The sequence below is a fragment of the Pleurodeles waltl genome, chromosome 1_1 (assembly GCF_031143425.1).
Source record: "Pleurodeles waltl isolate 20211129_DDA chromosome 1_1, aPleWal1.hap1.20221129, whole genome shotgun sequence".
Lineage (NCBI taxonomy): Eukaryota > Metazoa > Chordata > Amphibia > Caudata > Salamandridae > Pleurodeles > Pleurodeles waltl.
The window spans coordinates 418,690,281-418,834,459 of record NC_090436.1 but is presented as its reverse complement, the minus strand read 5'-3'; positions in this window follow the sequence as shown (position 1 = coordinate 418,834,459).

Here is a 144,179-nt window from a genome sequence, read left to right as displayed (position 1 = left end):
GTTGTTTGCATCAGCATTTTACAAGGTTGAATTCTGGGGTGTACCAGCTTGCTCGTTTGGTGGACACATGCATTCTGGTTCGTTTGGTGGGGGCGACTCGGTCGGCTGCACATGTGATTCAAGCGTTGAAGTTCTCTACTGCCTGTTTCGGGTTGGTGGAGGCGGCGGGCTGGGAGAGGCTGAGTACATCGGTCCATTGGTGCTGGGTGACCCTGCTTCAGGTGCAGAAAGGGGCGGTGAGGCGTTTGGGGTTGGTGTGGGGCATCCGGTGATGATAAAGTGTATGATGGAAAGATTGGACCAGGAGAGTTACATGATGTGGCTGTATCTGATTCTGTTGCTGGACATGAAGTTGGGGTCCAGCATGTGTCCAGCTCTGTGCATAGGGTCTGAGAACAGGTATGTATGGCTGATGCTGTCCATTCATTTCAGGAGTTCGGTGGAGTTGGTGTCTGTGGGGTCGTCCAGGCAAAAGTTGTGGTCTCCCAAAAAGACGTAGTGTTCAGATTCAATGGAGAGCAGCGTGATTAATTCAGTGATGGTGTCATTGAGGCCAGTTTGTGGCCCAGAAGGTCTGCATGCAAGAGTACCTCTGATAGTGGTTTTGCCATCAGCATGGAGCTGGAAATTCAGGTGTTCCATGAATGATCGTGCAGATCATCGCTTCCTTGTGTACGATGGTGATGCTGCCTCCGTGTCTGTTGGTGCGGTAGCAGTGTTTCATCTTATAGCTGGTTGGAGTTGCAGTGGCAATGTCCAGGGCTGCCTGGCGGTGAGCCAGGTTTCTGTGATGAAAGTCACGTCGGGGAACATGGTGGAAAGGGTGTCCCAGATTTTGTGGTGTGTTTGCACAGTGATCTTGCATTGATCAGGAGGCTTCTGAGGTGATCTGGGGTGTCTCATGCTGCGGGGATGGCAAAGTAAGGGAGTCTGTTAGGGAGGTCAGTCCTAGGGTGGCGGTGAAGCAGCAGTGGAGACAGGTAACGGGTCCTGCTGTGGAGCGAGGAGATGTGAGGCAGCAGTTGTTGCATCCTGGGTCAAGGGCACGGAGATCAGCGGCAGTGTACCTGTGGGATTCTGAAGGGTCAGGGTTCATGGCACTGGACTCGGTCCAGGCACAGATAAATGCATACTGGCTTGCTTTTGGCACACCAGCGGCAAACCTGCTGCATGCGTCCGCTTCATGGTCATGCTGTAGCCTCCATTAAACAAGACCAGGGAGGGGCTCTGAGGCAGTGGGAAGTGTGGGAGTGGGAAAACACCACGGGGGAAAAACTGCAGTGGGAAACTAGTGAGAGCACAGGGTCTGGGGCACCCTGGAGCACTGGAGACTGAGACACTGTTGCATGCAGGAAGGAGGGGTGTGCTGGCTTGTGAAGGCATAACATATGTTATCAATGTTCCAGAAAGGATTTGTTACACATATAATGAATGAGCATCTGTTTGTCCTGACTGAGAACTGAACAGTTGAGTAATTTTCCATTGCCAAACAAGTACAAAGCTACCTGTGATTCTTTTTTTTTGTCAGACATCTTGCTTGAGCTCCAGGAACTCACATGTCATTCCTCTAAATAAATATCTCTCTCAAAAAAATGACTCTGCTTATGAATTTTAATTAATGTTTGGGCATTGAGAGCAAAAAAGTCAGACTTTATTTAATTGCTAAATGTTGTCATCACATGTGAGTAAATTACGGATTTTAGCTAATTTACAATAATTTCAACTGGCACCTGGACATCTATGTATACCCACCTTGTGTTTTCCAGCACTGCCCACAGTGAATGCCAGATATTCAGAAAGACAGAAGATTAATGTTGAGTTTCTAAGGCGATGCAAAGAAATAGGGTTCATATTGTGACGTTTAGCGAACTCTGGTGTAAAGGAGACAATATGCTACATCTCAGGGCTGTTGGATTGACCAGGCCACAAGAGACGATGGGCAATGGTTTCTTCAGTCACTTAGAGGTGCCACTGGAATGTTCCCCATATTGGTGGTGCATACCTGCATGCGTTTTAAATTATTTTCGGTTCCCTCAGCGCTCAAAACTAGCTTTGTTATTGGAGAGAAAACGTTTGACCAGCTCACCAACAAGTTAATTAATGGTTCTCCACTGAAGCTAGATAACTTGCCAAGAGTGCATGAATTACTCAAAAGGTTTATCACACTGATACTCCTCTTTGACTGAACAACCTATTGAGATTGCCCAGAGGACAATGCTCTTAAGCAATCTGGAGTATTTTCTTCTGGAACCGTGAGCACTTAAGAAAGAGTGCACCATAGCCCTTTCATGTTCATTCAAAGAGACAAGAATGTGCAACTCTATCGCTCCTGCTGTACATATTTATCTTGCAGCACTTAAGAAAGACCTTAAAAATCCTCTTTTAAAAAGAAACATCCATTCTGGTTCCACCGAATTGCTTTTTTGCTTTTTATAATTACTCCTTATGATCTTCTTAACTTCAACCCATTTCGTCCGTCTTCCCCATCTTATTACTTCTTTTAGCTGCATTTTACACTGTTGGTACGAGAGGATTTCTTACATAAATCACAGATGGGCACCCCTACCTTCAGTTACACTTAGATGGATATCTAATTTATAATTTATCTTTTTAGGCCTCAGAAAATGAAAATCATTAAATACACTGAGGATCCATTTTTAGTTACATTGATACCCAGAGTGGGCCTCTGTAGTCTGGTGGGGTGCACCAAGCTTGCCCCCTTTCATGAATATGACTACCATCAGCTCTTCAGATTAATTGAGATTGGAAGAGGTAGAAGTGTTTAATTTCCACTAATGGGACCAGTATTTTTTACCTATGGCTGCTGATAAGTGAGTAGTTTACTGACCTTGTTATGGCAAAATTCTGCCCAGTCTCATGTAACTGGGCGCTTTGCTATATTTAGGGTGTATGTGACATATATACGTTTCACTGGTGTGTGGCAGTGTGAGCCAGGGGTGTATGGGTCCTGGTTGACATTGTGTCCAGTATCACTGTCGAAAGATTAATAGGAGCAAATTATGAAAGCTGTCTCTCCTTTGTGCACATGTTTTGGTGCCTGGAAATAGATGGCTTCCAATGCCAACAACTTCTGCTTACCATCACCTGAAGACAAAGCTAGTGTCTGGCTTGACAAGAATGGATACAGAAAGTAGCTGATCCAGCACAACCCAGTTCCAAAGTGCTGACAATGAATACACAATCTCTTTCTAAAATTACATTCATGTCTGGAATTTAAGTTAAGAGAAGAACTGACGCATTTAATCAATATTGCAGGACTCCACCAGCCTACAATAGGGGAATTCCTGAGGACCATCCCTACCAACCAGCTCCCCTACTAAACGAAGGCACATCATCTGAATTTCTGCAACCAGTTTCTAGAGAAATTTAGTTCCCATTTCCGAAGAGTAGTTATCCTGCTGTCTTATAGAGGTGCATTTGCGATATCACTGCGAAAGGAGTCTAGCCAGAGAAAAGTCCTACTGTAGTTCTGGTGAAGAAGCTACCCACAAAGAAGAAGAATGAATTAGCTTACCAGTGATGAGCACTGTGGTGTCCTGGGGAAAATCGGGGCAGCCTGAGCTGGAAGAGAGTCCTTCATCTGGTCCACCAATGTGTGTCAGCGGTCACCCCTCCTGGGTTCTTGAGGTTATTCTCTGTACCCTTCTCGGACGGAGAGTGAATGGAAGGGCTCATCACGTATCTTTAGTCCTGTCTGAGCCCCAAAGCACACTATGCTGAACTGTGCCCGGTGCTTGCAAGTGTACCTGTGACCTCTGGCCCACAGAGGTGTACCTGTGACCTCTGGCCTACTTACTCTTTGGAAGTAGGCATTGGCTACTGATCATAGACAAAGACCATTTTCTTAAAGGACCAGGATGGTACAGTAGAGAGATTAAGATCTGTGTCATCAAAACACTGAGACATTGCTAAGTATACTATAAGTGAGCCTGCAGCTACCTAGATTCCCCTGATTAGTGTTGCCCTGTTACCATTGAGTCACATTGAAGGGTAATATAGTGATTATGCTTGTATTGCATATTATGTATTGTGCATATTAAATGGTAGTGTTATAAAATTAATAAACTGCTTTTTTTTTATAAGTGAAGGTTTTGACTGGATATCCCTTTATTTAGTGTTATTATGGGCACTGTTGACTCATAACTCTTTAAGCCCACAATACCTCTCTAAAGAAGCTTTGGACCACTTGTCTCATTACTCTGAGATTCAAGTACTAAAAGAGTCACTTTTCAGAACATCAGTGGGTTAGCCCAGAAACACCGGCGCCAATGGGCTCAGTAACCTGAGTGCCCTTTGGCTTCTGGACCAGTTCTGGGAGGTGCCTTTTCTTATTTAGCTTTTTTTATTGATTTTGGTTAATACAGGTAGGGTGGTCAGCCACATGTGATTTGGAGATTTCAAGTTCAGAATATGGTTAAAAAATTCAAAAGGGGTCTGATTTAGATTTTGGCGATGGGTTTCTCTGTCACAATGGTGACGGATATCCCGTCCACCAAAATCCAAATCCCTTTATATTCTGTGGGATTTACATTTCAGTGGACAGGATATCCGTCACCATTGTGATGGAGTAACCTGTGCGCCAAAATCTAAATCAGGCCCAAAGTTTTTTTAGAAAGTGCTGTTTGGGGTCCCTTTTAAAGGCAGACTCAGGCATTACTTGTTAGATATATGCGAGGAGAGCAATCTAAAATTACAGTGCAACTAGAGGAAGATTGTGGAAGACTTTTTGAAAGTGGGAGTGGGAGATGGAACCTCGACTTCTTAATGATCAATTTCTGGTAGAGAGCTAGAGCTTTTGTGAAAAGTAATCCGACTTGGTCTGGGCAGTAGCCTGCAATGCAACACCTCAAGTCATACTCTCTGAGCAATGATGCAGGGGCAGCTAACCTAACGATAAATGGCTAGGTGTGATGTATCTAAATCTTTTAAATTCAAGGCCTGGCAGGCTACTATATGGAGAACTGCTATACAGGAAAATAAATCAAATGTAGATAGGTCACTCATTAGGGAACTACCTTAGTTTATCTTTTAAGATATTAAGGCTCGAGTCTCTCTCCTAACTTGATTTGACAGATTAGCTGTTTTTCTTTTGGAGAGAAAGAAAGAATGTAAATTATGAAGTTTCAACTTTAGTTTCACATTTGCCATCCAGTTCTGAATTTCCTTTTGGGAGGAGGTAAGGGTTCTGAGACTACTGGAGCACCAAATCTTAAAATATAGCTTGGTATCATCTGAATATTGAAGAAAGGAGAATCCCTGTTATGTAGAGATGTCATCTAGTGACTTCGTTTGGGGACAAAACCGCGGGATAGTTTGATAGGAATTGTAAAAGAACTTCCAGTTTTGATGCATTGCATTCTGTCAAAAGATGTCACCTAAGCTATTCTAGCACTGCTCCTTCAATACCCATTCTCTTGTTAAGGAATTTGTGATCTATGGTATCCAAAGATGCTGACTGGTTGATAAGGACCGAGAAAACAGTTTCCTTCATCAAAAAGACAAAGAGATGTTTACAATACTGAGGATGGGGGTTTCAATTCTGTGACCAGAGGGAAAATCAGATTGAAAATCACATAACAGGTGATTTATATGAGTGTATATTCTTTTAAGAGGTGGGCACACACCATTCCAGAATCTTTGGGAGAAAATTAAAACCTATAATGAACCTGGAGTTGATAGGCACACCTGTGTCTGATTTCGGTTCGTACAAAGGAGGTGAATGTGCCAATCTTGTGGAATCTGTGAGGGAGCCCTAGTTTAGGGTATTTGTGATTTGAAGAAAAAGAGGAGTGAGGATGTCAGATTGTTCCTTCCATTAAGGGGTAGAATAGGATTTTGCCTAATGACACTTGATGTAGCAACATCATTTTTCTTCACCAAACCTTTGTTCTCTGCACATGATGGAGGTGACTGTTCAGCTATCTACCTCACATTGCTATGATTTTGTTGCAAAGGTAGTAAAAAGAAAGGGTTGAGGTAGCTAGAATGACAGATAAGGAGAGGTAGAAAGAGGAAGATGTAGATACAGAAAGAGAGGTAGAAAAATATGTATGATTTTGGAGTGTGGTAGAGAGACAGAGATAGGGAGAAGGAAAGAAAGAAAGAGGCAGAGGAGTACAATACTCTAAGGGCTGGGGCATATATGAATTAGAGAGATGAAAAGGTAGTAAGAGGTAAATGTAGAAAGAGATACTGGATGAAAAACAGAGATGCAGGGAAGAGAGACAAGAAAATGAGAAGAGGTGTAGAACAACGGGTCGCATAAAGAAGTAGTGGGGAAGAGGGAAAGGTAAAGTGAAGGGTGAAGGATAGAAAGGGAAATGTGGTGTAGAGCAAAAAAAAAGCTGAGAGACATATGAAATAGACAAAGAGGGAGAGATTTATACACAGGTAGAGGATAGTGAGCTAGAGGAAGAGATGAGTATGTAAAGACCCCTATAAAGATATTAAGAAAGCTAGCTGAAGTGAAAGGGGTGAGTTAAATTTGACAAGACAGTCCAGAGAAGGATATGTGTGTGTATGTGTCTGAATGAGAGAGAGAGGTGAGGAAAAAGGAGCAGGTAGAACAAGAGAAACAAAGGGTGCTGAGGCAAGATAGTGAATTAAGGGTAATGTAAACTGAGAGATTAAGTAGTGAGAGTGGTGAGGTAGAGAAAGATGAGGTCATAAAGGAGATGTGAGGTAGAGACTGATATGAACTAGGGGTGAGGGGAATGCTACGATAGAGAAAAAGCTGAGCGAGAGGTGAGATGTTCGAAACATAGAGAGGTATAGGAGTGAAGTAAAGATAGAAATGTTGTTGCTTGATAGGTTAAGCAGATGGAAAGAGATACAGGGAGGTCGTAGAAATGTTAAAGTGAGGTCAGAGAGATATATGATATAGAGAGAGAGCTACGGTAGAAATAGGGGATTGAGAGTCATAGGTATAGTTGTAGGTAGCGAGGATATGGTCATGAGAAAGAGACAGGGAGAGATGAAGTTGAGTGTGGTATACCAGGTTTACTGAGAAAGAGATAAGACAAATATGAGGTAAAGAGAGAGGATGAAGCTACAAAGAGAAGCAGAGGTAGAGTGAGGTTAAGAGAGGATTAAGGGAGAAGAGGTTAGGTGAAGTAAGGAGAGAGAAATGACAAAATGACAAAAGTATTATTTTTCAATTTCATAGCTGTCAACTGAAAGTATGAGGGTTAAGGCTGGGCAGGCCAGGCAGACATACTAAGGGGCCAAGACCTTCAGAAAAGAACCACTGTTCACACCAGGCAGTGGAAGTGCAAAGCCAAACCTTTATTCTTGGTAAAATAATATCTTCATGACACATTTTGGCCTTAAGGCAACAACGCATCATAAAGATATTATTTTGCCACAAATAAATATTTTGATTTGCACTTCTACTGCCTTATGTGAACAGTGTCTCCTCTCTGGAGGACTAGAGGCCTGATTTAAGAAACGTTGTGCTGCATCCACTACAGCGCCACTCTTCTTGTGCCCCTTAGCACCCCCCTAACACCACCATGTGTGCACAGTATTTAATATATGGCACACCATGGCGGTAGGTAAGGAACTAGCGTCAAAAAAAATTACGATAATTTGGCGCTTCGCAGGAATAGCGTCACACATTTTACGCTAATCCTGCAAAGCACCATGAGGCCCATTAAAATAATGGTGTGTCTCCTTTTAAACGCCTGTTCTGTGCAGGCATTAAAAATGCTGCAACAAATGGTGCAAAGAAACTCTTAAATCTGGGCCTTGGTTTGTTGGATGTGTTACCCGAGTTTGCTCTCTCGGGAAAGCCGTGCCACCTCCTTTGGACAGAGGTTCTCTTTACTGGAGCAGCTAGTTTGTTTGATACACACTAAGGGGCAGATTTATTTTTAGTGCAATGCAGCAACTTGCTGCACATGGGAGAGTAAGCAGCGCAGAGATTTGTTTATCAAAAATGGCTTGCAGACTGCTCACTTTACCGGTGCTGGTGCACAGTCTGCCCAGAGCCACACACAACCTTTGCACCATGGTGCAGCGTTATGTGTGTACTGTCTAGTATAGAATATTTACTAGAAGTATTCCCTTCCGGTAAATAATCTGGGGCCAGATGTAGCAAATTCCGATTTTGCGAATCGGAAATTGCGAGTCGGTGCGACTCGCAATTTCCGATTTGCTAAATCGGATGCATAACGGTGTCTCAGACACCATCTGCGAATCTCAATGGGGTTGCAAAGACCCACCTCATTAATATTAATGAGGTGGGTCGCATTTTGCGACCCCATTGAGATTCCCTGCACTCACAGGGATGGTGGCCTGCTGGAGACAGCAGACCTCCATGTCTGTGACTGCTTTTTAGATAAAGCAGATTTTTTTTTTGTATTGCAGCCCGTTTTCCTTAAAGGAAAACGAGTTGCAATACAAAAAAAATAAAGAAACCATTTGGTTTCGGTTTTTCAGAGTAGGCAGGGGTCCATTGGACCACTGCCTGCTCCGAAAACGCATTACCGGTGACATTCACAGTCCCATGGGGACCCCTTCCCTTTTGCGAATGGGTACCCACCAGTGTGACACTGGTGGTAACTACGAATTGCTTTGCAACCACGATCGCGGTCACAAAGCAATTCTGCATCGCAGTGCGAGTGCAAATAGGAAGGGAAAACCCCTTCCTATTTGCGAGTCGCATTCCCATTTTGCGGGTCGGTACCGACTCACAAAATGGGAATGAGCATCGCGATGCACGTTTTGCATGGCACAAACTGCGATTTTCGCAGTTTGCGCCATGCAAAACGCTTACTACATCTGGCCCCTGATGTCTAGATGCAATTCTGAAGCATTCCAAACATTGCTTTTGTACTGTAAGTGCAATATGTGGAATGCTTGCAGAAATAAAAACATTTCTCCATGTCAGCTCTTATTTCAAGAAGGCATTATTTTTGTTACACAGAACCTAGTCTGGAAATATTAGTATATCAGGCTTTGCATCAAAAACAACAGTGCTTGCTCTAATCTGCCCAAGATACAGGGCGAGCTTTGGGACTGGTGGCGCCCTGTGCAACAGTTTATTTTGGTGCCCTCACCCCATGACCTCCTCCTCTGTTTCACTCACTACCACCTGGCAAATATGCCCCTCATCACTCCATCACTCCCCTTTCACGTACATTCATGTGTTTTAAAGCACTAAAGGTTGGCTTTACTAATCACTCAGCTATCCATATAAAATTTAGGGGCAGATTTAAGAGCCCATAGCGCCATTCTAACACAACTTTAACATCACTTTTTTTACACTAATGTGGCGTTAGAATGCCAAAAACACTGTGCCATATTTACAAAAGGTCACAATGCATGCATTGCGCCACTTTGTAACCCTTTGCGCTAGATTATGCCTGTGCTAGGCATAAGGTATGCAAAGATGGCATTCCCCCCGTTAGGGGGTGGAGGTGGCAAATAAATGAAGCAAAGAAATTTGACATCATTTTTTCCAGAACTTTTAACGCCTGCTCAGAGCAGGCATCACAACGAGGCTTCCGTTGGTTACAATGGGCCTCTGGGTGCTTTGCAGGATTAGCATAAAAAAATGTTCCGCTAATCCCACAAAGCACCTGAGTAGCGTAAACAATTCTGATGTGAGTCCCCTAACTCCCGCCATGGTGTGCCGTATTTTAAATACAGCGCACACACTGTGGCGTTAGGGAGGAGCTAAGGGGTGCAAGAAAAGTGGTGCAGCACTGTGTGCAGCACCACTTTTTTTAAATATGCCCCATAGGGGCATATTCAAGAGCCCCTAGTGCCATTTTAATGCCACATTAGTGTAATTTTTTTTTACGCTAATGTGGTGTTAGAAGTCCAAAACCGCTGCGCCATATTTACAAAGTGGTGCAATACCTGTATTGCACCACTTTGTAACCCTTTGCGTTATAATATGCCTGCGCTAGGCATAATGTATGCAAAGGAGGCATCCCGTCGTTAGAGGGGCCAAAAAAAAATGACGCAAAGAAATTTGTCAGATTTCTTGGCGTCATTTTATTTGGGCACTTTTAACTCGCGCTGAGAGCAGGCATTAAAAGGAGGATTCCATTGGTTACAATGGGCCTCTGGGTGCTTTGTAGGATGAGTGTCAAAATTTTTTATGCTCATCCTGCAAAGCGCCGGACTAGCGTAACAAATTCTGATGCTAGTCCACTAACTACCTCCAGGATGCAAAGTATTTTAAATATGAAGCACATATGGTGGCGTTAGGGGGGCGCTAAGGGGAGCAAGAAAAGTGGCGCTACACTATGTGCAGCGCCACTTTTCCTAAATATGCCCCATAGTTCTGTTTTTGACAGCAGGCATATTAACCCTCTATGCTACTTCACATGGAGTCACAGCTGCCAATAGGCAAAACTCCCATCTCTCTCCCTAGCAGGAACATTAATCACAAGAGGTATCTTGACATTTTAGTTGTGTCCTGAAGGCTGGACGCACTAGGAACTTTTCAGCAGGTGCTTTTAATTCGCAAGTTACGGAAGTTATTGCTAAACACAGCGCCCCCCTGAGGTCAGCGCCCGATGTGGCCGCACCGCTCGCACCGCCCAAAAGCCGGCCCTGCCAAGATAACCCAAGTACAGCTCCCGTGACACAATGTTGTGTAATGCAGCACGAAGTGCTATTTGTGCTGAAAAAATGTCACATTTCCACAGTGAAACACTTTTTTGCGCTGAAAAGTAAATGCCCACGCAAGAGCTTGTGCTGCTTTGTGTCACTTTTCACGGCTTAACCCCAGCGCAAGATGTTAGTAAATCTGTCCCTCAGTTTTTGTTAAGCATACTCAACTGAAAAATTAGAAAATAAGCTGTTTTTATAAGTAAACTTAGTATAATAGGAATTTTGACTGCCCCGGCCACTTAACCAGAGAGGTTTTGGAATGATTAAGGTCTTGATTCCACTCTCCCCATGCAATTAAACGTCTTTGTAAAGTAGGATTTTATAATGCCTTGGAAAGAAGTCAATGAATTGAAATATGTTCACTTTATTTCATAAATATACAGGATATTGTTTCAAGAGAAAATCTGTTACTTTTAGCAAAAAACTAAGGCTCGTATTTAATGGAGTTTTGTGTTGACAAATCTGCAATAGGAAGAGAAATATAGCATCTATTCACTTTTACCATTGTAAAGGGCCATGAAAGCAACATTACATAGCACTGAGGGCAAACATTAGTAAATGGGCTGTATGTCAGAATATCATATAGAGAAAAATTGCCTGAAATAAATATTATTTCCTAAATATAGATTACAAAAAATACCATCCAATTGGGTGTAGATTTCATATAATTAATTCCTGGATATGATAGTTTTGCAGACAATGTTTAGGACAGAATTTATATGTCAGACGATATTCAGCCCACCTGTTTTCAAAAACGGTTATAAAGTTTTGCGTAAAAAAATATGGACAAGTAAATTAAAGTGAAATTAAAAAAAGAAAGGTTACTTTTGATGTATGTACTTACATTATCCCACAGAAATTGAGCAGTGGTTGGTATGCTCTATATTTGACTTTTGAGCAGCAATAGAAAAAGGCATGCAGCATGTTGCCCTGGTCATACATTTTTCAACACACCTGTCTGTTAAACTACTGCAGATGTGCGGCCCAGATGTGTTTTTTCAGGGCCTCTGATAGGGAAGTGGAGAAAACCCAGACTGCAGATAATTAGAAAGTGCCGTGAAGCAAGTCCAAACTTCAAGGAATGTTCTGGCTGGGGTTGCTGTCTTTGGATCCGGACTGTATTAAATATAATCCCAGGACCAGAGCAGGTGCGCTCGAGACCACAGGCCACGTACCCTGGCACTGCAATTGGGTCATATTTTTGCTTGAGGTCTGCGCTCTTTAATTGAATATCAGTTAATAACTTCTAATAATAATGCAGTTTGGATCTACAACTAGGCAAAATCATGGGCAAGCACAAAGCTGCCCCTTTGTCGCAAGCAGGCCATTCACTGGAACACCTGCACTGACTCCGGTATCTGTGACAGATCTCGCGGTAATTACATCCCGGGATCTGTTATTGACATTCGCATGCTGAAAAATGTTAAATGTCCTACAGCGGATTTATGTTATCCAGTGCTGCCCTCTGAGTTTTAGGTCTGGGGACGAAAAACACATTGATGCTTCAGATTTTTATGTTATAAGTGTCGTGGTATTGTGCGACTTGTAAAAAACAAACCGCACAACTAATAACAAGCAAAGGCTTTGCTGTTCGTATTTCAACCTTTACTATAATATAGGTGTCCCTTAAACATTAAAAAGTAAGGGCCGTGGGGGAGAAAGTCTATCTGCTTTCGCTGGCTGAACATAACCTGATACACACTTACGTCAATGTGTTCCAGAGCCCCGCCTTTCAGCACCGCGGGCCAACCTATGCACAGTAAATAGGGTTTGGTTGTGCGATTCTACATTGCAAGATGAGTTACTTTAATGGTAAAAATCGACAGCTCGAAAACATATTAAGCATAAAAAATAGGTGACTGCCAGGGTCGCTCTTTCATATCCCCTTGTAGAGGTCTAAAGAGAAATAGTGTTTTGTTAAAAAATACAAAAATACAAGTTTAAAGGTACAAAACAGCTACTCTCTTGTGTGTGGCTCAGAACACAAAATTAAGGTTTCTTTTTAATTTCTTAATAAGCTTGCGCTTGCCACTAACCCGATCGGTTTCTAGTTACCTTATGAATGGGAGTACTCATTTTGCCACTTGCCAACGTCTTTATTCTACGCAATTGTTTGGGCAACGCATTTATGCGGAGTAAACTGAAGCTTTTTTTCCACGTGAAACAATGTAATTCTGCTTGGTTATTGAAAGTTAATTTTAAAATTATGGGAAACCGTCTCAACTCTATAAATTATCATATTTCCTAATATGAGAAAGAAGTGTGCTGAAGTAGCGGTAGCGTGGAGAAAGCAAACATCATGGATATTGTTTTATAATTAACACCGTTACAAGTTAGATGGGAAACTGTATCCACGTTTTCATCAGCATAAACAGCTGAGTGCATTCAGGGCTTAATCAAAGGTAACTTATACTTTTGGGTAATTTACATGTGCAATTTACTCTTACACTTTTGAATAACTTTAGCACTTTAGGATAGTCACAAACATGAATATAAAGTTATTCAAAGTATAAGAGTAAATTGCATGTGTAAACTACTCTACAGTGTAATAGTACCTGCATTTTGTGAATAGCCCCCAGGCCCCTCAATTTGGTGGACCTATGTAAATTAAACTTTGGAGTAAATTTACACTCGGATTTTGTGAATAGCCAAAAGTTAGTAAACTTATTCAAAAGTGTAAATTCCCCAAAAGTGTAAGTTACCTTTGTGACTCAGGTCCTCAGTGAGTACGCCTGCGAGTGCATGAGTGTGTGAGGGCAGATGGACACAGGTTTATGGGTGTTGTAGTCTGTTCCAGTAAATTAGTCATATTATGTGTAAACTTCTTGGTATGTCAATATCACGTGATAGTTCTTATTTAAAATAATTAAAGTAATTAAGGTCTTTTTTAAAAAAAAAATAGTAATAAAACAACACAGCTTAGGAACCAATGCAAAATAAATTAAATTAGCCTAACATTTAAAATTACAGATACATATATATATATATATATATATAGTTAAGATGTTAAAAAAATGTATATGCAAAAATGTTTTAAAAAAAATTTAATAATTAAATACATAGCCTTTAACCAAGTTTAATACATTTTGAATAAAAATGAAGATGTTAGTGAGTTGAAGTAATTATTTTAAATTGTTTAGAAATACATAATTATAAATTAAATTACTATATGCAAATTAATGATCAAAGCAAGTATGGCATCAATTTATTGCATCGTTTCTATGTTTCTTTGGATTAGTCCAAAAGACTACTGGTGCACATTATGGTATTCCCCCCAATCTTCAAAATTTATAAATGAGTTACCCAGCGCTGATTTATGTGGAAACATTTTCAACCATATACTTTAAAAACTAAAAACGTCTTTATTCTTATCCATCAAAACACAACAACTTGTTATGGTACAAATCCATTCTTTATTGGAAGTACATAAATCCAGCCAACGCATTTCATTCATGTAGAACCTTTGGAGGCTTAAATAGGTCTGATGTTCATCTCCCACATTTGATGGGATTCACAATTAAAGGTACCTTTGTAAATTGGGCCCATTGTATTTAGCCTGAAGTGGAGCACCTTACTTTATGCAAAAGAGCACTCAAGGGGTGAAGATTCTCTGTAATGCACTTTTCCTAACAGCGTTAGTGAATAGGTTATTAATTGTTGAGAAATTTGCAAGTCTAAACCCTAGAGAATGTATTTTTTGGCAGAAGTGGCTTAAGAGAACTTGTGCTTGGGACCAAAACCTCCAAAATTACCATCTCCATATACGTAGCCAATAGAGGCTTATTTGTTAAACTGTTGTTTTGGAAGGTTTTAAAAAGCAGAAAAGTGGAGGAGGGGGCACTTTTACCGAGCAAACATGCCACTGGATCAGATCCGATGTTCCCAAAAATCGATGACATTCAGCCTAAATCCAGGGATTCTTTATGAGTTTGCCATTTTAAAGAAAGATGTGCTACGTGTCAGGTTTCTAATACAATTCATGTCTTGCCATGTGGGGAAGAGGAGTCAGAACTGTTCTAGTGGTGTCAGTACATGAAAATCTCTACCTTTTTAGTGTAACTTCCTTTCTTCCATACTGAGCGCATGATGGTTTGGTATGTTTACAATGGTACATATATTTGTGGCCAAACCTTCATTAATTTTAGTGCCATACAGCTTGAGCTTAAATATACTTAATACATATCTAGCCCTATTATAATACAGAAATGAACAATGTATTAAATGTGCAACTGAATGTTTACCAAATAGTATTGCTTCCTTTATTTTATCTTTGCACCCCTTTTCATAACATGCCACAAATGCAGTTTTCATTCTCGTTCTTGATACTTTAGATACAATAATATGTCTTTCAATTATATAATCTTATAAAGTATCTTTTTGACACGACTCCATTATAAATATGATGAAATCATGCTGCCCATCGGTTCTAATCTGTAAGCATATTTTCATATGTACATAATTCACACTGAGCCAAGAAACTATGTGGTAGGTGTATTAACGTATTTGCGGGTCTTAAAACTTGAAAATGGGTAAATGGCAGGATTTACCACCAGTAAATATAATTTTGGAATATACTAAGCCCACTTAGTAATAGTTTGACTAAAGGGTTTGGAAAACCATAACAAATCAGGCTTTTGGAAGGGACTTGTTTAGGGTGTTGCTTCCAAATACTGACTCCTTTATGGTTTGTAGTAAGGGGGTTTTGGGGGGGAGCGCCGGAATCAGCAGTCTCCCCCCCGGGGAGTTTGCGAGAGTGGTATGCCCCATTTGCGCCCTTTTTGGGCGCTGTTTGGGCTATACATAGGCGTTTAATGATAGCCTAAGGCTACAGAATAAAGGTGGGGCGACATTTTAGCTCGCTACCATTTTGTGGTTGGAAGTCCTGGCCAATGGTCGAACTTTCTGCTGTCTGTGGTAGAGTAGTTTAGCTTAAGGTGGGAGTGGAGAGTAAGCGCATTAGTGTGCATTTAGCATTAGCAGCGTCTTCCTAGTATAAATTAGGGAGCATTGTGTTGTGAGCGGTGGTTTTAGGAGGATTATTTGGAGGTACTTACGAGGCGAGTAGGTGTCGGGCGCGGTCGTTTCTCTTCAGGTGCCATGGACAAGCGTGTGATCCGAGCCCTGGAGCTCTTGAAAGAAGCGGGGGGCCTCGACTTAATCGCGGCCCCCGCTGCCCCCCCGTGAGCGGCCAGTGAGACGGGCAGCGAGCGGCGTGGCAGCGTGCTCGCCACCGCGTGAGCGTACGCAGGTGAGTGGGGCGGGTAGAAGGAGGGCTGGCCCTTTCCCACAAAGGGCGTGTTACTGTGGCCTCGAGGAGGCAGCCGCGCCCCTTAGGGGCGCGGCGGCTGCTGGGCAGCGGTGCTGTTGGGGGCGGGGCAGGAACCTCCTCGGCTTTTCGTACTCGACAGCAGCAGGGGCGGCCTGTGGTTATGGCTGGCGCGCGGGCAGGAGGTGGGCAGGACGAGGTAAACGCGGGGGACGCAGGAGGGGCAGGGCGACAGGTAAGTAGGAAGGTTTCAAAAGGCAATGGGCATGCAAGTTTGCCCGTCGCGGGAGTCACGGATGGGGAGAGGCTGGGAGGATCTCCGGGTGCTATGATGAGCAGGGGTGGGGAGAAACAGCCTTGGGGGCAAGGGCAGAGCACTACCAGTGGTGAGGAGGGGTTAGTGGGCCAGTTGGAAGGGATGGGAGGGGGTGAAAGGGAGACGGTACTGGAGCTGAGTCACATCCTTGAATGGAGTGACAAATCTGATCAGGGAGGGGGCGAAGTCAGGGACCAAGAGGTGGAGGAGGATGGGCTCGTCTTTAAGGTGCGCCCCCCCATCCATACATACGGCGGTTTTGGCAGAGGCGAGGCTGTCAGGGAGGAGGTGGTCAGGGTATGGGGGCCAGAGTTTAAGCGCAAAACTCAAAGTGTAGGTGTCCGCAGCTTGAGTGATATTGATGTGGGATTTTTGCAGGGAGTACAGTGTGGGAGCGAGGATGGGGACCCAGGCGAGCCTTTGGCGGGCTCGGAACCCTGGGAGGAGGAAGAAGTGACAGCGGGGCCCAGTACGGCTAGCTGGACGGGATATCGTCGTGGTGGTAAGGCGGTGCGAGCCAAGGAGGTAGTTAAGCAGTACACCACCGGACCGGGTTTTGCGCCCCCCAGTGGAAGGGTGAGTAAGGGAAAGCGGCCTGGCTACGCATCACAGAGGGAAGGGCACAAAACGGCCCTACGGCGACCGCGTGTTCCGGTGGCGCAGCTGGAGGAGCTCATAAAGAAGGCGCGTTTTGGGAATAAGTCAGGGGATACAGACACTGATGAGATTGAGAGTGGGGACAGTTTAGACTTTGACGAGGACAGTGTGGAGGAAGGAGAGATTCGGGATGAGGAGGTTTGGTGGGCACCGGGGGGGGGGAAGCTAACGTTGTGCCTCAGTCGTTGCAGGTAACAGATGGTTCATCCAAAGGGAGGAGTGTAGCAAAGCGGACGGTTACGGAGCGGCCCCGTTGTTGCAAAAAGGTGAGACAAGTAGAGCGGTGACACAGGTCGGGGTGGCGGTGGGGACGGACGATTTTAAGGAGGGTATTGGGGGGAGGCTATATAAAGGGGTCTATGTTGTGGATGCGGGTGTGGGCCCTGACGAGGTAAAAGGGGAGGTGTCTAAAGAGAGCAATGGTAAAGCTGCAGGGGAGGTGTCAGAGAAAAGTGGAGAGGAATTTGGTCCGGGTAAAATCGGAGGTAAACATAAACGTTTGCCTTACATGGGGACGGCTAAGCCTCTGGGAGTGCATCTCATGCCAGCAACAAAAGAAAAGATCTGCAAAGGGGAGTAATTGGAGATGCTCAAATTGCTGCACAGGGAGGTGCGGGCAAAGGAAGGGTCCAAAAGAGGAAGAATACAAGCTGGCGAAGCGGGCTAGGGTCCCGGTGATGATCGAGAATTGGACGGCAGCGTTCTTGATTTACGCTAGTGTGTATTGCGTGTGTCACCCGGAACGGGCGGTGGTGCTATTCAAATATATGGATGTAATTAGGAAGGCATATTTGAATTTCGGTGGATATGCATGGGCGCAATACGACAAGGAATTCAGAGCGCGTATGGCGACGGATGAGGAAGCGCAATGGGGCGAGATTGATGCTGACTTGTGGCAGCACACAATGGGCCCAGCGAAATTCGGTAAAACAATCTTTACGGGTAGCGGGCTGCCTATTATTTATCGTCCCTTTCGAGATCGCCCCACCCAGGGTGGGGCCAATGTTACTAGCTCAGGCGAAAAAGGGGGAGCTGGAGCAGCAGGTTCAGGAGGAAAAAAATCTGGTGCATGCTGGGATTTCAACAAAGGTTTATGCACGAGGGAGTATTGTAAATTCAAACATGAATGCTCCAAGTGCGGGGGAAAACATGCTCTCACCAACTGTTTTGGGGGAACCAGCGGCGGACAACAATTCACGGTGTCAGGAGGTAACCCCGGGGGGAATGCATGCCAGCCCAAGCCCAGGGGGCAGGGGTCGCTGGGAAAAAGCTTTTACGCCAGTTAATTTGGATCGGCTCCGGTATTGGACGAGTCAGTACCATTCGAAGGAGCAAGGGCAATTGTTGCTGCGGGGGTTTTCTGAAGGTTTTGAGTTGGGCTACACGATACCGCAACAGCGTCGGTGGGCGGAGAATTTGCGTTCGGTCTGGGGGAAGGAAGAGCTGGTGCGGCTCAAACTTGCTAAGGAGGTAGCGGAGGGGAGAATGGAAGGCCCTTTTTCGGATTGGCCTCTGAATAACTTGATAGTGTCCCCTATTGGTGTGGTGGCCAAAAAGGAACCGGGGCAATATCGGTTAATACATCATTTGTCGTGGCCGGAAGGGGCGTCGGTTAACGACTTCATACCGGAGAAATCCACGAAAGTGTCATATGCCTCGGTGGACGTGGCAATGGCGTTGGAGGAGGCATTGGGTTAGGGCACCCTTATGGCAAAAACAGACATAAAATCTGCTTTTCGGTTACTGCCGGTGCACCCTAGAGATTTCGAGTTGTTGGGCATTCAATTTCAAGGCAGCTGGTACGTTGACAAGGCGCTGCCCATGGGTTGTTCGAGCTCTTGTTTTTTATTTGAATGCTTCAGCACATTTTTACAGTGGATTTTTGTGACAGTTACGGGCCATACGTCGGTCACGCACTATTTGGATGATTTTTTCATCATAGGACCGAAAAATTCGGACTCCTGCGAAGTAGCGCTGCAGAGATTCCAGGCATTTATGGGGGACCTGGGTGTGCCCCTGGCCCCCGAAAAGACAGTGGGGCCCTGTACGGCCTTGTCATTTTTGGGCATAGAACTGGACACCCAGACCATGGTGGCGCGTTTGCCTAATGAAAAGCGGGTACACATGCTGGAAACGGTGCGTCTTGTGTTGAAACGGAAGAAAGTGACGGTTAAGGATATCCAGGTGCTGTTGGGCCATTTGAACTTCGCATGCAGGGTGGTGCGTGCGGGCAGGACTTTTTGTAGGCGGCTCGGGATGGCACTGTCGGGTGGTACGGCACCGCATCATCATATACGGCTTAGTGCTGGAGTGAAAGAGGATTTGAGGATGTGGTGCACATTCCTAGAGTCGTTTAACGGCATTCCGATTCAGGCATGGCCAGTTTGTGAATGGGATATACACATTTTTTCAGATGCGGCGGGGGCGTCGGGGTTTGGCGTTTATTGGCAGGGCAATTTTTGTGCGGAACCGTGGCCTGCGGCCTGGCGCACGGGGGGTCGGAGTATCGCGTTTCTGGAGCTCTTTCCGCTGGTGGTGGCGGTGTGTTTATGGGGGCATTTGTTGGAGCACAAGCGAGTGCTATTTCGGGTGGATAATTTGGCAGTGGTGCAGGTGGTAAACAGGCAGTCAGCGAGGGAAGCACAGGTTTGGCAGCTGCTTTGAGTTTTTGTATTGGAGTGCTTACGGCGCGATATTTATTTTCGGGCACGACACGTAGCTGGGGTAAATGATGACATTGCGGATGCCTTATCTCGTTCGCAGTGGAAGAGGTTCCGTGGGTTGGTAGCGGACGAGCAGGTGAACAGGATGGCGATGCCGGCAGCGCTTTGGAGCATAGGAGACAGAGGATTCTCTGGCTGGTCGTGAACTCGTTGGCCCCTTCGACGCAGCGCAAGTATGTAAGGGCTTGGCAGGAATTTTTGGAGTCTGGAGCGCGTAGACGGCGGCGGATACAGGATCGGGCCGAGGACGTGATAACTTATGTGATGAACATGATAGACAAACGTTTGTCCAAGGTGTCTATCGCAGGGAAGTTAGCAGGGGTAGCTTTTATGGGTAAGCTTTTGTGGGGCTACGCTCCGACGGCGGGGGAGTTCGGGCAATGGCTTTTGGAAGGTTGGGCAAGGGAGAGAGGTAGTGGAACACGGGAGCGACGACAGATTTCTTTGGATATGTTGAGAATGGTAATGGTATCGACGGTGAACATTTGTAGAAGTATGGAAGAGGCGTGGTTATTTCGGACTTTGATGTCCTGGATGTTTTTTGGGGCTTTCCGTGTCTCGGAATTGTTGGGTTCTAAGTTTTGGGAAGGGGTTCAGTGGGGCGATGTATCTATTTCACGGAGTGGAGTCGGGGTATTTTTTAAACGATCCAAGACGGATCAGAGGGGGAACGGGAAGCAGGTTTTTATGCGGACCTATCCTGTTCAGGGCATGTGCCCAATGCGATTGACGCGTCGGTTGCTGGGGGGGGGGGAGACAGACAGGGTTAGTTTTTTGTCATAAGAACGGTGAAGCAGTGACGGCTTATCAGCTGTTGGTGGTTATGAGATCTTGTTTGAATTACATAGGTGTCGATTCCTCCCAGTTTGGGACACATTCCTTTCGGATTGGCATGGCGACTGAGGCAGGGCGACGGGGTTGGCAGAGGGAGGCGGTTCTGGAGCTGGGACGGTGGAAGTCAGATGTATACAAGAAATATGTGAGGTAAGCGATTACGATGGGGATGAGACTAATTTTCATTTCTTTTACTGCAGGTTCGGTTCCGGGGCCAGCAGTGCAGTCATTGTACATTTGGGTCGTGGGACACTCCTTCGTAAAATGGGCGGCGAGACAAGCTCAGTCGACAAAACTGGGGTCTAATTTGGGGTTAGATGTAACACGGTACTGCGTTCGGTGGGAGGGGAGAGGGGGCATGTGTTGGCAGGAGTTGTTAGGAACGTTGCAGAGGCTAAAAGGGCGGGGACATTGTCCGGACGTATTACTTATACACTTGGGAGAGAATGACATGGTGAAAAGGATGGGTTTGGACATATTAAAAGATATGAAAAGGGATTTGTCATTAGTTAGACAGCAGTGGCATGGCTGTCATGTGATGTGGACGGCTTTTGTCCCCCGCCTGATTTGGAGGGGTGCTCGTAGACCAGGAGCCATTGAGAAGGCCAGGAAGAAAATGAATAGGGAAATGAAGACTTTTTGTGCAGAACATGGTTTCACGTACGTGGAACACACAGATATACGATTTGAAGATAAAAAATTATTTAGGGGCGACGGTGTACACCTGTCCTTTTTGGGCATGGAGTTGTACCTGCTCCAATTGAAGGAAGTGATGACGCTAGCCTTTAAAGAAGTGTAGGCAACCAGGACTGTCAGTGAGACGGATCGGGATGGGGGGGCAGAAAAGGAGAGGACGGCTCAGGGGCCGGGTCCTTTTCCTTTTCTGGTGGCGGAGACAGAGAACGGGCACATGACAGACGTGAACGGATGGGAAGAAAAGAAGACAAGACAAATGCTGATTGGATAAGGGTGGACAGTAGCAGGGATACCTAGATAATATTGAGGGTTTAGGGATGGAGACTTGCACGCTCAAGACGCTAGCAACTGACTATTAAGGTACTAGACAGAGTAGATAGGAGCACGAAGTAAGGAGGACTGGACTATGGAACGGCAAGTGCAAAAGGTGAGGGAGGGGGGAGGGATTGGTAGGGGAGGGGGGTGTCTTGATAGGAGAATTTATGTATAGTGAGGTTTTAGTTTTGTAAGGCACAAGGCCAAGGGAGTGAATTTTGTGAGTGCACCTGTTTCCAATAAAGCGGCCTTTTACACACAAAAAGTGGTGTGATGGAGCGATACTTTATCTCTCGCAAGGGGGTTTTGGGGGGAGTGCCGGAATCAGCAGTCTCCCCCCCCGGGAGTTTGCGAGAGTGGTATGGCCCATTCGCGCCCCTTTTGGGCGCTGTTTGAGCTATACATAGGCGTTTAATGATAGTCTAAGGCTACAGAATAAAGGTGGGGCGACATTTTAGCTCGCCACCAGTTTGTGGTTGAAAGTTCTGGCCAATGGTCGAACTTTCTCCCTCCCACCCGCCCTGTCATAATAGGGGTTTTAGGGTGTTTTTTCCTTTCCTTCTAATTTAGCTCATTGATTATTAGTGGTCTGTTGGGAACAGGTGCGCAGGTTTTTTTTTATGTATTGTCGCTTGGAGCAGGTGCAGGCAGAGACAGAGAACGGGCACATGACAGACGTGAACGGATGGGAAGAAAAGAAGACAAGACAAATGCTGATTGGATAAGGGTAGACAGTAGCCGGGATACCTAGATAATATCGAGCGTTAAGGGATGGAGACTTGCACGCTCAAGACGCTAGCAACTGACTATTAAGGTACTAGGCAGAGTAGATAGGAGCACGAAGTAAGGAGGACTGGACTATGGAACGGCAAGTGCAAAAGGGGAGAGAGAGGGGGAGGGGTAGGTAGGGGAGGGGGGAGTCTTGATAGGAGAATTTATGTATAGTGAGGTTTTAGTTTTGTAAGGCACAAGGCCAAGGGAGTGAATTTTGTGAGTGCACCTGTTTCCAATAAAGCGGCCTTTTACACACAAAAAGTGGTGTGATGGAGCGATACTTTATCTCTCGCAAGGGGGTTTTGGGGGGGAGTGCCGGAATCAGCAGTCTCCCCCCCGGGGAGTTTGCGAGAGTGGTATGGCCCATTCGCGCCCTTTTTGGGCGCTGTTTGGGCTATACATAGGCGTTTAATGATAGCCTAAGGCTACAGAATAAAGGTGGGGCGACATTTTAGCTCGCCACCATTTTGTGGTTGAAAGTCCTGGCCAATGGTCGAACTTTCTCCCTCCCACCCGCCCTGTCATAATAGGGGTTTTAGGGTGTTTTTTCCTTTCCTTCTAATTTAGCTCATTGATTATTAGTGGTCTGTTGGGAACAGGTGCGCTGGTTTTTTTTATGTATTGTCGCTTGGAGCAGGTGCAGGCAGAGACAGAGAACGGGCACATGACAGACGTGAACGGATGGGAAGAAAAGAAGACAAGACAAATGCTGATTGGATAAGGGTGGACAGTAGCCGGGATACCTAGATAATATCGAGCGTTAAGGGATGGAGACTTGCACGCTCAAGACGCTAGCAACTGACTATTAAGGTACTAGGCAGAGTAGATAGGAGCACGAAGTAAGGAGGACTGGACTATGGAACGGCAAGTGCAAAAGGTGAGGGAGGGGTAGGTAGGGGAGGGGGGAGTCTTGATAGGAGAATTTATGTATAGTGAGGTTTTAGTTTTGTAAGGCACAAGGCCAAGGGAGTGAATTTTGTGAGTGCACCTGTTTCCAATAAAGCGGCCTTTTACACACAAAAAGTGGTGTGATGGAGCGATACTTTATCTCTCGCAAAGGAACTCGCAAAACATTTTAGCAAACAATGATTTATCCAGATCATGCAATACTACCTGTAAAGCTAAGGACAGACGAGGTTGCATTTCTATAACAAAATAATTGACACTAAAACACTAGAACAAAGCAGCCAATTGATTCCACTTAAAACATTTTTCAAAATTGTGTTCAGACGCTCAGCAAGGCTACCTTCAGACAAAGAAAAACCGTACACATTTCATTTTTTAAAATGTATTGAATGAGATGAGGTTGCGCCCCCCAAAAAACAGACTGTTGCAGGTGAAATTGCTTAAAGAATAACTGCTTCAAGTGAAAAAAAACAATCACGTTCTGATGCTAAACTGTCATTTCTTAAAACCCCAATCAAATGAAGATGCAATATAGGTTAAACAGTACAGGAATAGAACCAAACCGATGTTAGATGTATAATTTTAAGGTCAGATTTCACAAGTTCAAGAAAAACATTGTGCAGCTATTTAAAATGCATGAAACTACCTGTACTCAAACCCATCATCTTTATTCAAGATATACATGATTACCTGGCAGCCGATTTTGCCAAAAATACGTCTAAAACTAGATATTTAGTCAAGATGAATGAAAATCGTTTGAAGCACTGGATATTACTAATCAGCATTCTCAAAAACGTTTAATTCCTATTCTATTGGTACATTAGACAATGCAATAAATAGATTACCTAAAAGGAACACTGACCGAATTCATCAATTTTCCATACACGTTTCTAATATGCCATCCAGCTGTAAGCTGGCTGCCACTGTCTCCCATCTAAAAAGCACTCCTCGAACCAACATACTTCCAACAATTGGCCCATTGTGTAGCTTTATTTTCTCAGTTATCCAATAAGTTGGAAACTAACGCTCTGCTGCCATAATCCTTTTGGACCTCGTTGCAGCCTTCAACGTGCTCTGCTTCTTCACATATTAATTATATATCAGACCACGCCATTTGTCAGCCCACTCCTAAACAGTTTGCATCTTTTTGCCAACTGATGTTAGTTCAGGTTTATTGCCCCATTACATTCGTTCTCACAAGAGGTCTCACAAGGCTCAATTCGGATGTCTCTCTCGTTACGCTTGGACCCAGGTTTTCTCCACAAGGGGTCCCACAAGGCTCATCTCTGTCCCATCATTTTTAAATATTTATCTCTCCCGTGCTGATCTACTTGTGCCTTCAGGCTGAAAGTTGTTTCATTTGCGAAGGGTAGGCATCTCATTGTATCCAGCATAAACAAATGAGACTGATGTGCTAAGGAGATTTCATGATGGCATGAAGGCAGTTGCATTCTAGATATCTCTCAACTGAGGTCCGCCTTTTTGGCTCAATATTCATCACATGGTCTCCTGACTGGTGGCTGGAAGAACTCGGACAAATTCCTCAAGCCCTCCTCTCCAGCCCATAACATTGGTTTCTGGTTTAACAATTAACTTTCCTTTTCCAGGAAAATATCAAGTGCCCACCACATGATTTGTTCAACTTAGATCCCTCAAGAAATGTTTGCCCCTTCTGACAGTTTCGTCATAGAAGACAGTGATCCAGGCGCTTATAACACCTTCCTTGGGCTACTGGAACATCTTATGCATTAGTTTACCCAAATTGCATCTCGATTGCCTTAAAACAACTGAGAATGTTGCTGCTGGGCTACTTCATGATACTCCTTGTCACCACTCGATATCAGGTCATTTAGCTGTCCTTCATTGTCAGTCAGTCAGTCAAAATACTTTATTTCGATAAATAAATATCATAAAAAGGCATAAAAAAAGTACAATCAAATATTACAGGCAATCAACAATTCATATTATCTACAAAATTTAAAAGGGGGGTCAGTAAAGTAAAACCTCCTAAAAACATCATTTAACGTGAAACATTAATATTCTCCCAGATTCACAGAAATTACATTTCCTATAAAAAATTAATTAATCACTCAATTCATTCCAATAAAATAATCGGATTGATGGCGAACTTCTTTTTCTTAACCCTAACAGCTCCCACTAAAAAACTAGCAACATGGAACATAATCCTAGGGGTCTGCAATAACTGTAAGAACAAGAGGGCAGGTTTAACCTGTATAAACCCCTCCTCCTTTAAAATTGGGAACAAATATTTCTTTCTTAAGGCCGCGTAATGGTCACAGAATAATAGAAAATGCATTGTATTCTGGATCGAAAAATTATCACAATTACACGGCGTTCCTTTTTCCGGAGGAGACCAGGTTTGAAAGTGGCCAAGAGTTAGATGGATCAGGTTAAACCGAAAGCGTGTGAGTAGAAACCGGTGAAAAGGTTGATTTACAATAGACAAATATAATTCAGGGCCCACATAGGTACTCAAAATGATACTGGCCCGCACCGATGGGTTCTCATATTCGACTTGTTCTCTTTCTAAATATAACAGATCTTTCATCATGCTTTTAATCAGACCAATATCTTTAACAGTTATTGATTCCGGGGAATAAAAAAGATCCGATCTCCCTAATCTAGCAAAACAATTTTTGATATAAACTAGCCACGCTATTTTATTTACTTTATCCAGCTGCAGGCAATCTTTTAAAATGGAGTGGTTGAGCGGAATTTCTTGATTCAGCCAGATCTTTAGCCAGGCTAGAACGGGGGCCAGTTTGATCAAGTCTGAAATGTAGCCCACACCCAATTCAGTATGGACAATGTGTGTGGAAGTAGACTGGGGAAGAGAGAGAACCGATCTTAGAAATTTATTTTCTGTGATCTGTATACTTTCCATGGAGCAATAGCCCCATATCGCACTTCCATACGTTGCTATTGCAAGGCATTTTGCTTCATAAATTTTTAGCAAACTAACAATTGGCCTCGCCCCGAGTTTATTCATAAAACCCCGAAGAGCAGAGGACGACTTTACAAGGGCAACATTTCTATTTTTTATCTGGGGGCCCCAGGAGCCTTTCTCATCGAAAGTGATCCCTAAGTATGGAAATATTGCTACTCTACACAATTCTTGCCTCCCACAAGTAAAAATTTTGGGGCGTTTATTTTTATTACCCTTACCCATAATCATAATCTGGGACTTTTTAACGTTGATCTTTAAATCCAGGGAAGTCATAAAAACCTCAAAGGCGTCCAATAATCGTTGAAGACCAACACCAGTACGAGAGAGCAGGACAGCATCGTCCGCGTATAGGAGGACCGGAATACCAAGTTCTCCTATCCGAGGGGTGTCCTGGGTAGCATCTTTTAATGTGGATTCCAGGGCATTTATATAAATAGTAAAAAGGAGGGGAGCCAGAATGCACCCCTGCCTGACTCCCCTTTCTGAGTTAAAGTGGCTAGTGCATCGCCCCGCAGTAGTAACTCTAACAGAAGCTGTTAGGTTAGTATGTAAATCTACTAAGAGGTTAACAAGAGCCTTGTCCAGTCCCATGTTAAGTAAGATTTTCCATAATTTAGATCGATTTACAAGATCAAAGGCTGACGAGAGGTCCATGAACCCCAGATATATGGAACCCTCCTTCGCCTTCGTGTATTTCTCTATTAATAAATACAAATTCAAACCTTGATCTACAGTACTCCTTTTAGGTCTAAAACCATACTGCACATCTGTTAGGACCCCTTTCTCTGTTAACCAATCGTTCAATTTATTTAAAATAACTCGACCTAAAATTTTCACTGAGGAATCAATCAGTGAAATCGGCCTGTAAAAAGATGGGTCTTGCCTATTACCCTTTTTAAACACTGGTATAATTATAGATTTCTTCCAGGAAGACGGGATTTTATCAAATGCAAGATTATTAAAAACCTTGCATAATACCTTAGACCAAAATTTTGGAAAACTTTTAAAAACGTCCCCAGGTACCCCATCTGGGCCTGGGGCTTTGTTTTTTGTGGTTAGGTCTATAGCCCTTTCAACATCTGCAACTGCAAAAATAACTGCATCCTTGTCAGGGAAGATTACCCCAACATCATCTGCTAAAATTCCACCAGGAGGACCAGTATTAGAGTATATCTGACTAAAGTGTTTTATCCAGCCCTCATCTGGAATGTTTGCCTCTAAAGGAGTATTAGTTTCATCAGAAAAAAAGGGCTGATTTATTATTTTCCAGAATAAACCACTGTTTTTTAGGGTATCTGGATCCAAGAGTTGAGCCAAGGCGTTATCTTTCAGAGTCCTTTTCCTCTCTAGAATAGTTTTTTTATACACTTTCCTAGCATTTACTATTTTTGATCGATCTTTAGGAATAGTTTTTAATGCCTTAAGTAGTACACCATGTGCTTTAGAGCTTTCCTTATCAAACCATCTATTGCCCTCTAGCGCCTTCTGGCTAGATTTAGCCTGAAGACTACGATTAATTTCTAAGCAAATCTGATCAAATGCTACTATAACCTCCTTAGGATCTGGATTTTCCGCTAGACATATAGAGATTTCATCCTCCACTTTAGATAAGACCTCCTGGAAAAAAGTTTCAGGGACTATTTTTGTCCACTTCAACCTACGATTCTGGTCTTTAACTTTAAGGTTCAAGCCCCCACTCTCTGCGACTAATTTGAGAGAAATCAGTTCAGTGTTCTTAAAAACAAGTACAACAGGATTATGATCACTAAAAACTGACACCTCAGTACAATAATCTAAAACACTATTTAATAAAAAAGAAGACAAAAAAATATAATCTATAATAGTACCATTTTCTTTGCCCTTAAACGTAGGGGACCTACTATTCCCATCTCCACAGCCAGACTCATATAAATCCCATTTAGCGAGGAAAAGCTCAAGATAATCCCCCTGCCTAGTATGTTCTGGATGAGCAGTTGAGGAAAAGGGAGGGCCTTCCTCATCCCTCCTAATACATGGTAGGGTACATGGATGTATGTTAAAGTCCCCAAGTAATATTAACTCAAATGTATTAACATTTATACTATAGACTGACAAAAATGTATCCAAGTCATCCAGGTTTTGACTGGTGCAATCATTAGCATGCGAATTATAAAAATTTATAAAAAGGATCTTACCCTTATCCTGGGTGGAAAGCTCAACAATTAAACAATTTATTGAGCCCAAGGGGCATTGAGTTAAGGTACCTTTCATATCCAGTTTGAAAAGGCTTAATAGTCCCCCCTTAGGTCTTCCTGCCACACTATTTGTAGCTGGAATGCAAAAATGACAAAAGCCATTTAAAGAAAAGCTATTCGTTTGATCCCAAGTCTCTTGTAAAGCAATGACGTCAAAGGATTTTAGTGTCCTTTCCCATTCGGCTATCCCAGACTTGCTCTTTAAACCAGCAATGTTCCATGTAGCAATCTTGATGGATGATGCTGAAGACTGGGAAGAAATTCCCAAGACGTTTGGCAGTCAATCATTTTCCTCCATAGAAGATAAAGCAGCATACCGATTGTGGAGAGGTAAAGTGTTAACGGTCTGCCTGTAAGACAACTGATGATGACTTGGCTCCCCCCTAATTTGAGACCGGGACATATTCACAAATACATTCGGGGTACAGGCATCCATACCTCTTCCGTTCTCATTTGAACATTGCCCTTGCACATACAACGAGCGACATTGAGTATTGGCCCCATGATTATAAAAGAAGCCAAGAGGTCTAGCAAGAACCGCATTTTCTAGAGTTGGCAAAATTGCAGCTCTCAGAAGCACTGTTGCCACGTGTTGTGGGTGTTTAAAATTTATAATAATACAGTCTCCACCTCTATTTTTAGGGCCATTGCCAATCCAGCTAACTCTGCGGGTAAATAAAATGTCATTTGCAAGGGCACAAGGAAATCCACAGTTCTTATTCAACCAAGCAAGCGTCTTGTTTTTAAGAGCAGGATACGTTTCTACCCCAGAACCATTCAAGCACAAGTCAACCTCTGGGACATTTGTTAAAACCACAGTATATGGTGCACATTCTGGCGGGAGATTAATAGAATTATGTCGCCTAGTTATACTTCTTCTGTCAATGGCTGTCCCTCTTATAGTGTCCTGAGTACTCCTTTGTATTGATCGTGGTTGACTAAATGTATTTTGTGCACTAGCCGACGCTACTGGCGATGTGGACGAGGATGAGGCGGTCGGCACACTTACAGTCGGTGGGGCCTGGACAATAGCCCCCAAGCCCTCCACCCTATTACTGACTATAGAGTGTATAACTGAACCCACTGGGCGGTTATCCATAGAGCCTATTGAGTCTAAGTGGGTAATCGGAGGAACAGTGGACCGAGTCAGACAAGATTCTACAAGGCCTTCCAGTCTAGTAACCCTAAGAAGCACTAATTCTACCTTGGCCACCAGGGGGCTGATCAGTACTTCCAATTTAGATTCAAGGATTGTAACCAGAAGATCAATTTGACTTGAGTGCAGACTAGTCCCCTCAATAATATTGGTGGGCTCAGGGACATTTCCCCTATTGGTTGCTGTTGGGCCAGCTTTTTTTGGCTTCCGGCACCCTGCTTTCTTGACCGGCCCCTTCCTACAGGCACGTACCGCTCTCCTAGTGGGAGATTGAATAAGAGGAGACCTTGATGGTAATGTCCGATCCTGTACTTGAATAGGTTCGGAACAACAAACCTGCTCTACCGCAGAAACATCAATATTTAAATCGTGCTCATTGTTGGAAATAGTCGAGACACTCTGAGACATTGATGTAGAGGGTAAGCACTGCCTTATGGGAGATGTTTCTGGACTAACCCTACTTAATGATGATCTCCTATCTTTGTTAATTTTACTAACTACCTTAAAAAGATAGATATCCAAGGTCTTTGAGTCATTATTTGTAGCCATTTTAGAGGACCTCAGTTTGGACATGATGGAAACAGCGGACAAGGCGGGCCTCTGGGTGATTTGTAGGCGCCTCCTGGAGCTGGCACCAGGAGCCACGCGCCGCCGCTAAGGCTACAGGGAGTAAAAGTCCCGGGGCGGCGACGCGGGAGATGGTACTTGCTGGCGCGGTAATGGCAGCCCGGGACTCTTGGTGGTGGCGATGGCAGTGACGGCAAGGGTGGCGTGGTTCAGGTAGTTCAAAACAGCTTACACCAAGAATGATAGAAAGGTCAAAGGTTTTTGAAACATCATAGCTTTTTAGAAAGTTCTCACCACGTCTTAACCCCAAATAATTAATTACCAAGAGCAGGCCCCGTTTGGGGTTGCAGGAGCAGACGAGGAGGCGGCCAGGCGGGACACACGGGGGTCAACGGATCCCTCTACACGCCCGGAGGGGACCCTGCAGCGAACGGCTCTCGGAGGCTCTCGGAGGAGCCTAGGATGGGAAGCCCCAGTGCTCAGAACCAGCGGGTGGGGGAAGGTGGGGGCCCGCAGGAGATGACGCAAGCAAGAAGATGGTAGAGGCCGGGTGACAGTAGGCGGCGGAGCGTGCCACAAAAAAGCTGCTGAGACGAAAACGCGGCGTCCGCACAGGCTGAACCTGCCTTGGGAAAGATCTCCTCAGCAGCGCTTCCTCCACGGTCGCCGGGGTCCTGCTGCCACTTCCGACCCGGGCGTCGTAAAACACTTGGTACCCCCAGGGAGTCTGTTGTTTATCCCCAGTCTGCTGCTCGGCTGTCCTCGGGGCTCCTCGGGATGTATCGTGTTACGGTCCAAGTTGGCGATCAGGGTGAAATGAATGGATAGAGGAAACGAAAAAAAGCTGGTATAATTAGCTCCACCAAGCTCCTCGCCTCAAGATTATCCTTGGCGGGGTTTTTCCCTCGTGCCCCCCCAAGTGCAGCAGTAGCGGTGGTGGGGCGGCGGCAGCGGCACCGTGCTCCGCGCCGCGCTGCACTCCGACTCTGGCTCCGACCCCGACTCCGACTCCGACGTGAGCCACCCGGCACCTGTCCTTCATTGGTTGCCCATTGCAAATAGCCACAATGCGAGGCTCTTTTCCTGAAGTGTAGAGCTCTGCACAGTAGAGGACTAAGATACATCTGTAACCCCATCTCTCCTCATGCACTGTCCTGGAATCTCCTCTTCGTCAGTCAAAGAATCGCCATCACCATACCCGTGTCCCCTATCATAAAAACCAGACAGGGTAGTCTCTCCTTCAGCTTTTTACTTCCTTACTTTTGGAATAAACTTCCACTGGCTATATAAAGCTCACCTCCCGAAAGCTTACTCTGAAAGATATTTAACCGGTGTGATGCTATTCACATGGCCCATCCAAATGACAACATATTGGGCACTATGGGCTTGATGCTCAGCACCCAGCTGCGGGGGGCCGTGTGGGTCCCTCTGTTAATTTAATCTTTAGGCCTGGGGTGGTGGCAGTCACTGCCACATTTTTTTAAATGCCTATATCTTTGGTGCCAGTTAAGTAATCTTCATGGGATTGTCCACAAAAATATGACGGTCACATGTTTCGGGGTGAGTGGTCAAGCGGGGACCAAGAAAATGGTCCCAAAAAGTGTTTTCCCCATGTTAATTTCCATAAGGATTTTGAACATGAATAGCAGCAGAACCACTGGATGGATTTACACCAAATGTGGCAGAAAGCTAGCTCTTGGTCCAGAAAGTGACCTTTTTGTCATCTGGTGTGAATCTGTTCAGTGGTTTTCTAGAAATTAAGTGAAAAACAAATTTGTATATATTGGGGTGCGCATCCATCGTGACTACTGCACGGAGCATCGCAGCTGTACGTGCCAGAAGAAGTACTGTGATTGGTTGGCCACTATCTATGCAGAAAGTTGTGCCCGCCATTTTATGAACCGGGGCACAGTCTTGGCGGATGAAAATAGAGCCTAAAAGATTAGAAGGGGTCAGGGTAAAGGTACTCTGACCCATGGGTAAATTTAATGGGTGTCTGAGAGACCCCTTAGTAGTTTAAAAAAAACTGAAAAAAACTGAAAACCCCTTTTTTTTTGTGTGCATGAAGTCACAACATCATCATGATGCTCAATGTGCCCCTGTGAAATTTTGCGATGGAGTCGCGAACTGTGCTGAAAATGTTTAAAATAAATATACATTTACACACACATTCACACACTAATGCACGCAATCATGGACCCACTCAGCCACTCACACACCCACTGACAAACCCACACAGACACTCATGCACCCACTCAGAGACTTACTCACACTCACACACCCACTCAGAGTGCCACTCAGACACTCAGACACTCATTCCACACTTCTCCCTATAAGGACAGCACCTTACTTCTGTGGTTAGGCTTAGCATCTATGTCAAGAAACGCCCCAAAACATAAGGTAGAGCCATTACATTTTCCCCTTCAAAATCAGTCAACTTTGGCGATGTGGGTAGCTGCAGTATTTGGGCATGGCTTGGCCATCACCCAGGGAAACATACTAACCCCAGACATTTCTTAAAATTAGACAACCAGGGCAAGCTAGAATGATGTGAATTGTGGGGATTATTCGATGGTTCTGGCCCACCTTCAGCCATTGACTAACTTCACTGTGAGTGACGGCATTCCACTCTGTTACAGGAGAACCTCTGCACACACTGTAGTTCCATTCAGTGTTAGGGACTACTAGGGCACTCTCTTAATTTTTTAGAACAAGCTAAATTCCTGTAGCCATTGTTTATATACTCTTTCAACAGCAATGCTCCAGCAGCTCTCTCAAGAGAAAGGTTTTACCAAAAACATTACTAAATAAGCACTGGCAAAAACAAAAGGCTGCGAGCCAATGGCAGCCTTCTTGGTTCTGCCAATGCTTGTTGTTTATACATTACATAGATGTAAAAAATAGACAAAAAATGGCAGCGGGTTCAAAATTGAAAAAGAAAAATGCACCAATTCCTATCACCAGCTTACGTATAGTCTTTGTATTAAAAAAATATTATTAATAATAGAATGTGTGCACTGAACAGAGTACCTGCCGCCAAGGTACTAACTCAAGAGAGTTTTGAATCTGGAAAATTTTGAATGTGCACCACAAAAAGCAAAATAATTAAATCAACTTAGTCCATATTGCGGCAAGCGTAGTTTCTCTTTATTAAAGTGTCCTTGAATATAAAAACAAAACAGCCAACACGTTTCGTCCTTCTTGAAGGACTTCTTCAGGGCTGTAAACATGATAAAAACACAAAAATAATCTAAATAAATATACACAGACATATCATTAGTAATACAGACACAACATATACAAGAACATCCGAAAATATTTAAATAAAACATATATCAAAAATAGCACCAATAACATAAATGAATATAAAGGCAAGAGACAACAACAGACAACAAAAAATGAAAGACAATTATCATCATGAGTTACGAAGCTATCAACAACACAATCTTTGTCAAAGTAAAATGGAGCAACAATGACTAACATAATCAGTACATTTAAACTAAGAAACAACAAGCAGCCAACAGATAATCATAGAAATTGTATGTTCGAATCATGATTCCGATGTTACAAGAGTGATTACTACCAAAAGAAAAAAGAGAAAGAGAAGCAAATGCCAATGAAAAAGATAGTTGGACAGCAAAACAATTCATTGAGATTATTTTTGAATACAGAATTTTCACATAAATAGTAATCCTGTTTATTTATTGTCCACCACAGAAAGAAGAGGAAATAAGTAAATCGAAAACACCATACCTATTCCATTAAATTTGCTCTTGGACTTTTTTCTTGTTTTAGGCATAACATTGAGGGTCATTCTGACCCTGGCGGCCGGTGGCCGCCAGGGCCACCGACCACGGGAGCACCGCCAACAGGCTGGCGGTACTCCAACGAGCATTCTGACCGCGGCGGTTCAGCCGCGGTCAGAAGCGGAAAGTCAGCGGTCTCCCGCCGACTTTCCGCTGCTCGTGTGAATCCTCCATGGCTGCGGAGCGCGCTCCGCAGCCATGAGGATTCCGACCCCCCCTACCGCCATCCTGTTCATGGCGGGAAAGGCGCCATGAACAGGATGGCGGTAGGGGGGGTCGCGGGGCCCCTGGGGGCCCCTGCCGTGCCCATGCCAATGGCATGGGCACGGCAGGGGCCCCCGGAAGAGGGCCCCGCAAAGTATTTCAGTGTCTGCCTTGCAGACACTGAAATACGCGACGGGTGCCACTGCACCCGTCGCACCTTCCCACTCCGCCGGCTCGATTACGAGCCGGCATCCTCGTGGGAAGGTCGTTTTCCCCTGGGCTGGCGGGCGGTTTTTCAGCAACCGCCCGCCAGCCCAGGGGAAAACTTGTAATACCCGCCGCGGTCTTTTGACCGCGGCGCGGTATTTCGGAGGGGGGATTTGTGGCGGGCGGCCTCCGCCGCCCGCCAACATTGGAATGACCCCCATTGTTCCTTGACCCTCGGGTAGGTCGCTTCACCACCGCTGCAGCTCCACCTGCTCAGGCCCCTGCCACTGGTCTGGTAAGTCCTAGGTTCTTTTGTTTTGCTCCGCTCTCATCCTTCTCCTTTTCTCGCTCCTTCCTCCTTTGCCTCTCCTGTTGTGCTTTGCTTTTCTCCATTTCCTCTCCTGTTGTGACTCCGCTTTTTCTCCTTTGCCTCTCCTGTTGTGCTTTGCTTTTCTCCTTTGCCTCTCCTGTTGTGCTTTGCTTATCTCCGTTTCCTCTCCTGTTGTGACTCCGCTTTTCTCCTTTGCCTCTCCTGTTGTGACTCCGCTTTTCTCCTTTGCCTCTCCTGTTGTGACTCCGATTTTCTCCTTTGCCTCTCCTGTTGTGACTCCGCTTTTCTCCTTTGCCTCTCCTGTTGTGACTCCGCTTTTCTCAGTTTCCTCTCCTGTTGCGCTTTGTTTTTTCTCCTCTTGCATCTCCTGTTCTGCTCTTTCTTTTTTCCCTCCCGTTCCGCTCCCCAGACGCTTCCCTGCCCCCGCTCTCCCGCCTCCCGCCTTCCCGCATTCCCGCCGCTGCTTCCCGTGCGGCCCCGCCCCCCCTGCTTCCATTCGCTACTCTTGCTCCCGCCTCCTGCCTCCCAGCTGACCCCTCCTACCCCCTCTTCCCTCTTATGGCGGGCGCTGAGCGGCTGCGCGCAGCGGGCGTGCCGCTGGCGCGCCGAAGGAGCGCCAAAGGCAAGCCCGTCTGTGCCCGTCCGCGCCTGGACCGCGCCCAGCGCCAGAACCCCCGGCCCCCAGTGCTCCCAAAACCCCCAGCTCAGATACGACACCGCCTCCCTCCACGCACTCAACCCCGGACGAACTACCACCTGCTACCAAGCCAGCCCCAAACGCACTCATGGACCCTTCGCCTGTCAAACCTGCAAGTATACCTCCCACCGCGCCTGCAATCCGTCCACCGGCCCACGCTCCAACAACCACCTCAAGTGCATCCTCCTCAATGCATGCTCCGTCCACAAGCATGCCATTGAACTATGGGACCTCTTGGACTCAACCGCACCTGACGTCGCCTTCATCACAGAAACCTGGATGAACGCCTCATCGGCTCTCGACATCGCCCTAGCCATCCCAGACGGCTACAAGATCGCCAGGAAAGACCGCGCCAACCAAATCGGAGGAGGAATCGCCATCATCTACAAAAGCTCCATCAACGTCACTACCTCCACCGAAGACACCCTCCTCGCCGCCGAACACATGCACTTCCAGATCCACACCAACCCCAAGACCACCCTCAGAGGCACTCTCATCTACAGGCCCCCTGGCCCACGCACCCTATTCAGCGAATCCATCACAGACTTCATCACTCCGCACGCCCTAGCCTCGCCTGACTACATCCTCCTCGGGGACCTGAACTTCCACCTGGAGAAGAACAACAACACCAACACCGCCACCTTGCTCGACAACCTCGCCAACCTCGCCAACCTCGGACTCAAGCAACTGGTGAACACCCCCACCCACACCGCCGGCCACACGTTGGACCCCATCTTCTCCGCCAGCAACCACGTATCCTTCAACCACTCCTCCGAGATACACTGGACCGAACACAGATGTGTCCACTTCACCTTCAGACGCAAGACCCACCACCTTCGCACACAACTAATCTCCCGCAGACCCTGGAACAAAATCTCCACAGAACAGCTACTCTCCACTCTCAACCATAACCAACCTGCCATCACCCTGACGCCAACAACGCAGCCCTCAGCCTCACACAGTGGATCACCAACTGCGCTGACAACCTCGCCCCCCACAGAAACCTCCCAAGACAGACCGACATCAGGAAACCTCCTTGGTTCACAGACGCCCTCAAAGAATCCAAGAAAACCTGCCGCACCCTCGAAAAAACCTGGCGCAAAGAACACACTGCAGAGAACATGTCAGCCCTCAAGATCGCCACCCGTGAACACCACCAGCTGATCCGCTCTACCAAAAGGGCATCTTTCAAAGAGAGACTGGACAAGAACACCCACAACAGCAAAGAACTCTTCAACATCGTCAAAGAGCTCTCCAATCCCAACGCCAGCTCCAACACCATCACGCCCTCACAAGAACTCTGCAACTCCCTCACTACTTCCTTCCATCGAAAGATCACCGACCTACACGACAGCTTCGGACCCCAGATCCCGCCGACCACCACTAAACTCACAGCCCCAACCATCACCCTCAACGCCTGGACCCCCATCAGGTCCGAAGAGACTAGAACCACCATGAACACCATCCACTCCGGCGCCCCCTCGGACCCGTGCCCCCATCACATCTTCAACAAAGCCGACGTCATCATCGCCCCCCACCTCCAGAGCATCATCAACAGCTCGTTTGCATCGGCCACCTTCCCCGAGAGCTGGAAACACGCGTAAGTCAACACTCTCCTGAAAAAACCTATGGTGGACCCCAACGACCTGAAGAACGTCCGCCCCATCTCGCTCCTCCCCTTCCCGGCCAAGGTCATCGAGAAGGCCGTCAACAAGCAACTGACCAACTTCCTCGAAGATAACAACTTGCTCGACCCCTCCCAGTCTGGCTTTCGGGCCAACCACAGCACGGAAACCGCCCTCTGTGGTACTGAAAATTCTGGACCCGTGTTATAAACGTCGTCGTATCACAACGATTTTGGTATCAGCAGACCGGGAATGATTAGAATAGTATGCACAAGCATTGTATTCATATTCGGGTAACAAAATCACCCGAATATCAGAGTTTCCGTCCTGAACCCTCGTGTTCCATTTAAACGACAGCCATTTTATGATTGCCCTCACATAGGCCAATGTCTAATGCTGAAAACGAGTCTGAAGGACACGTACACCTTTGCTGACTCCTCTGTGACCTGGGCAAGCTGACTCCACTGCCTGAAGCCAAACCTGTTCGGCCAGTTTCTTTCCCAGTGGCCGAATGAGATTAGTATCAAGGCACAACACATCATAAACCTTTCATCACACACAAACCATGCCTAATCTTACACACACCTGTCTCTGTTTCGTTCTTTATGACTTGCTTTACAAGGAGGAGGTGCCCGTTTATATTGGGGGTCCGTCGATATCTGATGAAATACTAAGCCTTGCCGGGTAATTGATTGAGGGCTGGACAAACTGAAATATGGGCTTGTCATCATAAACCTGCTATTTCTTTGTAGTGAAAATATGTGAATGGTCAACTGTAAAATAAGGAATGTTTGCCTAAAGCATAATATTTTGTATAAAAGAGAAGGTTAGCTTTGCAAGAGGAGCAGTCTCCTGAGAATATACACCATGTTGTACTTCTAGGATACCTGTTACTGGCTGCAGCCAATAAACAAGATCTTTGACTTCACCAAGAAGACTCTGTGTTTCTGTAGTCTGAAACAGGAAGGACTCGAAGTCTTAGGGTGTGTTCCCTGGCACCACTGGGTTCTGAAAAACCCAGTACTTCAGTTGGCGCCCAACGTTGGGCGATTTCAGCGGTACCGGTCCAAGCCAGAGGTTCGTGAGGAGCTTTGTGTGAAAATTCTGGAGGAAGGCCGCCACTTCATCGACCCCTGTATGTCGACGTGGTCCGAAAGTCTTTGCTGCGAGGTTCCCCGCTTCCCGACGGCTACGAAGGACTGCTGCCCTGACTATCGCCCTGTTTTGGACCCTTGATGATTTGGTAGAGCGAAACGATAAACGAGTCTTCTGGTGACGTCATCGATACCTCAGTTAAGTATAAGTGGAGCGTCTCCCAGTCCTTAGTTTGGTTCTTAGTTTGGTATCCCCTTGGGATCTTTGATTTGGAACTTGCAAGTACCAAAGCCGAGGGATTCGTGTATTCACGAGGCTATCGTATTCGATAATCCTTTGAAGTTTGAAGCTAGACTAGAGAGCGAAGATGCCTGGTCTTAGCAGATATGGAAATTTGTTTTGTCTTGGTTATAATAGGGATTCCCGATTGGAGGACTCGTGTCCGGTTCCTCTGATTGGAACTCCAACCTATGAACTATATGTGAAACATGGCATAGGCCCCATCATATATAATGAAGTATGGATCCGATACACCAGGAAAGATGGAGTTTTGAAATGGCCCCAATATGGTAGTTTTGACACAGAGATTCTGGTTAATCTGGAGGTTAAACTTTTTAAGAAGAAAGCCCGGCCGGCGATGTTTGACTCTTTCCGCCTATGGCGTAAGGAAGCCAAACAGAAGGAAATTAAATTAGCAAAGAGAAATAAGAGGGAAGAGGGTATCTCGATAATGCAAGCTGCCATGCAGTTTAAAGATGATGAAGAAGAACAGATGAATGAGCAGTTGCACAGGCAACGTAAAATGGTGACCGATAAATGTTATCCAGTTCTTCCGCTTCTTCAGCAAGATGCAGCAAAAGAACTTGAGAAAGATCCTTTAGTGTCACACTTGTTGAGTTCGCCACCCCCTTATGCGCAGAATGCTACAGCACCTCCGCAACCTTTAGCTGTGCAACCTCCGGTTATTGTGCCTCAGGCTCTTCCACAGCCGCCAGCTCCTTTTCAGTTTGCTCCTACTACTATGGCGCAGCCCCTTCAAGGGCCGCCGACTTCGCTACCTGCTCCATCTGTACCTCCTGCGACTTTATGTACTACATCGACTGCCTGTTCTGGTGTTCTTCCTGATACTGCCTCTGCGTCTGCTTCTGCGTCTGCCTTGCCTCCCTCTGTTTTTCCTCCTGTTCTTTCATCAACTTCTCCTTCTGTCCGACAGAGAATGACAGATACTGTTGCCAGCCTTATATTTCCACTCTTTGGGTCGTCTGGTGTGACCCCAGATTCGGAGCGTAAGCAGTCGCGTAGTCAACTGCCTAATTCTCAAGAGAGAGAAATGTTTGACCGTATGGCGCGTAAATGGGTTGTTTACCCTTTAAGATACGATGTAGAGTCTGTTATGGATGTCTTCCGTCAATGGGAAGCACCAAAACAAAGATACGTTTTTGAGAAAATGTGTGCTTTCCTTTGTGAGGAATTAGAGGATAATGATTTGGAAACAAATCCGCCTGATTTGTGCCGTGTACGGTTTGAGTTTGCAAAGGGCACGATTGTGGGTTCGGATGTTGAGACAGCAGTTGCGACATTGTTGTCCTTTAGGAATAAGGATCCTTCTCAGTCATTGTTCCAACATGACTCTGTTAAAAAAAAGGTGCGACAGTACCCAATGAGAGAAGTCCCTCCGGTATGGAAGGACGCCGTTGCGGCTGATGTTGCTAATCAAATTGATGCTGTCCCAGCTCATTTTCAGCGTGTTTGGGTACATGTTCCGTGGAAGCGAGCTGAGGTTTTAGCCCTTAAGCAGACTTTGCCTGATCCCCGTAAAAACCCTGCAGGGTATTATAAGGAATTATCACAGACTGCAGACTCATGCATTATGAATTTAGCCGACATAGACATGTTATTTGGGAATGTTGTTCCACAGCCTTTGTGGGGATTGATTCGCCATACAGATCATGCACAAGAGTTAGGTGACTCATGGGCTAATATTAGTGCTGCAAATGATAGACAAGTTGGTGGTGCCAAGCCTGAGCCTTTGGTAGCAGAACTGCCTGCTAGGATCATTACTTACATGAAGACTTTAATGCCTGCGATGCGTGTGAATTGGGATAAATTGTCTGCGTGTAAGCAGAACAAAGATGAAACAGTGTCTGATTTCTTCACCAGGTTTGAGGAAACGTTTATCAACCACAGTGGTCAAGATATGAGTACAGAAGGTGGTCAACGGTTGTTCGTCGACAAGTTTGTGCACAATTTGCTTGCAGAGCTGTGTAAGAAATTGAAGGATTCAGAGAGTTCTTGGGCCGTTTCCTCTTCAGCACAAATATTGGCTACTGCACAGTACTACGAAAATAGGGATAAAGATGAGAAGGATAGAGCAGACAAGAAAACTAAAGAATTAAAGACAAAGGTTCTTTTACAACAGGCGTATCCACCATGTGGTGGTCAGAGTAACTATCAGCAACCTCAACAGTTCCAGAGAAACTCGCAAAGGTTCGAGTTGTCTCAACCACGTGTTCCTGTAGGTCCCAATCAGTGTTCATATTGTAAAGAAGAGGGTCATTTCAAGTATAGTTGTCCTATTTTGTTACAGCGGACGAATGGTGCTTCTGGCGCAAGAGGTCGAGGTGTTCAACAAGCTCCTAGAGGTAGAGGACGTGGAAGTTTCCCCCAGAACACGCGTTCCTTTCCGTCTCAAAACTCAATGAATAGTTTTGACCAGCAACATAACGCGTCTGGTAGGACGGCTCAGTACTATGCTGACGACTACTATGCAGAAGATGAGAACTTGGAAGGTAATAATTGCTAGGACAGCCATAGACAAAGAGAGGGAGTTTTTTTAGTTCCAGTGGATCAGAATGGACCTTATGTTAAGGTGATTACATCAGGTGTGTCGGAGCCTTTTCTGTTAGATACTGGTGCTACAAAGAGTTCTATTATGCACTTAAAACTCCCTGGCGCACCTTTGTCTGGCGAGATGAATGTTTCAGTAGGTTTTTCTGGCGCCCCGGTTAGAAACCCGATTTCTAGTCCTATGTCCCTTTCTGTTGGACCTTGTGAATTGGAAGCACCCCTTATTCTGACAACAGGTTGTGGTGAAAACTTGTTAGAATTGGATTTGTTGAAAAGATTGTATGCGACATTATATTGTTCTCCTTCGGGAGTACAACTTACACTGGGTAGGAAAATGGTCTCTCCAATGTATTTGTCAAAGGATAAACTTCCGACCGAATTGTCGTTTCTTCCTGATACCATTTGGGCTACTGGTCCTAATGACGTGGGTCTGTTGGAAATACCGCCTTATGTTGTGACATTGAAAGCCAATGTTAAATTACCACGCATTCAACAATACAAGATCTCTAGTGAAGGTGAAAAGGCGTTGCTAGCGATCATTTATGATTTAATTGAAAAAGATGTAATTGAAGAGACAAGAGGCAACGTTTGTAATAGTCCTGTTTTGCCTGTTTTGAAACGTACTGACCCCTCTAAGCAACCTGTTTACAGGCTTGTGATTGATCTTAGAGAGGTAAATAAAATAGTTGTGCCACAGTTTCCAGTTGTTCCTGATATCACTGCCATATTGACTATGATTCCAGCTTCCGCCACCTGGTTCTCGGTGATTGACTTAAAGAATTCTTTCTTCAGCATCCCGATTGCAGAGGAGAGCAGGGATATTTTTGGATTCAGTTTAGGAGGCCGAAGTTTCCGCTTCAAACGCGCTCCACAAGGCTACTGTGAAAGTCCATCAATATATAGTCAGGCTTTAAAAACACAGCTTGATGCAATTGTTTTACCTGACGGCGCTACCCTTATTCAGTACATTGATGATTTGCTAGTCGCTACAGATACTGAAGAGATTTGGAAAGATGCCACCTTGTTGTTGTTGCGTCATTTGTCTGATTTACATCACAAAGTGTCCCTTTCAAAACTGCAATATTGTCGACAAGAAGTGACCTACTTAGGTCATCTCTTATCGAAGGAGGGAAGGAAACTGACCTCAGAAAGAATTCAGGCAATTGCAAAATTGAGTGTGCCAAAGACACAGAGAGAAGTACGTGCTTTCTTGGGCATTACATCATACTGCAGACAATGGATACCGAATTTTTCTTTGCTGGCCAAACCTTTGGTAGCATTGACCTATAAAGATACACCTAACCCCGTTCCGTGGTCTGAAGATTGTCAGAAAAGTTTTTCCGAATTGCGTAATGCATTGTGTTCGGCTCCTTTGTTGGGTACCCCCGACTACAGTAAGCCCTTTACACTGTATGTCCATGAGAAAGAGGGTTGTGCATTGTCAGTGCTGACACAGTCTTTTGGAGACAAGCAGCGCCCATGCGCATATTTTTCGTCAACTTTGGATCCGGTAGCTAAAGCATTGCCGAGTTGCTTGAGAGCCACAGCGGCAGCAGCTGTTTCTATTCGACAGTCTGCTGGGTTAGTGATGAATAATATGTTGATTGTGATGGTTCCACATACAGTGGACACGTTGTTAAACAGGACCAAGACACAGCATTTAACTAGTGCTCGATTGTCAGGTTACGAGTTGACACTGTTAGCGAGTCATGTGCACATAAAGAGGTGCAATACGTTGAATCCAGCCACGTTATTGCTGATTTCAGTAGAGACAGATGATGTTGAACAACATGATTGTTTTCTTAGGACAGAAGAAGAAACGAAAGGGAGAGTAGATCTTAAAGATACTCCTCTTGTAAAGTGTGATGGTACCTTATGGGTGGATGGTTCATGCTTCAAGCTTCCGAATGGTGATACGACTGCAGCATATGCTGTCACAACTTTGCATACGATTGTTGAAGCTGCACGTATACCACATAATTCAGCTCAAGCAGCAGAGCTGATTGCACTTACGAGAGCGTGTGCGTTATCGAAAGGAATGAAAGTGACCATATATACCCACAGCCAGTATGCGTTTGGTGTGGCCCATAGTTTTGGACGATTGTGGAAAGAACGTGGGTTCCTGACTTTGCATGGAGCTAAAATTCAGCATGGTCAGTTGGTGAATGAGCTTCTTGAGTCACTGACCTTGCCATTACAAGTTGCGATTGTGAAATGCAGTGCACACAAGAAGGTTACTGATGATGTCGGTCGTGGCAATGCACTTGCTGACGAAATCGCAAAAGAAACAGCAAAAGATGTGATGAATCGAATGTATGTTGCAGGCCCCGCAAGATGGGTTGGTGACATTGGAATATGTGAAGATACGATAGAGGGTGTGAAGTCTATTCAAGCTGAAGCTTCAGAGAAAGAGTTGAGTGTGTGGAATGAAAGTATGGGTAAATTGGATGAAAATGGTTGTTGGGTTGACTTGTCAGAACATCAGCGATGGTTGTTACCCGATGCGTATGTGCTTGCAGTGGTGACAATGGCTCATGGAATGGCCCATATCAGTGTGAAAGGGATTTGTAAGTTGTTGGCTCCAGTATGGCAAAATGCTGGAATTCCTAAATGTGCAGAGAATGTGGTCAAAAATTGCATGGTGTGTCTGAAATACAATCCTGGTAGGGGAACCCCAACTCCAGCTGGTCATTTTGCGCCTCCAACGTATCCGTTCGAGGTTTTGCAGCTAGATTTCATCCACATGGAAAGGTGCAACAATCTGAAATACGTACTCGTTGTTGTTTGTGCTTTTTCAAGATGGGTAGAAGCATATCCCTTAAAAGACAACACTGTCTTATCCACAGCTAAAGCCCTTGCCAAAGAATTCTTCCCTAGGTTTGGAATGCCAAGAATGGTCTGGAGTGATAATGGGAGTGAATTTGTGGGTCGAGTGATGAAAAAAGTATGTGAAGGGCTAGGTATCCAGCAAAAATTCCACGCTGCAAATCACCCCCAATCAGCTGGACTAGTAGAGTGCTATAATGGCACGCTAAAACTGAAGTTGGCAAAGATACAAGCGAGCTCTGGTCTTAAATGGCCTGACACTCTGCCTCTAGCACTCCTATCAACAAGAATGACTGTGCATTCGCGAGTGGGACTTAGTCCCTATGAAATTGTGTTCGGCCGCCCGGCCAACATATGGGGAGTGCCAAGACCAACAAAATTCAGTGAGATCGAACACCCTGTACTGCTTGATTATTTGTATGAATTGACAGCTAAATTGCGTGTTCTACACCAACAGGTTCACGATACTCTGCCTCAGGTCTCTGAAGCTCCAGGACATCTTATCGATCCTGGATCATGGGTACTGGTCAAGAACTTCCAGCTGACAAAGAATGACCAGCCCCGTTGGACCGGCCCCTACCTCGTCCTTCTCTTAACAAGATCAGCTGTTCGAGTGGAAGGGAAAAAGAACTGGATCCACGGCGTACACTGCAAGAAGGTCCCTTTTCCTCTACCGTACGACCGGTGGGTCCAGGAGGGGATCGCTGACTCTGAGACTGAGACTGTGCCTCGTTTTTTGCCATTTAGCGATGCACGTGTAAAAGGAACAATTTCTGAACAAGAAAGTGACAATAATTTGCAAGAAGCTGTGCCACCGTCAATTCGATTGAACAGTACAGAGCCTGAACTCTTGTTCCAGAACCAGACAGTACCTGGAAAAAGCCGTTATAATTTGAGACCAAGAACTAAGGACAAATAATTTTGTTCCCGTTCCTTTGCTATTTTTTTTTAAAGTGCGGCTCTCTCATCTGAGAAACTTTCCTATTTTTGTTTTTTTTTTCTTTTCGAACCACCATCCGGGTTCAGCTGTAGGGTCGTGGTTGCCCAAGTCTTTGGAGTGCAGCTGAAGACGTTAGGTCGACAGTTCTGGTCGGTCTAAGGGAGTTGCCCTAGACTGACAGAAGCATTCCCTAGCATAGAACACCCTACCACCACGAGCAGCAATTAGAGAGGATGGAGTTTTTCAAGAATGAGAGACCTGCCAGACAGATGGACTTTAAAGCCAGAATGGGTATAATAATGACAAAGAAACGATTTTTGATATTATGTATTTTCATGTTGCTAAGTGTAATGACGTTTTTAATAGGATATGTTTTATTCTCTTTTCAAGTGACATTTGCACCCATTACTCAGCCCATACCTCCTTCTACTGTTTCCTCGCATTCTTTTCACCCCCTGCCTGAACACGAGTCTGCCAGAAGATTAGAGTTTGTCAACAATTCATTCATTCAGCTTCTACACCAACACCAATTAGTAGTGAACACAACTAACTGTTGGGTGTGTGGTCTTATGCCTCATACTACTGATAAAGGTATCCCTTATCTGGTCCTGCCTTTCAGCCATAATGGTTCTGTATGGGCATATAGAACAGTGTTCATATACGCGTATGAAGCCAACCCCCTACGTTCTGTGAAAGATAATCCTAAGAATAGTGCTCTAGCTAAGGGTATAGTAGATATGATTAAGGAAGATATTTCCTATGAGACTATCCCGAGAGATGAGACACTAGCATATATTGGATGGAACATAACAGGATATGGAGTTACTCTGAGTGGGAACCAGCGAGCAAAGAGATCCTCCCCGATTTGGATTGTACCCCATCAGGGTCACCTATGTCTGCAAGGTATTGGCAGGAATCCCAGAGCTCAGTTAGGGAAAAGTATCTGCACTGAAACATATGTTTTTGCGTCTCAGACTTCTCCTTCGTTCTTAGCAGCTAAGGGTACCTATTTCATCTGCCATAATAGAGCCTATACATGGTTGCCTCCTGACTTCTCAGGCACATGTTTTGTTTCGTTCCTGTTACCTCCCACCTACACGGCCGCGGCAGATTACCATAAGACAAGGATAGTTAGAGGTGTCATAAGTAAAGAAGACACTGCAGGACAAGAATTTGGAGATTTCGTAAAGGGTTTTCTGCCATTTTGGGGCCCTATGGTTAACAGCAGGAACATAAGGCAATTGACAAGGGTGGTTGAATCCACGGTAGTTGAAACCGCCGGTTCCCTTAGTAATTTGACTGCTGAGCTCCAGTCGGATCGCCTTATGACTCTTCAGAACAGGGTCGCATTAGACGTCATACTTGCAGACCGAGGTGGGGTATGCAAAGTGATCCAATCAAGTTGCTGTGTTTTCATCCCAGATAACGCTCCGACAGTCTACCAGGCCATTTCCAAACTGCATACGATCTCCGAATCTATTCACGTGGATAAAGGAGATTGGTCATTAATGGGGTGGTTCTGGGAGCTGATATCCGCCTGGGGATGGAAGACTCTGGTAGTCATTGGGATGATCTTAGCCATTCTTTTCCTGTCCTGTCTGTGTGTACAGTGTGCTCCTGCAATATGTGGCCTCTGTGCTACATCGTGTGTAAGGAAACCTGTATCAAGGGACGAGCTAAGTAATAGGATGATGCTACAGCAACATCTCAACGACTTTATGAATATAGACCTGGACTCAGATTAGCGTGAGTATAGGTTATTGCCTATGTAGGGGCAAAAGGAGGGTCTGTGGTACTGAAAATTCTGGACCCGTGTTATAAACGTCGTCGTATCCCAACGATTTTGGTATCAGCAGACCGGGAATGATTAGAATAGTATGCACAAGCATTGTATTCATATTTGGGTAACAAAATCACCCGAATATCAGAATTTCCGTCCTGAACCCTCGTGTTCCATTTAAACGACAGCCATTTTATGATTGCCCTCACATAGGCCAATGTCTAATGCTGAAAACGAGTCTGAAGGACACGTACACCTTTGTGACTCCTCTGTGACCTGGGCAAGCTGACTCCACTGCCTGAAGCCAAACCTGTTCGGCCAGTTTCTTTCCCAGTGGCCGAATGAGATTAGTATCAAGGCACAACACATCATAAACCTTTCATCACACACAAACCATGCCTAATCTTACACACACCTGTCTCTGTTTCTTTCTTTATGACTTGCTTTACAAGGAAGAGGTGCCCGTTTATATTGGGGGTCCGTCGATATCTGATGAAATACTAAGCCTTGCCGGGTAATTGATTGAGGGCTGGACAAACTGAAATATGGGCTTGTCATCATAAACCTGCTATTTCTTTGTAGTGAAAATATGTGAATGGTCAACTGTAAAATAAGGAATGTTTGCCTAAAGCATAATATTTTGTATAAAAGAGAAGGTTAGATTTGCAAGAGGAGCAGTCTCCGGAGAATATACACAGTGTTTTACTTCTAGGATACCTGTTACTGGCTGCAGCCAATAAACAAGATCTTTGACTTCACCAAGAAGACTCTGTGTTTCTGTAGTCTGAAACAGGAAGGACTCGAAGTCTTAGGGTGTGTTCCCTGGCACCACTGGGTTCTGAAAAACCCAGTACTTCACCTCATCGCAGTCACCGACGACATCAGAACCCTGATGGACAACGGAGAAACAACCGCCCTCATCCTCCTTGACCTCTCGGCTGCCTTCGACACCGTCTGCCACCGCACCCTAATAATCCGCCTCCGCTCCACTGGTATCCAAGGACAGGCCCTGAACTGGATCATCTCGTTCCTCTCGGACCGAACCCAAAGAGTCTACCTCCCGCCCTTCCGCTCAGAACCCACCGCCGAGATCATCTGCGGCGTCCCACAAGGCTCCTCGCTCAGCCCTACTCTCTTCAATATCTACATGAGCCCCCTCGCCAACATTGCTCGCAAACACAACATCAACATCATCTCCTACGCCGACGACACCCAGCTGATACTCTCCCTCACCAAAGACCCAGACACCGCCAAAGCCAACCTGCAGGATGGTATGAAAGACGTCGCACAATGGATGAAGCTCAGCCCCCTGAAACTGAACTCAGACAAGGCGGAGGTCCTCCTCCTCGGAAACTCCCCGTCCGCCTGGGATGACTCCTGGTGGCCCACGGCCCTGGGCACCGCACCAACCCCCTCAGACCACGCACGCAACCTCGGATTCATCCTGGACCCCCTTCTCACCATGACCAAGCAAGTCAACGCCGTCTCGTCTTCTTGCTTCCACACCCTTCGAATGCTCCGAAAGATCTTCCGCTGGATCCCCACCGACACCAGAAAAACTGTTACCCACGCCCTCGTCACAAGCCGCCTGGACTACGGGAACACCCTATACGCAGGAACCACCACACAACTTCAGAAACGTCTTCAGCGCATACAAAACGCCTCTGCACGCCTCATCCTCGACGCACCATGCCACAGCCACATATCCGCCCACCTGAAACACCTGCACTGGCTCCCCGTCGACAAAAGGATCACCTTCAGGCTCCTCACCCACGCACACAAAGCCCTCCACAATAAGGGCCCCGAATACCTCAACAGTCGCCTCGCCTTCTACACGCCCACCCGTCAACATCGCTCAACCAGCCTCGCTCTCGCCACCATCCCTCGCATCCGCAGAACCACTGCTGGAGGTAAATCCTTCTTCTACCTGGCAGCCAAGACATGGAACTCCCTTCCTGTCCACCTCAGGACTACCCAGGACCACCTCGCCTTCAGGAAGCGCCTCAAGACCTGGCTCTTCGAGCAGCAGTAAACCCCCCCCTAGCGCCTTGAGACCCTCACGGGTGAGTAGCGCGCTCTATAAATGCCTTGATTGATTGATTGATTGATTGATGACAGACGGCAAAGGAAAACAGTTTTCAGATTTAATTCTTTTATTTCTTATTTGTCACAAACTATTGGACAAGGACTGGAGTAAGATTATTATTGATTAAGTATGGGTGTAGCATATTATCAACCCATTGGCAAGCCAGATGCTTGATTAGTATGGGTATTATTTTGTTCCAAAGGAAATCTGAATTTTCTACCCTCCGTTCCTATAATCTATGATACTTTGGTATACCTATGGCCAATTGCCTTTTTGAGATAGTTTGCCATAAAGATGATTATACTCATATTTTTTTTATCATTTTAGTGTGAATTAATGTTCTTTCCTGTGCCTATTTTCTTTCTAATTGTTTTTCATTCTTAGTTCTATTCTCTTTTGCTATTATTCTGTCATTATTTTTTGTTCAGTTTATTCCCTGGTTACTGGCTGCTTGTAGACATGTTGTTCGCAAAGAATCACCAATAATGTGTGGATAAAATGAATGACACTTATATCATAAGGCAGAGGTCTTCAAACTGGGGGGCGGGCCCCCCTAGGGGGGCCTGAAGTGATCCCAGGGGGGGGGCCAGACTCTGGCCAAAATAAATATTATACAGATAACAGGCCTTTGTTTTAAGCAGAAGCATGTTATTTCAGTTTTAAAAAGGTAACAGTATTGCAATGTTTAAATAGGTTTAGACATATTTAAACATTGCCATGTTCATAAAATAGTTGTGAAAAATTCTGAGGGGGGCCCAGTGATTTTTATTTTTCAACTGGGGGGGCGCGGCATTAAAAAGTTTGGAGACCTCTGTTTATGGCGTTTTCAATTTACTTATTTCCTCTTCTTTCTGTGGTGGACAATCAATAAACAGGATTACTATTTATGTGAAAATTCTGTATTTAAAAATAATCTCAATTAATTGTTTTGCTGGCCAACTATCTTTTTCATTGGCATTTGCTTCTCTTTCTATTTTTTCTTTTAGTAGTAATCACTCTTGTAACATCGGACTCATGATTCGAACATACAATTTCTTTGATTATCTGTTGGCTGCTTGTTGTTTCTTAGTTTAAATGTACTGATTATGTTAGTCATTGTTGCTCCATTTTACTTTGACAAAGATTGTGTTGTTGGTAACTTCCTAACTCATGATGATAATTGTCTTTCATTTTTTGTTGTCTGTTGCTGTTGTCTCTTGCCTTTATATTCATGTATGTTATTGGTGATATTTTTGATATATGTTTTATTTAGATATTTTCGAATGTTCTTGTATATGTTGTGTCTGTATTATTAATGATATGTCTGTGTATATATATTTAGATTATTTTTGTGTTTTTATCATGTTTACAGCCCTGAAGAAGTCCTTCAATAAGGACAAAACGTGTTGGCTGTTTTGTTTTTATATTCAAGGACACTTTAATAAAGAGAAACTACACTTGTCACAATATGGACTAGGTTGATTGAATTATTTTGCTTTTTGTGGTGCACGTTCAACATTTTCCACATTACATAGATGTGGTTAGTAGCACCAAGATTTGTTCACAATTGTTGCCCAACATATGCACTCTAATATCACTAACAAAGGCAGACAAGCATATTCAATATGGAATTCGAACTCCCCATAACATAGTATAGAGCAAGTTAGTTGGTAGATTTAGTTGGCTCTGCATTGTTCATAGTGGACTTCAGACAACGAGCAATGGCTTGTGGGTAGAGCCAAACATCTACAGATTATTAGTGGATGGTGGTAAAAGCACTCAGACCATTTGGAGAGCGTAAACAAAGTATGGCACATGCCTCATGCTCCAATCGCTAATGTACCAATAACATTGGTGCTGCTGTCAACTGCAATTAATTGCAGTTGTAGTAAAGACGTTGTGACACCACTGCCTCTAATCTCTAACAAATATCAACTACTCTCTTGCAAATTGTACCATGAAATCTTTGTATTCATGAAGTTGTGTGAGACTTAGCCAATGTAGAAGGTGATTACAAACATATCATGCCTCTGGTAAAGTGGACCGTAATGTCCTTAGACATAAGTGCTTTTGATTATGCAATATCCATCTGCTACTACAGCTCTGATGCAACTCTTATTGCTTTACAAGATAAGTACAAGAAAAAAGGGACTTCCCAATGCTGATCAGCATCTGTTGTCCGTTTCCTAAAATGAGATCTCTATTCAAAAAAAGTATAGTGGGATATCCAATGAAGCATAATTACTAGTTGTGTTTTACACAAGTTTGCTTGCTTGCGATCTCACTGATACATTTGGCTGCACTCAAAAGCCTTGGTCATGGTCCTGGTGCAAAGGAACAATTGGCGGTAGTTCATTGATGCTCTAAATTAATGTACCTCTTTATGCTGTTGGTACGAAGCACAGGGGGGGTGCTGACAGAGCTGACTACTGCAGTGAAATATGCTTAGGTTAATGCTACGTAATTGTAGGAAAGTGTCCCATTTTGGCATGGTTACCCCCCACACTCACTTTTTTCCTGATATTGATGTTGATTTGACTGAGATTGTGCTGGGATCCTACTAACCAGGCTCCAGCACCAGTGATCTTTCCCAAAAACTGAACCATTGTTCCCACAATTGGCATACCCCTGGCACACAGCTAAGTCCCTTGTAAAGGGTACCCATGGTACCAAGGGCCCTGTGGGCAGGGAAGGTCCCCAAGGGCTGCAGCATGTATTATGCCACCCTGGGGGACCCCTCACCAAGCACCTGCACACTGCCATTGCAGCTTGTGTGTGTTGGTGGGGAGAAAAAGACAAAATGACATGGCACCTCTCTCAGGGTGACATGCCCACAAACCACTGCCTATGGCATCTGTAAGTCACCCCTCTAGCAGGCCTTACAACCCTAAGGCAGGGTGTACTGTACCACAGGTGAGGGCATAGCTGCATGAGCAATATGCCTCTACAGTGTCTAAGTCCATTCTCAGACATTGTAAGTGCAGTGTGGCCATACTGAGAACATGGGCTGGAATTTCGTCATCACAGACTCTACAGCTCCATGATGGCTTCACTGAAGTCTGGGAAGTTTGGTATCAAACGTCTCAGCACAATAAACCCACACTGATGCCAGTGTTAGAGATTTTGAAAAATCTACCCAGAGGGCATCCTAGAGATTTCTCCTGTATTTTAACCAACCCTTTAGTGTAAGGCTGATCAGTCTGTGCCAGCCTGCCACTAAAAGATGAGTTTCTGACCCCATCGAGGGGCCTTTGTGTCCTCTGGAGTCAGAAACAAAGCATGCTCTGGGTGGAGGTGCTTCACACCCCCCTTGCAGGAACTGTAACACTTGGCAGTGAACCTCAAAGGCTCAGGCCTCCTGTTACAGTACCCAAGGGCACTCCAGCTAGTAGAGATGCCCGTCCCCCAGCAGAAGCCCCACTTTTAGTGGCAAGTCCAGCTGGAAAATTAGGAAAAACAAGGAGGAGTGACGACTCCAACTAGGACCACCCCTACGGTTTCCAGAGCTGAAGTGACCCTCTTCCTGCAGAATCCTCCATCTCGGTTTTGAGGACAGGGACCAATAGGGTTAGGTCTGTGTCCCCCTACCCACCTGGAGAGGACACCAGAAGGATGTAGTCACCCTCAGGGACAGTACCCATTCGAAACTGCACTCTGACCCCTGTAACACCCCTAAATCCAGGATTTAAGGGCTCCCCTGGACCTAGCTTGTCAGATTCCTGGCAACCTCAAGACGACAACAAGAAGAAATAAGAGGACTGCTAAGCTGACCCCCAGCAGAGAATACTGAAGACACCAACTGATTTGGCCCCAGCCCTACGGGCCTGTCTCTAGCATCTGAAGCACCTGCTACAAAAAGGGGAAGCATCCTGTAGGACCAGCAACCTCTTAAAAACTCCAAGAGGACTGCCTGCCCACTAGAGGACCAAGATCCCCAGAGGACAGCGGCCCTGTCCACAAAGAAACTTCACCAAAGAACTCCAGAACTGCCCTAGATACACAAGTCCTGCCTACTCTGCACCAACGCTCACGGCTTATGTCCAGGCGGACCACTGGTCCAGAGCAGGTCCCCAGGTGATTCCAACCTTGTGCCCACCCTGGGTTGACCCCTCCTGGCCAACATAAGGATGCCTGCAGCCTAAGTCTGGAGGACCCCTCTGACCGCAAGAGAACCGCATGAAGATTCCTGATGCCAAAAGGTACCCCTGCACCAGAAGCCCCCTGGCCTTGAAGAATCCGACCTCTGCTGCAGCAACATGCAGCCCTCCTTCTCATCCAGCCTGTGGTTTCCCTAAACCGACCTCCTGGACCCAGCCTAGAGCCTACTTGTGAACCTCGGGGTCCCCCTATTCAAAAGCATTGGGAGCCCGATGCGGAGTTTGCACCCTGCACCCGGCCGCCCCTATGCCGCTGAAGGTGTGGGTTTGGTGCTGACCTGTGCCCCCCTCGGTGGCCACCTAAACCCCCCAGGTATGCCCTCCAAAGGCACGGGTATTTACCTACTGGCAGATCCAATTCTGAGTGCCCCCAGTCTCCATAGGAGCTGATTTTGAATTTTGCAGCAACTTTGACCTCTGCACCCGGCTGGCCCTGTATTGCTGGTGGTTGGTGTTTGGAGTTAACTTGAGCCCCAACCTGTGGACATCATAACCCCCAGAGACTGAAACTGTAAGTCGCATCCTTATCTCAAAACCATGCTAACTTTTCTTTCCCCCTTGCACTTTGTTTGAAAATTGCACTGTCAACTTTGAAAACAGATTATTGCTATTTACTTGAAAACTGTTTAACTTGCCAAATTGAAACAAAGTGGTGTTGATACATATGCTTGCTACTTATTTGCAAATGTACTTACCTTGAAACTAAATCTAGTGGTTCTAGAAATAAAGTAACAAAATATATTTTTGCTACATAAAAACAATTGGCCTAGAGTTAGTCATTGAGTGTGTGCTTCATTTATTGACTGTGTGTACAACAAATTCTTTGCACTGCCCTCTGATAAGTGTAACTGCTCGGCCACACTAACACAAAAGAGAGCATTGATATTATCTACTTTAGCCTCTGTTAAGCCCCTGGGTAACACCTCGACTCTGTGCACACTATATCTCATTTTGAAATCGTACATACAGAGCCAGCTTCATACAGTAATGGATACAGTCCATTTTTACTATGGGACTTCAAGGTTTGGTTCTTGGCGGGAATGTTCATTTCAGCCCAAAAAATAGATGGTGTCTCCTTACAAGGTTTTCAATAGAGTTCCACAGACTTCCTATAGGCTTTGAATGCTACACAGTCTTGTGACAAATAGTGGAAATAACAGCATGACCCTTTGCTCTATTTTATATGAAAAGTTGGCATGGAGCAGGTGTTTTGTGCATTCACTTGTGGATACATTGGTGCTGCTATCCTAGATCTTGTTGTAGCAGGTACAATTGGTGTCAAAGCTCTGCAGTCCATCTTCTATGTGCTGGGTGTCATAATTAATGGTGCACAACATAGCTAACAGGAGAGAGATCTCAGTTTGCACCATGATTGAGGGTCAGCCACCAAGTTATTTTGAAAGCATTATGTTATGCAAGAGAATAATTGATTACTAAGAGAAATACAATGGTCCTATTTACAAGCCACATTTGTGCTACTTCTTGCAGTACAAGCAAATTACAAGATGTTCATCAGAAATCTATCTGTGGAGTTTCTGCCTCTTCCTCCACTGCCTTCTTCTGGACAAAGATCTCTGCACTAACTCGGAGTCTCCACACATGTCACATATGTTTTAGTAGTAAATGTAGAAGGGACAGGTGCAGTGGCTGGTAAATGGGGAATACCTACTACTACAGGGGAAGAAAATAGAGAGATGTAGGAGGGGTAAAGTGAAAGCTAGACAGGGGTTTAGTGGAGACATATTTCCATCAAAAGAGTAAGCCTGTTGCTATTCACAAGCTGCCCTTCTAAATTTACTACATCCAAAAAAGGGACACAAAACGGTAGTAAATTAGATTAATTTAAATTATTTAAACTAGTTAAACATTTAAATATAATTGAAAGTAAAAACAATAAAAAAAAATGAATATCTAATATTTGATTATAATATATCTTACAGCCTTTTTGGATTAAAAATTCATGTACAATTACTTTTATTTATAAAAAATCATTGAATATAATTAAATTACTTTTAATTAATTATGTACATCAATTTTAATAATAACTAATGCAGAATACAGAATATGTTTTTATTTTAGGTAGGATTTTCTTACATTTAAACTTGGGAAAAATTATTTAAGTGTAATCAAATATATAATTAATTATATCCCCAATATAATTATATATATTTAAATGCATCTACTTTTTAATACAGAATTGGGTTGATAGTGCTGTAGTATGTTTAGTTCTATATTTAGGATAAATATGAAACATTGATTTACATTAACAGTTATCATTAGAAAATGTTACCATTTTTTCCAGCAATAATATAAACTTTTTTCCCTCTATCTATGCTTTGTTAGTCAGGACAGAGATCTCCACATGGTAAAGTACAGGGAAAGGTTCTGTATAGTTTACCTTAGGGAGATCGCACCCCAGGGGTGGGGATTTCGATGTGCTAAAGGTATGTAGACAAATTATATTATATTGTTACATTAATGTTTCAATTCAAAAGCGTATCTTAAAATATTTTATAATTAAAGAATAAATATAAACTAGTTTTATATATTTTTTACATTAAATTATACCTAATTTATTTTAAATCTGAAGTAACTGAATTCAGTTTAACATTATTTCATGGGTTTAAATGTAAGTCCCTGTCTCCTTTGTTTCTATGGGAGGGTCATTGTAGTACCAGATGGTGGCAGTGTATGGTGCTGTGCTTACTACTGTCTTTTTTCAGTAGTAACTTTCACTCGTAGGTATGACTCCCCTTCCTTTTCCAGGGGGGAGACATACAAGTCTACAATTTTAAGTAACTTTTGAGTAACTTTACGTTCGGATTTTGTGAATAGCCCAAAGTGGTACAGTTACTCAATAGTGTCAGAGGTAACTACCCGTGTAAATTAGTCACAAGTGGAAGTTACATTTATGAATAGCCCCCAATATTTGTATGTGTGTCATCTCACACAACATTATGTTTTCACTAGCTTAAAACATGGTTTGTATCTGTTACAGTCTATCCCCTCTGTCTATTTTATAGGGTATGGACAAAGATAGATGACATTCATCTTTTCTTAAGAAATAGGATAGCAGTTCAGGAAGAAACAATGGACACATATGTTCCTTGGGGTACAATATTTTATTTAATTTTTAACCTCTATTGTGTTTAGGCAACCCATCTAATGATTTACCGGTAGGGCAAATGTATTTCAATTTTTACTTTTCGTACAGTTATATATTCAGTCAGTTTAATTTGTCCTGGTCAACTTGTTGTCAGGGAATGTTTATTAATTCCTTAACTGAACTCCTGATAAGTGGCTAACCAACTCATCAGTGCACATGTTCTTTTTGCATTTCACATCTGCACACCTGTAAGTCTGCACAATCAATTTCTTATGCTAAGACCAAGAGGTATCAGGTTACAATATGCTTGGTTAAGACACTGCTTCCATAGAGGAGTTCCCTCAGAAAATCCTACTGAACATCATTTCAGCTTGACGTGTCCCTTCTTACCCTCGAATTCCTAGTCTGGCTTACCTACAGGGCTTGGTTACCAAAGTGAAAGTGTACAGTGCCTTTCTCAGGCAGTCATCATGGGAGATATGAACAAATCATGCAGTGTATTCTGCAATGAACCATTTTGGTTATTTTCAGCTTTGGAGCAAGCAACAATTAACACATTTTGATACTTAAAACATAATTGTGTCTGGTTTGAACTTCAGAGAACTGCACATCAACTTAATATGAGTTACCATATAGTAACTACTGACCATCAGAGTTTCCATTGGCTATCACAATTATGATGTTAAAGAAGTTACAAAACAAGCCATAAACACTCATAAAATCTAACAGGACACACAAACTAGTCAGTCATTTTCACAGGAACCCTGTATGGGAATCAAATCCACCTGTCTGATCCAATGTACTGTCTAACCCCCATTTTCTATTACGATCTCCTTTCTCAGTTCATGGAACATATAAGGCTGTAGTAAGTCTCTCCCTAACACCATGAAGTTATTGATATTCACCCTTCTTGGATATATCAGTCAGACACCTGTGCCTTTCATCTGTACTCCCTGCTACCTGCATTCAGTCAGCATCAGGGTGTTATTTTTCCAGTGCACTTCATTGGATCCTGGTAATTCTCCCACAGCCCAATAATTACAGGACTCACTTCTTATTCCAGTAAGCCATTGACAAAATAAGGGGCTGTTGTGGTTTCAGCTATCTGTGTACGTATCTGAGCCATTCTCATACTAAGCATGAGATAGCCCAAGCTGTGCTCTAAATAAGGACTACTCTGAGATCCTCAATGTAAAAAATCTTCTTTAGCAAACTGACACGACACCAGCTCTGAGAGGCCGGCTGCTTTCCCTCTCAGTCGTCAACTTTCACACTGATTTAAAAACAGTCTCCTCATTGTGACATCACTGGTACTGGCCTGCATACATGAAACACAAGGTCACAGCTAGTACAGCAATATAAGTTTAGCTGCCGAAAACAAATGGGACATACATTCTCTCATCGAAGATCAGAATCCTCAAGTAAATGCAATTCCCAGTAACTTAATTCAAAATAGGGAAACTAACCTAAAATACAGTTTCAGACAATGTTCACAGTGAAGGTTGTCATCGACACCAGCATGTCTCGATTGCTTCGAATGACAAAATCCCTTTATATGATGATAGTAACCTAAAATACATTGTTCTGAACATTTTCACTCTTTATGTCAGAATCACTTTCAATCAGCATAGTTAGTCTCTCTTTTTCTTGTACTGTGATTGTTGCAGGCCAAAGTCAATCATCAACACACCCGGTAGATTCTCTTTGGTCCTAAGGCAAGCACATGTTTACTATCTTGCCATTTATATGAGGGAAAACACAGGTGATGTCACTCAAATCTTTAATTAACTTACCCAAAGTACACCAAGGGGCATATTTACAAGGAGCTTGCGCCATTTTTTTCACGCAGCAGCAGCGCATTCAGTGCTCCATATTTACAAAGTGACGCATTAGGCATAATGTGTCACTTTTTTCTGTCCTGCATCATTGGTGCATTGGTGCAACCAGTTTTTCTGTGATAAACCGGCTGCACCAGGTTACATTAATCATAAGCAAGGTAGGCATTCCATCTTAAAATCCCACGCACAACTGACGCATCCATATTTTCAAGTTTTTAGAAAAGTGACCCATCACTGGCAAATGTCCAAAATGCATCCTTAACCCAGGCGTAAAAATTACGCAGTGGCTTTTCAATAGGAATCTGTCCAGCTGAAGCCACTTTACATACTTGAATATGTCTGTATTTCACTTCCCCTCTACTAGTAGCAAGTCTACACAATCATGTTGTAGGGCCCCTTGACCATCCACTGCAGCAAGGCTATGTGACGTTGTGTATTGTTTGCAAGGGACAAACCAGTATTGTCACTTATCCATGGAAGCAGGGGTCACCAAGTTCAGTCTGCGTACTCTGAAAGGACAACAGGTAAGTACATACATAAGGTAGGTAATACATCTATTGCCACTTCACATTCCAACATATACTTGTATTCACTTACATCACACTGTCACTCACTATGTCAGACATACTCAGGTCTGTGACACATAGACATACTGCATGCATACCCTCTTACATCCAGGACCAATGTTAATGTGGAGAAGGTGATATTCCACCATTTTACAGTCTTTTACATTGGTCCTAAAACATTAGGCTACTTGCATCATTTAAAACTGATGCCGCACCTCCAAATTCTGATGCATCGCTGAAGTTGCGTAAGTTGTGAGGCCAACTTCAGTGATGCTACACTTTTGGGCTAGAATTGTTACGCAAATTGCCCACAGATGCGTCAGAACTTCTGACACACCTTGGTTCCTTGCGCCATGGTGTCCCATATTGTAAATACAGCACAGCTGTGGCGTCAAAAGGGATTCCTGCACATCATAAATAATTTTGATGCATCTCTGCTGCAATGCAGCAGTGCGTTATTTCTTGTAAATATGAGCCCTAGTACCAATGGAACTAAATAGTTATACGATAATAATACTCAGAGGCACAGGGGCTTAGGTGGGTTGCCTATTCCCTGTCTCCCAACAGATCATTTCAATAAATATAAAGCATTATTTTATAATGGTTTATTTGAAGCTCGGCTATTGTAATGAAAAGGATATGCAAAGGTATGGCAGATACTGAAATAAACGCAACGACTGAACAAAAAGCAAATAGTGTGAATTCAGAAAAAGTAGTACAATAAATGAATCTCTTTCTTAGGAATCCCTGGCTGATGGTGATTAGCTCTGAAAGATTTGCCATTGTGAGGGTGCACCGCATTAGTTGCATGCGTGAATCTCAAAGGCAGTCAGACCAAATCTGCCTGCCAGGAAAGTTTACCTTTTAAGAAGCCAAGCCAGGATATTCTCAAACTGTTGCATTCATATAGAGACAGCATGTTCCCTTGGAATCTAAACCTTCCCCTTTGTCAGTAAAGGCTGAAACGCTGTTTCTATTGACCCCCCAAACCAGTGTAATAACAATATCCTCTTCATTTTACACATTTAGAATACTTTCTAGCAAGTAAGTATGACTATGAAAAGTAGAATCACGCTATCGGAGCTCACGAAACATATCAAACATATTGGCAAACCCATAAATGCAAGCGAATAAGTAACATTCATAAATAAGAAACAACCACCTACGTGGCCCTCGACCCTAATAATGATAGGACGGTGCAATTAATGGGACAAAATTGTTGAGAGGTTCCCGAAGATGTAAACCTTTAACATTTTTAGATATTCTTCTTGCGTCTTTTTTGCCATTTGTCTCACACGCAGACTATTTTGGTCAGCATTATTAAATTGCACTCTGTATGGCATATGTGGACACTCTCTGTTATAGTGCGATGATGGTGTGGTAGATAGCAAAGATATTGCAGCTGCTGACTTTTGCTGCTCGTGTACTAGAACCCCACGTTTCGGGGTAATCGCAAATGCATACAACTGCTTCAATAGGTGCAGTAAAACACTTAGGGCCTGAGTTAAGAAACGTGGTGCTACACACAGTGCAGCGCCACTTCTCTTGCGCCCCTTAGTGCCCCCCAACTCCATCACGTGTGCACCATATTTAAGATACGGATCACCATGGCGGTAGTTAGGGAACTAGCGTAAAAATGTTTGACGCTAGTTCGGAGCTTTGCAGGATTAGCGTAAAAAAATGTTGACACTTATCCTGCAAACAATGGTGTGCCTCCTTTTAACGCCTGCTCTGAGCAGGTGTTAAAAGTGCAGAAAAAATGGCCCAAAGAAATCTCTTAGATTTTTTTGCATCACTTTTCCGGTCCCCCTAACGGGGGAATGCCCCCTTTGCATATATATTGCTCCACTTTGCACATTTGGTGCCGCGATTTTGGCCTCGTTGGTTGACATTAGCATAAAAAAATGACGCTAATGTGGCGCAAGGAGGTGCTAGGGGCCCTTAAATCTAGCCCTTCATAATTCTTGGACTTAAATACACTACACACTTGGACAAAGGAAGCAAAATGATTTATGTTCAGTCAGACTTAATTTAAGGCACAGTTTTTTTAAATAACTATTTGTCTCCCAAACTGTACACACTGTGTGCAGTTCTTTAAATATTTTACTTTTTTAAACCCAAAAATAGAAATGATCCTAAACGGCCCATTCACAAAGGAAGTTTTAGTTTTTCAACCATAGGTTTACCACCTTCCATGAGTGTCGATGTATGACTTCCAGGAATTTACAAATATATCTAGACGTATTGTTAAAAACATTGAGAAAGCCACAGGTTTCTCTGTGTACAGCAAAAAAAAACACTGGTGTCTTTCTTTTTTCATCTTTTTGGACGTATTGCTCTAAATATACTTGTACGTTCTGTGCAACTGAGCATGGTGACATGCCATGAGTATTTTTATTTTTTTACTTCTCAAAGAGGAAATCTTTTTCCCCTGGCAAAAAACCTTCTTTTTCCTTGAGCAGGAGTACATTTCTAAGTAGTTCCAGGGTACCAAGAGATCTAAGATGAACATTAGAATACTTTAATTCTTGTTGGAATTCCCCAACATTCTTTGCAAATCCCACCTTGTGAGATCCACTGCACACCTTTCACATGGCAGTTACTTGTGCAATAATAAACTATTGTGTTATGGTTCGTGCATACCTAGCACTTATAAAGCGACCTATTTTTTCATTTAAATCATGCTTACACGCATAAATGGTTCTGTGGTTCGGACGACCTCCCTGCGTATCTCTTACCTACAAATCAATATACACATCCGTCAAACGTACCAACCATCTATGAAAATTTTGAAACATTGTCAACATGATTAGGTGCTTTTAGGCACTCATAGGCATCCTCGAATCATAACCAGAATCTCAAACCCTGAACATTTTTGGAGATTTGTCAGACCTCAGATCGCAGAGGAATGTTGATGATAAGAGTTTGAGGCAACTCACATTTGCTCCTCCCATTACTAGGTACCAGCAGTGGCTCCTCTGCTATGGCGGTGGAGCATCGCCCCCCCACCACTGTAGTGTTGCCATTTTTAATATAGCTTTACGCACGTTAGGTTAACATATTAGGCCTCTGTGCACTTAGTCCTAGATACATTTTATTCAGCCTTGCACTGTTATTTTACAATAACCAGTTTTACGGTCTTGTTTTATTTCTTTCTATCACACTGTTTAGCTTAGTTCAGCACCGTGTTCTCAAGCAATGCATTCTTGCTCACCCTGTGCTTCGGTCAAGGCTACAGTCTGGTACATTGCCTGTATACGTGGTAGAACTTTGGACTCTAGTGTTCATAGACGATACGCATCCTTACGTAGGGACATTTTCTTAGAACATCTGCGTGTTCATTATAAATTCACTTTCTAGTCTTAGAACATGTCAGAGGGAGATTCCGACCAGGAATCTACAACTAGATGCTGACTGCCCTGTTGCAGATGCTGATACAGCTTACAGGCCTTTGCTCAGGTATGAGGGTTGATGTCCTCCTGGGGGAACCTGAAAGGCAGGCTTAGAGCTTCACATGCTGTGCTCATAATATAACTTAGAGAGCACTTAATATAGTTGCACTATGATAGCATTATTCTTGTGATTCACTCTCATCGTTACTATTTTAATCCTACTGTGTTGTGTCATTCTGGTTATTGCAGCTCACGCCTTACTATATAAAATGCAGTCGTTTTATTAAACCAATCTTTAAAACTTAAACTGCCTTTGTCATTTTTATATGAGACCGTACTGTGTATGAGAGCACCGGTTGTGACCTGAGTGACCACGACTTCCCTGGGAAGTACTAAGATGTCATGCACTCAGCTGCCCAATTGCCTCTTCCCTTCGGGAGAGATGAGGCACTGCTAGTTAGCCGGAGCATAACCCGGATTTGGGGTGACAAGGGTCCTTCACCGTGGGTCAGACTTAGTCCCCCACACTGCGAACGATCTTGCCGCCCAAAAATCCAGTAGGCTCATTAGGATAATGAGAGCCTACGCGACATGGCGCCGCCAACGTTTGGTCAGGCTCTAATTTTCGGGTCCACCGGTATATCTCGGTCTCATATAATATAATGAACCTTCAGTTCCGTATACGGAGACGTCCGTGGTACTGAGGACTTCCACCACCGTTGTATGGGTAACCCTATCTACAGAGGATGGTTGTTCAAGCTTGAACCTTAAAAGGAAAAAAAACATTTTGGTGTGCCTTCTCTGAATTCTTGGTGCTTTTCTAATGGCGAATCCCCAGGTTATACAAATAGCTCTTAACATGAGACAACCGCTCACAGCACATTTGCTAGCACACGGCCTTACAGCCCAGGGTGGTCCAGTCACATTTGTGGTGGACGCCCACGCAGCCTATAGAACAGAACTTTTCTACTCTTGGGTCACATTTTCAGCAGTTGATGGGAACACAAATACATTCCATACATATGCAGTAGCGAATTCGCCTGGACAATACAGGGCATACTCGTATTTAGAGATACCTCTATCTTATCAAGAACATAATAATTGGCTTGATGGCGCCCTACCCCATACAATGTTACCAGTAAGGTTAGGTCCACTAAGTAATGAAGGTCCTCCCTGGCCTTTATTGGCCACATATGCACCACATTCTGTGGCTGCAAATATGGCGGTGGCTGAGGTTCGACGCTTATATACTGACTTAACGGCAATATATAGACGCTTAGTACAATTTGTAATGCAGACACTAAATACAAACCCAGCGCGTGCTGCTCCAGCACAACCACACGCAGTAACACCAGGTATAAATCCAGTGACTGTACACTCTATTATGGGTAAAGTCCCAGCAAAATGAGAGGAGACTCCGTTTTGGCTGGCACAAAAAATTAAGACGCTGGAGGCGGTATTTCCCCATATTGGACCTCAGGACAAACACAGATATTAACCATGTGTTTACTCTTTGGGATGGTTCCCACAGTGGAACATTGTAATACATTGGGCACGGTGTTTGCCGCGCTCTATACAACGGCACACGGTACACCTACACTAGCCAACCTACCGGAAGTGCTTAAACAAATTCAGGATGAATACGGGGCTGCCCCGGCCTTAGGTTTAGGAATGCAACTGATTGGCAATTTTGACACGGTTTCTTCAATAATCCTAAGCAATCTTAAAGGGGAAGCAGTTGCGTTTGCAGTGCGCATGCGTCTTCGTGACGTTCAGCAACAAGATCAGGAGTGGGAACTGCCTAAAATAATAGCAGAAACATATTCCAGTATTGGTCGAGATAGCCTGGGTGCTAGACCTCAAAAACCTCAATTTCAGGAGAAAATTAATAAAGATAATATGAAACAGCAACCTGAGGGTAATAAGAAGCGCTGAGAGAAAAAACAACAAACATCTAAAAAGGAAAGGGGAGAATCTCCACGTTCGGAGACCCCGCACAATAGGTATAATCTCAGAAATAGGGATAATATTAAAACGCCTGATAGATATCAATATACTGATACACGCCAATCTCGTTCCTTTCAGGACTCATCGGAAAAGAGAAATGAGAGAGGTGGGTGGTCAGAGCGGAGACCAGAGTACGTGAAACCGAGACAGGAATCACAACGCTCTTCAGAGGTTTCTGTCAAGAAGGAAGAGAAACCAGTAAAACAAAAACAACAGTTTAAAAAGAAAAAGGTGGCAGCAGTCTCAGTTAGACATGCCGCTCAGGAAGAGGGTTCTCTTGAAGAACAAGACATGGGCTCTAGCACTGCTACACAGCGCGGTAGAGGTCACAATAGTTCGCCAGAATCTTCTAGAGCATCTGGAAGTGAAAGCAGCTGATGACTTCATACAAGTAGAAACGGCAGACATGCGTGTCTCCGAACCCGATAGGGTGCATACAGTGACTTTACAATTGGAAGGAGACATTGAACGCACTATACACGCAATCTTTTGGGATTGTGTAGTTAAGATTTATGACATTTTGCTGGCTGAACAGGATTGGCCGCCTGATTTTGTCCGCACCTGCCCAGCTGGGGAGAAGGTTATTAAACCTTCCTTCTCGCCCCTTGTTCCGGAGGAACCTGCTGAGTCCTATTCTATGAAATGGGCTCTCGCACAGGCACCTGCGTTATATAGAAATCACGTAGGGTGGGATAGGGATTCTCCATATCATGTAATTCCTATTAAAGGTGAACTTCAGCCACAACCGCAGTATCCCATAAAACATGAAGCAATGGCACTGGTGAGAGAAATACTTACACAATTAGAATACCAGGGGGTAATTGAACCCTGTGTCTCTCCGATGAATAATCCCTTATTCCCTGTAGCTAAACCAGACCATTCATATAGAATAGTCATAGACTCCAGACATTTGAATGGACATACACGTACATATTCTATACAAAATTCACATAGCACTGCACTAATGAGCAACATTGTGCGGAAAAAATATAAAACGACTTTGGATATCTCGAATGGATTCTTCTGCCAGAATATAGCACCTGAAAGCAGGGATTTAACCAGCATTAGCGCACTAGGCTCCCCAAAAAAATTCTGTTGTTTGCCTCAGGGGTATAAGAACAGCCCAGGACTGTTTACAGCTCGTGTGACTGATATTTTGCACGAGTTCGACCCTGAAGCGTTGTCATATGTGGATGATATGTATCTCACGGATGACGAGTTGCTACAACATTTAAGACGGGTAGCCCGCATTGTTGTAGGGTTTGCAGAAATTGGCTACAAATTTAACTTCAAAAAATTGAAAATTGCCTTTCTCAGCATCATATTCCTGGGATATGAGCTGTCGAGTGAAGGTAAGAGCCTAGCGCCACAATTCTTAGAAAAATGTGCACAATTGCAACCATTAAATACGATTAAGAAACTCCAATCATTGTTGGGCCTTCTAAATTTTGGCAGAACATACATTCCTGATTATGCTGCACGCATAAAACCTTTATATGAATTGATACGTCCTGATTTTTCGAGCAAATTCTGGACAATTGAACATACACATAGGGGGTCATTCTGACCCTGGCGGCCGGTGACCGCCAGGGTCACCGACCACGGGAGCACCGCCAACAGGCTGGCGGTGCTCCCGAGGGCATTCTGACCGAGGCGGTTCAGCCGCGGCCAGAAAGGGTAAACCGGCGGTCTCCCGCCGGTTTACCACTGCCCTTGTGAATCCTCCATGGCTGCGGAGCACGCTCCGCAGCCATGGGGATTCTGACACCTCCTACCGCCATCCTGTTCCTGGCGGGTCTCCCGCCAGGAACAGGATGGCGGTAGGGGGTGCCGCGGGGCCCCTGGGGGCCCCTGAAGTGCCCATGCCTATGGCATGGGCACTGCAGGGGCCCCCGTAAGAGGGCCCCGCAAAGTATTTTAGTGTCTGCTAAGCAGACACTGAAATACGCGACGGGTGCAACTGCACCCGTCGCACCCCTGCAACTACGCCGGCTCAATTCTGAGCCGGCGTCCTCGTTGCAGGGTCATTTCCTCTGGGCCGGAGGGCGCTCTTTTGGAGAGCGCCCGCCGGCCCAGAGGAAATGTCTGAATGGCCGCCGCGGTCTTTTGACCGCGGTGCGGTCATTCAGCGGCGGTACCTTGGCGGACGGCCTCTGCCGTCCGCCAAGGTCAAAATGACCCCCATAATCTTCGGGAGTTACAAGCAGATATGCTAGCAGCGAAACATCTACACACACGGGACAATAAGACACATTTGGTCATCAGGGTGATAGCTGGGGCCTTTGGGTTTACTTATGTCACATTTAACCCCTTCGCTGCCAGGCCTTTTCCCCCTCCTGTGCCAGGCCTTTTTTTGCCTATTTGGGGCAGTTCGCGCTTAGGCCCTCATAACTTTTTGTCCACATAAGCTAACCGAGCCAAATTTGCGTCCTTTTTTTCCAACATCCTAGGGATTCTAGAGGTACCCAGACTTTGTGGGTTCCCTTGAAGGAGGCCAAGAAATTGGCCAAAATACAGTGAAAATTTCGTTTTTTTCAAAAAAATTGGAAAAAGTGGCTGCAGAAGAAGGCTTGTGGATTTCCCCCTGAAAATGTCATCAACAAAGGGTTTGCAGTGCTAAACTCAGCAGCTTCCTAGCTTTCAGGAACAGGCAGATTTGAATCAGAAAACCCAATTTTTCAACACAATTTTGGCACTTTACTGGGGCATACGCCATTTTTGCAATTTTTTGTGCTTTCAGCCTCCTTCCAGTCAGTGACAGGAATGGGCATGAAACCAATGCTGGATCCCAGAAACCTAACCATTTCTGAAAAGTAGATAAAATTCTGAATTCAGCAAGGGGTCATTTGTGTAGATCCTACAAGGGTTTCCTACAGAGAATAACAGCTGAAAAAGAAAAATATTGAAGTTGAGGTGAAAAAAACATCAATTTTTCTCTACGTTTTACTCTGTAACTTTTCCCTGCAATGTCAGATTATGGAAAGCAATATACTGGTACGTCTGCTGGACTCCTCTGGTTGCGGGGATATATAGGGCTTGTAGGTTCATCAAGAACCCGAGGAACCCAGAGCCAATAAATGAGCTGCACCCTGCAGTGCGTTTTCATTCTATACCGGGTATACAGCAATTCATTTGCTGAAATATAAAGAGTACAAAATTGCAATCAAGAAAACCTTTGCATTTCCAAAAAGGGCACAAGATAAGGTGCTGAGGAGCAGTGGTTATTTGCACATCTCTGAATTCCGGGGTGACCATACAAGCATGTGAATTATAGGGAATTTCTCAAATAAATGTCTTTTTTACACACTCTCCTATATTTGGAAGGATGAAATGTAGAGAAAGACAAGGGGCAATAGCACTTGTTTTGCTAATCTATGTTCCCCCAAGTCTCCCGATAAAAATGATACCTCACTTGTGTGGGTAGGCCTAGCGCCCGCGACAGGAAACGCCCCAAAGCGCAACGTGGACACATCCAAAATTTTGGGAGAAAACAGAGGTGTTTTTTGCGAAGTGCCTACCTGTAGATTTTGGCCTCTAGCTCAGCCGGCACCTAGGGAAACCTACCAAACCTGTGCATTTCTGAAAACTAGAGACCTAGGGGAATCCAAGGAGGGGTGACTTGCGGGGCTCGGACCAGGTTCTGTTACCCAGAATCCTTTGCAAACCTCAAAATTTGGCTAAAAAAACACATGTTCCTCACATTTCTGTGGCAGAAAGTTCTGGAATCTGAGAGGAGCTACAAATTTCCTTCCACCCAGCGTTCCTAAGTCTCTCAATAAAAATGGTACCTCACTTCTGTGGGTAGGCCTAGCGCCCACGAAAGGAAATGGCCCAAAACACAACGTGGACAGAACATATTTTTTCACAGAAAACAGAGGTGTTTTTTGCAAAGAGCCTACCTGTGGAGTTTGGCCTCTAGCTCAGCCGGCCCCGGGAGGGGGGGGGGGGCAGAAATGCCCTAAAATAAATTTGCCCCCCCCCAGCACCCCCCCCCCGGAGCGACCCTTGCCTAAGGGGTCGCTCCCCCTGCGTGACATTGGCCAAAAAAACAAATCCCAGGTGCCTAGTGGTTTCTGCCCCCTTGGGGGCAGATTGACCTAAAATCTGCCAATCTGCCCCCAAGGGGGGCAGAAATGGCCTAAATACAATTTGCCCCCCAGGGGAGCGACCCTTGCCTGATGGGTCGCTCCCCATCTCGAAAAAAACAAACAAACAAAAAAAAAAACACAACAAAAAAATTTGCCCTGGTGCCTAGAGGGTTCTGCCCCCCCTGGGGGCAGTTCGGCCTAATAATAGGCCGATCTGCCCCCAGGGGGGGCAGAAATGGCCTAAAAAAAATTTGCCCCCCCAGCCCCCACCCCCCCGGGAGTGACCCTTGCCTACGGGGTCGCTCCCCCTGCGTGACATTGGCGCCAAAAAACAAATCCCCGGTGCCTAGTGGTTTCTGCCCCTTTGGGGGCAGATTGACCTAAAATCGGCCAATCTGCCCCCAAGGGGGGCAGAAATGGCCTAAATACAATTCGCCCCCCAGGGGAGCGACCCTTGCCTGATGGGTCGCTCGCCATCTCGAAAAAAACAAACAAACAAAAAAAAAAACACAACAAAAAAATTTGCCCTGGTGCCTAGAGGGTTCTGCCCCCCCTGGGGGCAGTTCGGCCTAATAATAGGCCGATCTGCCCCCAGGGGGGGTAGAAATGGCCTAAAATAAATTTGCCCCCCCAGCCCCCACCCCCCCCCCGGGAGCGACCCTTGCCTACGGGGTCGCTCCCCCTGCGTTACATTGGCGCCAAAAAACAAATCCCCGGTGCCTAGTGGTTTCTGCCCCCTTGGGGGCAGATTGACCTAAAATCGGCCAATCTGCCCCCAAGGGGGGCAGAAATAGCCTAAATACAATTTGCCCCCCAGGGGAGCGACCCTTGCCTGATGGGTCGCTCCCCATCTCGAAAAAAACAAACAAACAAAAAAAAAAACATAACAAAAAAATTTGCCCTGGTGCCTAGAGGGTTCTGCCCCCCCTGGGGGCAGTTCGGCCTAATAATAGGCCGATCTGCCCCCAGGGGGGGCAGAAATGGCCTAAAATAAATTCCCCCCCCAGCCCCCACCCCCCCCGGGAGCGACCCTGGCCTACGGGGTCGCTCCCCCTGCGTGACATTGGCGACAAAAAACAAATCCCCGGTGCCTAGTGGTTTCTGCCCCCTTGGGGGCAGATTGACCTAAAATCGGCCAATCTGCCCCCAAGGGGGGCAGAAATAACCTAAATACAATTTGCCCCCCAGGGGAGCGACCCTTGCCTGATGGGTCGCTCCCCATCTCGAAAAAAACAAACAAACAAAAAAAAAACAACACAACAAAAAAAAAATCCCTGGTGCCTAGAGGGTTCTGCCCCCCCTGGGGGCAGTTCGGCCTAATAATAGGCCGATCTGCCCCCGGGGGGCAGAAATGGCCTAAAATAAATTTGCCCCCCCCAGCCCTCGCCCCCCCCGGGAGCGACCCTTGCCCACGGGGTCGCTCCCCCTGCGTGACATTGGCGCCAAAAATCAAATCCCAGGTGCCTAGTGGTTTCTGCCCCCTTGGGGGCAGATTGACCTAAAATCTGCCAATCTGCCCCCCCTGGGGGCAGAAATGGCCTAAATACAATTTGCCCCCCAGGGGAGCGACCCTTGCCTGATGGGTCGCTCCCCATCTCGAAAAAAAAAAACAAACAAAAAAAAAAACACAACAAAAAAATTTGCCCTGGTGCCTAGAGGGTTCTGCCCCCCCTGGGGGCAGTTCGGCCTAATAATAGGCCGATCTGCCCCCAGGGGGGGCAGAAATGGCCTAAAAAATGTTTTGCCCCCCCCAGCCCCCACCCCCCCCCCGGGAGCGACCCTTGCCTACGGGGTCACTCCCCCGGCGTGACATTGGCGCCAAAAAACAAATCCCCGGTGCCTAGTGGTTTCTGCCCCCTTGGGGGCAGATTGACCTAAAATCGGCCAATCTGCCCCCAAGGGGGGCAGAAATGGCCTAAATACAATTTGCCCCCCAGGGGAGCGACCCTTGACTGATGGGTCGCTCCCCATCTCGAAAAAAACAAACAAACAAAAAAAAAAACACAACAAAAACATTTGCCCTGGTGCCCTGAGGGTTCTGCCCCCTCCTGGGGGCAGTTCGGCCTAATAATAGGCCGATCTGCCCCCAGGGGGGGCAGAAATGGCCTAAAATAAATTTGCCCCCCCCAGCCCCCATCCCCCCCGGGAGCGACCCTTGCCTACGGGGTCGCTCCCCCTGCGTGACATTGGCGCCAAAAAACAAATCCCCGGTGCCTAGTGGTTTCTGCCCCCTTGGGGGCAGATTGACCTAAAATCGGCCAATCTGCCCCCAGGGGGGCAGAAATGGCCTAAATACAATTTGCCCCCCAAGGGGAGCGACCCTTGCCTGATGGGTCGCTTCCCATCTCTAAAAAAACAAACAAACAAACAAAAAAAAAATTGCCCTGGCGCCTAGAGGTTTCTGCCCCCCCCCCCGGGGGCAGATCAGCCTAATATTAGGCCGATCTGCCCCCGGGGGGGCAGAAATGGCCTAAAATAAATTTGCCCCCCCCAACCCCCACCCCCCCCGGGAGCGACCCTTGCCTACGGGGTCGCTCCCCCTGCGTGACATTGGCGCCACAAAACAAATCCCCGGTGCCTAGTGGTTTCTGCCCCCTTGGGGGCAGATTGACCTAAAATCGGCCAATCTGCCCCCAGGGGGGCAGAAATGGTCTAAATACAATTTGCCCCCCAGGGGAGCGACCCTTGCCTGATGGGTCGCTCCCCATCTCTAAAAAAAGAAACAACAAAAAAAAAAAACACAACAAAAAATATTTGCCCTGGCGCCTAGATGTTTCTGCCCCCCCTGGGGGCAGATCGGCCTAATAATAGGCCGATCTGCCCCCAGGGGGGGCAGAAATGGCCTAAAATAAATTGCCCTCCCCCCCAGGGAGCGACCCTTGCCTAAGGGGTCGCTCCCTTTGCGTGAAATTCACGCAAAGAAAAAATTCCCTGGTGTCTAGTGGTTTCTACCCCCCTTGGGGGCAGATTGGCCTCATCAAAATAGGCCAATCTGCCCCCAAGGGGGGCAGAAATGGCCAAAATATAATTTTCCCCCAAGGGGAGCGACCCTTGCCTAAGGGGTCGCTCCCCACCCAAAAAAAAAGAAATGAAACATTAAAAAAAAAAAAAAAAAAAATGGTCCCTGGTGCCTAGAGGTTTCTGCCCCCCCTGGGGGCAGAAAAGGCCTTCTCAAAAAAATGCCCCCCCTGGGAGCGACCCTTGCCCAAGGGGTCGCTCCCTTTTGTCTGTTTCAATAAAAATAAAAAAATCCCTGGTGTCTAGTGGGGTTTCAAAGGGAAGGAAATACTTTTCCTTCCCTTTGAAGCCCCTCCGGGCCTCCCAAGTGATTGAAAAAGAAATGCTTTTGCATTTCTTTTTCAATCGCGCTGGAAGCAGAGCTTCCAGCGCGACTAGGGAGGCCCCTGTGACAAATCAGCGCGCGCTCGCGCGCTGACGTCACGGGGGGGGGTCGGGGGTGGAAGGTCTTCCCCTTCCATCCCGACTTGGGGGGGTAGGGGGGTGCACGGGGGCGCGCTAGCGCACCCCCAAGTTCCCCTGTGCCTAGGACGAGATGATCTCGTCCAAGGCAAAGGGGAACTGTAGCCTTGGACGAGATCATCTCGTCCAAGGCACAGAAGGGGTTAATGAAGGTGAGACAGTCCCCATAGCATACAAGTCACACTTGTATTCCGCTGCCGAGCAACGATTTGCACCCATAGAGAAAATTCTCACTGCTGTACAGATGGCTGTTCTTAAAGAGAGACCTCTGGCCCAGGGATAACGCATTATTGTCGTTTCTCCTATTCCGGCCCTTGAGGCTGTTACAAAAGCTAGCGTCCCGAACGCAAAAGCACTCCACCCAAGATGGATACAATGGGCCACATCCTTGACAGCCACTGATGTAGACTACATTTTTTACCCAAAGTTACAAACTCAGGAATTTCTACAATATGAAGTTGAATATCCAGTTCCCGCTGACACATTGCCTATTGCCCAATATCAGGTAGTCATGTACACCGATGGCTCTGCGCAACCAGCGATAGGAACAAAACATCAATATTCTGCTGCATGTGCGGTTGTGAGCGGCTATATGGAGGGGGAGAAATTCTGCCCCCAACATACTTATACCCAGACCTTAGGGGATTGTACTGCATAAATGGCTGAGCTAAAAGCTCTAAGAATGGCACTGGAACACACGGATCCGACGCAGTTCACACTGATTGTTTGTGATTCGTATTATTGTGTCCAGTCTTTTACCGAATACTTACATTACTGGCGCTTGAATGGGTTCAGAGTTTCAAAAGGCAACACCATTAAACACAGACTACTGTAGGGGAAGGTAGCAGACCTGAAAGAGACGCTACCCAAAGTCCATGTTGTACATACACTTGGACACCAGCGTGTTGGAATACACGCTGCTGGAAATACTTTGGCTGATGAAGCTGCAAAGTCGGCAGTGGCAGTTGCCACTGTAGCTGCAGTGACTTGTTCGAGTACCAAACCAGACACGGAGATTATGGCTGCCATAAGAGCTACGGTTGATGGCACACCTTATCCAAAAGGATTTCCGAATAAATATCAATCTTTTATGGGAACTATGCTGAAAGCTGAAGTTAAAATTCCTAGCGTGGGCGTACGCGACATCCCCAGTAAAGATGTAAGACCACAATTGATTAAAGCAGCACATGAGGGGGCGACATCTGCACATGCTGGCGTGACAGCTACGATTTCGCTATTACAGGCCCGCTATTGGTGGCCTGGTCTCTATAAAGAGACCAAGCAGTATGTTCTTTGTTGTGACATCTGTCAACAAATTAAAGTTTCAACAGCTAAGCGCCTGCCGCAGACACCCCTCTTAATCTCAAACAGACCATTACAATGTGTGTACCTGGATCATGTGCTCCATTAACACCGGATAGTGCATACAAATATATCCTAGTCGCTGTTGATTCCTGGTCCAGATTTGTGTGGGTGTGGCCACAACGCTCGGCTGACGCTCGGACTGTTATTAAAGATTTGCGACTCTTTGTTCGTACAAATGCAGTTGCGGCATTCCAATCGGACCAGGGCCCTGCTTTTGCCTCAAGGGCATTCAGGAACACCTTGGCTTTGTTAGGGGTCCAGCTCCAGTACTTGTCTCCATTTCATCCCGAGGGAAATTCTGTCGTGGAGCGATTAAACCGCGATTTAAAGCAATCCTTAACAGCCAGAGTCTTTGGTACGGGTCGTAGTTGGCTAACTCACCTGTTTGGAGTTCAGAGAGCACTAAATACCCTGCCTAGAAGGTCCCGGGGGGGTCATACTTCATATGAGTGCCTGTTCGGAACACAAATGTTTGTTCCGGATCTTGATGGTCCTGGTGTGGAGGCGGGCGGAAACACCTTTTGACATAAATGATCGTGTCACTGTTTTGCAGGAATTACACCAGTTCCGTGAAGATAACTCTTCTAAAATTGCTGCCTCCACAGGAATTAAGGATGTGCCAGTAACACCTACCGGCTGGATTCCAAGGGATGGGGATTTTGTGCATGAAAAGGTTGCAGTAAAAAAAGAATTTGGCCCTTCTTATCGTGAACCAGTCCCTGTGTTGGGGATACACGGAACGAGAACTGTTATTCTGCCACCGCTGCCAGGCGCCAAAGAAAATCGCTTAGTTTCTATTGACAATGTCAAGTTACAAAATGTGGCGGATTCTACACAGCCGACCAACGTCCAGTAGATCCTGAATCCCTCTCACTACTGGATAAGAAGTTCCGCTTCAAGTTGTCTATACCAACACTATTGCCTCTCCGAGCTTGGGGAGGGTGGATGATGATCTCGCATTAGTTCCACTAACAACAACCAATTTAGAAACATTTGATCGAGTCACCATAAATACAGACGTGACGGATGGTGCTGTCTACAGTGTACCGCCGCGAGAAACACCAACTCCTCCATTGACTATGGCAACGCCTTTTGCACGAACTGCCTCTGGTTATTTTACCGACAACAACGATGGTCTATTGGACTCATTTGCCTCTTCGACTACTGACCTGTCAGGTCCACGTAAACTGATGCGTTGGCTTAAAGATACGTATTTTGTTTTTCCATGGAGCTATCTATGGCTTTTTTTATTGACTATGCTAGCATTTTTTCTTTGGATTGGGTTTGTCATTACCTTTTTTCTGTTGATACATGGTCATTTTCTTCCTGAGAGATCAGCGGTTGAACAGGTGGAGGAGGTGTTGAAACCACATTTTTCATCACATAGGGTTCGAAGAGACTTGTCCTTTGTGAACATTTCTGCAGTGCCAATTCCTGATGGGATTGTGTGGGATAAAGTAATGTTTGATATACACGGTCCCACTGAAATAATTCAAATACCGTATGTGCTAAAGTTATCTATGAATGATATAGCAATACCAGGCATTGTATCTGATGATTGGGATGTGAAGACAGTTGACTCAATGATGATAGAATTGCAATATTACACTGTCTATGAAAATGAAGATGTTTACCAGTTTAGAGACAATTATGGTGACATGTTTTGCTATAATTATTATGGGCACCACTTCATACATAAAGCAAGTACTCCCAAAACGATATTTGACTATACGCAATGGGAACATTGCCCGACTCCCCCGCGAGGGAGTTCCAAAACTAATTTTGATAAATGTAAGTATTTTTCTGGGCACCATCAAAAGAATGCTGAGTCATATTATTTTAAGCTAACTCCTACTAAGGATAAACAAATGTTATTGACAAACACAAAATTTATATATTCGGATTCCATTGAAGGTTATGAATATTGGTCAAAAAATTTTGATTTGAAAAGTGTTTGGGGAACAAAGAATTGGCAAACTAAGGGTAGAGAAACACTGTTTAGAGCATGTCTCATTCCTGCTCAAATGATTTTTTTAAATGAAACAGTACAACAGACCGGCTGCTTAGGTTTGGCTACAATCAGAGAATTAAACATGCCCAGTATACCTGCCACTGCAAAGTTTAATAACTGGCAAGAGTACACAAATGCAACTTTTAGTGAGCTTAGTGAATGGGTCCAGAATGGTACATTTAACACTTCACTGACACGTCCTGGCGGGTGGTTATTGTGGCCAATAGATACCAACGGGTGTCATCAACGTTTTGTCACCTCTTCGGGGGGTTTCCGAACGAGTAGGTCAGACCCTCGCTATATATCACCAGAACATGCTGAAATAATTACGACATATAGTGTGGGAAAATTGTGCCAGCAATGGCTAAAATCATCCTCGCTAGATGCAGTTAAGACCCATCTCACTCTCCTGTCTAATGACACTGACTTACAAGATTTTTTGTCAGGCCCGAAGATGCCACGTAGGAAGCGTTTCTTGTATGAAATATACAATGAAATATGGAAACTTTCCCAGCAAGAAGCTGCAGCCCGGTTAAGGCAGATAGATCAGGAAAATCTGAAAAAAGCATTAGCTGTTGTGGATAATGGAATTCACACCTTGTCCGACCGAATGTATACAATTAACAACATTGTTTCTTCTGCTATAGACATTATACGATCTGATATGTCTTCTTTATATCATGGACAGAGTCAGACCAGGTCCATTATGCAGTTGGGTTGGACGCTTCAGACATTGAAGGTGGGTCGTGTTACGTGGCAGCACATCAGTGCCAGGGAAATATTTTTTTCCTTTATTTGAAGCGACAACAACAACTAATGGCTAAGAAGGAGGCGACTTATGTCATGCTTAACATTGAAAAGTTAGAAAGATTGCCTTTTACCGTGGCCGAGATTCCCTCTGCAGAGTGGTTGATACACGGGGTTATCAATCTGCCTATTTCTACATTACAATTCACTTCTTGTTTGAAACATGTTCCGGTAGGCAGATATGAGAAGCTGGGAGATAGTTACATCCATGAGGTGTGGGAGCTTCCCTTCTTGTACAAATGCCTCAATGGCATGAAAGAGGTCTTTCTTAGCAGCAGTAAATGTGAGACTTCAGTCAGCCATTTGATGATTTGTAAGCAGCTGTCCTTGCATGGGGCGTGTAATGCCTCGGTTGCGAATTTGGCTTGCTATCTGAAGGGAGTTCCAGTCCCCTTGATTAAACGCACGTTCCAGGTGCTTTCAAATGGCAGCTATGTCCTCCTCAATAGTGAAGACTGTTGTGGTATGAGGGCCGAAATAGTTTATGTTGTTTCGGTCACTAAGGTCGCTACTTGCTGCGGGAACGTGTTGTTTCCCCCCACTAAAATTAGGGAGGTAGCAGATATTTGGCCTCACATTGCTACTTCGAAGCTGAATTTTGACAAGTTAAGCAGACTGAAGGCTTTGTTGTTTCAGAAGCATGTGACCCTTACATCTGCACGCGAGACCTACGCACTTCAGGTGGCAAGGTCATCGGCGGAAAAACAGTCCCTGTTAAATACAAACTTTCCGAGCCACTTTGGTGAACTCGTGGGACGTATATTTAATGCATCCAGCACGGCTGGATTAGCACATTTTTTCAAAGCTGTTGGTATTGGTTTTGTTCATACCTTTTCTTCCATATTCGGTTTAATACGTTCGGCTATTCATTCAATTTTCTGAAGCATTTTTGGGGGATTTCCGATAACTTTGGCTTTATTAGCCGGCATTTTACTGTTGCTGTTGTTTTTACGCAATGGCTGTCCCTCCGCAACAAGGACGAATGTGGGCGCTCCCATCAGCGCAGCTGTGTCGTGAACGCATGATACAGTACTTTGGAGCAACACTCCTGGAACATTTGGGGTGTGACTGGTCTCTGTCATTCAGACCAGTTTTGGATTGTGTGCAGCCCGTGTTTCGGTGCCGTTGGTGCTCTTTTGAACATGCACTGCCCCCAGTGGTTGATGCTGATCTGTTGATGTTCTCGATGAGGGCTCATTACCAGACATGCGCGCTGCGTTTGCTTAGAGAAGCTGAATACGAGATACCCTTCCTGGAGGAAGTTGATATTAACTTGTTCATAGGCACTGCACGGGATGCCGCCTTGGTTGCTACTGGGGCTTTGGAACACACCTGCTCCTTGCTAGTCTTTGGCATGGATTTTCCGGTTTTGTCATCTGCCGAAGTGGAGAATCTCCTGCTTTCCATGACCAATGCTTGAATTGGACTTATTCTAAATTGACATTATCCTTAGAATTCGGCATTTGGCCGCATGCTCATTTATTAAATTGAAAATCACCATGCTTGTGTGTCGTCTTAACTTGTTGAAATTGAATAGGGTTTTACTTATATTTTAGCATTAGAGCATTTTTAGCTTCGGCTTAAACCACTTTTTACCGACAAGAGGAGGGTGTAGTGTAGCCATTTTTAATATAGCTTTATGCACGTTAGGTTAACATGTTAGGCCTCTGTGCACTTTTCCCTAGATACGTTTAGTCAGCCTCGCACTGTTATTTTACAATAACCAGTTTTACGGTCTTGTTTTATTTATTTCTATCACACTGTTTAGCTTAGTTCAGCACTGTGTTCTCAAACAATGCATTCTTGCTCACCCTGTGCTTCAGTCAAGGCTACAGTCTGGTACATTGCCAGTACACGTGGTAGAAGTTTAGTCTCTAGTGTTCGTAGACGATACGCATCCTTACGTAGGGACATTTTCTTAGCACATCTGCGTGTTAGTTATAAAATCACTCTCTAGTCCTAGTACAGGTCAGAGGGAGATTCCGACCAGGAACCTACAACTAGATGCTGACTGCCCCGTTGCAGATGCTGATGCAGCTTACAGGCCTTTGCTCGGGTATGAGGGTTGATGTCCTCCCGGGGGAACCTGAAAGGCAGGCTTAGAGCTTCACATGCTGTGCTCATAATATAACTTAGAGAGAACTTAATATAGTTGCACTATGATAGCCTTATTCTTGTGCTTCACTCTCATCGTTACTATTTCAATCCTACTGTGTTGTTTCGTTCTGGTTATTGCAGCTCACGCCTTACTATATAAAATGCAGTCGTTTTATTAAACCAATCTTTAAAAATTAAATTGCCTTTGTCGTTTTTATATGAGACCGTACTGTGTATGAGAGAACCGGTTGTGACCTGAGTGACCATGACTTCCCTGGGAAGTACTAAGATGTCATGCTCTCGGCTGCCCAATTGTCTCTTCCCTTCAGGAGAGATAGGGCACTGCTAGTTAGCCGGAGCATAACACGGATTTGGGGTGACAAGGGTCCTTCACCGTGGGTCAGACTTAGTCCCCCACACTGCGAACGATCTTGCCGCTCAAAAATCCAGTAGTCTCATTAAGATAATTAGAGCCTACGCGACAATATTAACAAATTCAATGCATATTGTTGCTTCCACTGCAATGTTACAGTGTATTTTAGCGTACACACTGCAACACGCACTCAATTACATATATGTACAATATCAGAAAGATTGAAGTATATACTTTTTATTGAGTTCTAATGTATTTATTTGCATGTCCTTAGACTATGTTAAATCATTTGTATAATTGTAAGCCTTTCCTTTTCTTCTACAGGAGAAAACCCTTTTAAAAGGCACATGGCTTGATAGGAGCTACCATTCTTTCGGACTCAGTGTTATTGAATATTTCTATTCCCATTAAGGATCTAGACATGTTTTTTAATTCTTTTCAATTAAAGGCAATGTAACAAGGTAACTGCAGCACATTAAATTGAGTGTCAGTTGAGTTGGAATCGATCCTCATCTCCAAGTGTCTGCCAAATCATGTGATTTAACAGTAATTCACCTTGTCTACTTGTGTGTATGCATTATGCCCATGCTATTATGTCTGTCAGTGAATATTAGCCCTCTGTTGTAATATGTACGTTCCATTCAATAAACATTATCCTATTATTGCCTCATTGCTTAAGGTGCTGTAATTACATACAGTACCTCACTGCGTGTCAGACCTGCTCTTGTAAATCCCACATTTCATATAAATGTAATCCATTATGTAAGGACTGTTGTAAGTGCTTTGTTTATATCTCTCAGATCAGATGTGCCACATGCCACAGAATGATGCAGGCATTATTTCCTGTTCTATGGACGATTATAACGCAATTTACGTCAGTAAAATAAATGGATTTTAGGATAGCGAATGCTTTTTTGTTGTAGAGATTGTTGCCGCTGAGCTTGCCAAAAAATTAACTTTAAATATATTTTTAAATTGCATTTTTTTTAAATGCCTGTGAGGGGTGCGGCAGCTATGGGTGGGGGGATGGGGGAGCAGATGAGGGGAAGCTTTCGGGAGCGGGGAGATAGAGAAATATAAAGCCAGGTGGGGAGGAGGGGAAAAGCAGTACACAAAGGAGAGCAACACAGAGTGCGGGGTGATGAAAGAGGTTGGTGATGGGGCTGGTGGGGGAAGATATGATTGGTGGGATGGAGTGCCTGATGAAAAAAAGGGATACAGGATAGATTTAGCTCACGGAGCACATTAATGTCCTCTACTTGCTCTTTTAAGACAATTAATGTTCCAGTACCTATAAATGATTCAGATGAAAGTGTTCAATATTTGAAATCAATATTGATTTCTTGGTTCTATTGTACAGCTCTTGACACTTCAGTGTTACTCTTTTATACAGCACTATGGGCCGGATGTATCAAAGGATTTTGCATTCGCATACAGTGCCAATCGGTAAATTTCACCATTTGCAAATGCAAAATCACCTTTCACGATGTATGAAAGGCATTTGCTGTGCAAATATAAGGAATTGCTAAAATATCGATTCCTTGCAACTGCGATGAGTAAATGTGAATCGCATATTGCAATTCGCAAATACAGATGTGAATTTGTGAATCGCAGTATTGGAATTGCAAATAGCGACTTGAATTTGCAAATCGCAGTCTGCAATTCACAAATTCCATATCGCAATGCAATGCATCAAAAAGTTGCAATTTGCGATTATTCGCAAAATGGCTTTTTGCATGTGCAAATTACCACAAAGGAGAATGAGGATCCTGGAAGGTTTGAGGAGAGGGAGGAGGAGACAGGAGCGCATTTTCAGAGTGTGCATTACCCTTTTTGACCAGACAGAGGATGAGATTTATGATAAGTATAGGCTAAACTCCGCCACAATACTCGACCTGATAGCTGATCTACAACCCCTACTGCAGCGCAACACACACAGGACCAATAGCATACCCACCCATGTGCAGGTATTATGCTCCAAGCACCTATTAGCCTCAGGGAGCTATCAAGCGGTCATAGCAGCAGCTGGAGGGGTCTCACAGAGTGCTCTTTCATGCTTCTTCAATGAATTTCTAAATGCATGCTTAGCAAAATTCAACAGCACATAAGATTCCCCAACACCCCACAGGAATTACTACAAACAAAATTCAATTTCTACCAGATTGCCCAATTCCCACATGTATTAGGCTCCATCGATGGGACGCATGTAGCTATCTGTCCACCATTGGCCACAGAGTATGTTTATCAGAACCAAAAGAGTACACATTCTATGAACATACAAGTAATAAGCAATGCCTCCAACCTTAATCACAGATCTCATGGCCAGATACCCAGGTATCACACATGACTCCTACATCTTCTGGCACAGTAGAATATACACAAGACTACTTGCTGGGGAGTTTGGCTAAGGATACCTACTTGTTAATGTTATAGTTGACAATGTTGCCTTGATATATATGTGATGTCACGGATAACAATTACTCATATTACTCTCCTGTCATTCTAAGAGAGAGTGCCTATGCCGTGTGGTCCTTCATACTGATGCCCTATCTGAATCCAATCACGTCAGCAGAAAGGAGGTATAATGCTGCTCACAGGACGACACACAGCGCTGTAGAGAGGACCTTCGGCCTGATGAAAAGCCGTTTCAGATGCCTACACAAGAGTGGTGGTGCACCCCAATACAGCCCTGAGACCACTTGCAAAATCGTGGCTACTTGTGCCATGTTGCACAACATTGCAACAACGAGGGGCATACTAGTGGAACCCACAAAGCCTGACTCAGATGAGGATGACGATCCATTGCCACCCTTTCAGCCAGTAGACAGAAACAGTGCAGCAGAGGGCAGACATAGACGTGCTGAGATCATGCGCAACTATTTCTGATTTAAGTAATGACAACACCACATCTAATTTTATGTATTGCTGTAGGTAGCATCTTTATTGCCTCGACTTCAGGTAATATATATGTGATTAGGACATATGTATGCACTATACACAAACAGGTGATAGTTACAGTGTCACACTATTAGCATCATAGTATCACTGCTTTGCTACATGATATGCAAGTCCCCTGTACCTCTCAACATTACTTTCTACGTCCACGCACTCCACTTGAGTGCTCAGTGGTGTTGGTGGCACCTCTTGTTGCGGGTTCCAAGACAGTACTGTGTCTGGTACTGCAATGCCTAGGATCCATCACAGAGGCTGCTGAGGCTAGAGAGCTCCTCACTATCCCCACCACCCAGTTCATTGTTTGTAGCACTCTGTGCTTTCTGCATTGTCTCCAAAACATTGGTGATATGCACCAATCCTTGTGCCACGTCCCGACTGCAATGGGCCATCTCCACTTGTATGCCCACAGCACGTCATGATACCAAAGCAGTTGTGGTTGTGAGCCGATTGACAGATCTGCAGAACCCATCCAAACGGCCCATCAGTTGGTGATGGCGCCTACGGTGGCTGACATGGTCCTGCTGCATCACAGTGAAGAGTTACGTAATAGAGTTTGTCATCTCCTTTGCGTTTTCTGCTGCTGTTTGCTGTCTCTCATGCAGCTTGCACATGTTTTCATTGAGAGACTCGAACTGCTTGTGCATTGATCCCTTGTTTTCATTGAGTGCATCCACCTGCTTGTGCATTGATCCCATGTTGTCATTGTGAGACTCAAACTGACTGTGCATTGCGCCTATGTTATGATCGATTGACACCAACTGCCTGTGCATTGACCTCATGTGTTTACATTGCAGGTGCTGCACTTTCGGCATGGAAGCTTCAAGGCCACCTAACAGTGATGGTCCCTCACCTTCCTCTGTGCACTGTCTGCCTGCTCCGCGACGCCTCTGGGGGTGGTGTGGGGACTTCATCCGGCATTTCATCAGAGTCCAGGCTATACTCAGGGAGAGGTAGCACTCTTGCCCTGCGTCTAGTTGATGCTTGTATGAAGGTCTCACTGGTGTTTGAGTCGGACTGTGGCTGAGTTTCGCTATCCCCCACATTTCCACCTTCTGCTGCGTCAGGGCCCGGAACATCTGCAACAACAATGTGCAGCATATCATTCTTGGATTAGTACTCAAATAGTTGCGTAATAGTATTAAATTTACACTGGCATAGTATCACTGAGAGTCGTTTGTGTTGCTTCTCTGTTTGGTTTTACACTATCTTGCCATTTATGTGGTAATTGCACTTTAGGGGTGTGGAGTACCACTCCCATAAGGCATTGTTGTGTTGTGTGTGAGATGTGGCATGGACTACTTATCACACTGCATAGTGCCATTGCTATTTTCTAACGGGCATTTGTACATGCACATATGGGGAAACAAATCATTACTGCCCTTACCTTTGCTAGTGATGGGGGGGCCTGAGGTGTCAATGTCAGTGACACCACTGACAGCTTCAGGAAGCAGCATTGACCCCACTATGTCTTCCATTGGTGTAGACGGTGTCTGGATGGGTGGTTTTTCTCCGGTGCTCCTTGCCTCCTTCAGCCTGCTTGCTACCCTCTCTTTGGCACGTGAACGCAAGTTGTACCATTGCTTGCGTATCTCTTCGACGGAGCGCTGTGCAACACCCACTGCGCATATTTTGGTCTGGATGTCTGACCACAGTTTCCTCTTCTCACTTTCAGGTACCTGTAGTGATTTTTTTCCAAAACGTTTGTTGTGGTTCCTGACCACCTCCTCGGTGAGCACCTCCGATTCCTGCTCACTGAATTTGAGTTTGCGCTTCCTGTCTCCTTTCTCCTTCACATTCCCATCACTAGCCATCTAGCCATGATTCTGTTTGGTCCTGGCTGGCTCTCAAGACTGCCTCCCAGGTGCTTGGCTGGGTCTCTCTGCCTGCTCCTGTGGGTGGGGCTTCTGGAAACAGCATGGACTGACTCACTTCCTGTTTGTGATGTCATTAGGCTGTTCCAGGTTGCCGTTTTCGCAATTTGCAATTTGGAAATACTGATTCGCTATTTTTAGCGATTCAGTATTTGCAACTCGCAAATTGTGATTGCGAATTTTAAGAAATCGCTATTACTGACTCGCAATTTTCATACATGCCATTTTACATTTCTAAAATAGCGATTTCTTAAAATTCACTATTTAAGAAATGCAAACTAGGAGCTTGATACATCTGGCCCTATATATCTGAACGGTGCTCTAAGGATATAATTTTTAGTACGGTTAATGTTTCGGACATGCAAAGAACTGGTTTACTCTGCACTCGCGTTACTTCTGGGTCCAGTATGAGGCACAGCCCAGTCCTGTCTTCCCATTGTGGCTCTCTGCAGCAGGGCTGCACACCTTTGACTCTCTGTGGCCAAGGTAGGCTAGTACAGCCTGTGGAAAGTGCTGCTTTCACAAGTGCTGTTCGAGCAAGAAGGCAGCATGTGTGCGAATATATATATATATATATATATTTTTTTTTTTTTTACTGAAAAACACAAACAAAGGTTTACCAGGACGTTATAATTAGGCTCACATTTGAAAAGTCAAAATTATAAAAATTCACCTGTTAGAATTATCACAAGTAACTATCACTCGGGCCCTAAGGTAACTATAACTTGCACCTCCAACATGCATAATTTTTTTGTACTTTTGTTTTACTGCAAATATTACATTGATATTGTTAGTGATGTTATCAAAGATCTCATGAGTGCTGTAATTTGTGGGGTAATCAACAGTGCATGGCGAGGGTGTGATTTATAATTACCTTAGGGCACGAGTGATAGTTACTTGAGATAACTCTCAATATAACAGGTGAATTTTATGGCTTTGTACATGAGCAGCACATTAGCTGCTAAGGCAGCTCCCTCTCTGTGAGAAAAATGTTTCCTTTGTTTCCCTGCTTGCATCTCTGCATGAAGAGAACCAGAGAAAACTTCCACTTGCATAAAGTGAGAGATGTTTTACAGCTCTCACTTCATCCCAGTACAATGTTTGCTCTGACTTGGTGGGAGCTGTCAAAGCTCCCGCCAAGTCAGAGCAAACAGCTATGTCCCAGGGGTGGGTACCCTGGGATGTAGCAGGAGTCGGCCCTGGGGGGTGGTGGCCCCCAGGGCCTTCAGTGGCTCCTCGAGGGGGGCCGCATGGCCCACTTCAAAGAATATTGTTGTGGGGGTCCTTGGGGCTGTGGGTGGGCCATGTGGCCCCCCCACCTACAATTTGAATTAAGCCCCGGGGAGGTGGCGAACCCCAGGGCTGTGGAGGGGGCGCGTGGCCCCCCTGCCTTTTAATTTCATTTAAGCACCCGGGAGGTGGCGGTCCTAAGGGCTGTGGGGGTGGCACACGGCCCCCTGCATTGAAAGTGAATTAAGCTCTGGGGAGGTGGCAGTCCCCAGGGCTGCTGGGGGCTGAGTACCCCCTGCTTTGAATTTGAATAGAGCGCAGGGAGGTGTCTGCCTCCAGGGCTGTGGAGGGGGCTGTGTGCCCTCCCATTGAATTTGAATGGAACTCCAGGGAGGTACTGGTCCCTGGGGCTGCAGAGGGCCGAGCGTCCCCTTTGCATTGAATTTCTATGAAGCCCTGGGGAGGTGGCGGTCCCCGGGGCTGCGGGGGGCGGGCACCCCCCACGTTTGCTTCGACAGCAGCCCCGGGAAGGTGGTGGTCCCCAGGGCTGCGCACAGGGACCCGGCCCGCATTAAAATTTCAATGCCCCCGGGACCTGACTCATCCAGGGGCTTCATAGAAACAAGAGTGGGAGCCCATGCTTGTTTATTTATTTGAACTTTTAGCAGATCCACTGTGATGTCCACCACAATTTTTTTTTTAAATGCTTTTTTCCTCTGGGAGTCCCTCTGGGACCTCAGCACCAGAGCTACGGGTTCAGGGTGTCCCTACCCTGGTCCCTTTTTCTATTTTTTTTTTTTTGGTAGGGACTTAGCTGAAGCCGAGTTCGAACATGGCTGCCAACACTTCCTTGTTGAAGTGTTGTAGGTCAATCAGATCTCTGCACGAGATTGGGAGGGATCGCAAAACTTTTGCGTCCCTAGGTATACAAATTTGAATTTTCTTCAATATCTCAAAAACTACTGAAAGGATTTATACCAAATAGCAAAGAGCGCTCTTTCTGGGCCAAGAACTATGTTTCTGCCAAAGTTGGTGTAATTCCGTCCAGTGGTTTGGGCGCTATCGTAGTTCAAAATCTCTATCGGTTTTAACATGGGAAGCACTCCTTTTTCGACTCTTTCTCTCGGCTACCGCTTGATGTAGAACCTCAAAACTTTCAAGACAGCAGCTAACGTGACAGTTTAATTATTTTGGAACATTTTGTGAAGATTCGTCAAGTCGCGCCAAAGATATAGGCATGTAAAAAAACTGTTTTTTTTAAAGAAACTAGGACCTAACTATAACTACTTAGTGTCGACTGCCACTAGGTAACATATCTGTATATAGATATATCTATAGATATATCTATTTATATATATAGATATATTTATATATATACACGGATAGATAGATAGATAGATAGATAGATAGATAGATAGATAGATAGATAGAAAGATAGATAGATAGATAGATAGATAGATAGATAGATAGATAGATAGATAGATAGATAGATAGATACCAGCTCAACTGTTCGAAATTAGTCAAAAGTGAAATTCAGGCTAAAATCCAAGCTCCTGTACCTGCTAGTTTCTGAATCAATGCCGTTGGGGAAAACTAAAACGTGGCGTTTGTCCAACCCACCTGGTTAGTTGTTACCCTCTCTTTAATCCTTTTTTACTACTATCAAATTCTCAACTCAAATTTGGCCCCTGAGCCCAGGAAAAGGAAGAAGTGGCCCTTGTTGATGACTCGCAGGCAGCAATAACAGGACAGATGTCTGGAGTGAGTCTAAAAAACATGAGAAAAAAAGAGAAAAGAGTGATGACCGGCTCTACTCGTGGAATACGGAAGCGTAATACATATTTTGAAGGTAACTCAACTTTGCACATAGGGCTGATTGCCATGCCTATTTCCATTTTGATGATTTCAGGTTTGCAGTTTGATTGTGTTCGTTTTTAAGATGCGGAAACACTTGGCTTTCAAACCTTCTTGCTGTGTAAACTGTATGACACTTCCCCTTCTTGGCTCTGATTTAATCTGACAGGCTTGAATTGGTTCCAGTCTGATAACAGGAAGTAAAAGATACCCGTACTTTTTGTTTGACAGATTAAGCCCGTATCAGTTTTCATGAAACTCGGGTGGACTGAGAGGGCACACATTTAAACACTTATTGAGAAATAGCAACAGGAGGAGGAAATTGCTTTTATTTTCCAGCAGCATCCTAGTCCTTCACACACTGCCTGAAGTTTCCTCATCTGCCAACAGTGTCATTCTTTGCGAGAAATAAGCGAACGGTTGTTATGGGAGGGATGAGCTGATCAACGAGTGTGACAGGTGGGAATAAACTACCCATGCCCTGCAGCTCAGACCAGGGGCCGGAGGTAAACACACGCAACTAATGCACTTAAGACTGGATGTGTGGCTCCCGTATGTTTTACAGCACTGCGGTGGCTGCACAGACAAAATAACATGTGATGTCTGTGTTCGGGCAGCCAATTCCGGATCCAGACAGGAAGGATAAATGAATAGTCACTGCTATGTGTGAATGCTCTGTCTATTACAAAGTTCTCCCACAGTTAGTGCCTACGCTGTGCATCAGAGTAGATGCCCATAGCTTTCCAGACATGGCAAATGATGATGGAGCTCTAAGAGCCATGACCATGTGGAGCCACGTGGTGAATGCGTTCCTGTGGTTTTGTTCTCTTGTTTTGCTGGTGCCAAATGGTCTACGGTGGTAACTTATGTTTACACCACTACTCATTTCTTCAAGGAGGGTCATGGATGGTGCCACAAAAGGTTTGATGCTGCTCCATTTTGTGGGGAATGAGGCGCATCAGATATTCATGTTGCCTCCAAACATGGGGTTTGTTAGAAATGGGGTCTCTAGTTGCCAGTTGTTTGCACCCTCTCCAAGTAGGGACCCTCACTCTAGTCAGGGTAAGGGAGCCACATAGGTAAGATAACCCCTGCCCACACCCTTGGTAGCTTGGCACGAGTAATCAGGCTTATCTCAGAGTTGATCTGTAATGTATTTGTACACACACAGTAACACAGTGAAAACACCACCAAAGTAGTTCACACCAGTTTTAGAAAAATAGTCAATATTTATCCAAGTACAACAAGGCCAAAATGACAAAGATCCAACATACGCAAGCAAAGATATCACTTTTACAAGATTACATTTAATTGTAGCTCCTTGAAATCAATGAAGCTTGACTGAGGCTAAGTACCTGAGCTGCGTCAAAAACAAAGACAATGATGGCCGCACGGGAGGTCATGCATCGAAAGCAAGCAGCAGGCCAGCACAACAAAGCAACAGGCAGAGTGGCAGTCCCTCCTACATCATCCAGCTCTTATCCTGGCAGAATGTCCTCAGTCCAGAAGTGTTCTAACTTGTGGTGTCAAAGGTCCAGTATTTGTATCTCTTTTTGTCTTTGAAGTAGGCAGACTTAAAAAAGAAGTATTTGTAGTCCACAGACCCTGCCTTTTTTGCCCTGGCCTCAGACACACTCCAGAGGATTGGAGACTTCTTTGTGTAATGACAGGCACAGCCATATTCAGGTGCGAGTGTCAACTCCTCCCACCACTCTAGCTCAGGAACGCCCATCAGGAAATGCAGGGCACACCTCAACTCCCTTTGTGTGACTGCTTAGAGTGAATTCACAAGCATCCCAACTGTCATCCTGATCCAGAGGGGTATTCCGCAGACAGGCAGAATGGTTAAGCAAGAAAAGGGCCACTTTCTAAAAGTGGCATTTTCAAACTTACAATTCAAAAAACAAATTCACCAAAATCTGTATTTTTAAATTGTGAGTTCAGAGACCCCAAACTCCACACCTCTATCTACTTCCAATAGGAAATTACACTTAAAAGATAATTTAAGGCAATTGCCATGTTACCTTATGGGAGAGATAGTCCTTGCAATAGTGAAAAACAAATTTAGCAGTATTTCACTATCAGGACATGTAAAACACTCCAGTACATGTCCTACCTTTTAAATACACTACACCCTGCCAATGGGATTGCCTTAGGCCTACCTTACGGGTGACTTACGTGTGGTAAAATGGAAGGCTTGGGCCTGACAAGTGTGTGCATTTGCCAGGTTGAAATGACTGTTTAAAACTGCACACACAGACACTGCAGTGGCAGGCCTGGTATATGTTTGCTACTAATGTGGGTGGTGCAAACACTGCTGCACGCGCACTAGTAGCATTTGATTTACATGCCCTTGGAACACATAGTGCACTATACTAGGAACTTACTAGTAAATCAAATATGGCAATCATGGAGACACCAATCACCAATATAATTTAGAAAGAAAGTACTTGCACTCCAGCACTGGTCAGCAGTGATAGAGTGCTCAGAGTCCTAAAGCCATCAAAAAGAGGTCAGACAAAATAGGAGAAAGAAGACAAAACGATTGGGGGATACCATGCAAAAAAGGACCAGGTCCAACAGGGTTAGAGAATGACTTAAATATGGTTATAGATAGACTGAAAGCTGTGCTCAGCCCTCAGATGAGCAGAGATTATGAGTTCTGTCTGAGGCAAAGCTATAAAAAGCTAGAAATACCCCTGCATGTCTTCCACTCCTGGTTGTGGGATATAGTGGTCAATTAAGAAAGTGGCTGGTCTGGAGAAATAAGGTCTATAGAATCATACAGCCTGCAGCTCCTCCAAACTTCAACAGCTAATAATAATCAATGTGCATAATGCCGGTTTTCAGTCAAGCAGGCAGCATTTTTGCACTTTTTGTTGCATAGAGCAGTTTTGTCTCTTTCTACAAAGGAAAAGTTTTGCTGTTGGTTTTTTCTTTCCGTACTCATATCTGAGGGTATAAAATTATGATCTTAATTGTGTTTTTCTGAATGTAATATAAAAAAAAAACTTCTTCGAAATCCAAGCTTTTCATTTTTTTAATTAAAAACCTGGGGGCTTATTTCAAAATTAGCGGGTTGTGCTCCGTTCCAACAGTTCAGTGGAGTAATGTTCTCTGCTGCCCTGGTCGACTACATCCTACTGCCTGGCAGGAACCTCATAGCATGATAAACTGCACTCTATGTGTGCGCCCTGTTTAATATCTAGATTTAAGTATGAAGGTCTAAAATTCATGGAGAAGGAGATCATATCTGTTGATCAGTGCTGTTGCTTACAGGAAGGCACTCATGTGTAGTTTCCTCAACTCTAAGGTTGCCCGTGCCTTGCTGAATACTCAGAGCTGTGACAATGTATGTGGCTCTGTTAAATATGTAAAGAACTGAATGGTGGACGTGCTTTTACTTCTTTATCTAGATGTGAAGGGAACCTATTATGCCCAAGTCCTCCTGAGTCACCAGGCTCTTGGTTGTTCCGAAGAAAAAGAATAGAGCGAACAGGGGCAAATTAATGGCACCTCATTCTCTATAGTAGTAAACCACAGCAATAATTTGGGGTGCAGGGGGGGCCTGAGACCTCTCAGGCCCCAGTGTCATTGCACATTATATGACATGTATAGCTAGACCGCTGAAGAATAACTGCTGTGTGATCCTCATAGGTCATCAAAATGAAAGAGGTTTAACTAACTGTAATGGACATATTGAAGCATATATGTCTTTCAGAACAACATGGGGGATTTCTTCCTGAGTTATTTGTGAGTAAAGCTGCATGATATACCGCAACAGCAGGTGCTCCAAGGATCAACTGCAGGACATTACTACTGTCTAAATGTACCATGTTACTTAATCTTTGGCCTCTGGGCACAAACTGTTCACAAACATTCTGTGAGCGCCCCTCATTCTCCAATGAGACATTTGTACTAGTAGGTCATTTTGCACTCACAGGGGTTCTCAAAAGGATGACCTGCCTGATAAATATTAATTAAGGCAGGTGGCCACGAGCACAGTAAGGGTAGCTTGCAGAAGACACCAGACCATCAGCCATGTGTCTGCATTCCCAAAAGAGAAACATTTTTGAAACAGTCCATATTCTTTAAAGGAGCAGGTGCTGCTTAAAAAATGTTTTCCTGTTTGGGGAGGGAAATGGCCCCTGCCTATTTCCCCTGAGGCTTCCCATTAAAGAGAACAGCTTCCCCCTGGTGAATGAGTTATCATCTCCTTTGAGAACCTGGTAGCTCTTCTATGGGGTGCGACTGCAATTGCGGTTACAAAACATTGATATTTCTCATTGCAAATTGCAGATAGGAAAGAGTGCCACTTTCAAACACCCTCCTAAATCCTATTCTGAATGAGTGGCAAAACATCTTTTGCTGTTCATAAAGGGATTTCCGAATCACAAAAGAGTTTTGGGATATTGTAAGCAGCCTTTTTGTGGACGTAAACTCTGTGATTTTGCAACCGCAAAGTTTTTTGTACATGAGGCCTCTTTAACCCCTTGAATACCATGAACTGCTTGGTTCTTCTATGGCTTTTTGTGTTGGCTGGTAATCCCTGTACATTACCAGTGGCTGCTATATATTTAACCGCTGTGTTTTCTTAATTCACTACCCAAGAGCTTAGCAATTATGAAGAGTACGAGTGATAACCTAAAATCATGACCAATCTGCTCTTCATACTGCAACAAAGTGTAAACTTTTCGTTTTTAAATTATGTAACTACGATCTATGCACAGCGTTGCTTGAACATAGGTAAAATGTCATGGTTCTAAAACGTTAACTCGAGAAATACATTAAAAAAGCAATTATATATATTTTTTAAAACGTATAACAGAGTTACGAGCACTGTACTGGAGCTTAACCTCAGCCAGCGCCTTGTGTTCACACGCATGACTCGGGTGTCTGCGTTTGGCACGTGCACCATTCGCCTGGAGTCTGCCGTGCCATATGTGCACGGCTGCAGCACTGGGTCTGTGAGTAATCCATCATCACACATATGGCAGGCAAGCCACACATTGTCCAGTATTTCTATTTTTCAAGCACTAGTGAGTGTCTTGAAAAAGGGAGAGGACCAGATCCAGGCTCACTAACACAGCACATCACTGGCAATAGCGAGGTGCCGTGTGGACGTGTGAATGTTCGCAATGCAACAACTGAAATGCTTTATATGCAACGTGTGTATGTGTGTGCGGGGCAGATGGCGAGTAGGCTGTCTGTGGGCCCCAAAAGGATTGCGCCGCATACAAACTGGACACCTCATGAAATTGCCGGACAAAATACAGGCTGGAAACCAATCACGCCACACAGGCACGCACTCCGAAGCTTTCATCACCTTCAGACTGGAGTGGATCACAGGCGATAGCAGGCGCAAAACCGCTTTACGTCGACGGTTCAGAAGTGCCTGGTACTGACCCATGAAAGGGAAAGCGATTTCCTCATGGACCCATACATCATCTGCACTCTTCACGAAGCCTAAAATCATAAACATGCGATCATCCTCGTCAAACGTGGTAGTGTTTTAGACCACAAAAGGGGACGCATTTTGTAAAATATTAAATAATCTCGAAATTTTGTCAGAGCGCTATTCGTTCTCTCTCTTACTTAATAATTGAGGTCGGTTTTAAATTGTGGGTTGTGGAGATAGAAAGTTGTGAGAGATAGCGAGAGAAAGGTGGCGTCTGAGAGAAAGGGAGACCGATAGACAATTTGAGGGAGAGAGCGTGTATGTGAAAGTGGGAGAGAACACACCAGAGAAGTGACAATGCAGCGACACAAAGCATACAAATCAATTCGAATGGTGCCATTTTATTTTTAATTTGCTGCAGACGCAACATTGTAACTCAAGGTGAGGAAAAGAATGGGCGAGCCCCCATAACTGATATATGGCGTGCCTAGGAGAGATAAGGCACAATTCACACTGTAAATAAGATTAGTGATATATGCTCATTCTAAGAGACAAATTGTGTTTTTTATATACTTAAGAAGTTTGTACTCCCAGCAAATTGTTTTGCAGAGCTGCAAAAAGGAGATCTTATGGCGAAGTATTGGACTCTGAAACAATAATTTTTTTTTTAACCTTTTAAATATTTAAGCCAAATACGAAAACTACAGTCATTGATAGCGTAGTGGTGATGCCATCAATTCATTTGTCTTCTAGCAACCACATAATATAAAAAGTAATTAAAAAAAAACATTTTACACAACGTCCAGCAGTTGAAAAATAAATTAACATTATTTTTTATTAAACAGAAATGAAAATACACCATGGCCAAGATTTACTATTGTAAGGCGCTGGGCCTCCCAAGATGTTGCTATATGACTGAAATGACTCAACGCAGCACAGACAGCACCTTTGATCAACTTTCAACAGTGGAGGATTTTTGCTTTGATAGTTGGCACACTACTAGGTTATTCATTGGGTAACGCCAGACCCCAGGTATTTCATGAAAAGTGGAAGTAGCGCGGCAGGAACTGAGCAAAATGTCCAATAATTCCATGCAAAACCTGATCAAAGCAAGTCAGCTTCAATTAGTTCATTTTGAGCAAGCATGACGCATAGCACAAAAAACATTAGATTAAATATAGCACAAATGAATAACAGTGCACTATATGAAATAAATGCAAGAATTAAAGCCAAATGCTACAAAATTACAATATTGCCCTAATTCATTAGAGTCTTACAGACTATTCAGAACATTCATAACAAGCTCATAAGTAACAATTATACAATATTGAAGCAACTTTAAACGTCACATCAGTGAACTTTAACCGACTTAGAGGGGTGGAGTCTGCAGCTCATGAAGTAAGACGTGCAATCCAGAGTGCCATACTGGATGCCCAGATGGGACAGTGTGGACAGTAAAACACCCCAGAAGAGGACAGGTGCAGCATCAACAGATTGCAAAATTAAATTGCTGGATAAGACAAAGTTGTCGCAGGCTGCTGATTAGGTTGAAGATTATAGGTACCACGTCTCCCCAAAGACGGAAGGAGTGTGTGTGGCCCACAGGCCCCCAAAAGATTCAGCCTAAAATATGACATAGTGGGGCATACAAGGTTTAGGTCAGTGGAATAACCAAGATCACTTGTCACAATAGGAACACAATAAGCCTATTTGAGTCTGTTCAACACATTGACTTCTGCTTCTGATTTCCACTGAGGATGTGACCAGTCTCCTGTTTAAGGTGCCAGATTTGGGAAGATTTAGACAATAGCATGACCCTCTAGTAGCATTCATATCTTGATACGCCTGATGAAGCTTCTGCAGGAGGCCTAGGAAGGACTTTATGGGCACATGAAAAAGCGTTAGCAACCGTGCAGTGCCTGCAGACCCCTTCTTGCATCTCACAGAGATACAAGCCAGTACACAACAAGGCATTACTCAAGAACAGACAAAAGACATCCAGTGGCATGCACAGACAGAGAAATTGGATAATATACTCTTCTTCCCGGCTGCCATTTAGACCATTTGTGCCTCATCTACTGCATTACAGTTTCGAAGATATACATTTACAACGACCCTGCATCCTGGAACAACTCACAATCAAAAACAGTACGTTTCTGCTATTCCAGGACTGTCTGGCTGCAGTCCAGCACCTGTGGGCATGCTTACTGGAGGTGAACAAATGACTGCAAGAGGTAGGGATTAAATATATGCTATTCTTTCCAGCAAAATGAAGGGTGCTCATTTTTGCTAAGATAATGATTTTGCAGACCTAAAGAATATGAGGAATTAACTTGACTTTCACTTGGTTGGCCAAGAGATCACAAGACCCACAACTCCCCACTGACCAAAAGCTGCAGAAACTATTGACCAGGAACCAAACCAGAGCAGGAAGGGATGCAGTAGTGACAACAGCCAGTGCACATCAGACATGGGGGAACCTCTTGCAGCACACAAGAGACTTTGTTTGACTCTACTGACCAAGAGACATGCATTGAATGCTTACAAGAGCACAAGGCAGACTTTCCTGTACTAACACTAAGAACTGCAGCTAATTTGTGACTGTGGCGAGATGTGATGAAGTGGTGTAAATTTAGATAAAAGGTTGCCATAGCAGGATAACATTACTGAACAGGCTGTTCTGAAGGAAAGCTCAGGGAGATACTATACATTGCAACTACTGGGTCGGAGTAGTTGAAGTGGGTGAGCTCACAAATGTTAAACTCTACCGAAAGGTTATACTAAAAATGTCTGCTTATTATCTACTTTTAATTTACTTACATATGTTTTCTTCCATTAACATTCTGTGATTAGAAATCTGGCTTTCTTGAGTACTTTCAAAGGATTCTAAAAGGTCAGAGAAACGTACATAGCATAGCATTTGAATATGGTTGCTGGCATAGCCCACATGACCGGCCCCTAACATCCGCTCATGACTCCTCCCCCGTCTCCAAATTCTCCAATGACTCGTTGATGGTGGATTCCCTGGAAATTGGAAGCACACTAGCTGAGAGCCGAAGAATCTGCAGTTGCTGAGTGGCGGTGGAGGTGCAGGTCTGTTCTTGTCAGGAATGGCAGTGGTGTTTTCAATGAAAGCCCAGTGATGCATTAACTAAGATGAAAGAGAGCAAGCATGCCCGCTTGCAGCTGCAGCTGCAGTGAGAGGCAGTGAGATGCAAGGAGACGCATGCCATGCACATCAAGTAGAGGAGGGCCCTCACTGATCTGCTCAGCCTCCCGAGGTCAGTGAGCATCTGTCATGAGGAGTTGAGGGGGGGTGCTGCTTGCGGGAAGTGTAGAGGGTTTGAGGAGTGGACCTCCCTTTGTGGATCTCTGAGAATATCAGTGACATTTTACTTTTAACAACAAAAAATAATTATGAGATGAGGCACCTGGTTGCAAAGACAGCAGTATCAGGAGTAGGCACAGGAGCGAGTGTAGCACTGGGAGCACATACCACTCAGAAACTTAAGCGCTGCACAGCGCAGGGCCATTTAGGAGCAACGGCTCGGAAAAGTATTAATATGGTGGAAACTGAGGAAATGGTCCCTATATCTAGTGGTAAGAGCCCACAAGCCCAAATGCATGAAGCAGAGACGGACACTTCCCCACCACCTGTTGTGATGAGCTCAGTGGTGAATAAATCCAGTCAAAGGAGAGACAACAGACTGGTTCACATGAAATTTGGCAGCTAGTGAGACCAGAGTCAACACTGAATCCTCTAAATAGGGGACTATCCAGTGTTTCACAAGTCAGTGACTGGTCATTCAGGCACGGGGGAAGAAGTGCAGCCGCAACAATATAAAGCTGAAATTCTAGAGCCTAACACTGATGCTCGTCCGCTGGTAAAAAGCATAACCATCTCCGCAGTGGAGAATTCTGAGTCCAACTCAGTGATGCAAGGGGGTGCGAGTCAAGAAACTTCATTACCAGCGCCGCGCTTAGCAGTATCTAGTGGGCAAAACCAGGATTGGGCATAATTGGGTCAACCTGAAATTTGTAAGGCTTTATTTGAGACTATTCTCGTTGAAATTCGAGAATTAAAGCAGCAGCAAGCCTGTGAGATAGAAATTCTCAGCCAAAGGCTGTCATTCATTGAACAAATCAAATCTTTCACAAATGCCCCAGAGACTGGTAGATGCAGAGCAGAGAATTTTGAAGTTAGAGGACAAGCTGACATTAATGGACAAAGAAGCTGCAACAAGCAAAAATAAGTTGCAACTTTTAGAAAATAAACTGGACGAGATTGAGAATCGGGCAAGATGTAGAAATCTGAGATTTACAGGCATACAAAAATAGTGAGACACAGGGAGATGCCCACAGTGTAATTTAGTTAGTAGACTCTTTGATAAGTGAACATATTCTACCAGATGCACCCCCGACTTGATGATTATAAAGATCCACAGTATGAAGTATCCTGGAACAATTATAGTAAATGTTTCAGATTATAGGCTGTAAGACAAAATACTGTTGGTGGCTATCCAGAAGGGATCATTCCCTCTGTCAGGCACTAATCAGGTACAAGTTTTTTCAGACATATCAGTTGCAGCAGCCCTAAGGATGAAGTGGATTCAAGGAGTGATCCAGGAATTTCCAGCAAAAGGAGCACAAGCCTCTTTGATGCAACAATTGAAGCTCAAAAGTTTCTTTGCAGGGCCATTCTGTACCCTCACAACAGTTGAGGAGGCTCGGACCTTACTGACAAAAGTTGCTAAGGACTGACTAGAGCTGATGGGATCTAAGGAATTCCTTCCTATGTAGCATCTTGAGTCTCCAGTAACAGTTTGTCCTGCATATGTGGTGAGCCAGTATTGGCAGTGATATTACAGCATGGGAAGTTTGATCTTGATTATATGGCTAAAAATGGGCCAAACCCTCCACCAAGGGAAGAGAGTGCAAGTGAGGGGGCAGTGGGTGTAGGGACAGGGGAGCTGTTGGGGGAGACAGGAGAAGTAAAGATGAGCAAGAAGTGTGACAGAGCCATGTGTGGGTTTTCCTGGATTTCTCTTTCTTTGCATCTAGTGTAACTAGTAAGCAAGTAGTTAGTCTCAGGCGGATGGAAGTTCGGGCTCTGAAAGGCAAGGTATACTCAGGGAGTAGGTGTTTTAAGCAGAATGAATAAATGGGTCACCATAAAAAAATTATTTCTTATAATGAGAATGGACAGTTAAATAAGCAGAAGGCAGGAGCATTACTGAAAAGGTTCACCTCATTCAATCCTGAGGTGATTTTTCTGCATTTTTAAAGCAACACGCCCCGGCTACATATTCCTTCAAATTCTTCTTTAATTTTTTGTGGTTCAGCCAGGGTTGCGATGTTTGGGGTGGCCATACTGCTTTCAAGATCAGTCCCTTGCAAGCCAAAGTCATTAGTTAGAGACCATAAGGCAAGATGGATTTGAGTGACAGTAAACATATCAGGGAAGACTCTTAGGCCCATATTTATACTCTTTTTGCGCCAAACTTGCGTAAAAATTTTTTACGCAAATTCGCCGCAAACCTAACACCATATTTATACTTTGACGCCCGACCCCGCGAACGTCAAAATTCAGCAGTGTGCGTAATTTTCTGGATGCGTGAAACTGCCTTGCGTTAATGACATGCAAGGTAGGCATTCCCATCCAAAAAATTACTTAAGGCATGTGCGCCATATTTATACTCCCGCGTCATTTTGACACACAGGAGGGGGCGGGCCTTAAAAAATGGCACGCAGCCTGATTTGCACTGTTTTTTAACCCCTGGGTGAGGACAGGCGTTAATGGACCTGTGGGCTCATTTCCATGGTCTCCGGCCATGGAAGCAGTCCACAGGTGCCCTTCCCTGCCCCCAGGTACACCCCCTGCCACCCTCGACCACCCCTGGAGGACACGCATGGATGGGGGGACCCATCCCAGGTAAGTACAGGTAAGTAGAGGTAAATATATATACTTCTTTTAATTGGCATGGGGGGCCTAACTTGGGCCCCCCTACATGCCACTGTGTCCAATGACCATATCCAGGGGACAGAAGTCCCCTGGGCATGGCCAATGGGCAGGGGGGCATGACTCCTGTCTTTCCTAAGACAGGAATCATTTCAATGGGGGTTGTGTGTCAAAAACTGATGCAAGTCCAGTTAGAGTCATGATTTTTTACTCTAACCTGACTTGCACCATTTTTTGACGCACAACCCCCATTCTTCCCTACGCCTGCGTTGCCCGGTTAGAGTTTTTTTTTTTTACTCTAACCAGGCCCCAGCGCCGGCTAACGTCAATCCATAAATAAGGCGCCCGTCTAGCACGTCGGAATGGTGTTAGCCGGCAGTAAATATTTTGACGCAAACCAGAGCCACAAATACCTATTGATTGATGCAAACTATTGATCACTTCTCTAGTAATAAGGAAAAAGCAGTTATACTCATGATGGATGCGGAAAAAGTATTCAACCTTGTTAACTAGACAGCTCTTTTTTATTATGGGCAAGTTTGGTATTCCACCTCCAGTTATTGCGATGATTGAGAAGTTTTATCAGGGAGCCGAAGCTAAAATAATAATTAATACCCAGGAGGCAGGGGTTGTCACTATTGAGCAAGGCACCTGTCAAAGCTGCCGTCTTTCGATACTGCTTTTTATTTTCTATTTAGAGCCCTTAGCCTCAAAGATTCGTCTGAATCAAATAATCTTACCACCCATTGAGGGGATGGCTAAAGTCAGGTTATTCGCTGGCGATATGACTTTATACTTATACAGGTCCTCCCACCGCTTCTGACAATGGGTGCTCCGCTGGCTATGGACCCCCAGAGTCTGCACTTGTTTGGTGATGGCAAGCCAAATCCCTTTCTTTTGATGGGTGCTGACCTGGATAGGTTACACATATAGGAGAAAGTGATTAGGACTGGCACAAAGTAGAAAGCATTGGCCTACACACATCAGACACACAACATCGCCATCCACATCCATCATAATGGGTCACACTCCTAATATCCATGCCCCCAGCATGCATGTAATCCATGGCTGGTATGCCTACGCCATTCACAAAAACACAGACTTCTACCACACATGACAATGGCATGGGCCTCACCTGCTCCACTGGGACCCCATACAGCTGTCCATACATCGGTAGGACCCCTTTGACCAGCTTCTCCAGTTCTTCTTGGGTGAAGGCCTGGGCCCTGTCACCTGAAAGACATTGCATGATGGTTCCCAGAAGCAGTACATGGCGGTTCAAGAAGTGGAGGTGTTGCATGCAGGAGCATCAGGAGTCAAGTGAGCTAAGCGGTAGAAAATGGTGGTCACGGCCACCGCGTACATGACCATCACCGGTGGTGATGGCACTGATCATCATTGGCGCAAGTCCCCCAGAGGCAGCAATGTTAACCAATGAGAAGTTGCATGGCGGTTGCGACCGCCTATTGCCATGACCGCATACGCCAGCGGACTTGCATCACTTCCATCTGTCCTGTGCTGCAGGACAGGTTCCTGCCATTTCATGTGCAGTAAATGGCTTGTTGTTGAAAAATAAGTGTGTCATGGCACTTATATGTCCAAAATGCACGCAGGTCCATGTTGTACCATCATGTATTGGCACATACATGTCACATTCTACGCACAGTGCTGTAATATGGGTGGAGATCACATGAACTGCATGTACACCTACTAGCTGCTTCATTGGCAGTGTTGCACCATAGATCACTGTAACATCTACATACCTGGCCCATGCTGGACCCATATGTGCAATCAACATGCGCATCACACATGTGTGGTGTGGCACAAACAATGTACAGGGCCAACAATGGCCAGCATGGATGGCAGAAATGGCCCTCCTGCATACACAAAGTAGTGTGTGGCACATGTGGAGGCATGGATGCATAATTTGGTGTGTGGTACAACATTTTGTACATCTAACATGTGTGGAGTGCTAATCACAAACTACATTCCCTCCTCTCCATCGTAGATACCATGTAATGAGGAGAATGAGAAATGCACCAGTGTACCGTCCGCTAGTCGACCTCATTACCTTGGAAGAGAGACACATCGTCCACACCTACTGTCTGAATTGTCTCACCATCATCCATAACTTTGAACACATTCCTCTCATCGTAGGCGCAATTGATGGCACCCATATTGCTTTGGTTCCTCCCTCTGTAAACAAACAAATATATAGGAACCAAAAAAACTTTATTAACGTGCAGGTGCTGTGTTTGGCAGACCAGTACATCTCCCAAGTGACTGCCAAATATCCTGGATCTGTGCATGGTGCCTACATAATGAGGAACGGCAATGTCCCACACATGATGGCACGTCTACAGAGAGAGAGGGCTTGGCTCATTGGTAGGTATCAATATGGATGTGTGTTTCTCTTGTGGCACATTATTCACTGTGGCTGTCCCTGTTTTACCATGTCCCGCCTTTATTTGTACAGGTGACTCTGGCAATCCTAACCTGCCCTGGCTGTTAACACCAGTGAGGTTCCCTGCCACGGATGCCGAGACGCATTATAATGAGACCCAAGGCAGGCGAGGCGTGTAATTGAAAGGATGTTTGGCCTACTTAAGGTATGATTCTGGTGTCTCCACGTCTCTGGAGGTGCCCTCCTCTCAGTCCCCAAAAGGTGTGCCAGATCATAGTTGCCTGCTGCATGTTCTACAATCTGCCCCTACGACATCACATTCCATTACTGGCAGATGAGGAGGTGGGTGCTGGACCAGTGGGTGATGATGGTGACATGCAAAATAATGAGGATGATGCAGCACACTATAGGAAGGAGCTGATCAATCAGTACTCCCAGTAACATACAGGTATGTTGTGTGTGTTGTAGCAGGTGATAAACTTGCACATGGATTAATTACTGAGCCCCTCTTGGCCATTTACATTGGTGCAGATGTTCCATTTACCTATTTCTCTGTGTGGGTGTTAATAGACGTGTAATTGTATGTCAGGAGCAGTGTAATTGCTCTCACCTCTACCATATCTCCCCTCTGCAGGATGCTATGTCAACATCTTCTGAGGACAGCCCTGTAGTATGATATGTGTTTTGTCATCTCATGTCCAGATGTGAGTCCAGCTATGGACTGTGTACAGTGTATCCCTTCCTTTCCTAGCAGTTGCCTGAGGCATTCATGTCAAGTTGTTGCCTTTGCTAACAGTTGAAGTTGTTGATTTAAGCCCATTACATCTGTCAGCTACAGCTATTTAGTCAAGTACTTTTAATGTGTTTGTCGATGTAGAAGTGTAATCAGTTGTGCCCTGTTGCTTTGCCAATCCACAATGGCCAACACAATTATGGACTGCATATGTGCTTCGAGTTCTACTATGCCTCACATCCAGATTTGTGTTCCTGTGTTGTGCATTTTTTAGATTTGATTACTTGATCTACTCTGGTGTATGGCTGTACTACTGTCTCTCGTTCAACTGAATATTGTGAGATCTTTGTTGAACTATGTCCCCTGCAGAGGATGACTCCCCCTGCAGTAATTTGCACTGGCTATTGGTTGAGGGGTATTACTACATATGAGATTTTGCTGAACACACATTTGTACATCACAAAATAAATACACAATAGCATTTGCTGTGATCTACAGTGTTCATTGTGCATATTTTGTCCATTCGTTGATGAGTGGGGTCATGGTGGATGAAATCATCAGAGTGGATGGCGTAGCTGAAGGAAATACAGGTCCAGTGCCCCAGGACCTTAGGTAAAATGGAGTAATGTCATAGTACAGTCAACTGGGTGTGTCAGTGGCACACAAGGGGGATGTTCAGGAGAGGGTCACTTCCTGGCAGTGGGTTTGGTCTTTGAATCTTCTCTAGCCGGATGCCTGGATGGACGAACACGTTTGTGGGGGAGGGAGTTCCTCAGCTACAGAGGGAGGGGTGTCAATGGCCTGTGGCTGCACTGGCAGGGCCTCCAGTCCACTGGTTGCTGCTGATGTAGATGGCTTAGATAATGGGTTGTCAGTGGAATGGCCTGATTCTGGGTGGAGGTGGGGCACAGGATGTTGGAGAGGTCCCTGAGCACCCCTGCAATGGTGGCCATGGAGGCATTGAGTGCCTGCCACTGCTGCATGGCCTCCTGGTGGTATTCCTCTGCAGCCTTTGGTTTTCGCCCAAAATGGTGAGTATTTGGCACATCTTGTCCTGAGATTGCTGGCATGCTCCAAGGACTTTAAAGATGGAGTCCTGGTCAGTTGACTTCCTTGGCTGCCCCGTCCTGTGGCCCACAGATGTCTAATGCATACAGTGGCTTGACTTGATTCCCAGTTATGGCAATGACTGATGCAGCACTGCAGGCATTGTTTATTGATGGTGGATTGTACGGTAGGTTCCTTGTTCCACTGAGGTTTGAGGAATGGGGATTGCATTCTGTCATTGCCATGTGTTGGTCCTCAGTCGAAACATCCACTTGGTGTGGCAGGTGCAATAGTTATACATGCAGGAGTTGCACTGTGCAGTGGATATAGCAGGTTTATTTGTACATGGGTTGGTGCATTGTGGGATTTGTAGTGACTGTAGTTGGCAGTGCTATCCGTGAACTTGGGAGGTACTGTGTGGGATTTGGGTCTGGGTGGTGGTGTGGCATACAGGAGAGGGGTGTGAGGTGATTGGGTGTGAGGTGGAGTGGTAGATAGTGTGACTAGGGTAATAATAGGGTGGTGAGGAAGCATGCTGGGGAGTAGTACTTTGTAAACAGGCAGGTATGTATTTACTTGCTAAATGAGGTAAAAGAAAAGAAGCAAATAAGGTGCCCTGCTCCGCTTAACTTTAGAAACAAATGTATTTTTAATTACATCTTGCAATGTTTAAAACAGTATAAAGTAACAACATTTTTTTTTTAAGTGTTTCATTATCATAAAGAAGTGTTTCAACTTAGTGTATCAGACAGTATCAGTGCATTTGCAAGTATTTTTAAAAGTGATAGTTTTCTAAAATAAACCTAGAAATGTTTTTGTCTCCTCCCACCCTGACAACAATGCCAAGTCAGTTGTCATAAGGGCCCCTCTGGGTCCCCTGGGTTGTTATTATCCATGAGCAACAATCTAATTAATTAAAACCAACACAAGAGAAGGTTCAATTTATTAAATCAAACACAAGAGAAGGTTCTGTGAAGGCACATCCTGAACTAATGTGTTTCAAGGTGCTCGTATATATGATAATGAAGAAAGAGGAGACAAAGTGAAATAAAACAATTGCCTAAGATCACACAATTTGGTAAAGTGGGGAAGTCAGGATTGCTCCCAGGCTCTCTGGGTTCACAATGCACAATTTTATGTCATTCCAATTAAATAATGAAGCTACTTCCTTTTTAAAATTGACTCAATCAAAGCAGCGATAGTGAACAAAGAAGGCTTAGCCCAAGGAGCTGTAGAGAGATGGAGATTCAAATATAACACAATAATGTATTGTTAAATCTATGGCTCTTCTTGAGAACAGGGGCTTCATTTAGAGGACGGTGTGAATTAAAAACCCTTAAACTACCTTCATGACTCACTGTCCATATCATGTACATGCATTGCTTCCCCTCTGGCCACCTTACACTCCCCCAAATGCCCTCTCCCACCCTGATAGCTACAATGCAGTCCTGGGGCACACCAAGTCCATACTTTTTGGTCCGTGAGAAAACATTTGTGATTACCCATGATACAGAGTGTCAATTTCACTCATAGACATCAATAAATCATTACTCTGATCCTCATAAACAATTTCCATTTAATTTGAATCCAACATAAGGCTGTCCAAAATTGTTTAGACCTTGAAGATAAAGCAAAAATCTGATTCATTTAATAGTAATCAATTAATCATGTGTTCCTGTTCTAAAGGTACATCCAAAATTGACAATTATTACTATGTTTTGTAGATTGCCATAAACATGTAAGAGGCAAATTCCTTTTTCTGTTGAAGTGCAATTATTTTCCCACCATATATGTGCCCACGTTTTTTCCACATATGCAATAATTTACCTGAGTTTCACAGGGTGCCAAACTGACAAGTGTAATAATCCATCATAAAGTATCAATTCTTACTGTGTTACGTAATGTACTTAACACATTCATTATATAGGTTGTTATTTATCCTCAATATGAGGATCAGTTTGCTACCACAGACGTGCCCTGCAATTTTGTTGTGCCATTTGTCCATAAAACCTGCAAATACATTACACACCTGAATTGATATTAATGGTGTCCCTCAGAAATGGGTGCCCAGGCTTCTATTTCCTCAAAATATAATTCTCAACTCAGTTTTAGCCAATGTCACGAAAAGACCACACTTCAACTATGACACAAAATGTTCAGTGATTACCAGTTATACGGAGGTAGACTCAGCACTCAGTTTTGCCATTTAAATCTTCAGCACACAAGCATCTGAAAAGCTAAACTCACTTGAGCCTGTGTATGAACCTAAATAATCCTACACTCAAGATTATTTCCCATTCTCCTACCTGTCATTCTGAAATCCAAGTAGAATTGTAAACTTATTTCTGGGATCCAAAAGCATTAAACTATGGAATGGAACAGTTTTATTTTAAGAGGAAACAAATGGGGCCTTGTAAAGTAAGAACTATTGATAGCAAAGGGCTCCAGTGAGATATTTGCAGTGAAGTTTTATTATTTGCCAGGAATATAGAAATATGAGAATATGAAAGTGATAAAACATATAATATGAGACAATTCTGACAAAATTTGACAAAGTTATTTTTTCCCAAATAAAGTAATGGTTAGAAAGGCCCAGGTTCATAACAGGGTACCACAATTGTAAGATAGCCTTCTGGAAAAGATATACATTAAACTGAAATTGCCAAAAAAATTCAAGCAATCTTGTGTAGATTTTTAAAAATTAAAAGAATATTGTAAATACTTCTAATGAATACATAAAAATCTCTGGTTTCAATTTAGTCGTTTTTCTATATTTCCATTTTGAGACTATCTGTTTACTCCTAATGGTGGCATGCAAGTAAAGGTCTAAAGTGAATTAGAAAAGAAGAGAGAGAAAAGAGATCCTTTAAAAATGAGAGCAGGAAAGATTGCTTGAGGGGATGAAAGGTCAATATAGCAAGTGGGTTTGTATGCCCTTAAGAGATGGTGGTTAAAGTGAGAAGGGCCTATAAAAAATATATGTTTGCATTGATTTTATCTTCAAACTAATTTTGTGAAACTAAACATATGATTGACATGAACAATGTTCCTCATTATGTGAGCTATCAAAACTATTTCATATATTTTATATATTATACAATGAGCAGAAAATGAAGCAGAGGATGATCTGAATTTTAGGAGAGATAATAAGATGTGTTTGGAATAGTACATTGATACTGTACTGTTGCTGGCATTTATGTAGCAATGTAGCACTGGTGGTGTCCAAAAATGCAGATGCAAGAATAAAGCAAATAAGACAGACATGAATGTTTTTTCGGCGATTTACATAATGTAAAAATATGTGCAAGTCTGTGAAAGCTAATGCAGCTTGACTGTACACACCTCTCAGATCCACGGGAAAATAACCGAATACAAAGGCCTTAGCCTGGGTTGAGGGATCTATTGTTCTTTCTCATTGTCAACTGGTAAGATGAAGGCTTGTGAAAAAGAGCGTATAAAGCGGAAAGTTATGCATGATGTGTATATTAAGTCAACAAATGAACAGACCTTTTATGACAAAAAATTATTACAGTTCTTCTTTTTTTTAATGAATGGCTAGCAGAGGGCTAACACCAAACGACGAAAATGATAAACAGAGATGTTGACTGTTGAGAGTGGTGATGACTGCTTGCCTCAGGCCATTCTGTAAGTGCCTCTGCTGTCGTATTTTTGAAGATGAATTAGAGTTTAGTGAAACAGCTGTGTGGTGAGTCATCCAAAACCACATGCAAGTGCTGTCTGTTGTGAGGTGATGAGACAATACATATGCTGTCATAGCAGGTTTGTTGACATTGATGTCAAAATATATGTATTAATATGTGCACTTCTTTGTACAAATGCACATATTACGTAGGAATTATATATATATACATGCATATATGCTTTCTTATATTTAGTCTGAACAAATGTACATATGTATACATCACTTATGGTTAAAACATTTACATTCCTTATACACATATGCTAAAAATGTATATAGGTCATTACATAAATAACAAACGTTTTTGACTACATGCTCATTATGATCTCTCACATCACAACATATAAACTTGAATATACAGAAAGGATGTGTAAATATTAACTATTAGTTACACTTATTTAAAAACATCATAAATACATAAATACAAACAACAAAAGCAAATAATACTGATGAATGGAGAAAACGAACAAAATAATGTGGGTAGGTATCTCTATATATTTTTATACACACTAGAGGAATGTAAAATCAATTATTATATTTAAATACAAATATTATATACATACATACATACATACATACATATGTGTGTGACTTTTCCATTTTATCCAGATATATAAGTAGATCAATACATCAGTAACACATTAGGTGATTAATCTATGATTCTAGGTTTATTTTCCTATATTATCACATCTGTCATAATGTGTAAATATGATTATAGCAATTGTAGTGTGCTAAGTTACTAAAATATTGGTTTAAGCTAAATTGAAAAAAATAATAAGTGAATCAAATCCTTAATTTACAGCAAACATGGAAAGCCTGAGTTTGCACATATGTATCCATGCATGTATATATGGTACTTTAGCTATTACATTTGTATATCTTCTAATTATTTTCCATAAGCATATCATGTTAAAATCTCTATGGATGTATACCTCTTATGTCTGGTTATGTATCTACATATTGAATTATTTTCCTCCCACTGCAGGGATAAAAAAAAGTGAACTAATCTCCCCAAACCTCAATAAACCACTCTCTATAACCAAAATATCCTCTACCTCCACTCTGTGACTCATCCTAATCCTCTTTACTACTACGAACTCCCAGATAACCCTTTCCAAAGTCTTCCCTCTCTAGCCATCCTTCATCATATTCTTCTAACTAACAGGCTCTCTGACTCCTCCTAAACCCCTTTTACTACTACAAACTCCCAACTAATCCTTTCCAAACTGTTTCCTCCTCTATCCATCTTTTATCCCATTCATCTAACGAACAGGCTCACATGGCATGGACTGCAGTGGAACTGCAGTCATTATTGGATACGTTTGTTGCCTTTATGGCAAGCCTGGATCTTGCAGTAAACTTAACAAAGTTGTAAATGCTGATAGTTGGCCCACGGTCCATAAGATCAAAAACCTTTCAGGTGGGCAACCATGTTTTGGATAAAGTTCCATTTTTTTCATAACTTGGGGTCTTTTTTGACTTAAGCCTAAATTGGAAGCCCCTGACTGATGCTACGAAAGGGGAGCTTGTTAGAGCTACGGGTGAGGTGGCAAGTCTGGCAACCAGACTCCTAATATCTTAGCTAAGGTTTTCTTAGGTAAATGCATCTCTAAAGTTCTATATGACATGAGGTTTGGGGATACACAGAAGTTGATAACATCCAGATGGCAGAAAATGTGTTTTCAAGGTATATTCTGCAGGTCCTCAAATGATCCCCAGGAGCTGTGAGTAAAATAACATCCAGATGGCAGAGAATATGTTTTCAAGGTGTATTCTACAGGTCCTCAAATGGTCCCCAGGAGGTGTGAGTAAAATATATAGGAGACATATTTGCCCTTAGACCTCTGTTGTGTTGGATTAAGATTTGGATTGGGGAGGGAGCACAGTTGAATAGGCAGATCCTCTCCAATCGTCTGTCCCTTGAGCATGTGAATAAAATCCCCTGGAATGCATGCGCGATGGCAGCTTTCACCAGCCTGGGAATGGAGAATGTATTTTGTAAAGCCCCCCCCCCCCATCGCTGCACCCAATGGAGTTGAAACAGGTGAGGGAGCAGTTTCTTGAATGTAAATCCTTGGAAAGAGAACTGACAGAACTGATTAAACATATGGCATGGGGCATATGCTTTTAAAAACAGTTCAGTCTACAGAACCATATCTATCCTTTGTAACCAGTGATGGGGAGAGATTCCTTCTGACAAGATCCAGATTGAATATGTTCCATCACCTTCTGGCCTCCCCAAGTGAATGGAGCCTGTAGGCACTCTGGGGCCCTGCGGCTGCGATAATATGTCTCTGCTGTCCACCCTACATTTCAGGATATTCTGTAGGTATTTTAGTGTGCTCAGAAGAATGTTTATTGTTCCATTATTGAAATCCCTGAATTTGATGCAAGTCCAACCTGCTCTTATTTTTCTTCAGTTATTACCTAATGTACATGTCATGTTCACGGTTTCCAGCTTCTTAAGAACTGCAGTGAGGTCAAGGCTCTCTAGGCATGACTCACATTGCTACTCTTATCAGAGTTTTTTTAATACAAGAAACGTTAGGGCTACTATGTTTTATGGGGGTTTTACTTGTTGTTGTTTATCCTTTTTATAGTTGTTATTTATACTGATTGTTTATCTTTGTACTTTTCTGATATTTATGTATTATGATATTGTGTTCTTTTATGGCTATACATATAATCAAATCACATCTTAATGGAATGTGCATGAGGTCCTGTGCCATTCAATAAAAATAAAGATACACCTTTAGGTGCTGGTCTGCTCACAAGCAACATGCCATTGTTCAAATGTGAGTATTGCCCTGTTGCTGCCTGAGGCAATATAGAAAATGCAGTAAAGTTGTCTGAAGTTGTGTGATGAGGGATGCAGAGGTCAGAGCTGGAGGTGTATTGGTATTGTTTATTGTCACTCAGTTGGTGGCATGCATTTCAAGAATCCAGTAAGTATGAAAGGCTAAGTGAGAATGCCAAAATCCAAACCTGTGCTCCCTGCAGTGAATTACTCAGCCCACAGAACCATCAGACTTAGCTGTGGTGTAGCTTACCAGCGGTTCTTGCAGCCAAGAAGTTAACTAGTTAGTCAGAGGTTTTTTAACTGTTTTTTTAACTGGGTAAGTGTCAAGGGTTTGTCACAGAGAGCAAGTACATTTAGACAGATTCTTTTTCAACTTTATATCCCCTATCATTCAGCCATCAATTGATTTGGTTTATGGATGAACAATCCAGTTTGACATGTAAACTTACCTTGAAAGATGGTGACCTTAAAAGGAAGTTGAATCATTGACCTTCAGCTTCAGAATCAGAGACTTTACCCAAGAGGCAGCTAGTCATGCTCATCGAGAGCCTTACCACAACTGTTGGTCTTATCTTGTGGAACCACAGAAAACAAGGGAAAGCAAACATTGGGGGCTCACTAGACCAATCCAATAAGTCTTTGATACACCTGCAATGGACTCCTTTTCCAGCATCTCTATATTGACAGAAACATCCCAACTCCAAATCAACAATAACAGTAAGTACTACAAGGCCATATGGAATATAAAATCAGGTGTGCCCTGGAGACATATATTCCATAACAAATAGTTATGCTGTCCTTTTGTCAGTGTCTATTTTTTAATGGATTTTAGTTGGGGTTTCTCTGTGTTTTCGAAACCTTTGAAAACAGTGCTTATCAATGTTTATTCAGCTGCTTCAATAACAAATAGATAGAAACTGTGTTTTCCAGTGTTTACAAAATATATTGGTTTTTGCTGTGATTGGTATAAATCACATATTTAATTTAAAAGAGAAGTAGTGGGGGGTATGTAGTGTTTTCCCATTGCCGGTATGTCCAATGGACTTAAGGTAGACTGTACAAAGCATAGAAATTCTGTGTTTTCCTCTCACACACACATCTTATTAGCCCTTCTCACTTCTCATTACCTTTCACATTCACTCTGTAAGGACTCTGTCTGGCTTAGAAGCAAATTAATGGATTTAAAAAGTAAGAGTGATATATTCAAATAATTGTAATAAACACATTCCTGTATACAGTTGGGGGGCATTCGTCTACTCCTTACTCTTAATGAATATTATGACATTGTAGGGCTGGTCATCCTGCCAAACCCATTATACATTGCAAAACATTTGAATTACACCATATTAATGTGTGGCCCTCCATTCTAAAATGCCAGAAATGTGATACTTTAAGCACGCTCACTACTGCTTTTCTGCCCTTTTTCCTGCCAACATGAAGGTGGTGCTGCTGTGTTGTGGACAGTCATAGCTGCCAAGTGTTCCCATGACAAATGCTTGATTTTAAGTCAGTGATGACCTTTTAACAAACATGACATTGTATTTTTGGACTTTAAATTTTGCTGTTAACAGTGAAACTATGGGCTCATAAACCCCAGCAGTGAAGTGCGGTTGGGGACAAATCCAGGATTAGCCAAAGGTATTACACATAACAAAGGGATACATTACAATTATAAATTGTCTTGGTATATGGAAAGTGTTGTGTTATGCTTTATCTGCTATCACATGTACATAATAACAGGTTATCACTACACCTTGCATTGCATGTTTAAAGTCTAGGGAATCTGACCTGCTATCAATACTGACTTTGATGTATCAAATAATTTTACCCATTCTGAGTGGAAAATAGGTTTGTAATATGCCATTATTGTGTGTGTGTGTGTGTGTAAATGCTTTTACTGTATTTGGCTGTCTGTACAACCATAGAATGAGCGCACCCGCTTGCTTTAATAAACATTGACAGGTTTATGGTTTCCTCAAATCCTTGATATTTACCTTGGTATTTAATTCATGCGAGTGTTTCCCCTTTATTAGCTGTCCAAAATGTTGGATAAACAAATGCAATCAGAATAAACACTGTGACTACTAATTGGAATCTATAATAACGGCATAATCTGTTCCAACCGTTCAGAATACCTGGATTGCTTGTTTTAAATAATAACAGAACTGCAACTCTGGAAAATGAACATGTGGCTCAGAAAACCCAAATGCATTCTGTACCAAAAGCAAGATAGCTTGGACTGTAACTTATGGAAAGAAAAGGTGAAAGTGCATTGTGTTACTCCCAAAATAATGAAAAAGTCATTCGCTGAAACGTACCTACTAGCCTAGCATTTGTTTCAAACAATATCGCGCTGTGGCCTTTGAAACTGCAGAACGCAGTGCAGATAGTTTCCCACCAATAGCACACGAGCACTGCAGCCTGCAAACACCTTGTGAGCCACGCAGCAGCGTTTGAATGGCGGTGTTGAGGCCTAGTAGTCCTGCAACGTTATAAGAACAATAATAGTTCAAGGCACCCAGTCAGAAAACATCTCTACAGATATAGAATACCTCACACTTGAAAGGTGGAAGAATGGGCAGGAGAAATACTGTACATGGCCCTGTAAAACGAAATCTGAACTTTTCAGACTGGCTCCTTTAAAACAAAGTCACAGCAGGAGCAGGATCTTCCTCTTACGTTGCTGCAAACTGCTCTGCCTGAATGATAACCTGTGCCCCGGAATGGGAGACTAGACCGTGCCCAAATATAAAGCTTCTCTGATTAGGAAGATCCCTGCAATACCTTGTGATTGAACTAGTTTGTAAGCAGAGACAAGACCGAAGTAAGAGTGTAGCTGGGCACTCCTTACTTAGCATTGATTGTCACTCTTATTTTCTTCCTTTTCATTGGTGAGCAGGTGTCAGAGTGAATGTCAGCTTCACTTTGTCTCTGTGTGTTTGTTTTCTTCCCTAGAGCAAGGACCAAGTACTGGTTGGTTTCTGGATTAGTATTCTTCCACCCTGCTTGTTCTTGGATTGTAGTAAATGTTTTTGCTTTTGTTTGCAAAACAACTTGAAACCATCAGAGTTGAAGCTCTTGCTTACTGGTATTTCCAAGATGTGAACGCAAACAACTATCAATAACGTAATTTTCTCGCATGTGACCAATTTCTGAAACATACATATTGGTCGCCTATATGATGATAAAGCTGAGAACACAGACATTTTGTTTAAGTCTGGTGCCACACAGTATGTGTTTTTATGAAGTAACATTTGCCGCTGTGTCACATTTTTTTTTTTTTTTATCACCTCTTTTATAATTTAAAGTACATTTTATTCATCATAAAACATGTGGTGTTTTCAAAAGGTTTATGCTTCACACTCACTTCCCTTTATCTCTACCCACTCCTGAACCCTAAAATTTAGCCTTAGCTCCCTTTACCTCTACCCACCCCGAACCCTGAACCCTGAAATCAACCTTGCATCCCTTTACCTCTACCCATTCTGAATCCTAAAATCACCCTTACCTTCCTTTACCTCTACCCACCCCAAAGCACCACTAATCAATTTGATGCCCATCACTCGTGTCTGAAATTACTGATCTGCTCGGTGGCACAGTGGAAGGGCACAGAGAAGGTGCTATGCCTCATGGCGTGGGCCATCCCACCAGGCTGCAGGGAATGTGAAGAGAAAAGCCTCACTTGCCCACAACTTTCACTGCAGTCTGGGCACGAACCACAAAGACAATATGTTGTCTTCCACACTCCCTGCTTATTATCACCCAAACTCCCTAGTGGCACTGCAAAGCATATTATTGCTCGGGGATGCAGCAAGGGAGGAGAAAAGGCCCTCCTAAGGGGCAGCTGGCAGTGATTTGAGGGAACATCCAACACTCCTCATGCGACTGGAATTTGTATGACTTCTGGACCAGGCCTTTTACTGTTATCACTGCACGCCAAACAGCAAAGAGGTTCTGCCTGCTGACCCCTTAAAAGACTGAGTGGCTTAACCCACCTACTCCTGCCACTTTGAAGCAATAGACAGATGGGGAGCCCACTGAATTTATGGTAAGTCTCTTGGGACACATTGTCTATCCTAGCTATCAGGGAAGCAACACTAAGATGCTGTCCCCTCAATGTCACCCTGCAAGCGACGTGGCTAGCTGTAGTCTCACAACTATAAATGACAAATAACCTACAACTAAGTTTTCTGCTAAATGAAATGCATTTCACAGTGACTTAAAGAAAGCAACATTGACAAGTAGGCCTCTTTCTTCATCTGAACTAAAATTTGATTTCACAATTCTTACAAAATAATCAAGACCACTATTTTGTTGAGGTCCGAAAGAAGATCATCACATTTAAATGCCCTCATCACATACTCCCCTTTGCCGGGAGCACTGCAGGCACATGGAACAATACCATAAAGGTCGTTTGTAAGGTTCCATTTCACATGTTTATATAATTTACTGTTGTAAAAGCATGGATAGTGGAACACACATCAAATTCATCTAAGGATATAGACTGCAGCTAACATGTCTGTAACATAATTTTGCAGCACGGTACTGTTTATGGTGTATAGAGCCAACGCCTAAAAAGGCTGATTGTGTGAGGTCATTAGCACCCCAATAACCAGGAGTAAAATCATACATACTTCAAAACCCATCATTCAGCTTCACAGTTTTCATGGTCGCTACAGTGTGTCAGGAAAGAGAACATTGACTATTGTTATAGAATCTTTCCTAATAAGAGACGTTTTAAGGCACGGACAAAATGGGCAATTACCCAGAACCCCTAACTTCCAAGGAGGCCCCTAGGGAAAATGAACTTTCTTTTTGATCTCTGCCTATTGTATATCTCTATCTAAACCTCTTTTCCTCTCTGCCTACCCTTACCTGTAATTCTGTCTCTGAAAAACCAGTGTCATCTTAAGGATTGTTGGGGTCAAAGTGAAGACATATTTCAACTATTTTTGTATGGCCTTGTTCAATCAATCAATCAATCAAATAATTTCTTAAGCGCACTACTCACCCAGTAGGGTCTCAAGGCGCTTGAAATTTAACATTTAATTTTATATTGTTCAGCATCACGTGGGTTTGAAATGGGTGAAAAAATATATATATGTTGTGCCCAGGGCCCTCAAGCTCCTTAAGAGGACACTGTTCCTTATCCCACAAAGCTACCAACAATATCTTCTTTGTTCCAAAACTGAAAGTATTTCAAGTGAAGAAATAAAAAAAACTATATTATTTCTGAAATGGTTACAGTGCTCTATAAAAATGCACCGAACCTATAATTTATACAAACACATACTAAGTGCCTGAAGTACGTTTTTGTTCTGCAGAGGTGGCTTTAGTTTTACAGCGATCGATATAAATTGCATATTTTGGTGCAGGAGCCAAGTAGATTTAAAAGATAAGCCGCTCTCACCTTCCATTAAGTGAACTAAAAGGAAGGTGCAATTTGCTGAACAACATTCCAGTGGTTAAAGGCATTTACTTTTTCCAAATTATATGTATGATTTACTATGACAGATACTTTACTCCAAGTAGCATTGAAAAGCAGGCAACGACAGCATATAGATATAGGCCACGAAATGCAAATGGACCATAATTTATATTTCCACAATTATTCTATAAAAACCTTTAAACTACAGGAGGTCAGATTTAGTCATGTGAATATCATGCAGGAAGTGTAATTTTGCAAGTATGCTCCTCTTAAATTAATGAAAATGGGTGACAGATTTCAGACACTCTAAGATCATACATATGTTCAGATATATATGTAGCAGCAGTTATGCAAAAATATGCACTTCATCTTGTCTTGCTGGAGGAAAAGGTGATACAGTGCCAAATTTGTATTGTACAAGTGTAATAGAGCATAAACCGTGATTATCGAGCTATGCATACCTTGTCTAATTGCTGTTTTCTTTACGCTAATAGTGATCTTGTCATTTTCTCTCGACGGAGACCTAGTTTGAATAGAATTTGTGTTGCAAGAACAGTGAAACAGGAAGTGTTACCTACGTTCACTCATGAATTTAGAAACTAGATAGACAAAGCAACGATCATGTATTTCACGAGACTTCTGTAAACAGGGCGATATCTCACAATTTTCATTCATGCACATAATGCCCTTGAGCAGTGCACATGACACCCGTAGTTCTCAGAACCATTATCTGTGCGAAGCATGAACAAAATAATCATTGTAACCAACGTTTATTATGTTTATTTCAATCCTGACAATCATATTTTTCCATCCATTTTTTTACTAAAACAGGAAAATCTCTTCATAATACCTACAAACAACATTTTGTGGATTTTCAAGAGGTTTTCTCCAACTGTGAAAAAGACACATGATAGAATAAAGGCAGTGTTTTGCGGGTGTGATGCTCAGCTGTACGTCAATTAAAAGCCTATAATGTCAAAAAGATGTCCATATCTTCTACACAACTAAATCCAAACTGGGTGCGGAAAAGTAGACATTCTTAGAAGGGAGTCAGAGGTGGGTAGTAGAAAAAAACACACACATAATTAATAGCGCATTCATAATAGGGCATTCATTAATATCTATGAAGAATATTATAAGCAGAAGAGTACATGGCAATAAAACTTAAAGTTATCACGGGCTCTATTTAGAGATTGGTGGAGCGGGTACTCCATCGCGTTTGCAAATGAGTACCTTCTCTGTCAAACCCTCGGTCTGCACACCTCATTTAAAGATGGGTGGAGCTTGCAATTTCTGTCAACTGAGCCCCCTTTGGCTCCATCAGCAAAAAACGTCCTTCATTGGCTGATGAAGTAGGGGCCATTGCAGGATGAACATTCCACCGTCTGCCCTGTTTAGGGTGGACGGTGATATGAATTTTTGCCTGTCAATCACTGGCAGGAAGAAGCATGGGTAAAGCTAGTATATTTCACCTATGAGAGCTATTGGGTTTGGCAATGTTATGTAGCTATGCTGTACAGCAGCACGGATGGTTTGCAGTGTGGCTAAAACCAGTCACGGCTCACTGACCTCTAAAGGGGTGGGTGCGGCATGCAGGGAGGCTGGGGGTGGGGAAACATTTAATTTAAAAAAAACTTTAAAAAAAAACTCATCTGTTGTTTCCAGGCTGCTCCTCTTTCCCTTGTTGTCCCTCCAGGCTCCAGGCACAGGCTCCCAGTATGCCCTGCAGCCAATCCTGACGCTGCTCAAAGAAGTATTAAGATTGTCTGGGTGCGCCCAGCCAGGGCGCTCCCAGGTAGACTTGGAGCCTGTGAAGTTCTCTCCAGCCCGGCAACACAGTGCCGGGATGGAGAGAGCCGACTGCGCATTTGTGTTTGGCCGGCCCGAGCCAGCCAGCCAAGCATTATGCGCACCGAGGGGAGTGCTCTGTGCACTCCCCTCAAGTGCTTGTCACCCCCAAAATCCTGCCCCTTTACAAGAAAATTATAATAAACACATTTTATCATTGTTTTCATGAAAAGGTTTTGCAGCTGCTGCTGCTCGCAGGGGAGACACTCCTCCACCCTAATAGAGGAGCCGCCACTGGATAAAACTAATTTTAAAAAGTGCTTTGATGCAGCCCGAGCTAATGTGCTTTATTTGTTTAAAGTGCATTAGCACTGGATGCATCATAGCCATTTAAATTTTTTTTTTAAACATGCTGTGCAGGAGGCACTCTGCTATACAAAATGTCTACAAATCATTGCCAAAGTTGGCAATGCCCAAGTTGATTGTCAGGAACAAAAGGCAATGGCAGAGCTAATAGTCTCAAAGTTAAGACTTACTGCCTTTGCCAATGCTTGTTAGGTCTCGTCACATCACCTCTGTGATTCTGAGCAAGTCAGTTTATCTCCCCATGTGTTCAAATGCAAAAATGTGTAATTTGGCAGAAATCCGATAAAGAAAACACTTGCCTCATGTCTATGTCTTAGTAAAAATGTATTTGGCAGTGGCTAGCATCTGTTGTCACAATAAAAACAGATAAGATCTGTTGTCACAATAAATATCCATTTCAAAGGAGAAAAGGGCTTCTTTGATGTGTGTGTGTGGCATAGGAAAACATAGCAACAAATGGGAACAAACATACCAACAATGATAACCGGGAAGAAGAAAAAATAAAAATAGTACCTCAATCACAGTGCGATCAGTGGAAGGACAGCAATCAAGTGGAAGCAGTACTTTATTGAGGCTCCAGTCGGAAAAAGAGGACGTGAATCCAGCATGCGCTGGCCAATTAGAAGGCAGCAAATAGGAGTGACAATTAGGCCAACGAATGTTGAGTAATGGGTGAGCTGGAAGCCCCTTGTATACAATATCTCTAGCATGCGACAGCGCATGCAGCACGTGCACTGTTGCAGGCAAGACCTAAAAACTCTGCAGTCAGGAACAAACAAAAAAAATATAACAACCCCTACACCCTGGGAAAAACGTCCACCATGTGTGGGCATAATTTGTTTTATTTGTTTCTGTAAAATTTTCACCTTTTAATAGATTCTCCAAAGTCCGTTTTGATAATAAATTTCACAAGACAAATAGTTCACTGAGAATATGAATTTCAATTGTTTGAGATACATTTAGTCACACATTAGTTCATTTTTTTATAGCCAAGAACACCATCTTAGGGGCAGCCAACACATTTCATCATCTTGCTGCCAGCAACCTTTGGCTTCCTAATTGTTTTTTTTTTAAAAACATTTTATTGGTTTTAGTACACATATTAGTACAAACATTGCAACTTGCCTAACCCTCCCCTCAAGCAGAGTAGTAGAATTCGATGTTCGGTAGGTATGATTATTTCAGCATCCTTCGTACTTTTCTAACTTTGGACTTTGCGTTGATTGGGCACTGGTTCACTGTTCTCCTTTACATTTATTCTCTGGTTCTTCATTATTTTGGTGAACAGGCAAGTGTTGCACAGTAACATAGTGACTTATTGATCTCTTATCAGTATGTCCACTTTTGCCTGGGGGGATTTACCCACCCTCCTCCCTCCCACTTTTTCAAACTAATGGTCTAGTGCTAGGCTGATATAATGTATTAGTTAATGAGTGTGTGAGTTAGGTCCCTCATGAGGGGTTAGTAGGTGTATTTTTTCTGTAAGGTGTAGCTTAGGTACATCCAGAAATGTGTTTCATCATAGTCTATGGGTTATGTAATGTACCGGGGGATGTCTGTGTCCACTCGCCGAGGGCTTTTTTTGGAGGTCAGATGGTCTGTCATTCTTTTATTAGCTGCTCGGATTCATCTACTAGGGTGCTCCAGGTTCCCGCTCTGGCAATTGGGCCCTGGCCCCTTCGAGCCGCTCTATGCCTGATCGCTTCCTCAGCTTTGGACCATTTGAGAACCTTCCTCGCCCATATTTGTGATCTAGGCCCTGATAATGCTTTCCATATGATTGCTATTTCTCTTTTGGCTAATACGAGGGCCAGGTCTTAATAAACATTGTAACAGCATTTCTGGTGAGTAGGGTCTGGGGCATTGCGCTTTGCGCAGATATCTTTTCCAGCATCTATGAATGACCTCTAGGGCTCGAAAACCACCAGGTCTTGGGCCAGCGAGGTTCAATATTACCCCTGCCATCGCGTTCTATTCAGAAGTGAAGGGAAGGATTTTACTTTCAGGTGTCGTACGGGCAGCCACCCACCTAGCCAGCCATTGAAGCTGGCCAGCCAGGTAATAGTCTTCAAAGTCTGGGACCGCCAGTCCTCCTTCCTCAGTTGTCCTACGCATTACTGCTAACGAAAGTCTGCGTGTGCCCGTTCCCCATATAAATCCCGTGAGAATAGAGTTCAGAGTGTTGAAAAAGCTATTCGGGATCCACACTGGGAGAGTGACGAAGAAATAAAGCAGCCTAGGAAGAACTATCATCTTTAATAATGCTATTCTGCCTGCTACCGAAATGGGAAGTGTTGCCCAGAATCCCATGGACCCTTTGATACTCCTTAATGCTCGCTCAATGTTACCCTCAAAGAGGTTCTGTGGATTGTGATATATATGAAGCCCTAAGTATTTGAGGTTTCCTGGTTCCCATTGTAATTCTCCATTTCCTGGGGAGGATGTCTTCCGTCTTTAAATGGGAAGAGGTTGGATTTCACCCAGTTCACCTTGAGGCCTGAAAGGTCTCCAAAATTTTTCAGCAATGGTTGGGCTCCTTGTAGATCTTCCTCTGTGTCTCTGAGGAAGAATAGAAGGTCGTCTGCGTACAGTGGAATGTGATGGGGGTGACCTGCTATGGAGATGTCTCTGTAGTTTCTGCCCTCCCTAGCGGCGCAAGCCAGCAGTTCCATCACCAGTGCAAATAGCAAGGGCGAAAGGGGACAGCCCTGTCTGGTACCTCTCTCCACTGTGTAACTATCAGATATGGTGGTACCCGTGCGTATTCTAGTTTTCGGGTTGAGATACAGTAGTTTCGTCCATGCGACAAATCGGATGCCCTGTCCTAGTCTACTAAGGACTCCGTGGAGATATTGCCATTCCAAACTGTCGAACGCTTTTTCAAAGTCGATGGCTAGCACTGCTGCCTTGTCTTTATCAAAGCTATCGCTATTCATCAGAGCTATGAGGCGGCGTATGTTGTGTGCTGTTTGACGCCCTGGTATAAAGCCAGCTTGGTCAGAATGTATGATTTGGGACATATGGTGCATGAGTTGTGTTGCTAGTATTTTACTTAGTATCTTATAGTATGTGGTTAACATTGACAGCGGTCTGTAAGAAGTGACTTCTGTGGGGTCTTTCCCTGGTTTCAGTAATGGTATAATCAGTGCTTCTTGTGCAGAAGCTGGGAAAGATTGGGTTTCAGCTGCTAATTTATATACTTCCCAGTTTGGAGAAAAAAGTTGAGTAACATTCTATTGGTAGCCCATCTGGACCTGGTGTTTTGTTACGTGCCATAGAGGTTACTGCAGCCTTCACTTCTGTCAGTGTAACTGGTGTTCCTAAGTCTCTCGCGTCTAACGCGGACAATCTGGGGAGTGGCAGACAAAGTAAGAAACTCTGAATTTCTGATACTGAGGGGTGTACTTTGCTGGAGTATAGGTCTGCGTAGAATTTCCTAAATTCTTCGTTAATGGCTCTCTGTGAGGTCACCCGGGATCCCCCAGGAAGGGCGAGTTCCACTGTTACTGAGCTTCTCTTATCAGGGTTTGCAAGCCATGCCAGGAGGGTACTTGCCCGGTCTCCCTCCACGTGTGTTCTAGCTAAGTATGCCTTGTAGTCATAGCATCGTAATCGATCTATTGCTGCCATTGTTTTTTCCCGTTCTGCAGTGAGGGAGTCTCTCTGGTCTGAGGTTTTGGGGCATTGTCGCTCTAATTCCCTTTGATTACGCCCTGCTTTTCTACATCTTGCAGTAGGGTTCGTCTCACTCCAGAGGCCACAGAGAGACATTTTCCCCTGAGAACCACCTTGAATGCATCCCATTCGATTAGCTTGGAGGAGGCTGAGTTCTCGTTTGTATCAAAATACACGTCAATCGCTTCTCCTATGGTATGTTTAAATGCTTCATCCTCTAACATTAGAGGCTGCAGTCGCCAGGTGGGTATGGGTGCATTTGTCCGGAACCAATTCAGGGTAACCATGAGAGGGTTATGATCAGATATTGTTCGAGCTAGATATTCGCTTGTCTGCACTGCCCTGTACATGTCTGGCGAGGTTAGGAAGGTATCCAGCCTGACGTGTAGGTCATGCATATGTGAGAAATATGAATATTCTCTGTCTTGGGTGTTTTGTGCTCGCCAAATGTCTATCAGGCCCCAGTTACTTTGCCAAGCCCGATATGTGTTTGCAGTTTGTATTGTTGGTGATGTGGAGAGTGGAGGGTGTGATCTATCTAGCGCCGTGTCTGCAATACAATTGAAGTCTCCTCCCATTATTATCACACCCAAAAGATATACTGCTAATCTAGTGGATAAGGTAGCCAAGAACTCTCCCTGGTTCGAGTTGGGGCCATAAATACTTCCTAGTGTTACCTCTTTGCCATCTATTATTTCTGTAATTATTGTGTATCTCCCCAGAGGGTCGTTAAGCGCTGTCAGATGTTGATATGAGATCCCTGCTTTTATCCATATCAGTGTGCCTCTAGCAAACGCCGAATAGGTTGTGTAAAAAACTCTACCTCTCCAACGTTTCTGGAGTGCCCGGACCTCTGTCGCATCTAAGTGTGTATGCTGGAGCCTTGCTATATGGATTCCCCTTCTAATGAGGTATGCAAATACTTGGTGGCATTTGGCCATAGATCTTATCCCCCTAACATTCCATGTTAAACATTTTAGGTTTCTTACCCCAGCCATTTGTCATAAAATTGTGACTGTCTAGCTCATTATTTTGTTCCATGCCTAGCCCGTTCCTCATAAACTGATTTTTTTTTAAATAACAAAAATCCCAACTCCCCTTCCCCAGAGCAAAGGACATAGGGGGTCATTCCGAGGGCAGCGGAAGCACCGGCAACAGGCTGGCGATGCTTCCTGGGCTATTCTGACCGCGGCGGTAAAGCCGCGGTCAGAAAAGGGGAACCAGCGGTTTCCCGCCGGTTTTCCCCTGGCCCAGGGAATCCTCCATGACGGCGCTGCTTGCAGCACCGCCACGGGGATTCCGACCCCCTTCCCGCCAGCCTGTTTCTGGCGGTTGTCACCGCCAGAACCAGGATGGCGGGAACGGGTGTCATGGGGCCCCTGGGGGCCCCTGCACTGCCCATGCCACTGGCATGGGCAGTGCAGGGCCCCCTCACAGGGCCCCATACAGATTTTCACTGTCTGCTTAGCAGACAGTGAAAATCGCGACGGGTGCCACTGCACCCGTCGCACACCTGCAACTCCGCCGGCTCCATTCGGAGCCGGCTTCCTCGTTGCAGGGGCTTTCCCGCTGGGCCGGCGGGCGGCCTTTTCGCGGTCGCCCGCCGGCCCAGCGGGAAAGTTGGAATGGCCGCCACGGTCTTCTGACCGCGGGCGGTCATTCGGCGGTAACCGCATGGCGGGCAGCGACCGCCGCCCGCCGCGGTCAGAATGACCGTCATAGTGGCTTCGCCCAAACTTTCACTCGTCAACAAAGTTGAAATAAACTTCCTAAGCCTTTTTGTGGTCGTCACAGTCAAAATGGGGGTGCTGCATCACTCTTCAGGTGAACGGGAGCCCCAGGAATCCGGGCTCGTCTTGACCACGCTAATCTTTGATGGCGAGGGAAACGTTCCTGGGTGTTGCCTCCGATGTATTGTCAGCTTCATGATCGTAGGTGTGGTTTTCTGTTCCCACTGGGGCATTTTGTTACACAGTTTGTCGTGCGGTTGAGCTTTCGAAGTTTGTCGAATATTGTTTAGATTATGTCACCTGCGGTACCCGGGGTGATCACAGGCAGTAATATGCTCTATTGCGTGGAAGTTACTGTCCCACTGTCAGAGTCCGAATGTTCATCTTCTTTCTGTGGGCTCCCGGGCGGAGAGGTTCCAGGGCCCCCGGTCGCCCTGCCCATTCTAGCTGCTACTTCCATTGCTTGTCTTCTTTCATTGAGCGCTTTGTCTATGGTGAGGGGATCACGTCTGTAGGTCGACTGATGTCTAGTCGGTCTTGGTCATCATCTTTTACCTCTGTGTTGCAAGCTAGCATTTGTTTCGGATGTTGATCTGCAGTCTATCCATGCCCAGGTTTCTTCTGGCGTTAAAAAGAATTCTGTGCCTGATGGAGCGACCACCCCTAGTCTGGCAGGGAACTGCATTGAATAAGGGATCTCTAGTTCGCGCAGTTTGCGTTTCACTGCGTTATAGTTCTCTCTGTATCTTTGTACTTCCATAGAGAAGTCAGGGAAGATGGAGACCCTGCTGTTTCCTACAGTTAAATCACCTTTCTACCATGCCTGTCTCAATATGTGATCTCTATCTCTGAAATGGAGCGGTCTCGCAATCACTGGTCTGTGGGGGTGCTGGGGGGGGGGCTGTCTGCCAGGCACTCTATGCGCTCTTTCCAGGGCAAAAAATGTGGATAGGTCTTCCTGGGCTACCTCCGTTCTTAGCCAATTTTCCAGAAAATCCACCATGTGTGCCCCTTTGCTTTTTTCTGGGATCCCTGTGATCCTAATGTTATTGCGCCTTGCCCTGTTTTCTGCATCTTCTGCTCTGTTTTCAAGGGCGATTATCTACATCATTGAGTCTGGTGCTCGATTGTGTTAGTGTTGGGAGTGCTTCCGCTATTTCCCTTTCAGCCGTGGATACCCTCTCAGCTAGGTTTTTGTGGTCATCTCTCAGAAGTCCCAAGTCTATGCTCAGTGTGTCTATTTTGACTTCTAACTCTGTTCGGGATGCCGCTATTGCTTGTAGTACATCTTGTAGAGTTAGCTCCTCGGGATCCTCTCGTGGTGGGCTTTGCGTTGCAGGATTCAGGCCCTCTGATCGTGTTCTGGAATGTAGAGGGGCTCCCATGTCGCAGTCCCTTTTTTTAGTGGTCTTCCCCATCTGTGTGGTATGTGAACCTGAGGTCTCACCGACTCAGAGTATTCGCAATCAAATTCCTCTAATTTCTCGTAAAGGGCGAGGAGGGATTCCCTTATGTTTCTCAGTTCTCCAGCTGTTTATGGGGTTCCTTTATGACCTCCATTTCACTCTTGTGCGGTGTCCTTTATGTGGACAGTATGGTCCACCTGTCTCTGGGCATTGTACTCCGGGTTTGCTTCGCTTGATGTCAATGTTAGGTGGCGATTTCAGTTCTGAGTCTCAACTTTTCGTTCTCTACTTTATTCTGTGTTCTTCTCCTTTGGTCTATTCTCTGGATACTTGTCAGAGGGAGTAGTCTATTTATGGGTCCTTGTATCCGTATCGATACTGTATATATATATGGGGGATTCTCAGCACTCTGTGTCGTTTTTCAAGTGTTTCCTACTCCAACTGGTTCTCGATGGTCGCTCACATACATGTCGACCAGTAGCCCCTGTCCAACACTATATTGTGTCCGGGCGTCATGGACCGTTCCAGAGTCACCGGCTCTCCTCCTTTCTAGCTGTCCCTGAACCCATGCTCCCGGGCTGCCGCGCCCTCCGTCACCAAGTCTCAGCACTGGGAGTTCCTGTCTCTGTTTCAGTAGGCTGCTATTCTCTGGGTAGGAGTGCTAAGTGCCCGGGCTCCCCACAACCCCCTTGGTAAGTATTTTTCTCCCCGGAGTTGCACTCGCACGCCCTGCGGCCCTCTGCGTTGGTCCCTGTGGTTACCGTTTATTTTGCTGGTATCTTTGCTCCCTGGGACCCACCTTTTGTGCCCGGTAGTCGACCGGATCTCGATCACTGTCCTCCGAGTCGAACTGTACACCGTCCCTGGGTCTCCTCCGCTGCCGCTTCTTAGCGATGCCTCCGGGTAGGGAAAGCCACACCCAGGCACCTGGTGCTGGCTTCAAGGGCCACAGGCAGCTACCATCTTGTGGGCGCTGTCTGGTTTCTGGTGAAGAGTACTTTCTGGGTCGATTTTCGCTTTAAAAATCGCCTCTGATGCAAGCTTTCTGCTTCTGACAAAAGTGATCACTCGCCATCTCCAAAAATGCTATTTCAGGATGGGTTATTACGGTGTGGTTACGGCCGTGGGTCCCGGAGCTCCTGATTTCTGCAGCCTACGCCATGCTGGTCTTGGCCACGCCCCCCAACCTTTGGCTTACTCATGCTTGTGTATTATTAATTAGTAAAGCTTTAGGTCTGAGAATGTGTCCGTTGTGTTGGAGTCTCCCTTGCGAGAGAGGTCCAATTAGGAGGAAAAATACCTGGAAGGCAGGAATGGAAATCTGCATCTTGTGCGGTCTGTCTTCTCTGATCTTGAACCAGTGACACCAAATAAATATTTTGTTAATTGGACAATCTAATAACTATATAAAGTGTCTATGACGTCTCTTTCCATCTCAGCCATAGAGTAAATAAACTAAAGAAAACCCCAGATGAGAGTCTATAACACACAGACACTCACAATCTCTTCAACAAAAGTGGAAATTCAGAATACCAAAGCTCTTTTTAGATTAAGTCTACAAGACATCACAGATTCAGCTTGCAAAATCATATTGGGGACATACTGAAAGCTTACCTAGGAATGTATTTTGCCTGTTGCTTATGATAGAATTTGGGGCATATTTACAAGAAAGTGGTGTATAGTTCCCAATGCACCAATTTTCTTGTGACACCCCTGCCCCACCTAAAGACATCATGGTTGCGCTGTATTTACAATACGGCGCACCATGGCAGTTGTTAGGACTATAGGGTCAAAGTTGTTGACGCTATTGTGACGCTTTGCTGCACTAACGTCAACATTTTTTATCCTAGTGCAGCAAAGCACAGGGAGGCCCATTGATTAAAATTGGTGAGTCATTTTAACGCCTACTCTGAGCGGGTATTAAAAATGTTGAAAAATAGTGCAGGGAAATGTTGTAAATTACCCTGCAACATTTTTTCAGGTCTCCCTGAGCTCGAACGCCCCATTGCATACATTATGCCACATAACGTGGCACAAGGGTTTACAAAGTGGTGCAATGCAAATTTGGCTGGGGAAAAAGGATTCCTTAGTGCCACCTTAGCATTAAAAACAATTAAGCTAGGGTGGTGTAAGGTGGTGCTAGGGGTTTATGAGTATGCCGCTTTGTATTTTATCACAAATATTTGTTTGCTTTCTGTTCACTGTTGTCCAGCTTGTGTTTGTCCCGCCTATGAAGCATAGCCGGATCACCATATCTCTGACTGGTTCCTTCTATGATTTGACCAGTGTCTACTTTTCTGGACTATATTATTTCATTATTGTGAAGCACTCCATGGGAGTGCATGTCTTTATCAGCTGCATCCCATGCATGCTTCTATTCTCGCTCTCATTCTCACTGTCCCTCTTCCCTTGCTTCGCAGTGTTGTCTCTCACCCAAGTACTTCTTTGCCCTCCTCTCATTTCCTCCCATGCTCCTCACCTTTGTGTTTTTATCCCACACTCCATGTTTATGTCTTTTGCCAGTGTGCTTTCCCCACTCAGCAACCTAGAAGCTTCTACCTATCTGTTCTCCTTCTTGTCCCTAACATCCCTCCCTCACATTGCTTTATCAGCATCCACCCTCCCTCCGTTTTCTGCTATTGCTTTTTCCATTGTCACTGTTGACAAGTGTCTGCCCGCCCCTCTCCCTCCATTGCTTTCCTTGCTTTACCCTGCTTACCCTCCTTCCATTGTCACAATTGCCTAGCATCTGCCCACCTCCCCCTTCCTCTATTGCTGTTGCTGCTTAGTGTCTGTCCGTCCTTCCTAGATTGCCACTTAGTCCCTGCTCACCGTCTCTCTGCAGTGGATTAGTGTCCACCTTTCCTCCATTGCTTTTCCCCACTCATCTTCTGTTTTTTATTGCTTAGTGCCCACTTACCCCCCATTGCACTTGCTGCTTACCCATCCTGCGTTGTCCCTTTTTTCCTGCTCACCCATCTTCTGTTGCTGCTTCTTCACCCATCTACTCACCCTCTGTTGCTATTGTTGGTTTTTCCCACTTTAATTTTTATAAAAGCACCTTGGCGAAATTGGCTTTGTCAATAGGTCTTAAAGGCAAGACCTATTGGCTATACCGGCTTGCTTCTCTGTGAAATCTAGAAAAACCCTTGCTACTTATACCTTCTCAGTTACAACAAAACAGATGGGACAAAAATAGTGCAAGAAGTGTAGGAAAGAACACCAGTAAGTCAATTTTTCTTTTTAGAATGTAAGAATGAAAGAACCCCAAGTAGAATAACTTTGACATGGCAAAAATAGTATTATTATAACAGTACCAACATTATAGGTACACATAAACAAAGTGGAACAAGATTTAACAAAGGCAATAGATTTTGACCTAATTAACCCACCAAAATCCGGTCGTTGGTGAAGACATATCTGTCTTGGGTTTCATAGAGATGATTGTCTAAATATATATTAGTGTACAGGTTGCTTATGTTCACTCTTAGTCGTTGTTGTCTTTTTACAGCCTGCCTTCACTTTAATGTATTCAAAAGTATTTACACTTTTGCCTTGGCACTCTCATATACAATAGCGGCTCACAATATGTAAGGAATTTACCTGATTAAAGCAACTTGAGGAGTATGCCAGGGTGAGCACCTGAGCCCAATTTCCCCCAGGTACCCAACTCTCCACAGTCCTTGTTCATGTGCAGTGGGAGGTAGGCCACAGGGCCTGCACCCAACCCCCCCCATTGGTGCCTAACTCCCACTATGTATGGCTTGGCCCCAACTCCCAGTGGGTGTCCAAACTCCTGCTGGGCATTGAGGGATTAACCACAGGGCATAGCCTCCGGCCAGTCCCTCAACCCAACCCCCATTAGGTGCCCAATCTTCTCTTCTGAGTGGCTTTTTGCCTTTGACCTCCTGCCAGGCACCCCACCTAACCCTCACAGGCTCCCGAATCCCTCCTGAAAACGACTTTCAGCCATGTGCAATGGGCATTGGTTACAGGGGGACCCAATACCCCACTTGGCATGGCCTTCAGCTATGTGCAGCAAGGGGTTAGTCATAAGACCTGGCCTCTAGCCACAGGGAGTGCAGTGCTGTACTACAGGGGGTGATGTTGTGTACCACAACATCAGTCACTGATACTGTATTACCCATGGCCTGAAATCTATTTTTTATTTTTAACTTAAGATACAGTCTCTCTGGGACCCCTCCACATGTCACTGGGTGCACCACCCTGCCTTTTGAGGGGCTTTTAAAAAAACATCTGAGTTTCAGGGACCAAGTCCTCGAGTCTTGTAATGATGTCCGCATCAGTTCATTCAGTGTTGCACCTTGCCAATTAGATCATCTGGTATCACTGTACCAGTACTGATACTGCAGTACCTAAATAACCACCGGGACAAAAAGCTTCCCCAGCCAGTATTTTGCCTTTTTTGTACTGCCAGACCAACCTTCCCAGTATCCCTAACATCTTGTGTGGGTTAAACCTGTGACCACCTTTAAATGCTAATTTCATGAAAACATATGGATTTACACCACATCACAAAAGCACACTTTTTGAATAAAGTTGTAACTTTTTACCAATCTGGTGTAATTTTGTTCATATGTTTTTTGGGTATCAGAGAGTAAAGTTTCCTATGGAAATTAACATGGAAAATCACAATTGTGGACCCTCCCTTTTCTTGAAGGAGCCAAAATCGCTGGATTTTTTTGGGGTGAGGTTTCTTGTGCATATTTGTCAAACAGTGCCAAATTATTAAAGGGACAAAATGTTTTTTTCTGTAGAAACCCTAACCTAGTTATAATTATATGCAGAAAGTGGTGATTGCCATTGTGTGTATTTATATAAATATATGGAAAAACAAATACTCGAAAGCAGATCTCAATCAGCCCAAAGGGGTGGTGCGACAACCGGTACGAGCAAACCGGTAATAAATGAAGCAAACAGAAAAAATAATATTCGCACACTCAGGTATCAGGAGCAAAAAAAAATCAGTTTAATCCATACACAACGCGTTTCGACTGACACAGCAGCCTTGGTCACGTGATAAGTATCCCCAATAGGATACCTTTAAATATCCTCCTAAATTAAACATAAACATAAACATATTAGCAGTGTATATTTTACTATCCAGTTGATTTTCTATTTTTTTCAAAAAACTTATAATAATATTTTATTATAGATATGATGTCTGAGAAAGAAATAAGAAATATGAATTCTAGTATGTAATAACACTGTTCCCTGATGTGTTTGTTCCCCCTTTAACAGACTATAAAACTATGAAAAAAATATGCATTTAGGAAAAGTTGTGGAACTGCAAATGATGGTTTTTAATTATATCGTTTATATTTGGGGTACTAATTTATTATATTAATGTATTTATTATTAGTATTGGTTATATAATGGTAACTGCAAAGTAGTTGTGGTTTGGTTTCGATTTAATTCACAGGGTGATAGTCCTATGTTTATGTTTAATTTAGGAGGATATTTAAAGGTATCCTATTGGGGATACTTATCACGTGACCAAGGCTGCTGTGTCAGTCGAAACGCGTTGTGTATGGATTAAACTGATTTTGTTTTGCTCCTGATACCTGAGTGTGCGAATATTATTTTTTCTGTTTGCTTCATATATAAATATATATATATATATACGTATATATATATATATATGTGGTGTGTGCATGTGTATTTATTTATACATATAATCCCTTTGTAAATCCAATCAAAAGTAAAAAAACTCACAAAACTGTAATTTTTTATTTAAATGTGTTTCCCTAAAATGATCTTATCTTTAAAAAATGTTTCTTTTAATTTTCGAGGTATTTGTATTTCCTTACACTTGCCGTTCCCTAAACTTGGTCTTCCATGATTTGGTTTCCTCAAATTTGGTTTTCAACTTTTGTATGTCCGGTAATTCACATACATTAGTTTACAACAATTTCACTGAGGTTGAATATGCTAACAATAAACTATGTAGTGATACTTATATGTTAAAATAAATTTTGGGATTTGATCGAGTTTTAAGGAGTGCACGTTTGTAAATATGATACTACTTTAAGATGACCTAATATAAGCTGAGCTAATGTTTGGCACACATTCACAAGTATTAGTTACTACTGGTAACAAAATGCCTCTTTTTACATGTTCATCCCACATTTTTGGACTGATGCTGCTATGTGTTTCAACTCAGAGAGTCCACTGAGGCCTGCTAACCAGACCTAAGTGGCAGTGTTTTAACCCACATAAAGTACATGTTGGATACATCCAAATGGCAAGGCTTGACTTACTGATATGTCCCAGTATATGGCACCCAGGATACCCAGGGCATGTACGACAGAGTGTCCACTCAGGGCTGCAGCAATGGTTATGCCACTCCTCTTGTGACAAGGTATGAAATGGCTCCAAGCCTGCCACTGCAGTCTGGCAGGACAGTGTTTCACTGCCATTCAAACCAATGGCAAAACCACCTTATCCCTTGACGTTATATAGACGTCTCCCCTAGGAAATGCCTATGGAGTCCTCTGGCAGGGAGCTGTATTTTGGTAAGTAGCACGTTTGTTTTCTGATGTCTTAACAGCAACACTTCCAAATTGTTGTTTTTCTGTGGGTGAAGTTAGTACCCTTCATTGGCTAACACAGGGTTACCGAGTGACATCCCATCATGGCTAACTTTTGACTGGAGCTACCAAACTGGGTCATCTAAGGTATCAAATTAATCATGACATTAAATGCAATCTGATGGCCAGGTCAAAATTAATGTCACTATTAAAGGTAGGCAGGCTTTAATAAAGTTGCCACTCTGTCCTCAGCTCGTACAGTAGACTCACAAAGGCATACACACACACACACACACACACACAGCTTTCTGACCATCTGGGGAGATATGTGAATGATTCCCAGGCTCAGGAACAAAGGCAGTGCTGCAGCAGCAAAGTGTCACCTCCTCTGCTAGGATGGACAGTCAGGGTTAGCCCAAAGGCACACTTCAAAGGGGAAGCCGCCTGTGATGGGATGTCCGGCCCAACACCCCTAAACAAGATGCCTTGTATTCCTGTAGACAGCATGGAGACAGGGCCAGAGAAGGGAAACACCCCCAAACTGGTTTTACCGTGGGTGTGTAGCCCTCATGTAGCCGCACCTCTATGGTTGGCCTCCAAGCTTTTGACGAGTGAGGAAGGGTTGTTCCATCTTCAAAGGGACAAGTATGTGGCCTTCTGGGAGAGACAGATGCCACACATCACAGGAATGTGATCACTAGGTGGGAGGGGACCCAGTAGCCTATTTGCTAGTGTCTGTGTGATCTCCTCAGGGCACTTTTTTGGGATAAATATAGCATGCCTGGCACCCTGACCCTCAGATCTTGTTGGAATCAGGGAGAGGACTGAAGACGGACTGCCCAGCTGCCCTTGGACTCATAAAAAGAGAAGCTGTACGCTCAGGATTGCATCTGCTTCACTTTGGGATAGCAAAGATTGGACTGTGCTTATGGCTCCTGACTCATGGAAAAGTTGGTTCTGGACATCCAACAACAACAGTGACTCCACAAATCAGTTGGCTGATCCCCTGGAACTAGCTCCAGGGACACAAGAGCTGAAGTTGCTCAAGTCACAAAGTTGGTAGTCACCGCAGACGTTTTGCCACTACCAGTCGCTGGGCACCCAAGATGACAAATTAGAGATGGCCAAAACCTGCACCCATGTCTGCTGATCCCAAGAGCACTATCCAGGATCAGATTCATTGTACTCAGGGGGCAATAACCCCCACTAACAGATTTTGGCTCCAACCGCAGTGCAGAATGACAAGTACTGTAGTCTTTACTTTGAGAGACCCCGACTCCGGAGGCTAGGTTGGCCGCACTTCACCTGTAGACCAAGGAATCAACACAAAGGAATCCCCATCAACCACATCACAACCACAGCATCCTTTTGGCATCTTTTTTGCTTGCATCCCTCAGCATCAGGACCACTCCATTGATGTCTACGGCAGTCATCCTCTAAAGTTTGGATCTTGCTTTAATAAGCCTCTGGCAGCCAGATAACTGTCCAAAGTATCCTTTCTGCCCCCCTAGACCTCTGTCCTGCCAGTCTTGGTCTTCCAACTCAGGCCGGAGTTGTCAAACTAATGTTTACAAACTTTTCAAACTTTTCCAAACGTTTTGTTGGCCAATGCTTATTTGCTGTTTACACAAAAGTTATTTATTATTCTAAAATATGTATCTCCGAAACTCTACAGTGAATTTTGATGCTTAAGGTCTCTAAACATTTGTAAAAATATAATCTATTTTTTATAAATTGATGTCTTGTTTCTTTCATGTCATGTGGCTTTCTTATTCTGTTGTTTGGTGCTGATAAATGCTCTACACATTGTTCTTTTGCTACGCCTTACTGCTCTCGGCCACAGCTACCCAGGGTTGAGTTTAAAGTTGATTTAACATACCTGACTGGACTCAAGATGATATTTGTGAGTGTACTGCACGGTAAGGCTTCCCAGTCCTACCATATAGTACCCCCAAATCCTCACACTACCCAAGTCAATGTTATTCATTTGATAGGCAGTAGAGGAATGAAAAACTGACTTCGCCTACAGGGCAAACCTAAGCAGTTAAAATGGCCCAAAACGTTTTCTTTTTTTACATTTTTACAAGTACTCAAAAGTCTTTTTTGATGAGGGGGTTCATCCCAATGAAAACTTCAGCATGTATTATGAAGGTGACCACCTCTTGTGCCTGAAAAGGCAATCCTTGCATATCTCAAAAAACTGTAAAGAACTGCTCCTTATTTTTAAATCCAAATTGCCAAAATTCACAAGTCCATCACCAACACCAGAGAAATTTCTCCCTACCTCCATCCCTCCTCTTCATCTATTGCTAGATCTTACCTCTTTCTAAGACTTGGAAACCATTGGGACCCTTCACCTTGCTTTCAAATCAAAAACATAAAATGCATCCACAAACCCACGCTAAAAGGCACTTCTTTTGAGTCAGAAGGAGCTAAAAAGACAGAATCTGATAAATCAAATCATCGAAAACACTATCATGTTGCATTCCTAAAGGTGCATCTCTTCTTTAGAAGATCAACCTAAACTGCCATATACACTTACAAAGACACATGTGATACATAAATCCACATCAACTAACAAATGGTCCTGAAAATGCCAACATTTGTACCTTGTGCTTGATTGATGAAGGAGATAATCTTCTGCATAGACAGCACCTCTGCAGGGATTCTAGTGGTTGTAGGCCCCGCTACACTACTATTTTTATCTGCCCTTCCTAGATACCATGAATTGTGTCCTTCCCCTTATCATAAGTAAAGAACCTGCTAGTTATTGTCATCACTGGCCTTACAAATCATATTAGATCACATTTTATTTGGTTACTAATACAGATAGTCATAAAACAGACAACGCAATACAATAAGAGCAATTGCGTAAATAAATAAGTTAATAAAATGGATTAAATATTTATATAGTTACGCCAGTGTATTGCACATTTAAAAAAGTACCCCACAGCAAAGCAGACAGATACATCTACTATCATGCGCAGAAATTAAAAAGCTGGTCTACACTGTAAATAACCTTGTTCTTTTAAATTGGGGAATAAAAATCTTCACCTAAAAGGTTCATAAAAGGTACAAAAAAGTGTAAAGTGCAATAAGGTCTGAAAGGAGGCGCCATCAAAGGGGCACACAAGAATGCTTTTGGGGTCAAACAGACCTAAAGGGAAACAGAGGTTACATCTAATAGGGCCCAATCGACATCTTGTGACAAGCGCCCTTTTCCTTACATTAGTGACGTGGGAAAGGTAGGGCTCCGTCCCTCAGTACACCTTGAGCATAACAAACTCCTGCACAACAGAATTTGTTAAATAACTCGCTTTTCTGGTAACCGTGGCCAGTTTTTTAAACTCAGTCTTAGCCCAAAGCTCCTCAGGTTTACTCGGTACTCGGTAACCGCAGGGAAGTGAATAGCTCTGGCCAGCCCAAGTTAATTGCAGTGTTCCTGTTATAATTTAACCAAGGAATTTTCCAACCTAGGTCACATGACAGACAGTCACTTATAAATTCCCTGTAAAGGGTTGTATGCTTCTTTGACCAGATAGCGATCCAAAGGAGCAAAGGTGCAAACTTGGTAATATCCTCTGCCTAGTCCAGGCCAATCTCCTCATGTGGCATAAAACGTGGGCTGCTAGGCCAAGCACCCAACAGCCTCCTGCAAAATCTATCCTTTTCCATTTGCTACGAAGCACAATTCTGATAGCCCTAAATTGGTGCCCCGTCCTTTAATACTGGTAAACATTTAAACCTATACACCTCAAGAATGGGTAAGATCGGTTTATTACAAACACTAGATAAAAAATCAAAAACTAAGCCAATTGCTGCATTAAATCATCGGGAACAGTGCTTAGATAAACAAGATGACCCAATTACCTTTATCATGAAATGTCACACCCAGATAGAGAAACTCATGGACACAGCTAATAGCCTGTCCTTTAATTGAAACCGGACCCAGTTTACTCTGAGATTTACCACACACCATATAGTGTGTTTTAGAAATATTAGCTTCCAGGTCCAGATCATCCATGTATTGCACGAAGGCATCCACTGCCCCCTGTATACCGTTCATGGTTTGCGACATTATAACAGCATAGTCGGCATACAGTAACGCCGGCACATTCCTTCCACTAACATCTGGTGTGTCCTTACACTTGTCCACTAAAGAAGCATAAAATCCATTAATATGGCTTTACATTTGCTCACCTTACCAATGCTGTGGCGAACAGCATGAAGATGCAGCTTTCTCTTCTCTAGAAAATTCTACCACTTATCAGCACTGACTACATAACTGAGCTGAGCTGACACAGTTCTTATCCTGGAACATATTCATTACTGTAACATAATCTATTCTGGTATCCAAAAAATCTTAGAATGAAGCAGCCAGTTTATGACTCCAGCGCTGCAAATAGGATCACTTTAAACTAGCTCATAAAGAGTTCTACAGGCTCCCAGTAGAAGCCAGAATTAAAAGCAATGTATTGTGTACCATCTATTAAACATATGGGACAAAGATCTTGCACCTGGAGAAACACACCTCACGACATCCCCACCAAATATATCCTATCTAAATCTGTTCACCCGATCAACAGATCAACAATCCTTCAAGAGGATGATATAGAGAGGAAGTGTCAAGACAGTACATGACTGAGACTCTGGAAGCCATCAACCTCAAAATAGGAGTGAAACATACCTACATTATGTTCAGAGAACTCCTTAAAACTGAAGTTTTCAAACTTGCTACAACTAAGATCAGCAGGGAACCTGGGTCCTGCTAAAGAATAATGTTGAAGGTTGTGACCGTCCCTGATTGGAAACGAAATTTCCCTTCCAATGACAAAGTCATATTCTTACCTTGAGCTCTCTAATTTTACCAACAGGCAATCGGCACCATTATATCAAGCTGCTTTTAGATTTGAGGAATTGGTGAGAGCTGGGCAATCTAAGGCAGATGAAAGTCTAATGCAATAGTTGTCATCTAGTGCATTTTTGCAGATAGATATATCTCAAAATATCTGGTGGGAAACGGGGGTAATTGTATCTAATATTTTTGATGTCTATATCAGCTTTGATGTAATCATGGAGGGGACAGTGTGGTCAAAGCATGCCTTTAGTTGCACAACCATAGAGTATAAGATTACTTGTGAAAATTACATTAGTGTGCATTGCATAGTTGCTGGGCCTCACAGTACCTATTTGAATTTGTGGTCCTGCTATTGTTGAGGAGGTGTGCAACAGGTTCTGTATGTGGGCTACCAACAAAGGACAGATGAAATCACGAAATAACTTTTCACAATATTTTGCAAAAATTATATGAATGTATGTGCAATTTCATAAAATGTATGTGCCAGTATTTCACAGGAAACTTGAACATGAGGGCGTACCTCATTTTCAAAAGTCACACAAGATACTGGTTGGGGACTGGTGTGATTTTACTATTTTCACAAGTCATTTTCTGCTCAAGACACTCACCTGTAGATTAAAATCATGCAAAATTTCTTGAAATTGCAGTAATGTATAATTTTCAATTTTAGTCGATTTTGCCTACATATAAAATTGACGCTGCATACTATTGACCCACTATTTGGATCAATTCCAGCCACCTAAAGTGACAGATGAGATTGTGCTGCAGGACTATGCTGGTGGCTATGCATGCTCTTCTTTTCCCTATCCACCTTATTAGGTTGAAGCCTACCAGGCAGCACAGCTGTCTGGTTGCAAAGACATATTGGAGACATGCTGAAAGCTTCCCTAGTAATGAATTCCACCCATTACTTACCATTGGTTTGGTATTTTCTAATTGGCAATTGCTTGCTTTCTGTTTGCTGGCTTTATTTGTTTTAAACTGTCCAGTATATTTGTATCCCTCTCATAGAGAATAGCCTGTTCATCACCTCTCTAATTGGCTCCTTGTATTCTGTCACAAGTGCTCGCTTTCTGTGAACTTTATTTTTATTTTTCTTGAGGTACTCTAGGAGAGTACCTGTGTTTTCAGTTGCCTCCTGTATGCTAGTAAACAGCAGTAAACGTGGTGTATTTCTTTGAAATGTTTTCCTGCCTTCTGTCTTTCAGCTTGATTGATTCTACTTATGTCTGCCAGTACATCAATCTCACATGCCTGGGAGGATCAATGTTCTGCCTACAAGCATGTTTGTTTTGGTCCGTGCTCTTTACTAATAGCATAACCTAAATAATCGTCTACTTAAATTCAATGCCCATGCCATGGGTGCCCGAAGAAGGGGGTGATGGATGCTGAAGGAACCCCAAAATAGCCATGTAAGTTCAGAATTGAATGAGCAATAAATATGCATTTCATTTTGTTTTTATCTTGTCACATTTGCTGTGGAAAGACAGAGGTTAAATGTTGGGTTCTGTCTTCTGGGGAGCTTGGTGTTTACTTTTCTTTCTCTGACTGCAAAGCAAAATGATTTATGTGACAATCTTGCAGAGTACTAGGGATATAAACAGAAAGACTTTAGGATGTTATTTTTTTTTCTAGCACGCAACAAAATTTAAATGCCAATAAATGAACCATACAAATATTTCAGAAAATATCAGAATTAGGAAAGCCTAAATGAAACACATTTTTTGTAACTCTAAAGTGTGGTGGAAACAAATATTTTAATATGATCAAAACAAATCAGTAAATACTAGGTGAAGCCAATATCCACACATAATCATTTGTGTGCAGTATAGTTTAAGCAGTAAAACTGTATGCCTGCGAATATAATGATCATATCTATTGGAAATGTGTTGTTAGAAATGGAAGGTGCTACTAAATAATACACATTCCACTCAACCCCACTTTATTCTATGACACTCTTGCCCACTGTACGTCATTCCACTCTACAGCACTCTACTCCACTTTACTTCCCTCCACTCTACAGCACTCCACTCTACTCCACGCTACAACAAGCAACTCCACTCTGTCACTATAAGCCACTACACCCTATGATATTGTATTCTACTCTGACACTCTACACCTCTCCATTCTATGCCACTCTACTCTACACCCCTCCATGACACTCTACTCTGCTCTACAATACTCCACTCCACTCAATGCCACTCTACTCCATTCTGTCACTCCATTTGACAACACTCTTCTCCACTCTCCACCACTGCATTCCACTACACTGCACTCCATGCCACTCTCATCTATGCCACTAACTTTTAGCTGTGCTAGTGTACAACATGGCTAAAACACATTGTCTACGCCACTATCTCTTGCATAATGCTTCTTCCTCCTTCTCAGTGTGACTGGCATGGTCAGGGAAAAGAATGAGATAAAATCAAAGGGATGGGAGTTCATGCTTTGAAGACTTGTAAAGTAAGCTGCCTCTAGACAGTGTCGCTACTGTATGATGGGCTCAGTGTAAGACAATCGGGAGTCCAGATTTCTAGATCTGGCAACCTGAATTTTAATAGAATCTCCTACAAAGTTTTGAGGTCTGTTCAAAATTCATAGACATTAAGGCACATTAAATTGCCATGTGTTGTATTGTTCACTGATGAATATAGGATGTCACGTGTACTTAGAATAAATGTAAGCATCCTTTATTCCCCTGATCTCGTTCTTGTTCTTCTATTATTGGTGGAGCTAGACTCTCGCTGTGATTATCCTGATCTACCCTATTGAGGTCAGCCCCTTGTCGAATAACCCCCCCTCCAAACCGTCACCCTCCCCAGAACAGGAAGAGGCACTATTCTAAATCTCAATTTAAATTAATTGAAAGTAGAAGCACATACCAGCCAACATCCACCCGTAGACAGAGGATACTTTTCGTCCGACATATTACCTCTATTAATAGCTAAGTCCTACACTCCAATACTGCCCGAGCCTGGGCATGCAGAATCAGTGGTCTGCCCGATGAGAGCAACTAGAGCCCGGGAGATGCTTTTGGCTCCTTTACTTATTCCGTAATCTGCATCTTTGTGTCAAAATGCAAATACCGCGCATTGCATAGCTCTCCTCTTCGCCCACGCCAGAATGCCATAAGTCAAAACCTGAAGTAATGCTGCACAGAGTGCAAAGTAAGCAGGTTTTGTTAGCTCTAAGCTCTGAGTGAACACGTTTCCCTGACCTTCAGGGCGAACGTTTTCAAGTTCGTTGCACGGCAAAAGGAGGGAATTCCATAGCTTGCTGATGGGTCTTCTTTTTAGTGTTCCTTCAGTGGGTGTATTCAGTCAGAAAGGCCAAGGTAGGGTCTGTGCCGTCGGAGGTGAGATGGGTGGCAAGATGGGAGGTTACTTGTGTGCATTAGCGTTAGAAGTTGCTGTATCTTGTTCAAGCTCATTCACACAGCCTTAGCAGAACCATTAGGACACACCTATGCAATTGAGTCCAGATGCCAAGAAAATGTTCTCAAGACAGCAACAATAACAATTTTCATTTACTCTGATTTGTTTTGCAAATGTAGAGAGGCCTTTGACGAAAGATTCTGCTCCGATAAAAGGCAAGTATGGGAACCATCTGTTTAAGTGTTGTTTTTAATAAGTCACTTCTTCGCGCAGCTGGCAAAACACGATCTATTGTAGCTGCATATTTTTCAAGGGAACCACTTGAAAGCACCGTAAGTGCGAATTTAGTGTCACGCAAACAAAATGCACCCCACGGAAGAAAATGCGCTCAAGGCACTGATTTCAGAAATTGCCTTAGTTCACCAAACTTCTGTTTTTGCCCCCTGTTGCACGACATTTCGAACACATGGTGTGGTCTTGTTCTGTAGGGTGACCACCTGGCATGGGGGCAAATTCTGAACAGGAGTGTAAAAAATTCAAGACAAAAGTTCAAGACGAAGGGTCAAAATTCAGGACAAAAATTCAACAACAAATGTCAGTTTTATAGACGCATCCAAGAAAAGCAATACCCAATTATGTTATCAGTGCATTTATTTACTCTTTTTTACATAGCACTACTTATTTACTGTGGTCTTTTTGTGATTGCCTCCTGATATGCTACATTCAGGTGTCACAGTAGGTCCTTGTTCAGGAGTAAATCAATGCCCTTCAGCACTGTGTCAAGGCCATCACCCCTACCCAAATCTACCCAATCTTTCTAAACATTTTCAAACCTATGGCAAACAATTTGAGAAACATTAAGGCAAGTAACCTTATGCTAGTTTAAACAAGTTGAACAAAAACATCTGGCTCACCTCAACCACCAATGGACTTTCAACCTAAAAAAAAAGAAAATAGGCCCATATTTATGGAAGAATAGCATCGCCTTAGTGTCATTAATTTTGACACTAAAATGATGCTAACTGAACTCCATATTACTATTTTGACACTAGACACGTCTACCGTCAAAATATTGGGGTTAGGGCAATTTCTAGGAATTGCCAACCCACCTTGCAATGGGATGTAAGGTTGGTGTTCCCTTCCTAAAAATTATGCTAGCCCCTCCAGCGCCATGTTTAACACCTGACGATGAAACAACACGCAAGTGGGAGGCGGACCTAAATAATGGCACTAATTCCACTCAGCGCCATTATTTAATGCCTGGTCAGACCAGGCGTTAATGTGCAGGCCCATTTTAAAAAATCAAATCAAATCAGTAAATTGTTAAGTGCGCTACTCACCTGGAAGGGTCTCAGGGTGCTGGGGGAGCGAAGGGGGGTTGCTACTGCTCGAAGAGCCAGGTCTTGTGGTGCTTCCTGAAGGTCGTGAGGTCCTGGGTCAGACATAAGTTGACGGGGATGGAGTTCCAGGTTTTGGCAGCAAGCTGGGAGAAGGATCTGCCGCCAGTTGTGGTCTGGTGGATGCGAGGGCGAGGTTGGCGGAGCTGAGCTGGCGTGTCAGGGTGTGGAAGTTGAGATGCTGGTTGACGTAGGCAGGTCCGGCATCGTGGAGAGCTTTGTGAGCGTGGATCAGGAGTTTGAAGACGATCCTTTTGTTGACAGGGAGCCAGTGGAGGTCTCTGAGGTATGCTTAGATGTATTCGTGGCGAGGGAGGTTGAGGATGAGTCGTGCTGAGGCGTTCTGGATGCGCTGGAGTTTCTTCTGGTGCTTGGCTGTTGTTCCCGCGTAGAGGGCGTTGCCGTAGTCCAGTCTGCTGCTGACAAGGGCGTGGGTGACAATTTTTCTGGTTTCAACGGGGATCTATCTGAAGGTCTTGAGGAGCATGCAAAGGATGTTAAAGCATGAGGGTGAGATGGCGTTGACTTGCTGGGTCATAGTGAGCCATAAGTCGAGTATGAAGCCGAGGTTGCGTGCGTGGGTTGTGGGCGTTGGGGCAAACCCCAGAGTGGCCGGCCACCAGGAGTTGTCCCATGATGATCTGTTGGAGCAGAAGATGATGATCTCAGTCTTCTCCGAGTTCAGCTTGAGGAGGCTTGCTTCCATCCAGTTGGCGATGGCGTGAAGTCCGGTGTGGAGGTTGGTCTTAGCGGTTGCGGGGTCCTTCATGAGAGAGAGGATGAGCTGAGTGTCATCTGCGTAGGAGACAATGTTGAGGCCGTGGGATCGGACGATGTTGGCGAGTGGTGCCATGTAGACATTGAAGATGGTGGGGCTGAGTGAGGATCCCTGGGGGACTCCGCAGATGGTCTTGGTGGCTTAAGACAGGAACGGGGGAAGCGGACTCTTTGGGTTCTTCCAGAGAGGAAGGATATGAGCTAATCCAGGGCTCTGTGGCGGATTCCGGCATCGTAGAGGCGTTTGCAAAGGGTGTGGTGACATACGGTGTCGAAGGCTGCAGAAAGGTCAAGGAGGATGAGGGCAACGGTTTCACCTTTGTCAAGCCTGCTCCTGATGTCGACGGTGCAAGCGATAAGGGCGGTCTCGGTGCTGCGGTTCTTGCGGAAGCCAGACTGGGAGATGTCGAGTAGGCTGTTGTCCTCCAAGAAGCAGAATAGTTGGTTGTTGACTATCTTCTCAATGACCTTCGCAAGGAAGGGGAGTAGGGAGATGGGCCGGTAGTTTTAGAGGTCTTCGTGGTCGGCTTTGGGATTTTTGAGCAGGGTGCTGACTTCAGCGTGTTTCCAGCTCTCCGGGAAGATGGCGGTCCCGAAGGAGCTGTTGATGATGGTCCGGAGTTGGGGAGCGATGATTTGGCTGGCTTTCTTGAAGACGTGGTGAGGGCACGGGTCGGCGGGTGAGCCGGAGTGGATGACGCTCATGGTCTTGATGGTTTCCTCGTTGTTGGTGGGGGTCCAGGCACTCAGGATGTTGGTGTGAATGGGTGCGTTGGGGTTGCCCTTGGCAGTGGTGGTACTGGGGGACGGCGGTGTGAAGCTGCCATGGATGTCTGTGATTTTGTGGTGAAAAAAGGTGGTGAGGGAGTCTCAGAGGTCTTGTGAGTGGGGAGGGTCAGCAGAGCAGGATTTGGGGTTGGTAAGTTCCTTGATGATGCTGAAGAGCTCCTTGTTGTTGTGAGCGTTGTTGTCAATTTGTTCTTTGTAGAAAGATCTTTTGGTGGTCCGGATGAGCTGGTGATGTCTGCGGATGGCAGATTTGAGAGCGGTGTAGTTGCTTTCTGTTTGTTTTAGGCGCCAGATCTTCTGGGCTTTCCGGTAATCCCGTTTGGAGGCCTAGAGGTCTGCTGTGAACCAGGGAGCTTCCTGAGTGGAGCGAGGGTGTTGGGGCAGTTGTCGAGCCATTGCTTGAAGTTGAGGGTGGCGGTGTTGAGGTCGCTGGTGTTGGGTGGTAGCGCATGGGTGAGGTTGGAGATCAGTTGGTCCTTGGAGATCTTGTTCCACTTGCGGTGAGGGATCCAATGCTGTTGGTGGTGGGTTTCTGGAAGGAAAAATGAACACGGCTGTGGTCGGTCCAATGGAGTTCGGTGGTGTGAGTAAAGGTGACGTGGCTGCTGGAGGAGAAGATGGCGTCGAGTGTGTGGCCTGCTGAGTGGGTGGGCGTGGTGACCAGTTGCTTGAGGCCGAGGTTGGCAAGTTTGTCCAGTCAGGCTGAGGAGTTGCTGTCGCCGGTGTTCTCCAGGTGGAAATTCCGGTCGCCGAGGAGCACGTAGTCCATGGAGGCGAGGGTGTGGGTGTTGATAGTGTTGCCGATGGCGTCGCAGATTTGTGGGTGGTATTGGCGTTGACGTATATCTGGAAGTGCAGGTGTTCAGCGGCATCTAGGGCGTCATGGGTGTCGGTTGAGATCCTTATGGAGCTTCTGTGGACTATGGTGATTCCTCCTCCTGGTTTGTTGGTGCAGTCTCATCGGGTGATTTTGTATCCCTCAGGGATGGCTATGGCGATGTCGGGATCCAATGAGGGGTTCATCCAGGTTTCGGTGAGGAAGGCGATGTCTGGGGTGGTTGATGTGTGCAGGTCCCAGAGTTCGACGGTGTGCTTGTGGACGGAATGGGTGTTGAGGAGGGTGCAGCTGAGGTGGTCGAGGTGGGTGGCGTTGTTGTGGCACTTGGTGGCTTGAGTGCAGGTGAAGTGGCACGTTCGGCAGGAGAAAGGTCCGTGGGTGTGCCTAGGGGAGGTCTGGACGCAGGCAGTGGGGCGGCCGGGGTTGAGCGCGAGGAGTTCTGTTGCGGTGTAGCGGCGTCTGGTGGATTGGGAGGTGCGAGGGGTAGGGAGACTGGCGCTGGGTGCGGTCCAGGCGCAGACGGGCACAGACAGGCTTGCCTCTGGTGCGCCTCCGGAGCGCCAGTGGCGAGGCCACACAGCAGCCGCCATTAAGAAGGGGAGGCGGGAGGGAGGAGCAGCTAGGAGGCGAGAGGCAGTGGCAAATGGGTGCGGCGGGACCGGGGAGAAGGAAGAGGAAGGAAAAAGGCAATAAACACAGACAAAACAGGAAAAGCACAAGAAAGAGTTTTACAAAAGCAGAAAAAGGCATAGAAAAAGGGCACAAAAAACACTAAGGCAAGGTGGTGGCAAATGGGGGCGGGCCACAGGGGACGCAGTGACGGGACCAGAGAAAGGCACAAAAAATGGCACAAAAACACTAAGACAGATTACAGGACACACAGACAATACTTACGGCAACCACTAGACACCAGGGATGAGGCGCAGGTGGGTGCCTGCGGGTGGTGGAGGGCCTCGAACTCGGGCAACAGCGAGGGCGGGGTCGGGGACACGGGGACAGGCTGGTGGAGCTGCTCGGCGTGTAGAGTGGTGCCTGGCCTTAAGGCCAGTGTGTGTGTGTGGGGAAACACATGGAATGGGCACAAAGATGCCCACCCAAACCACCAACATCACCACCACCAAGGGGACACTAAGGGTGGAGGGAGCCCATCCCAGGTAAGTTGCAGTTAAGTGTATGTGTATGGGGCCCCCTGCCTGGCACTGGGTATGTAGGGCTGGCCCAGGGGACACTGGTCCCCTGTGGTGGGCATTGGTGTAGTGGTAATGACTCCTATCTATAGTTAGACAGAAGTCATTTTTTGGCTGCTTGTGCATCAAAAAATGATGCTAGGTTGACTAGCGGCAGATATATTGCCACTAATCAGCCTAATGTCATTTTTGACCCACTAGCGCCACTTCCCCTAACGCCATCCCTCATCGACTAGCTTCTTTTTTTTTAGATGCTAGCCATTCCTCATTGCCAACGTGCGTCATTTTATAAATATGGTGCATGCATGGTGTTATGAAATGGTGTTAGCTCACGTTAAAAAAATGACATACAACTGCATTAGCGCAGTTGTGCACCATTTTTTGTAAATATGGGCCTTAATGAGGCGCAGCAGATGGTGTGGGCGACCATGTCACAATTAAAGTCAGGTTGTGAGGTACCCACAACTTGTCTGTAGTCTCACAGCACTAGAGGTTACGCCTGGGACATTACATTTATCGCAGAGTTGGGAGCCCGGACTTCCAATCAAAGATAATAAAAAAGGAGGATGAAATCAGGATCAGATGGGAGATCCCCAGCAACCGATTCAACTGGTTGTTGCTAAGAGCTGGATAAATAAGGCAGACAAGAACAAGGTGGAACAGTTCCTAAAATCATACAAGATAGGTCCATCAAGAGTATCAGAAGGTATTGTGTACCTGGGGAGTTGTCTCTGCAAACAGGAGAGAAATAGAAGAAGTACGGTCAAACAGTGGAACAAGAGCACAACCCACCCTGGCAAACACTTCTGGTGCAATGGTCTGCTGTTCGTACTTGTGAAGCGTGAGCAGGGGCCAGACCCCTTGCAATGTTGGGCAAGCCAATTGCCCACTCTGTCGATGTGCTAAAATGGTTTTGCAATTGAACAGAAGCCAAACTGGCGACCTGCCTTATCCCTAAGTTGCAAAGTACACAGGGAATCTTCAAGATATTTGGGATGTAAATTGAACAAATAAAATGTAAGAACATGAGAAAGATTTTAAAATGTAAATAGTGTTTCTTATATGGTACTATTTCACCTTTATATACAATCAGTCCTCAGATTGAACTGGGAACCAGTTACCTTTCGATACCGAGGGAATATCTGCCATTTCCCCACTGATTTGCAGGATGGAACTCTCAGCAGAGCAATACGATCCCTCTGAGCCCAGTTTGTTTTTTTTGTCCTCTCTTCTGCTTTCTGTAGTGGGGCAGGTGACACTAGTGAAGATGGTGTGCTACCCTGATTAGTGTATTATTTTGACAAACCTTCTCTTGCTCATCCCTCATTCCTTTTTCAGTCACGCACACATCAGATTTGGTCACTGGGGCCCCATTGGGTAGCTCTTTCCACTTTAAAGCTACCTGTCGCTTGAGGTGAATTAGGCCATCCGGACTTAGAACTCTATTTTTTAGCTGCACAGGTCCAATCGGTGGCTCGCTGGCTGTCTGCCTGCATGAGATGAGGTTTATCTGTAAAGACTTTAAGGTAGGCTTACTGAACTACTCATTGGTTCCTACTGGCCATTCTACAGAACCATCCAGCTTCTCCTTCATAGCTGTCTCTTGCATTGCAAGAACCTGTAAACTCACTGACACGAAGAAACCCTGTGCTCCTGCAATACCATTGCTAGGCCTTCCCACTCGCACAGGGTGGCTGTTTTCAGGGCAACTTCATCAGTGGCATGCTGCATGTATCTTAAAATTAGGGGATTTGTTTCTGCACACTGGGCTACTATCTTCACCCCGATCAACTCCTCACTTACAAACACCTTACACAATCATTAAATGCCCTAACTCATGTCTGCTACCTAGCACTAACCCTACATGGGGTGTGCAAGACACTCTACACCATAGGGACTGGTAGCAAACTCAGGAGGTTGGTGTACATACCTTTCCTGTAACATGGAGACCACTCCAGGGCTTCTCGTCATACTACATGGGAGAATGATATGGCCAAACCTCTGCAATATACGGACTGGGTTAAAATACTGGACTTTCCCCACAAAGTATCCTGTGGCTGCCACTTTAAGTACATTCATAGAGCTTCCCTGTGAATGCAGTTCGCCCGTTCGTTGTCATTGGCTTTTTGGTTTGTAACTCACATTACATTTGGTTGCTTTCATTTTGCTGCCTTTATTTGTTTTAGGCTGTCCGCTTGAGCTTGTCCCTTCCATTGCCCACACCTTATTTGCAGTATCCTTTCGAGTGCTCGCTTTCTCTAAACAGGCCTGTAAATCTTGTTCTTATCTCATCAC